The following is a 144,179-nucleotide window of genomic DNA, read 5'->3' on the forward strand; positions in this document are numbered from 1 at the left end:
TTCTAGGCTACAACAGGTTTCCCGATCAGTGACCTATGCCTCTGCCTTGTTGTGTTGTTTTATGAATGAGCTCCTGCGACGGCCGCGCATTAGCCACACATTTCCTGCTTCCTCAACTTGTTTGTGTGACACATGGTGTGACTCACAGGAGCAAATGGGGAATGGTTGCTGCAATAAGCAGATTTACGTTGCTCCTGTTACGTCCCTAAATTCAAACAATTTTGTTGACACAAACCAAGAAGCGCATTCCCCCCGTGAGGACTCTTTTGTAAATATGCTGATTGACTTTGTACAAAGTCATATGTTCACATGTTATTGTTAATGTTTTTTTTAATCATATGTTTTCAACATAGACTGAAGTTTTTGCAAACAGAAAAGCAGACACCACAACAGTGATTACCCTGCTCCTCAGAGACATTGTCTGCCTGTTTGGGATCCCACGCTGCATTAACAGCGACGACGGCACCCATTTCAACTCCTCTATCACACAAGAACTCTGCAAGGAACTGTGTTCTTCTGTCTAAGCTCTGCACTAACAGGTGATCGCAGCCCAGACGCCTCCCACTGACGGGGACTGTCACAACCTCCAGCCTGGTGATTTCAACCCTGAAGCAGTTCAAGCGAAGGAACGCTCTCCAGCCCAGGTGGACCGGTCCATCTCAAATACTGCTGACCAACAACACTGTCATGAAGTGTGTGACACCCCACATGGATCCACTCTTCACACCAGTGAAGATCAACAGCCCAGCAGGATGCCAACATGGACCAGTGAAGATCAACAGCCCAGCAGGAGAACAACCCGGAACGGTGCTGTTCTGACCAGATGCTGATGAACGACACCAACATAGCTGCTGCTTGTGACCGGATTATCACTTCTGTGGCTCCTTTGCAGTACCAGTATTAAGCAATGGGGACAGAAAGTTGCTTTGGAAGATCCCCCTGTTAATACTGAAACCACGGAGCCACCAAAAAAAAGAAGCATATTAGCAACATCTCGTCCCTGCTTGAATGCTCCATCCTTCAACAGAGACGGGAAACTGGACCCGATACATTTCTCACACATGACCAAATTATTTCTACAAACACTTATATCAACCTGCCTAGAATGATAGCTGACAAAAGCTCGAATTCTAACCATAACGGTTACACATGTGGATTCATCCCACGTAATACCGATGAACTCTTCCCACTGATGACTCTGCCCATTTCCGAATGTGACACGTGCCATATACTTCACCGGAATACACACATCTCACACCCATGAACTTTCTCCAGTTTTCACCTGAAATTAGAACTTTATCCTGCAAAATATCCATAAACAAGTGTCAGGCGTGCATGGATGCCCCTGCTACCATCCCTCTTAGTGTAGTTCCAGGACCAATAGAATTGTGTATTAAAGGCAACCGGAAGTGGACATGACATGAATTTCAAATTGTCACTTCGTGCTTTCCTCCATGACCAACAAGGACTTTAATAATTTGGACTTCAACCTCGTCTACGCCTCCTGCCTACAGCTTTAGACAATCTTTTTAGCATCTCAGGGTGACACTTGTGCAGTGATTTGTGTTGAATGTTGTACTTATGTGACAGATTATCATTGCACGCATTCAACACAATACTGATGAGGTGCACACCAGCGATATTAGTAGCCCTTTTGAATGGTTGGAAACACTCATTGGTCGTTGGGGTACAAATATAGTTCAATATGTTTTTGTTGGTTTAATCTGTTTTATACTTTTTGTTATTTTTTCTTGTATCAGAGCAATGTGTAAAATTATTACAGCTAAGGTGGCTACTAAAATGATGATTCAATGAACTACTCACGACGTACCTAAATAATTATTTCATGATGTTTTCGACAAATTGTGTAGAATTGATGTATTGTAATTTTCTTACTTCACTTGATTACATTTTCTTGTGTATTTAGTGTTGTCCTATAGGACAAAATGGGGAATTGTAGAAGAAAATGTGTTACCTTACAATTCTTATTTGGTTTTGGTATAATGTTCCTTTCTCTCTAAACATCAAATGTCCTGCTGAGCTGTTTCTATTGAATTTAACCCTTGCAGTCTTGATGAAAAGACTCTTTGATCTTTCCTCTTCCTGAACTGTCGCCGTAATATTTGTCTTTCTTACATTGATCAAGGCCCGATGAGTGACCCCTGTAGTGACATCGTCTAGCTCTCCTGAGAACGGTCACACCTTGTAGATATCAACAGATGTCTCTTCCTCTGCAGAGAGACATGTGTTGATTCAATGCAAATCCACTCATGACACCTTCCCTTTTGTTCTCTCGACTGTTCTGTATAAATCCAACTCGGCCAGGCCATTCGACAGACTGGATCTTCATAGATACACTGTGAATTTCTTTTCTCCACTGTCAGTGATTAAACCTCATTTGAACCAGCCACTGAATTGGAGTTTTCTTCCACAATGGTCTTAAGTGGTAGAATAGGGTGGTGGATGGTTTTAGCTGGTTCAATAGGCTGGTTGATGGTTTTAGCTGGTCTAAGTGGTTTTAGCTGGTTGATGGTTTTAGATGGTCTTAGCTGGTTCAACAGGCTATTATAGATGGTCTTAGCTGGTTGATGGTGTAGAAGCTGGTTCAATAGGCTGGTTGATGGTTTTAGACGGTTTTCAATGTACACTTATGAGCAGGAAATAAATTATGTGTGCATGGTTGGGGGTGGGGGATGAGAGTCAGTAGAGAGGGGGGTTGTCTGTGAATAGCTGGACATGTATGTTTTGTATTGTCTAATATTATTTTAGAACTCTATTTTTTTAATCTATAAGCACCAAGAGGACTGCCATCCAATTTCGTTGTATTCTGTGCAATGACAATAAACTATTCTTATCTTATCTTATCTAAGTGTGTTGTGTTAATTGAAACGTGCAATGTGACATTGCTGCTGTAGCAAGTGGTCAGATAGGGCATGGTGAAATTATTTTAGCACTATAGGATATGGTGTTATGGGATAAGTTTTGTTTTTACCGAAAGTAAACCTCTCGTCCCGCAACTTGGCCTCGCGCTGTATTCCTCCGTTCGCAGATCAGCTGTTGCCCAGTTACGCTAATGCGTAGGGATACGAGGGTTCTGCAGTTGAGAAAATGTAGTGCCAAAAGAAAGCTGGTCTGACGGCGATGTAAAGTGGTGTGAATTTTACCTATACAATGTACACTGGAGCTGACGTAAACATTTTTAGGTGAGCCTTGTTTTAGGTGGTTAATTTGGCTTTTTCTCTGGACCCTGTTCACTGCAGTACAAAGCTGAGTGTCTGGGCTGGAGCGGCTCTCTACTTCTCCAAACTCTGTGCTGATTGGTGATAATGGCAGGGAACAGATCGACTATAGATATGTACTTTATGTAACCCACATGATTACTGAACCAATTTATGTGATTTGAATGTACTATCTTAGCCTGTGCTCAGTGTCATGACTGAACGTGACCTCACTCTGAGCTGAGGTGATCTCAGTCTGTGCCAAGCGCCATCTAACTCTGAGCCGAGCTAATGACCACAGCACCTGCACGTAAACGAGCTGACGAACTGGGGTATATAACATGATAAAGACCACGTAAATTAATGATTAATCCTCGGGTAGTATCTTTATAAATCTTCTGTTTAATAAGGGAAATCGCCTGAGTGTGCCTGAGAGAGAGAGGAGACGGTTTCACCGTGTTAAGCCTCTATGAAAACTCCGGTAAGAACCATGCTACATCCAAAGGGGCTAGGCCTTGAGGTTAGCTGTTGATACTAGCATGATGTGAGAAAATTATTTTCATTGAAGTATGTTCATAAAACCAGTCGGAGTCCCCAATATGTTTCCTAGTGTATTAAACCCACCGTGGTATCCGCAGTATCATTGTGAACTTGGAAAAGTAACTGAAAAAAGATCGCTAGCTGAACTAGCGCGTAGCTAATGCTAATCGCGGCTAGCGCTGCTAAGCTAACTCAGGTATTACTTGTAATAGCCCTATTGTTATTGCAATGTTTTTTATTATTCTTTCACGGGTTCGGCCTGCCTTTTGGGGGCCTCAGCATTAAAAAAAACTAACCAAATTTGGAGAGTCTATGGGGCCTGGTGAAAAATTTGAGAATTTGGCGGTTTCGCATTCCGCCACGAAAAAGTTGCTCGCTAGCGCCACCTAGCGTGGAGATTCGCCAGCCCCGCCACACCGTAACTCCGATTGACGTGAAATTTTGCACACAAGTGTCCTCTACAAAAAATCCTCTTGGAGCACCAAAGTCCGCCTGGCAAAATTTCTTCTCCGATCTGCTCCAAAATATTCATGCTTGATAAAAGTCACGTCCTGAACACAACTGCACTGCAATTTTGACTCACAGTCAGAGCGCCACCTAATGCGACATGAAATGTGACTGATTTTATCCCCTTTTTCTGAGCAACAGACCCCCCTCTAGGTTGGGCGTACACGCACAAAATATTTTTTGCTAGATAGACCATGTGGAGATGTACAAAAAAGCTTCTTGGACCCACTGCCTAAAGTCAACATGAAGTGGGCAAACAAAATGTTTTTAGCCACGTGTGTAATTAACTCAAGCATCACTACAGAACACACAGGGGAACAGCAACCACTAGGGGGAGTCAGAGATCTATCAGTGAGACATAGAGAAGCTGTGAATCTGACATGCAGTTCCAGTCTGCTTTACACCAGATCAACACACATGAAACTTTTAATTCCTTTTTTTTAATTCCTCTCATTTCAGCCTGTAGAGAGGACACAGGGGATGGAGAAGAGATGGCAAACTTCACATGCACCTCACACAGCTGTCAGTTGAACCTTCGCCATAAGCATCAAAACTATTATAACTCCAGTGTTTCTTCTCTGATCTGCTCCAAACTTTACATACTTGATTAGAGTTCCTTCCTGAACACATCTGCACTGTTATATTGACTCACAGTCAGAGCGCCACCTACTGGCGACAGGAAATGTCATTGATTTTCTGACTTTTTCCAAGTAACAGCCACACCTGGTTATTTTTTGACTAATTCCTCTCATTTCAGCCTGCAAGGAGGACACAGGGGTAGGAGGAGAACATGTGTGAGCTCTGTTACTGAAATGTAGTTTCACTTGTGACCGCAGGCACTCCACGACTGCACGTGACAGATACATGGCTTTGAATGTCAATCACTTGTGTCTAAACTTGCACCACGAGGAAGCGGCCGCAGCACAGGTAGGCGACTGCGACACTGCGGTGTGACCGCAGGCACTCCACGACAGCACGTGAGAGATGGATGGCTTTGAATGTCAATCGCTTGTGTCTCAACCTGCGCCACAAGAGGTGGCCGCAGCACAGGTAGCGTCCACGACACTGCCCTGTGAGTGCAGGCACTCCACGACCGCATATGAGCAAGGGCCTGTCACGATACTGCTTGCAGTTTAGATTCATGTTGGTTAAAAATAATAATTTTATACTGTTAATTTACGGTTAAAAAAAGTTAAAAATACATATAACCTATGGTTAAAGATATGTAGGTGATGTGATAGGTAATTCCATCCATCCATCCGTTTTCTACCGCTTATCCTGTATTTAGGGTCACGGGGGGCTGGAGCCGATCCCAGCTGTCATTGGGCGAAGGCAGGGTACACCCTGGACAGGTCGCCAGTCTATCACAGGGCTAACATGTAGAGACAGACAACCATTCACACTCACATTCACACCTACGGGCAATTTAGAGTCACCAAATAACGGAGAACCCAGAGAGAACCCACGCTTACACGGGGAGAACATGCAAACTCCACACAGAAGGAACTCGGGGCCAACCTGGGAATCGAACCCAGGACCCTCTCGCTGTGAGGCGAGAGTGCTACCCACTACACCACCGTGCAGCCCGTGATAGGTAATTGTTATGGTAAAATACTTGGTATGGTAAAAAATGTACTTGTACTGACTCATTTACAATGCTTTGAATGCTGTATATCCTGCATCTGGGTATAGATATGGAAGATATAGAGTGAAATACAGTGAAAAGTGGAAGTAAAAAGATATCATGATTTGATATCATTGTGAACGCGCAGAGCGGACACAAACGGAGGCGTGTTGTAGCCCCAGACAGTGCACAGCTGCAGCCCAAACACACCTCCTCCCCTGCGCACCAGCCAGGTAACACATAAATTAATCGAGTCAAGTGTGTTGTTTGCCGCGGAAGTGCCACGAATAGCCGCAGAGCCCGCTTCCTTTCGGCGCCCTTGTTAACCGATAGTGTAGTTCACACCAGACGCGAAATGCCGCAATCCTACGCAGCCGTCCCGCGCCGTGAAGCGATCGTTTTGGCGTCTGCTCTATTTTTTTGCTCTAGTGATCGCGTCAATTCTGGCAGGAAGTCACAGAAAGAAACACGAGACAATCCAGTCAATTTTACAAATAAAAGCAGTGTGACCCGGCGTAACGCGCCTCAGTTGCCAAGCTTTAACAAAATCAATAATAGATATGATGTGATGATGACCACCGGTAGAGTTTGTCATTGTTATCCTACAGCATGTGAATCTATCAGTATACATACTTAAGATGAATATTAAGTAGGCTATTGTGTAGGTTTACATTAGGCTACATAATTAACAATTGCAGTAATTTATTTGCTAAATGACAAACAGGCAATTCCCAATTGCCTGCAGAAAAAGTAGCCCTGTGCCTTGTTGAAATATAACCAAACAGTCTTATTCATATTGTTGGTCTCTTTTTATTTACCAATTGCAGCATAATGCCTAGAAAGGAGAGGATAAGAAGGGAAAAAGAAAGGGAGCTACAGCAGGCAGCCCAGGGGAGCAGCTCTCTGGGAAATAAAACAATAGTGATTGACTGATCAGTGCTATAGTGTGAAACTATACCAGTTCAAAGGTCAAGTAATTTTATTAAGATATTGACAGAAATAAATATGCAATTACATTCAACATGTGCCTGTAATGTTTATTTATTTTTTAATTCTCACACTGCTATAATAAGGCAGCCGTCAGTTCTACATGCCGTGTAAAGTGCCCTTATTTTTCACTGAGCACCTGCCCCCCAAAATGTCTGTGCACACCACTGGTCTAAATGAATGGGAGACTGGATGGGAGGCTGATGAGGATAATGAGAGCCAGGTGTGGAAGTGGGTGGGGAATCACAGGTGAAGGGAATGAGGTGATTGCAGGGCAGACGAGGGTGGCAGGATCTGCAATGACAGGAGAGTTAGTGATGAGCAGATGAACACAGGTAAAAAAAAAAACACTAAAAAAGTCCCTTAGCAGGTTGCCCCATGACACAGGAACCGAACCTCTTTCCCAGGAGAATACAACCTTCCATAACTCTACTGATTACATGTCTGCTATGAGCACAATAATCATAAGAGAAAAACTATCTCACACCTCTACGTGTATGTAATGCTATATGTGAGTATGTGGTAACTAGCAAAATCTGTATATCTACGGCGGTTCAGGGGTACAACAAACAGCAGTCTTCATCAGCATATTTGTAAGCTTCAGTCTCATCCTCTCCAGGCTCAGAGAGGGAGATCATTGGGACAGTTTCACCTGCATGCTGTGATAATTGATAAGGACGTGGTGTGGGGAATTTGAGGTAAGTTTATTTCTGGATAACCCCTTGAGATGAGCAGTCATTTCGTTTTTTGAGGGGGTCCAACAGAACATACAATACAAGACGAAGACATTACAGTTGCAACAACAGACACAACATACATAGAGGCTCTCATCAACACATCTATCCACACACCAATCCCAAGAATCCCTCCATCCCCACCTGTTGCAGTTCATAACAATTGACAATTGACTTGACATATCCAACAATAACAATAGCCATGTGCTACAGCATAATGTTGATGCGCAATGCAACATGGTACAGTACAACAAAATAGTATAGATAGAGAACCATACCAACATGCAATACCCTTTACTCATAGGGTATTGCTGAGGTAAACGAGCAATGAACTGTTTGAATGAACTATGAAAGTCGTGGCATACAACTCGCGTGGCCTGCGTCTTGGACAAGGGGCTGGGGATAAGGCGCGACGTGTTGTTATTGACACACTCTTTGAGAGGTTTGATATTTTATGTATACAAGAGACTATGCTACCCAAACAAGAGCTGGACAAACTTAACTCTGTGCACAATGACTTCTATGGGGTTGGGGAGTCAACAACGGATTTAAGTATGGGCATATTGCGTGGCAGAATACCGGGGGGTGTGGCCATTCTGTGGCATAAGAAATATGACCCACTGATCTCTGTGATTCGGCTTGAGGTTGATTGGGCAATTGCAGTTAAAGTTGCACATGAGAGAAACACCTTTATTATTCTAAATGTTTATACTCCCTATGAATCTTACCAGAATGAAAATGAATATCTTAACAGACTAGCTTTCATTAGCTCTTTTATTAAAGACAGTGAATGTACATGTGTTTTTGTCATGGGTGATATGAATGCCGATGTGTCTGATGATAAGTCCCTTTTCGGGCAGCATTTGACTGAGTTTTGTCATGATTGTAAATTAATGCTTTCTAGTAAAATCTTGCTACCAACAGACAGCTATACATATATTAGTGAAGCCTGGCATACAACATCTTGGCTCGATCACTGTATATGCACAGCTGACACGCACAACTGCTTAGTGGAAGCTGAGATTTTGTACAAGCTAACTGTAGCAGACCATATCCCAGTCTCCATAACACTAGATCTGGAGAGTTTACCAGAGCTGACCAGCTCTGATAAGCAGGACTGTGGAAAAATAGACTGGGCAAAGCTCTCAGAATATGATCTTTGGAAATACAACTGTCAAACTGACATAAGTCTCAGTAATATTGATGTTCCTTGTGAAGCCATAATATGCAAAGATATAAAATGTAAGAATGTGGAGCATCACAGTAATATTCTTAAAATGTATGAGAGTATGGTGACCAGCCTAATTAATGTCAGTAAATTATTTGCTCAAGAGAAAAGAAAGCATAAAACCATGCCAGGATGGAGTGATCATGTGTCTGAGTTATATGCAGAGGCTAAAGAAGCTTTCCATAGTTGGGTACTAGCTGGAAAAGTCAGACATGGGCCTGAGTTTGAACACAGGAAAAAAACTAATGCTAAATTTAAATATGCCATACGTTATATTAAAAAGAATGAACAGATGATGAGAGCTAATTCCATGGCAAGGAAACTCCAACATAATGATGTCAATGCTTTCTGGAAGGAGGTTAAAGTCATAAACAACAGTAAAATACCCCTATCTTCCAATATTGATGGTGTGTCTGGTGATGAAAATATTGCTGAGTTATGGGGAAAACATTATAGTATGCTTTTTAATTGTGTTGAGAGCGCTGAGTTTAATGTTGGTAATGTTGTTGACAGTCATGGTATGGGGATTAAACCAGATGAAGTGTACACAGCTATTGAGAAACTGTCAGTAAACAAATCATGTGGTCCTGATTTGATAACAACTGAACACCTTAGGTATGCGAGCTACAGACTATGCATCCTACTTGCTATTTGTTTCTCTGGACTGTTGGCACATGGCATATTGCCTGATACAATGTTATCTGTACTATTAGTGCCAGTCATTAAAGATAAAACATGTAAAGCATCAAGTCTAGATAATTATAGACCTATTGCTCTGGCAAGTACCCTTTCTAAAGTACTAGAGCGGATTCTATTAAGCAGACTCCAAGAATATGTAACAACGACTGAAAATCAATTTGGTTTCAAAAGTGAGCATGGCACAGATCTGTGTGTGTATGCACTAAAAGAAGTAGTGTCTAAATACAAGAGGCACAATACAACAGTGTTTATATGTTTTCTAGATGCAACTAAAGCTTTTGACCGTATCAACCACGGCAAGTTATTCACTGTGTTACAAGAGCGAGGGGTCCCCCCCTATTTGATACGTATTTTGTACTATTGGTACACTAAACAAACCATGAAGGTCAGATGGGGCAAGGCGGTGTCACCCAGCTTTCCTGTCACCAATGGAGTTAGACAGGGGGGGATATTGTCACCGGTCCTTTTTAATTTGTATATGGATGGTCTGTCACAGAGACTACAAAAATGCAAGACTGGATGTATGGTGGGGAATCGGCTCATCAATCATTTGATGTATGCGGACGACTTAGTCGTTCTGTCACCCTATAGTGCTGGTTTACAGAAACTATTGAGAGAGTGTACTGAATATGGTGTGCAATACGATATCAAATTTAATCCCAAAAAGAGTGTGGTTATGATAGCTAGAACTAAGGAGGACCAAAAGCGAAAGTTTCCCTCTTTTTGTCTGTCTGAGCAGTCACTCAATGTTGTCACCAAGATTAAATACCTGGGACATATTATTCGAGATGATCTCTGTGATGATGATGATGTGCAACGGCAATGCTGTAAACTGTATGCGCAAGCAAACACGATCGCTCATAAATTTCACATGTGCTCAAAGGATGTTAAAATTTCTCTCTTTAGAGCCTATTGTACACCATTATATACAGCACACCTCTGGTGCAATTATAGTAAAGGTAAGATGAACAAGATCAAGGTTGCGTATAATGACGCCCTTCGTATCTTGCTAAAGTATCCACGGTGGGAAAGTGCCAGCCATTTGTTTGTGTCCAGTAATGTCCCCACATTCAATGCTTTGTTAAGAAATTTTATTTATAAATTTATCTGCAGACTGTATCGATCAAAAAATGGAATTATAATGTCTATGACTGACCCAACTCAGAGTGACACGAAATACAATTCCATGTTTTGGAAATACTGGTCTAAACAACTGTACTGTTTTTAGTTTGTGTGTGGACAGAATGTGTGCTGTCTATATTGTTTGTCTATGTTTTCTTGTTTGTGTCAATTGTTGGACTTGGAGTCTGTGAAATAAAGTTATATATATCCAAACAGCATACACCAGACACCTCATGCATTATATTCCTGACATGGTCTGCCATCCTTTTTATTTGTGTTTTATCTGTTAACTTTGGTCCTAAGAACCAATAATTGGAGGGTCTGCTCTGCCGGAAATATTGTGAAAAAATTTTGGCCATTTTAGTGTATGCACCCTATTTTTTTTAACAGATTTTTTTTTAAATTATTGTAAAAAATCCAGATACACAGAACACATGTGCTGACAACATCAACCGAAAAAATAACTCCTAAAACTTAAAAAATTTGACATGATTTTGCATCAATTAAAATATTATTATTATTATTATTATTATTATTATTATTATTATTATTATTATTATTATTTTTCAAATATTTTCATATTTACTTCATTGGGAATCAATTATTCCAAGTTATGACAACAGTCAATATGCCATTCTTTTCACCAAACAGTATGCTATTCCACAGTTAAAAAAAATCAAAATCCAACCAAAATCAATGGATCTGTGATGACTTCACTACTAGTTGGCGATCAACAGGCTAAGGCAAGGCTACTATCAAATTTCCGAAAGACATACTGGATATTAAGCATCATGGCACTCTTACGTCACACTGGACTCCACACTACCAGACTTTCACCAGTTTGTAAGCTGCCCCACCAGGAAGAACAGGACGTTAGACCTCCTGTATGCCAACGTGAAGGAAGCTTATACTGCCACTCCTCTGCCACCACTGGGAAAGTCTGACCATAACCTGGTCCTGCTCACACCACACTACAAGCCAAAGATCCAGAGACAGTCCACAACCACATGCTCCTTCAGGAAATGGTCTCCTGAGGCAGTGGAGGCCCTGAGGGACTGCTTTGAATCTACTGACTGGAACGTCCTGCAGGACGCACATGGTGAGGACATCGAGGGGGTTACCCACTGCACTACTGACTACCTGAACTTCTGTATGGATGTTGTGCTTCCCATTAGGACTGTACGCTGCTTCCCTAACAACAAGCCCTGGATCACCAGTGATGTCAAGGACATTCTTAACAGGAAGAAGAGGGCATTTAAGGATGGTGACAGAGACGAGCTGAAGCGCGTACAGGGGGAACTCAAGGTCCAGCTGAGAGAGGCAAAGGAGGAGTACAGAAGGAAGGTGGAACAGAAGCTGCAGCAGAACAACATGAGGGAGGTCTGGGATGGCATGAAAACCATCACAGGCTGCAAGAAGAAGGGCAGCAGCACAGAAGAGGGGGATACTGGGAGAGCAAACCATGCTAAACCTGTTTTTTAACAGGTTTGATACTCCAGCTCCCACAGCCAGTGACTGCCCACTTCACACCCTACACACCCCCATCACGTCCATCATCACCTCGGACTGCAGAACCCCCCCACCCGCCACACCCATGGACAGTTCAACCCTCCTCCCCCTCCCCCCATCTCCAACCTGTGTCCATCGAGGGGGTCGATGTGGAGGTGGTCAGGACATACAAATATCTGGGGGGAATCCACAGGAAAGGACAGAGCCGTCTGTACTTCCTGAGAAGGCTGGGGTCCTTCAACATCTGTAAAAAACTGCTGCGGATGTTCTACCAGTCTGTGGTGGCCAGCGTCCTCTTCTACGCTGTGGTTTGCTGGGGAGGAAGCAGCAAGAAGAGGGACGCTGCCCGACTGGACAGACTGGTGAGGAGAGCTGGCTCTGTGGTGGGCACTGAGCTGGACGAGAGTCTGGTGACAGTGGCAGAGAGAAGGACCCTGGACAAACTGCTGTCCATACTGGACAACACCCACCACCCTCTGCACAACACCTTCATCAGGCAGAGAACTGTGTTCAGTGGTAGACTGCTGTCCCAATCCTGCTCCACCAACAGACTTAAGAACTCTTTCGTCGCCCTGGCCATCAGACTATACAACAGCTCTCAGTGATGGCAGGAGGAGGCACAATAGACAATGGACACTTGGTCACTTTATAGTTGTAATATAGTTCATAGTTGTATAAAATAAAACATGGCAGGAGGAGGCACAATAGACAATGGACACTTGGTTACTTTATAGTTGTAATATAGTTTATAGTTGTATAAAATAAAACATTTTATTTCTAGTCACTTTCTATTTTATATAGCTTTTGTATAGCTTTTGTATAGATTGAAGATTTTATATAGCTTTTGTATAGATTCTAATGTATGTTTAATGTATGTTCAATGTATGTTATTGCTACTGGATGCTTGAATTTCCTTTGGGATCAATAAAGTATCTATCTATCTATCTATCTATCTATCTATCTATCTATCTATCTATCTATCTATCTATCTATCTATCTATCTATCTATCTATCTATCTATCTATCTATCTATCTTACAAACACACTTACACACACACACACACTCTGAGGTAATTGACAGTGACTTTAGCGAATACCAGTTGGTCTGCCCCAGCATTTTGGTAAAAGAACGGTAATATGGATATTGTAATGGTAATTAAAGTGCCGCACACCTCTGCCGTTGTATACAAACACATGCACTCAACTCACAACAAAACTCAATATACTCTTATTTGGCAGCTATATATACCACCTACCACACAACACACACCAATACAGACGATCAACACCACTACATGACATAATTTCATATCACCTGAAAACTCACCTTTTTAGACAGGTCCACGCCCTTTAATTTATCTGCTCTTAGTATTTTTACTTCAATGCTTTTATGACCGCTTGTTGATGGACTCAGTTTTTCTATTATTGTATTTATTGTTGTTGATTTTGTATGTAGTTTTATTTCCCTGCTTTTATGACCGCTTGTTGATGGACTGAGTGCTTTATTGTTGTTTTATTTGTAACGTGAACTTGAGTGTCTAGAAAGGTGCCCATAAATAAAATGAATTATTATTATTTACAATATAATACCAGACCCTGTTGCACTATGCAACACAATAACACATACGTATGAGAGGATGTTTAGGAAATAATTCATATTTGCTCTCACATGTTACATCATACTGTCTTACAAACACTACTATAGTCACGCACATATACTATCATACTCTCTCACAAACACTACTATAGTCACACACACTTACTATCATACTCTCTCACAAACAATGTTATAGTCACACACACATACTATCATACTCTCTCACAAACAATGTTATAGTCACACACTTACTACTATAGTTACACACACTTACTATCATACTCTCTCACAAACACTATTATACTCAAAATTACTAAAACAGGAAATAGTATAAAGCCTCATTCCTTGATTGGTGCAAAGCTCTGGGAGCTTACTGCTAGCTAAATGGAAGCTGTGTGGGAGAACTGAAATCAAGAAGGCAACTTTATAAGTACAACTTTATCATTTTGTAAGTAGCTGCAGTTGCAAATATGATTTTTCTTCTCAAAGCAACTTTTTGTTGTCAGTAAATGGTAATGAGGAGAGTATTAGGATTTTTTTCACTAATGCAATGAGGTGCCTTCAGCACATTGCAAGGGAAACTGACAGAGGTGGATATGACAGCATGATTTTGGATCGGTTATTCTTTGAGCTTAATGGATATGCACGGACAATTTTTTTTCTTTAGCCAGCAATTTGAAGGAGGTGTCGATCAAGAGAGCTTTGTAACACTGGAGGCCCTACATTTATGTTTTTGTTCCATCATAAATTCATTCAAAACTCAAGATCACTGCAAATGAGCCAAAGGGAAATGTTGACTTCAAGAGGCCCACCAAAAATAATAACTGGTCGTCCTGGTCGCCCACAATACAATATTCTACCTGAACAAATTACCTACTGTTTATCCCTGGGAATGAGCTGGCAAAGAATAGCTTTATGTTTTGGTATCAGTAGGAGGACACTGTACAGACACAGACAAAATCTTCAAATTGGATCACTGGCCTACACAACAATGTCTGCTGACGTCTTGGGTCATATAGTCCGTGACATTCTTCAAACAACCCCAAATGCTGGAGAAAGATATATACATGGAAGCCTTAGATCACGGAACATCCGTATACAGCGGTGGCGTCTAAGACATTGCCTGCAAGAACTTGATCCTATAGGACGGGCCCTTCGTCGTCGCCTTGCAATTCGACGAAGAATATATAATGTTCAAACTCCCTATCAATTGTGGTATTTTGGTTGTTACTCAAAACATTTTATTTATTACTCAGTACTTGTTACTAATTTCTAACTAAGTATTATTAGCCAGTTTACTCATGAGAAAAGTAATTGTAACACAGCTCATTATATTAGTTTCCCATTACTCCTTAAACTCTCGTAAATACCCAATCCTTACTGTTTGTCCAGGAAATGAACCATTAGAGGATATAAATAAACTTTGTCACATTTGAAAAGTGTGTCATTCTTTCAAGCTTGCTTACTGCAGGTCAACATGCATACAAAAACTAGTAGCCTAATGTAGGTAGGCCTAATTGCAAAAAAAGATGTTTTATGGAAGAGTTACTGTAAGTAATTAGTTGTATTATGGGGAAAAGTAATATTATTACAGTATTAGTAGCAGTAATGGTGGTACTCAAAGTTAAGCCTACTGATGCTACTTTAGTCTTAAAAAATTAGTTGAACAAAGGCATATGGTAGGTGGAAATGTCAATGTACCTCATATTTCCCGAGTTTTTCATGTTGTAAAGTGTACTTATTATGTGCTTATGTTGCTGAGGTGTTTTTTTAATGTTCCCACACTGTACTTCCCACAGGTGCATAGTGTGGGGGTTGCTTTTTCTCCTCCCCTCTCCTCATGTTACTCTTCTTCTGTAATTTCCCAGCCTGTCTGTCTGTCTGTCTGTCTGTCTGTCTGTGGAATGTAGTTCATTACATCCTACCAGTTTCACACATCTAATTTTATGCTTTTTTACTTAGCCTACAGTGCGTTGTCTTAGTTAATTTAAGTGGCTTATTATACATGACCAGTCTCTATCTCAGGGCTACACTTTATACACAATTATTTGCTATTTTTCTCCCCACAGGCACATAGATGGAAACCATAAACTGGTAAGGTGGCGAATGGTGTTCCATGGATGTGTGGATCATATACTTACAGTGTCTCAACAACAAAAGGTGTCCTCAAGTGTCCTGGGACTGTTCTGTACTGGAGTACAGACCTTTGGTCTCCCTCTAAGGGTACGCTCTGACCATGGCATGGAGAACACAGGGGTTGCCAGATATATGTTGGAGAGACGAGGGCTGAACAGAGGCAGTGTCATTACTGGTCGCAGTGTCCATAATCAGAGAATTGAACGTTTATGGGCTGAGCTTAACAGAGTTGTATCATTCCACTTCAGCAACCTCTTCACTTTCATGGAAAATGAAGGCATATTGGATTCAACAGATGAACAACATCTTTTTTGTCTCCATTACATCTGCTTGCCAAGAGTTCAAAGGGCAGCTGCAGAGTTCTGAAATCAGTGAAACAACCATGGATTGTCTACAGAGGGAGGACAGACACCTCTACAACTGTGGCACAGAGGTGTTCTCCAGTCTGCTGGAGCTGGTGCTACTCAGGACATTTTTGATAGACATGATGCCTTTGGAATTAATGAAGACAACCCTCCTGAGTTAGAGAGAACAATGTCGTTGTTCCGGAAAATGACTTCACTGTGAATGCAGCAGTTATGGACAGGATTCAACATAGAATAGATCCATTGAGTGATGATGTAATCATGGTATCAGTTTATTTTTAGGCCTGCTACATTTTCTTAGTCAACATTAACAAGGCCACACAACACTTGCCTAAGCTATGATGTAACTGTCAAGTAACAAGTAATAACAGTAAACAGTACATAACTGTAATAAAATAAAACACCTCAAAATCACATCAATCAGCCTGAAAAATAAATGGTCTCAAAACAAATATTTCAACTGACCATCTAAGGCAAAACAGGGTTCCTAAATTCAGTAATATTACTCTCTATACCAAAACCCTGAGTATTTTCTAAAGTCCACAATGTCTTTGAAATCAGTGTAAATTGTCATGATGTCATCATGGCAGCCCTCCTCTTCCCTCTTGTGTCGTTGGGTGCAGTCGAATAGTCAAAAAATAAGGTCCTAACTCCTATTCCTTGACCTCTGGGGAAAACGTCACAGGGTTAAGGAAAGGCGATAGGAGAACTCAAAAGGATTTAGGAATAGTCGACCGCGGTGCTCAGAGAATCCGACCGGACTTTCACTAAGATACATCATTATAACGCGGCCGCTGATGATTGACAGCTGATGATCGACACCGGCGATTGACGTGCGTCTGCACTGGAGAAACTACAATAATGGACTACAAAAAGCGCGTCGTCCACTTCTCCACATGTTGGTTTTATCAACAGCTGGTTCACTGACCGGCTTCAGGTCCAGCAGCTCCTCCTTTCTGTTTGACCGTTGTTTTATTTACTTTTCATTTGTGGTTTTAGTTTCGTTTTTGTCAAACATTTGTAACATGATTGAAATAAAATTTAAAAAAACATTCAATTATTATCACTGTCCACACACATTTATTATCACTATTCCAATTACTATATGTCTGCATGAAAGTCATTGTTAAATATGTAAATGCACATATCGTTTGTTTTCATTAACGGCCAAGGTGTGTGGCACTTTAAATGTTGCTCTCGCAAAGAATTGTGGGTCGGCGTAATGTCCTTTCCTATCGCATAGGGAGGTCCGTTGCATCCTATGCTAAAGAAGCTCTGAAAGGAAGCATTGGAGCTCCTTTCCTATGCATTTAGAGAATTCGAACAGCTCTTATCATGGCGGCCACTTGTTTACTTCCGGGTCACTTCTTCAGTTAGGAACCTTCCTAAGCAAAAAAGACTATTCGACTGCACCCATTGTTTTGTTTCCCCATGTTTGTCATCTTGATTGTTTTTCCCCCTCTGTGTGTGTGTGTGTGAGCCGGTGGGCGTGGCGTTCTGCGGCTGCAGCTCCAGGTGGGATTCATCAGCCACTAATCACCTCCCAGCAGTATAAGAAGCCTGGTCTGATTGTCAACACTTGCCTAAGCTATGATGTAACTGTCAAGTAACAAGTAATAACAGTAAACAGTACATAACTGTAATAAAATAAAACACCTCAAAATCACATCAATCAGCCTCAAAACAAATATTTCAACTAACTACTATAAGAAGCCTGGTCTGATTGTCACTCATCGGCAGATCGTTTCGTCAGCATGAGCGGTAGTTCATTGTGTCCTCAGGCCACCTCTAGTCACCTGTTATTCTCTGTGTTTTTCGACCGTGCTTTGTTTGACCAAACCTGTGCTTTTTGTCGCTGCAGTTCTTGCTCCCTGTTTCGCCTGCCTGCCAGTTTGCCGTTCAGTCTGCCTGCCTGCCTGCTCCTTCGTCTACCAGCTTTCCCTGTGCCGCTGTACCTCGCTCTGGGAAATTGTTTGTTCAGCACACGGACGCCATTACCACGTGGAGGGGCGCCTCACCTGGCTTTTGGTCTTCACTGGGCACGCTCTGGAGAGCTCACCACTCTCACCACTCGCACCATTGATGTCACCAGCCTTGTCCCCTTTATTTCCCCCCATGCACATTGCACTAGTTGTTATTCTGTCACACATTAAATCACGTTTAATTGACTTTCGTTGTTGTGTCTTGCATTTGGGTCCAGTCCTCCTGTGTTCGTTCATAACAGAACGATCTGGCCAAACATGGACCCAGCAGACACTGAGGCGAGACAACAAGATTCTCCCATCCGTCACGCCGTTTCCACCCAGGGAGTCCTGCTCGAACAGCATTCACAGATATTACAGGGGATCATAGAGAATCTAAACCTACTATCTGCCAGTGTTTCCCGCATGGAGGAGCTCCAGCTCCACCTTCCTCGTGTCCCTCCTGCTTCTAATTCTCCACCCTCGGTACCCGTGAGTAACCCTCTACCCCGTGAACCATTTGTACCTGCGCCTGAACGTTATGATGGTAAACTGGGAGAGTGTAAAACATTCCTTTTCCAATGTTCCCTGGTGTTTGGGCAGCAGCCACTCACATATGCCAGTGACACCACTAAGATTGCCTATGTTCTAGGGTTACTCACCGGCAGAGCCAGGAGTTGGGGAGCAGCGTTTTGGAACAGTCCTCAAACCCAGTATGCTACCTACCAGCAGTTCACCGCGGAGATCATCTCGGTGTTCGATCACCCTGTATCCAACAGCGACACCAGTAACCAGCTCCTTAGCCTTCGTCAGGGCTCCACCAGTGCCGCCGACTACTCCGTCGAGTTCCCTACCCTTGCGGCGGAATTAGGGTGGGATGACAGGGCGCTACAAAGCATCTTCTTTAAGGGGTTGAACGAGGGGGTTAAAGACAGCCTAGTGGGAAGATCAGAGACCAGCAACCTGCAGGAGCTAATCGGATTAGCGATCAAGATCGACAACCGCCTCAGAGAGAGACGCAGGGAATGGGGGTCTGGTTCTCTAGCTAGACCCGGCCTGCCTTCATTCACCCATGACCCAGCTCACAAGTTGTCTAACCATTCAGTTGCCTCCAGTGTCCTTTAGCTCTTATCTCTTCAGAAACTGTACCCATATCCCTGTCATTAGCTGGCAACCATAATGAGCTAATTAGTTTCCATGTCATGCCTTCAGCCAACGCCCCTGTTTTCCTCGGCCTTCCCTGGCTCCTCTGCCACAACCCGGTCATCGACTGGCCTGCAGGTAGAGTCAGTAGTTGGAGTGGTCACTGTCTTTCCTCGTGCCTCAGATCTGCTCATCCAAAGTTTTCCAGTGTCCCCAGCCCTCTCTCTCCTGAAACCCCTGATTTGTCCTCTGTGCCTCCTACCTATCGTCCCGGCAGTAAGAACATTAAACCCGATGCCCTCTCCAGACATTTTGGACCTGTGGAGGAGGAGACGACCGCTCCTGATCCCATCATACCCGCTACTTGTGTGGTAGCGTCTCTAACCTGGGCGATCGAAGCAACTGTTAGACAGGCTCTAAGTACCAACCCACAATCAGGGACAAACCAGCGCCTGTTTGTCCCTGATTGTGGTCGTTCCCAGGTTCTCCAGTGGGGTCACTCCTCCCGATTCGCATGTCATGTGGGGGTCTCCAGAACGGTGTCTCTCATCCGCCGACACTTCTGGTGGCCTACTATGTTGGGAGATACCCGGGAATTCGTCCAGGCCTGCAACATCTGCGCCAGAGGCAAGGCGTCTCATCGCCCTCCTGCCGGTCTCCTCCGTCCCCTCCCTGTGCCCGGTCAACCTTGTTCCCACATCGCCCTGGATTTTGTTACCGGCCTCCCTCTCTCGGAAGGTAACGACACTATTCTGACTGTTGTCGACCGGTTCTCTAAGATGGTCCATTTCATTCCCCTCTCCAAGCTCCCCTCGGCTTCCGAAACAGCCACTCTCATGGTGAATCACGTCTTCTGGATCCACGGGATCCCATTGGACATTGTTTCGGACCGGGGTCCCCAGTTCACGTCCCAAGTCTGGAGAACTTTTTGTCGGGCGCTGGGGGCTACTGTGAGTTTGTCCTCTGGCTACCACCCGCAGTCTAACGGGCAGACTGAAAGAGCCAACCAAGACTTGGAGACGGCCCTTCGTTGTGTTTGTGCGCAGAACCCTTCTTCGTGGTATTCGCAACTTACCTGGGTGGAATACGCACACAACTCCCTTACCTGCTCGGCTACAGGTATGTCGCCAGTCGAGGCCTCACTCGGTTACTTACCTCCTCTCTTCCCTGCCCAGGAGTCTGAGATTGCTGTTCCATCCGTCCAACACCATCTGCGGCGGATGCGACGAATCTGGAGGGAGACCCGCAGGGCGCTGCTCCGCACCCAGGAGCAGAATCGGAGGATGGCGGATCGCTGTCGCACACCGGCACCCGACTACAGGCCGGGGCAAAGGGTTTGGTTAAACTCTAGGGACATTCCGCTCAGTGTTTCCTCTAAGAAACTTACCCCTCGCTTCATTGGCCCGTATGAAGTCGAGGCGGTCATTAATCCCTGTGCTGTCCGTCTCAAGCTTCCTCCTGCCCTCAGGATCCACCCCACGTTCCACGTCTCTCAGTTGAAGCCTGTGACCACCAGCACGTTGTGCCCTCCTACCGTCACCCCACCATCCCCCCAATGTGTGGATGGCCACCCGGCCTTCACGGTCCGGAAAATCCTTGACGTGCGACGCAGGGGCCGGGGGTTCCAATACTTGGTGGACTGGGAGGGTTATGGTCCTGAGGAGCGTGGTTGGATTTTCCGGGCCCTGATCCTCGACCCCGTCCCTCTTGAGACTTTTACCGGGATCATCCCGAGAAGGCCGGTAGAGTGCCTGGAGGCGCTCGTTGAGGGGGGGGGTACTGTCATGATGTCATCATGGCAGCCCTCCTCTTCCCTCTTGTGTCATTGTTTTGTTTCCCCATGTTTGTCATCCTGATTGTTTCTCTCTCTCTCTCTCTCTCTCTCTCTCTCTCTCTCTGTCTGTCTCTCTGTCTGTCTCTCTGTCTGTCTGTCTGTCTGTGTGTGTGTGTGTGTGTGTGTGTGTGTGTGTGTGTGTGTCAGCTCCAGGTGGGATTCATCAGCCACTAATCACCTCCCAGCAGTATAAGAAGCCTGGTCTGATTGTCACTCATCGGCAGATCGTTTCGTCAGCATGAGCGGTAGTTCATTGTGTCCTCAGGCCACCTCTAGTCACCTGTTATTCTCTGTGTTTCTTGCTCCCTGTTTCGCCTGCCTGCCAGTTTGCCGTAGTGATGGGCAAAGGGAAGCTTCGAAACAGTTTGAAGCGATGTTTCAGTATGTGTTGAAGCCATCCATCCATCCATCCATTTTCCTCCGCTTATCCGGGACCGGGTCGCGGGGGCAGCTGCCTGAGCAGGGACGCCCAGACTTCCCTCTCCCCAGACACTTCCCCCAGCTCCTCCGGGAGGACCCCAAGGCGTTCCCAGGCCAGCCGGGTGACATAGTCACTCCAGCGTGTCCTGGGTCTTCCTCGGGGTCTCCTCCCGGTGGGGCATGCCTGGAACACCTCCCGAGGGAGGCGTCCAGGGGCATCCGATGCAGATGCCCGAGCCACCTCAACTGGCTCCTCTCGATGTGGAGGAGCAGCGGCTCTACTCCGAGCTCCCCCCGTGTGACGGAGCTCCTCACCCTCTCTCTAAGGGAGCGCCCCGCCACCCTGCGGAGGAAGCTCATTTCGGCCGCTTGTATCCGGGATCTTATTCTTTCGGTCATGACCCAAAGTTCATGACCATAGGTGAGGGTAGGAACGTAGATTGACCGGTAAACCGAGAGCTTCGCCTTTCGGCTCAGCTCTCTCTTTACCACGACGGACCGATACAGCGACCACATTACTGCAGCCGCTGCACCGATCCGCCTGTCAATCTCACGCTCCATCCTTCCCTCACTCGTGAACAAGACCCCAAGATACTTAAACTACTCCACTTGAGGCAGGAACTCCCCCCCGACCTGGAGGGAGCAAGCCACCTTTTTCCGGTCGAGAACCATGGCCTCAGATTTGGAGAAGCCTGTGTTGAATTTGTGTTGAAGCCTTAAAACGAATATGAAACCTGACTCTACAGTGGCATCTCGTGGCCACTTCTGTGAACTACATGCCAAAGAAAACTCCAGTCTTAGGTTTCCTTAATTTAAGTAGAATACAGGTTGAATTAAAGAAACATTATTAAAAATAAATAAATGACACATTGTTATATGAATACAATAATCAAAGATTTTTATTCAAAAATAATATTTGTTCAGCTCTTTTTGAGCTGAGTCTGTTTCTTTTTTTTTGGATAACACTTCCCCTGCTTTTGAAAAACTCCTTTCACAGGGTACACTTGTTGCAGGGACACTTAAAAATGTCTTAGTCAGTTGGTACAAATTAAGGAAGACAGCACGTCGCTCTTGCCAGTATTTCAAAGGATCTGCCCGTCTTGGAATAGCCGTTTCGAAACATAGAGGCGTTCCTTCAATCACTGAACTACAGTCGCGTGACATGCGCGTTTCAGAACCGCTTTTCGGCACATCGTTTCGAAACGTTTCGATCAGGGACTTCAGAGAAGCGCCGACACGCCCGTTTCGGAAGTCACATCACTAGTTTGCCGTTCAGTCTGCCTGCCTGCCTGCCTGCTCCTTCGTCTACCAGCTTTCCCTGTGCCGCTGTACCTCGCTCTGGGAAATTGTTTGTTCAGCACACAGATGCCATTACCACGTGGAGGGACGCCTCACCTGGCTTTTGGTCTTCACTGGGCACGCTCTGGAGAGCTCACCACTCACACCATTGATGTCACCAGCCCTGTCCCCTTTATTTCCCCCCGTGCACATTGCACTAGTTGTTGTTCTGTCACACATTAAATCACGTTTAATTGACTTTCGTTGTTGTGTCTTGCATTTGGGTCCAGTCCTCCAGTGTTCGTTCATAACATAAATATGTAAAAAAGTGGCAGTTTCAGACAGTGTATTATGTGTTGGCCATAGGTAACACTAAACTATGATGTAACTGTGAGGTAGCAAGTAACGTTAAGTGGTACACAACTGTACACAACAGTATTAAAAACTTGACTAACATTTATCACTATTCTTCTTTATATTCTAAAAGCATATAAAAACAGTTAATCAAATCATATACTCAAAGTCATATCAATCAGCCCCAAAAAGAAATGGGCTCAGCAAATTTTCAACCAACCATACAGGGTTCCTAAATTCAGCATTATTACTCTACACTGTAAAAAGAAAATCCAAATTATACGGTATATGACTCTAATTTTTTACAGTAGTTTTTCTGTTCTTTGAAAATAGTGTACAAAACTGCCTCCCGTCCCTGGAATTCATCTCGTTTGCCATCCTGTCAGTCCGTACTGAACTTGGCAAGAAGGCGTTCTCTTATGCTGCACCTGCAACCTGGAAAATGCTCCAGCAGAGGCTGAAGCTGTCCAGCTTTATTCCTTTAGGGGAATTCAAATTGCTGGTAGGAAAGCTGATGAGACAATCTGTGCACATGTACTTAACCAGTCCTATTCTTCTTTGTACTTTGCACTATACTACTTTAATGTTTGTATTCCGTGTTGTGTCTCCTGTATGTTCAGTTGTCTGTAACTTTGTGTTTTGCTGCTGCCTACCTGGAACAGGTCTCTCTTGTAAATGAGACCCTGGGTCTCAATGAGATTTTACCTGTATAAATAAAGGTTAATAAAAAAAAATAAAAAAAAAATATTTATTATACAATATTTTTCCGTTTTCTTAAATTAAATACAAATGATTGTAAAATGACAGTAATTCTCTATAATTAAATATGTAACTTGTAATAAAAAGGTGTTGGGGACCTAACCGTTAGGACTACACAATGCGGCCTACAAAGCCTACACATGGACAAAGGGACAAAGGGGATTAAAAACTACACCGCCATTTTAGTTTCACATCTCACCCAGGTGAGAAATGTGACGTCAGGCACCCCAGGGGGTCCCCGGCAGCAGCCGTGAGCTTTATAAACCGAAGCCGCCTGGAGAACGCTCTCTTACTCTTACTCTTACTCTGGCGTCTCTTCCTACAACCGGCGCAACACCACATTGCAACGGGAGGCGACCCCTCCTGCAGCGCACCGCTGCAACAAGAGGAACCAAGCCGGTTCCTGCCTTCCAGCTACCAGACGCTGTCTGAAGTAAGCTGACTAAATCGCCAAGCCGCGATTATATCGCCGCTCGTGGAAGGAGGAAGCACCAACTGTTTTCTTTATTTGAGTTTGATCAACGAGAGGAAACCCGCTCCGCTCTCGTCTGGACGAAGCCGACTCATCACGTCCCCCGCTGACGCCGGGGCCCACGAACTACCGCCGCGTTACGGAACGCCGTCATCGCCAGGACGGACTCGCAGCTTACGCAACGACACCAGTAAGAGGCTATCAGTCTGGGCAGAGACATAAGTGATAGTGTAGGATATGCTTGTAATTCTTGTTAACTTGTTTTAAGTTCTGATCGCGGACCGCCGAGTCCGTTTGTTCATGTGCTGCTGTATTTGAATGCTGATCGTGAGCGCCGCTGGGTTGATTTCTGTAACAGTGTTTTCGACTAACCTCCGCCATATTCGCGAGCTCAGAAAGCCTCTACTATCAGTTAAAAGACCGGCCAGTTCATTCACGCGCGCCCGTGTGATAGCGGCACGCCTTCTGAGCCTCAGAATATCGCTCGCGCATTCTCTCTCTCTTTGTTTGTGTCCCGCTAACCAACACACACACACCGCACACACGTGTCCTCCACCAGCTGTTCCCGCCGGACGCTAAGGACATAGCTCCACCTCTCGCTCTCTCTCTCTCTCTCGCTACCCCATCGGACGTCAGTGGCTCCGCCCCCGAACGCTGTGAGGAATAGCTCCATCTGGTGGCCGCACATAGCCATCTCTCCCTCTCGCTCTCTCTCTCTCGACACACACGCACACACACACGCACGCACGCACGCACACACACACACTCCACGTGTGTCTCTCCTTCTGTTTAGCTTAGTTTTGTGTGTTAGGTAATAAGGCTTTGTTAATTGCAGTGTTATTGATTGTGATCATTATTACTGATTTTAATAAATCTTATTATATTATAACTAGCGGTCTCTTGTGCTTGTTGTGTATATGCCACTGGATAACAGCAGGTTGTGAGGGCTAGTGCTTGAATTTCACGCCTTCTTAATTGTTAGATTGTTTTGTGCTTCCATGCCAATGATCACGATGATTGGCATGTGAGTATAAAACCTTTATTTTGAGACTGAATACAGTTTTAGGTTATCTTTTCCCTGATCCCAGGGTGGTGCCCCGTTTATTCATGATTATATCATGATAATATATTAAATATAATTATTAATATCGATAATCATATTGACATTAATAATTAGCTGTTGATAACCAAATCTGCCCCTGCTACAACCCCAACAAAGGTTTATGTCCATAAAAACAATCTTAACACTTTTCTCTGTAACTTTACAGTAAATCTTATTATTTTCACATTTGCATGTAATTATACATTCAACCTGCAATTAAATATGTAGCTTGTTATATGAAGGTTTATTTCCATACTAACAATCTAATGTTTTTCTCTGTAATTTTAAGGTAAATCTTATTAGTTTCATATTTATATGTACTTTTACATTCAAACTCTGTAATTAAATATGTAGCTCATTATATTAAGATTTATGTCCATACTAACGTTTTTCTCTGTAAGGTTAAGGTAAATCTTATTAGTTCACTAGTACTATGTGGTATGTATAAAAGTACTTGTATAGACTTTGGATTAGACTAGATAGTATTAGACTAGTGAGTACTTTAATATTCAAACTGTAAATCTGAATATAATGGCAATGATTCTAACAAAAATACGTACAGGTCAGGCTGTCTGTGCAGACAGGTATGGCTCGTCTTTCAGTGGCTGAAGGCAGCGTAATGTGTGGGGAGGTCAAAAACAGGTCAATGACACTTTCACGTGCAATCGGAAAACTTGTTGATGGGTAAAGTTGAATTCGGATGATGCTTAAATAACAATTATTATCGCAAAATAAAAGAATATGAGTGGATTAGCATTTATACATTCCAATTAAAATAATATCTATCTATGTTACATTAAACTGGAATAGGCCTTTATCTGCTGTTCAGCAAGTAATGCAAGTACCAGTAAAAATATTGATGCTTTTGATATTTTGCTTAAATCAAGTGAAGTCAACTCATCTTTGTTTATATAGTGCTTTACACATAATGCAGTAGATCATGTGTGACAGAGAGAGAGAGAGAGAGAGAGAGAGAGAGAGAGAGAGAGATGCTTTAAATATATACCCGCCTACAAATAAAAATAAATAAACATTTATTTTCTTTATCATCTTTTCCTGATAAAGAAAAATATACCACGCTGATACAATTGCTATTGGCTGTCTTGCCATATTGCTTTGAATATGATTGGTTGATGTGGCTGTCATCACGAAAACTGGCCAATGACAACTGTGCGCGCCTTCTTTTTGAAAATACGTCAGTTTGAATGGGTACGCGCTGGCAATCGTGCACTAGTGGACTACCTGACCACTAACGTATTACCTGGAGTATTACCTGGATTATTTTACATCTGCTTGCCATGTTTTCATTTGGAGCAAATCTGAGTTGTGGGATTTCAACAGAGAACAAAAAAGTGGAGTATGGACACAGTTGAAGGGTCAGGCGGATCTGTTTGGTCAGCTATTACTTGGACTTCATTTTATAACTGTTCTGCTGTATCAGGTAAGAATACATTTCCCTTCCCTTTGTAAAATCATAACCTAACGCAGTGTTTGTGTCCATTCCCTTAATTTACAGTGATGGTCTTGTCAAACTGTTAGCTAACCGTTAACTAACGTTATCGTATAGTTGTAGGTGATTAACGTTATTTTAGCACATTTAGGTCATTTCGGTCAGCACCGAAATGTGTTTCTGAAAACATTTTATGCGAGAAATAAGCTATGCAGTTGCTGAATCTGTCTTTATTTTAGATCGACAACGGTCAGTTTAAAAGATTTTCGACAGCTTGCGGGAGGCGGCGCCCCGTCTCTCAAAACTCGCCGCGACGCGAAGCCATTGCACGGCAAACAAACAAAATAGTGTAGTGCTGTGTCCATTTATTCAAGTCAAGCATTAATTCAAGAACAGCAATAAGGTTTGTGGCATTCAGATAGCACCATACAGCTTCACTTCTACTTGAAACAGAAGCACTGATGTCAACCTGAACACTGAACTAAACATTCATACTGGGAGCGGTAGCTACAGCAGCTAGGGAGCTACCTCTCCTAGCCTGAATGTTTACTCCAGTGTTACTGTTGACTTCAGTGCTGACGTTTCCAGTAGAAGTGAATATCGCTGCTTCCTGCTCGCTCCCGTTCGCGTCGTCACTTCTTGTCCGCGTATTTTTCAGGAAAAAAATACGGATATCCATACCGAACACCACAGCTAACTGCGACCATGAACATCAAGTACTAACAGCGCCCCTCTCATGAGTATGACTCAATGGCCCGCCTCCCCAACCCTTGTAATTGGCCAGCACGTTTGTTTGTTGATTGGATTGGTTGAATTGTATCGACAAACCGAGATAGGAATAATAGAGAGTTGGCCACTCCGAGGTAAAAAACAAAACCCAAATAAAATAAACAGTTTCCAGCCCATGGCAGGCACGGCCATATCTATGGGCACGGCTGACTCTGTGGGCGGGCACGGCCCGCCAATGCCCACCCATGCCACTGGGACTGGCGTGATTTTATGAAGGAGAGCACCTGTCAATCATCCTCCTAGTGGCAGCCCACCAAGCGTGCAATACTGGCAAGCAGCAATAGCATAAAAAAAAAATTGACTCTGGATCAACTAATAATAATAAATAAAATCCTTTTTATAGTAAGGACTTTTCAGTGGATCTTACTTTATCCTTTTCCCCTTCCCCCTCCCCCAGGTGCACCAAAGATCCAGCTGATTGATTACTGGCAATTGGAGGAGGATTCTTCTTTATCTGCTCCATTGCACTGTCACCTCTGGTACAGATTAATTGACCTTTTGTGGTATGTTTTGATTTTATTTGATAATACACTGTACATTTAAGGTTAAATTAAGAGGGCTAAATAGGCTAAATTAAGAATGTAATGCATGTGCACAAATACTACAAATATTATTATAACTACAGTATACAGAGCCCCCAGGGACAGGAGAACATTGTGGAAAACAATATAAAACTGAATTGGAAAATACAAGCTAAAAAACAACTGACAACAACCCCCTCAGCCAAGCAGCTCTCCACCTGTTTCAAAAGTGAAACGCCATCACCTCGTCATGATAGTACAGCTAACAGACAACATGGAGAAATAGAATTTTTAGTTTTTCAATTCTTCCTGGGGTCTCTGAAGAACTGTTTGTGAATAATTGGTTGATATTGTAAATTTACAACTCAATACATTAAATAAAGGGGTTTTAGAATCAATATTGGTGTGTATTTTATTTATAATTAAGTTTTGCGACCTACTTTAATTGAAACAGTGAAAATCTTTAGATGTATCAATTTTGAATTTCCTAAGTATGTTTTGAGTTGAGGATATTTCACAATAATCTTTTACATGATATTTTCAGTCAGTACAGTAGTTAAAATATTCAATGTATTAAATCAAAACTGTAATATTACAGAAACTGAATCATTAAATATTTAGCATGTAACACACTTATTGAAGGTGTTTGATTGTAAAAATATAGGAAAAATATGTAGAATAGTGGTATTTTTATGCAGAACCATGCAGAATGAAAATGTTACTTAATCTGAATTAGATGTATTATTATAGATATTTTACTTTAATTTTAGGGGTTTTGTTTGGCAGCCGTAGCTGCCAGTCATTTGACTGTTTTTAAAGGTGTTTTTTAACTGTTATTAAAGGTGTTTGATTGTAGTAATTTAGGAAAAATCTGTGGAATAATGGTATTTTTCTACAGAACCTTTAGCACTGTCACTTTATTAAAGGTGTTTGATTGTGAAAAGATTAAGAAATATTTGTAGAATAACAGTATATTCTGCAGAACTTTTAGCATTTTCACTTTAGGGTCATTCCATGTGAAAACAGCCAAAATCGGGGTATCATGTACATGACACCTCTCAGATTTTGCTGAAAAGCGGTGAAAATATGCCTTATGTTACCAAACGAGGGAATCCGACGTTTCAGGTCAATATCTCAATCGGTTTGCCCGTGGCGTCCATTTGAATTTCAAGTGCCACACCCCTTTTTGACACATTGGAATTTCGCATTTCATTTGTTGGCATTTTTGGAGGCCCATAACTTCTGTTCTAATAGTGATAGAAGGCTGAAAATTGCTCTGTAAGTTCATTGTAATGTGTACTACACAATTCTAAGGCAGAATTAACATTCCTTACTGTTTGGGTGAGAGTAGGGTCACCAAAGTCCAATTTTATTTTGACGGACAAAATTATTTTTCACTTTTTGGGTGCTCCTAGCACCACGATGAATGATCACATTTATTCTAAACAGGATTATTTGTTATATTTGGGACCTTTGCTCTTGCCAAAATGAATTTGAAGGGTATGGTACCACTGGTGGGGGTTTTATGGGGGTCCAAAAACCCTCCCGGGCAGAGGTGACTCTTTTGGAACCCCATATTTGGACCCCCAAATGACCGCGTGGGCACTTGATGATCCTAATGGGATTTATACCAGACAAAGATACATATTTGTTCTTTTTAATGAAATAAAACCTTTGACTATGAAGCTCCTTAATATTAATTTTATTCGTCAAAATGCACCATTTTGGACTTTTTTTTCCAGAAGTCTGGAATGTAGATCAGGGAGAATTTAGTGATGATGAAGCATGAAAATAGTGGAAATAACTTATGCTCAGTGATGGCAAACAATTAAATATTTAGACTGCTGTCCATTCATTTCCTGAAAATCACAAATTAACCCCTTATCCCCGATGAAAGAGACCTGCCTGTGACAAGCGACTTGCAGCATGAGCAAGTCTGCAGGCCACTGATGCAAACCATATTCTGACACCAATGTAGATGTTTCAATGGGCAAAAGAAAACATTAAGAACATTACATTCTTCTTTGTTAGTGCAGAAAATATTAAAAAACATGAGGAAACGTACAAATTGTAGAGACGTTACGCCTCGGCCAAAACGATCAGTGGAACACGATCGCATCATTGCTTTATACCAATTTCCAAAGATAAGATACTGATGAAAAGAATATCACAGGATACAATATTCACAGATGTCGATGCAGGACAACAATCAGATTCAGAACACTTGGTCAGACAGAACTTTATAGAATTCACGTTAATGACTCTAATGACCACTTATTAATTAATTAACAATCAATCAATATCATTTAATAAATCAGTCTCATTTCCTTAGATCATAAGTTCTTGAAATAGGGATCTTTGTATTCTGCACAGAAGAAATATCCCCGGACAACGACTTTATGCTTTAGGGGAATTTATTGATTAACTAGGGATTAAACAAAAGTGAATAAAACGATAACAGATGTAATAAACAAAACACCAATACAATGCCAGAAATATAACTGGAAATGTGATTAACAGCTCATCTAGCAAGTTTGGCGATAAAGGCGAGTGTGTTCTTCCTAAGAATTTGGACTCCTTAGTAAGAGGAAAAGGTGAATAATGGGATAAATGACCTAACAGATATTAGATATTAACAGACGCTATACTTAGTTTCACCCTGCAACTCGGTCATTACTGTTGAATGCGGATTCGGTCTTACTTTGGGACGCTTCTTCTCGGCTTACTGAAACTCCAAGCGGTCGCTCTTCCGTCGGTGACGTAGACCCAAAGGGATCTTCCTTGCCGTGGCCCGAGGGAACCGTTAGCGCCGATCTGCGGTAGTTTCATAGCGGACGTCCGTCTTTGCCGTAATCTGTTTTAGTTAAACAGCTGTCTTCTCCTTGAGTTCGGCTTTGGGTGGCTTAGGTATAAGCGTTAGTCAATATGCCAAATCTTTGCGGCCGCCGGTTGAGTTAGCATTGATCAAAAAGGCTTGCGGAAAAAGAAAAGCTAAAAATGCAAAAATGAAGAATCTAACGTCGAACGAACTATTCTAATAAAAGGAGTACAAATTTGGAAAAGCTGATCCATGGAGTTGGCTGTGAGTGGAGGTGGTTGATGGCACAGCAAGGGTCTAAACCTCTCCGGGTACATCCTCATGGCGTCCAGGACACCAAGGGTTTTCAGTCCCTCTTTAAAAATCTGCAAAAATTCAGCAAAAATTTAAAAGATGACACAACAAAATAAATCCTTCAAACTACTAATTCCAAATGCCAGCAGAGGTTAAATGTGAGTTTCGGTCTCTGCAATGCACCCAGCACATTTCAAAGACTCATGGATTTAATTCTAGCAGATTTACAGTGGATAACATGCCTGGTGTATTTAGATGACATTATTGTGTTTGGGCGTACTTTCCAGGAACATCTGGCTCGTCTTGATGAGGTGCTTGTGAAGCTTCAGCAGGCCAATTTGAAAATTAAGCCTTCTAAATCTAATCTGTTCTCCACTCAGGTCCATTACTTGGGGCAGGTCATTTCTGTTTAGGGGGTGATGGCAGACCCAGCTGAGGTTGCTGCAGTAAGGGAGTGGCCTGTCCCAAGGAATCAGACTGAGGTCCAGAGCTTTGTAGGCTTAGCCTCCTACCACAGGCGTTTTGTGAAGGGCTTTGCAGATATTGCTCGTGTCAGGGTTTCGGGCTGGGAAGCAGGAGGTGAGGACCCAAATGCAGGTAAAAGGTTTTATTTAAATCATTAACTAACTACAAAACCAAAAACTAAGACAAAAACAAAGTATCAAACCAAAGAACCACGAGGGCAAAAACGACTATCAAAGTAACACTTACGAAACAGGAACCAAAACACGAAGGGACACGGGAGGCAGAAACAAATAAATCCAAGGACAAGACGTGGGGCAGCAGACAGGGAGTGACAGACAGCGACATCGACAAACGACAATGATCCAACAGAGGGGTATTCCATCAAACTCGCTAAGTGCAAAGCCGGGCTAATTTCGATAAGCCTCGCTACCTTTAGCGAGAGTTGCGTTCCATCAACGTGACTTGAGGGACTCTCCGCTAAGTAACCATGGGAATTTATCCGACCAAACTAGCCTGCTCCGGGGCAGGCTAAACATCAGGCTTACTTTAGCAGGGATTTCAGAGAAGTCCGTCTGTCGGAAACAACTGTACCAGCAGAAGGTTCCGCCAAGTCTAGTCCTCGTGATTTCATCACGTGAAAGACCAAAAGTTACATATATGAAGTACAAACTATATTTGCATCAAGTGTCTAAGAATACATGCTTGCAATTAAAAAATATGAATAAATCGTTTATTTCCTGAACACCGACTATCTAAATACATATCTATTTCTTGTGTTGCTAGTTTCCCAGTTGGGTGAGTGGTGGTGCACCTGCCCCCAGGTGCAGGCAGTCCGTGTTCACATCCCGGCCAGGACGTCTTACAAATAATTTTTTTTTGATTGCATAATTCTCTGTAGATCAGAGAATTAGACCAACATTTTACTTTAACTATGATAAATATGTCATACAATTTCCCCAGAGCCCATATAACTTGCAAAAACATGATAGATATAATAGCATGTTATAGATCCCAATGACAAAGGCATTGCTGCATGCAATTTTCAGCCACATAAATTCCTTTCAGGTGAGTTCATTAATAGGTTCATTGAATGTATTCATTAAATTGTTGCGATAAATGAGTTGGTCAATGTAGATGCATTTACTAGGCCTATCTAAAAAAAAAAAGAGAAAAAGAGAGAGAGAGAGAGAGTTCCGGCCAAAGAAAGAAAAAGAGACGACTATGGACGGGAATTGAACCGTGGGCGGCCGCATGTACAGTCGGCGCGTTACCTCTACACTATCCTCACATTAGAGAAAACGTAATTAGTGTTATATTAGAGCATGTTACTCTTAACGGTACTTCCGTATTTAATCGCTCGGCAATTCTTGCCCAAGCAGCCTCGCGATTTTTATTTATCACTACAGTATTCCCTTTATTGGTTATGATGGATTTGTACTCCTCATACAGTTCCATCAATCATTTTTGCTCTGGTCTATTCTGCCATTTTCTCGATGATTCGACATTCACGGTTCTGGGCTGGCTTCATATCCCGTGAACGGCGTAACACACGACAACGTTAGCCTGGCTTGAATAAGCCTCAACAAGGCGCTGCTGAAATGCGTTAATGGAACGGGTTTAGCCGCAAGTGGAAGTTGGCGTTAGTTCTAACCAGGCTTAACCAGGTAAGCGCCGCTTTAATTAGCGAGTTTGATGGAATACCCCTCATGAGACAGGGGAAACACACAGACTATATACACACAGGGAGGCAGGGAGCTGACGAGGGACAGGTGAAACACATCAGGGCAGGCATGGTAATCAACACGAGAGGGAGGGGGAGTCAAGACAGCGGAAACAACAAGGACCAGGAAGTACGAGACAGGGAATCACACCAAGAGCAAAATTACAAAATAAACCAGGGAATCAAAATCAAGAAAACACAGATCAAAACAAACACAGATCATGACAGCTCGGCCCTTACACCAGCTCACGGAAAAAGGGAAGCGTTTCCAGTGGACTGAAGATTGACATTGACTGCCATAGAGCTTGCTGCCTGTGGTAACGTTGACCCTGCTGTTTGCTGCAATACTGACTCGGCTACTTGCCGGTTCCTGCTCTCACCGTCCAGCGAAGCCGTTTCCCCGGGGACACAAGGACACAAGGTCAGACCCCTGGGGAGGGTCTCGCCGAGTAGGCGAGCTAAGTACACTTAATTAGTATTACATATGTCTATTGTATATTGTGTACGTTGTTTCACTGTGTAACATTTTAAATTATAGTGTGGGGTGGGAAGGTTGTTTGCGGGGAGTGGCGAGCCTATGGGCGAGGCATTTTATGGTTTCCTTCTCTAGTGTGTGTTAAATTGCAGTGTCTTATATTGAAGGGTGTATGCATGCCTTGAGGTATCGCGTTATGCTAAAGTTCAGCCTGTGTACAGTGCAGGCATGCAAACTGGTTAGGGGTGAAAAAGATGACAAGGTAACATGGACACACGGCATGCGCGGAAAAGTGCTTTATTATAATAGCATCCTTCACTCCTAAATCTCTCATCCTGAAATCAGAACATATAAGACGCATTAAGTTGCAAATTATACAAAATATAAATTATAAAATATACAGTATGTCCCATTTGCATTAAGCAGAGAACAGCTGTACAGCATAAAATATGAATTTACAGGTACAGTATCAATTCCATTCACTTTACTATTATGTGTTTGATATATATATATATAGATTATATATATAATCAAAAATCAAATCTTCAAAAGCATTAACTGTAGTGATCATAACTTTATTTACATTCAACTAAAGCAATTAGTCCCATGGTCCTTAACTTCGATTGATAGGGCATCATACTGGATAAACAGAAGTACACCTGTAGGCTGTCATTATGAACGGGGGTGTGTACGAACAGCACGGGATGGGGGTACTTTCAAATACGACCTGTAGCGGAGCTCTCCGGATTGATAAACTCTCGATGGGTAAACTGTCAAATGAAACGACCTCCGCAACAAGGCAAAACTGTTCCCTTTCCGCAATTATCGGAGAGTATAGAGGGGCCTTAAATAACTTGTTGTCAAAAATAACTGGCGACCATTCAGAACTTTACTAGCAAAGCCCTGAACATGACTTGTATGGAAGGCACTAGTTCACCACTCTACAGTTACCTCATTGCTCATGATTTATTTTTTTATTATTAACAAGCGCTTTACAAAGGGGCCTTAAATAACTCGTCACAAAGCCAACTGGCGACAATTCAGATCCCAACTGACGTTCGCTAACTTTACTAGCAAAGCCCTGTGTGAGAAGCTGAGATGGAGAGGGGTTCGCCCTCCTCATTGCTGATTGGTGATAATTGTGCTTCCGTCACACGTCACTAGGGTTGGGTACCGACACTCGGTACAAGTACGTACTCGGGGCGAAAATCAACGGTAGTAACCACCCCGAAATACAATGTGAATTTCGGTGCCTCATTTCGGTATTACCAAATATGCAGCTGCGTAATCGCGCCCTCTGGTGTTCGCAGTTAAAAAAGGCAGCGGCAGTGCACACACCACTGATACCCCTTTTCCACCAACGCGAACCTAGTTCAAGAGCCGGGCCGGTGCCGTGCTGGTTCGCAATTGGTTCAACTAGCGAACCGTTCGAGAACCTGTTTGCGTTTCCACCGGCTAGAGAGCCCAGAGAGCCCAGAGAGCCACGTCATTACGTCACTGTATACGTCTGAGGTTTCCCCGCAGCGCTAATTTCAAGCATAGCAGACATGTCTCTTCAGAAAAAGTGTTTATTTTGGTAAATAATACAATAACAATAAAATACACAAAACACTAAAATCACAAACATTTTTAAAGTGTAGAACAGTGTGTGATCAATAGATCAGAGTGTTTGATGTTTAGTCTGCAGGTTGGACCTCCGTTCAATATCGCCGATGTCCGACAGCTCTACAAACACAGAGAACAGCGGTTTAATCACAAACGTGTCCACGACGCTGTAAACACAGATGTTAAGTGACGTTGGTAGTTGGTAACGTTTAGTGAGCCAACGGCAGTCAGAAAGTGGCATGCTAACGTTGTTATTAGCAATATCACGCTAGCTGGCTAGCTAGCCGGTCAGCTTACATTACCCGAGGATGCAAAGCCACTAGTTGCTGCTGTTACGAACGTAATCACTAGCTTGGTAAACTAAACAGAAATGTGTCGTTGGTTAGCAACGAGGTTAAACATTTTAAAAGTGAAACTTACCGGGAACAGTAACGTTAGTAAAACTCCGTAGCGGCGTATTTTCCCCCGTTGCCTCGAGCGTTAACACCGCCCCCAGCCCCTAACGTAAGCCGGGCCCAGTTCCAGCCCAGCAAAGAGTTGGGGCCGATCGCGAACCAGTTTTTCTGGCCCAGAGCCGGCTCTTTGTCTGTGGAAACAGGAAGAGCTGGTTCGCGATTGGGCACCGGCTCCGAACCGGCCCTCAAAATGCCTCGGTGGAAAAGGGGTGAGAGGTCAGCTCAGGAATCAGGCCAGAGAGCCTAAGATGTCGAAACAAAAACGCTCTAAAGTGTGGCTATATTTTACCGTAACTTACGGAACATTTAAGTTAATATGTTGTTGTTGGTCAATTTGACCTAGGCCTTTGCCTCAGAAATAATGTGTTTTTTTGTTTTGTTTTATATTTGTATATGAAAGCTTTTAGATTAAAATATTGTTGGTCAATTTGTTCTTGACCTTTGCCTCAAAAATAAAAATAAAAAAAGGAATTTCATCATAAAAACTTGTTTTCTTTTCTTTTAAAGTACCGATTTAAATACCGTTTAGGAACCGGCACCGTTTTGAAAGTATCGATTTGGCACCGGTATCGAAATATACCCTTTCAATACCCAACCCTACACGTCACTCTTGTCAGTCATTTGTTGTCACGAGAAGAGAGTGGCGGTGATAGGTCTAGGTCATAGGACTAGAGTGTAGTTTTGAGCATAGACATCCTATAGACTACGGTTTTGAGGTTCACAGTTTCACTCGCTCGTTCACATGCTCATCCCCCCCCCCCCCCCCCCCCCCCAATTTTTTTTCTCCTCGGATCTACGCGATTCAGAAGAATGACCCATTTTGACGCCGAAAGGTGGCAAGTTTGCATGCCTGACAGTGGTTCCTCAGCTTGGCGCACTGGCGCGCGTGTTCCCAGGTGTGCCTTAAAGCTAGCGTGATTAGCCTGTGTGTCGTGGTTCTTTAGCATAGAGGGCTGTGTTCTCAAGTGTGCCTTAAAGCTAGTGTGACGGGCCTGTGTGTAGTGGTTCTTTAGCTTAGCGTATCGTGTCCCCAGGTGTGTTCTAAAGCTAGAGTGGTTATCCTGTGCATAGTGGTTCTTTAGCATAGCGTGCTGTGTCCCCAGGTGTGCCTTAATGCTAGTGTGGTTAACCTGTGTGTGGGTGGTTTCTTCAAATTGTGTGCTGTGACCAAGTAGCATGCCTTGAGTCCAACTTTAAGGAAGCCTGTGTGTTTCTTCATGGCCGCCATCCCTACCTGGTCATAGCTCCCCACTTGTTTTATGAACTCTTAATGTTAATAAAGATTGTCCCTTTTTGTACACTAGCTTCTCTGTGTGTTTGTTCAAGGGTTCTGACGTTTCTGGCATTTATTGCCAAAGGTAAAACCCACATTTATTACAATATAATACCTGACATCCTCTGGAATTTTGTTTTGGAATGCCTCTCGAATCTCTGCAATGACTGTCCTGTTGTCCCACATTTTCCTAATCTCAAAGGCGCTTAGAATTAAGCCATTCTCATGATGTTTTCTTTTTGTTTTGTGTTTACAAACTTCATCCCATGCAGAATGGGTAGCAGGATGACATCTTTGTTGGTACTGGGATGGTGCTGGGTGATAGGCCTGAAAGAAAAAAAATGAAGAGTGCACTGTAATTGCATGTTGTCAGTAAGCCAATGTTTTTGTTTTTTGTACATGTTAAGTTGTTGAATAATTTCATCTTAATATGGGTAAGCTTATGTTTCACTCTCAGATGATGGCCTGGAAGTGGAGCGATTCTAAAGCCTGGAATACAGTGTACGATTTTGTTAACGTTCCTGTTTAATGCCAACTCACACTGTACTAGTAAATCGGCCGTGATGTGAGGCACAAGCTCATAATTTCTGTGCTCACACTGTACGGTCCGATCCTCGGGTACGACCTGAGTGCTCACACTGGCATTAAACAGGAACGTTTGCAAAATCGTACACTGTACAATGGATTTTTAACAGGATAGGCAATGTGTCTCATAAATCCAAAAGGAATGAACTAACAATTTTTAAATTACACATTAATGCACATCGCATGGGATCCGAACCCTGAAACTTCACGAACATATTGAGCAATGAAATGAGCGCAGCTACAACCCTGTGGATAGCATAGCACACCGTATTTTTGCTCAGAGTTTCGGCATCACTAAATGCATGATAATATGTACCCGTGGCAAGTCTATGAGTGACACACAGACACACTGCGCAACACTAAGTGCACAGCTTCTTTGTGTAACATTACCAACATAAGGTCCAACAAGGACGATCAAATAGTGAATACCCTCTGATGAGAACCTGTATCTCTCATAAAGGAAGGCTAGGAAGCTGCGCTTAGCTTTAAGTAGCTGATCTAACACGAAAGTCTACGTCACTTAGCTCTAAGTCTTAGCTGAAAACCTCCTCCTGACCAGGGCCCTCATTTATAAAACTGTGCGTAGGATCCTTACTAAAAGTGTACATACGGCAAAAAGCCAAAGTTTGCGTGCGCCAAAAAAAAATCAGATTTATAAAACTGTGCGCACGCAAGCTGTACGCAATGTTTCCTTTATAAATCACAGGATCACCTACAAGTGTGCGTACCTGAGTCCCGCCCTGTACACGCCCACATTTTACTATGTTAATGAGCCGGTGTTGTGCCAGTGTAGGTATCCCCGACAGAAATTGTTTCCCCTGGCTGCGGGAGCTACTTCCTCTGTCTATTTTGAGGGGGGGGATACAAATTCTGGCAGACAGGTAAACGTCTGAAATAATCTGTTTCCCCCCCATAACTTTGTGTATAAAATAGGAAACTTGCTCATAATCCCAGAGGTTATAGAGTAGTATCTAAAGAACACACAAAATAAATAATTTGATGCTCTGTCGGGGATACCTACACTGGCACAACACCTGTTGTGCCAGTGTAGGTATCCCCGACAGAAATTGTTTCCCCTGGCTGCGGGAGCGCGCGTTCATTCAGGCGGAGCAACAGCGTTATGATTTTATTCTTTTGTACGTCGTAACGTCGTGCTAGTACTGAACGACAAAACGAAGGTAATCATTTCCTCATGTGATTTGACATATAACACGCTGTAATTCAAGTCCTGGTATGGAATTTGTCGAACTAAATATACGTCAATATCCAAAATCAAGACCACTGTGATTGTTTTCTGGCTTCAATTACGTCTATTTAAGCTACTTCACTCGAAATGTACTATAGTAGACAGATGAAGTCTGAGCATCAAATTATTTATTTTGTGTGTTCTTTAGATACTACTCTATAACCTCTGGGATTATGAGCAAGTTTCCTATTTTATACACAAAGTTATGGGGGGGGAAACAGATTATTTCAGACGTTTACCTGTCTGCCAGAATTTGTATCCCCCCCGCAAAATAGACAGAGGAAGTAGCTCCCGCAGCCAGGGGAAACAATTTCTGTCGGGGATACCTACACTGGCACAACACCGGTATGCATGCCTCAGAGTTTACGGGTACGCACACTTTCCCGTCAAGTTTGGTTTTTATAGATCACAACATTTGCGTGGAAAGTGGCGTACGCACGTTTCCAGCCCCGTTTTGTGCATACGCAAGCTTTATAAATGAGGGCCCAGGTTTGGTTGAAAGCATAAGTTACCATGGTGATACAGCGACGATAAAAGAGAGCAACTTTCGTGTCACAGCTGACCCAGGCTTTGAGCGAAACATACCTCGCTAACTCACTAATCGAGCTTCGTAGTACACCCCACCAGTAGGATCGGGTGTAATCATCACCACTCCACCGATTGATTTTTAACCACTTCCTTAAAAAATGCGCATGACCGGGAGGAGGTTTACCACAGCGGACCAGGCTTGCATAGTTGCCCTTGTGTTATAGGCTACTAGCTAAAAGTTTTAATGTGGCAGCAAAAACATTGCTGATCTGTGAAAGTAGACCTAGACGTCAGTTAAATCATCATCATCACACATCTTTGTTCAAATAATACAATACACATGGCCGAAAGGGAAAGCGGGAGAAGCCAAGGCTTATCTAGTCCCGCCCCCATTACCCACAGGATAAAATCTTCATCATAATATTCTTATCTTTTGCATTTTTCAGTTGACATAACATTTTCTTTTACTTGTGACATTTGACATAACATGTTACAGCAGTAGGTTAATTTGTTATGCTCCCATCCCTGCTGATTCGTGCCTCAGACCTTTATCAACTCTCATGCAATAATCTGTACCGGTCAACGGTTGAATTTACATACTTTTTCTTAAAGCCACTTAGTGTTGCTGATTTTTTGACTTCTTCTTCTAACACATTCCATTGTCTAACACCTATGACCGATAAGGAAAAGGATTTTAACGTAGTTTGTACCTTCCTTTGCCTGAAAATCATGTTCCCTCTAAGATTGTGTCTCTCTCTGTCTAGGAAAAGTATTTGCAGGTTCTGTTAGAAGCTTGGTACATCATTTGTACTGTGCGATAGTTTATTAAGTCATATAGTTTGAGTATTCTTGATTCGATAAGTAAGTGATTTGTGTGTGCCCTGTAGTTGGCATAGTGTAAGATTCTCAAGGCTCTTTTTTGGAGAATTAACAAGGGCTGTGTGGAGCCTTTATATGTGTGTCCCCACACCTCTGCACAGTATTGCAGGTGCGGAGAGACTAGTGCGCAGTATAACAGATGAAGTGCTTTTTGATTTCGAATTTTTTGTACTTTCCAAAGTATGGACACACTCCTGGCCAACTTCCTTTTTAATTGTGTTATGTGTGGCTTCCAACTTAACATGTCATCGATAATCACTCCCAGTACTTTATTCTCACGGACCCTCTCAATATTAACTCCGTTTACTTGAATGTTAGGACTGTTGTTGCAGCCTCTTTTCCCATATAGCATATATTTAGTTTTTCCAAGATTTAGTGATAATTTATTTATATTAAACCACACTTGAAGTTTAGCCATTTCCTGATTTACTGTTTCCACAAGTTGGTTCAAGTTACTCCCCGAACAGAAAATATTGGTATCATCCGCGAATAATATTAATTTCAGAGTATTTGACACTTTGCATATATCATTTATGTATAGTATAAACAGTTGTGTAGATAGCTCTTGACCCACTGCAGTGCTACACCTCTAATGCCATATCTCTCCAGTTTAGCTATTAAAATATCATGGTTAACGGTGTCAAATGCTTTTTTCAGGTCTATGAAAATTCCTATGGAATATTGTTAGCGTCGGTAATGATTTCCACAGACTCAGTTAAAGCTAGGGCAGTCGAATGGTTCCTTCTGAAGCCATATTGGCTGTCATATAACAATTCTTGTTTGTTGATGAAGTTGTCTAGCCTATTGTTGAATAGCTTCTCTAGGATTTTTGACAGTTGTGGCAGTATTAAGATTGGTCTGTAATTGGTAAACTCGTGTGTGTCACTATTCTTAAACAGTGGCACAACCTTGGCAACTTTCATTTTGGTGGGAAATGTCCCCGTTTCAAATGGCAGATTGAAAATGTATGTCAGGGGTGAAATGATTCCATCTAATACCTTCTTAATTAGCCTCATGTCCAGGTCGTCAACATCAGTAGAAGTTTTGGCTACGCATTTGTTGACCAGGTGTCTAATCTCTGTGTCCTTCACTGGTGTGAGAAACATTGAGCTGGGATTTCTGTCTCCATCCTTATCAAAGTGGTCCCAGTGTAGTGGGAGTGAGTCAGGAATGTCCTTGGCTAGCTCTGGCCCGATGTTTACAAAAAATGTATTGAATCTATTTGTTATGACCTCCGGGTTATCCTCCTGCATGTTGTTATACTTGAAGTAGGGAGGGTAGTTTGTTTTTTTACTTTTATTATTAGTCACGTTGTTTAGAATATCCCATAATGTTTTAGTATACTTCATGTTTTCTGCTAGTAAATTGCTGTAATATTCTTTCTTGCGTTCATTTAGGATGCTGTTTAACTTGTTTCTATACCGTTTGTATCTCACTTCTGACTGGGCCGTCCTTGATTTTATGAACTGTCTGTACAGAGTATTTTTTTTTCTGCAGGCGTTTATCAAAGTTTTTGTGAGCCATGATTTCTGCTCCTTATTCCGATTTGGGTGAGAGCAACACATATGTACATCGTGTTGCTCGATGTGTGGGCAAGACTGTTTTTAATGCCTGTCTAGCTAGAACCATTGACTTGCGCTAGCCATAGCACAAGCAAACTCGGCAACTAGAAGAACTGAATGAAATTTCTTGAAAACGTCTCCAGACGTCTCGAACACACCGGCTCACTTGGAAAATAGGTCTTATGTCCAAAATTCTGAACTATCCCTTTAATGTTATTAAGCAGTCCATAAGGCTCAATTAAAAATGACCTTACCTCCTCCTTGACCTGCTGGAAGCCCATCCGCCAAAGTACTGTTGTGTTTGAAATCGAGGTTGATTTGCTTGGTTGCCATTAGCTTGAAAGGATTCGCTCTGCCCTGATACACCTGATGCTCCAGGTCTGAAGACCCACCGCATTTCCTCATCGCCCGTGCTGTTGATTTCGGTTTGAAATTTCCGACATTGTGGTTATCACTTCGGAACGGGTTAAAATGTTATTTAAAAGTCCAATTGCCTGATTGACACGGTCCCGGTCGACCATTTTCACATGTTAACATCATAGACTGTATACATCCATGCAAATTGGTCATCTTAGAGGAGGCGGCACATTGTCCTTGAGATCCCGCTGGAGAGACACATCCGGTACCTACACCCGTGATGAGCCAATCAGAAACTGAAAATTAAAGTTCCATAATAGCGTGTAAGAGAGTATGATAGTATGTGTGTGTGACTATAGTAGTTTTTGTGAGAGAGTATGATAGTAAGTGTGTTTAACTATAGTAGTGTTTGTGAGAGAGTATGATAGTAAGTGTGTGTAACTATAGTAGTAAGTGTGTGTGACTATAGTAGTGTTTGTGAGAGAGTATGATAGTATGTGTGTGTGACTATAGTAGTGTTTGTGAGAGAGTATGATAGTAAGTGTGTGTAACTATAGTAGTAAGTGTGTGTGACTATAGCAGTGTTTGCGAGAGAGTATGATAGTAAGTGTGTGTAACTATAGTAGTCAGTGTGTGTGACTATAGTAGTGTTTGTAAGAGAGTATGATGTAACATGTGAGAGCAAATATTAATTATTTCCTAAACGGCCTCTCATACATAAGTGCAATATAGCCATGCATACACAATAGCCATGTCAAATAATCACACACAGAGCAAGATGATAAAGAAGCTCGAAGACTTTGACACTAGTAACAGGTACCTGGTTTTATAAGGAAGGGCAAAAGTGTATTTTTAAATAGACGAAAGGAGCTAATAGTTGTTATAGCCAGTCAGAAGGAGCTTTAAATTTAAATGCACGTCTCCCAATTTCGCTGTTGGTTCTTGGAATGAAAAAAAAGGGTTGCTGAATATGTCTTAGTGAGTGTGAGGGTGTATACAGATGACAGATTAAACAGGTCGCATAGTGGGTACATTGTCATGGTTCGGCCGTGACAGCCTGAGGGGTATTCCACCAAACTCGCTAATTAAAGCGGCGCTTACCTGGTTAAGCCTGGTTAGAACTAACGCCAACTTCCACTTGCGGCTAAACCCATTCCATTAACGCATTTCAGCCGCGCCTTGTTGAGGCTAATTCAAGCCAGGTTAACGTTGTCGTGTGTTACACACGTTCACGGGATATGAAGCCAGACCAGAATCGTGAATGTCGAATCATTGAGAAAATGGCAGAAAAGACCAGAGCAAAAATTATTGATGGAACTGTACGAGGAGTACAAACCCATCATAACCAATAAAGGGAATACTGTAGTGATAAATAAAAATCGCGAGGCTGCTTGGGCAAGAATTGCCGAGCGATTAAAAACGGAAGTACCGTTAAGAGTAACATGCTCTAATATAACACTGACAAAGAGTACTTGAACGTGAGGATAGCGTAGAGGTAATACGCTGGCTTTGCATGCAGATGGCCACGGTTCAACTCCCGTCTATGGAACTTTGTGAAACTTATTTCTTTGGCTGGAACTCTCTCTCTCTCTCTCTCTCTCTCTCTCTCTCTGTCTTTTTTTTAGATAGGCTCATTTATCTCAACAATTCAATGAACACATTCAATGAATCTATTAATTAACTCACCTGAAAGGAATTTATGCGGCTGGAAATTGCATGCAGCAATGCCTTTGTCATTGGGATCTATAACATGCTATTAATAATAACATCTTTATGCCTATCATGTTTTTGCAAGTTATATTTGGGTTCTCGGGAAATTGTATGACATATTTATAGGTAAGGTTTATAGTTAAAGTAAATGTTGGTCTAATTCTCTGATCTAAAGACAGGCAAAAAAAAAAAAAAAACACACACATGAAATGTCCTCGCCGGGATGTGAACCTGCGATGCCCACATTCGAGGGCAGGTGCATCACCACTCACCCAACTGGGGGCTTTAAAGGAGAAATCCGGTCATTTTTTACCCCATTTTCATTGTCCCCAGGGTCATCCCGACTTATTCGAAGCAAAAAACCCGACAAAAATTGACGTTGCCTAGCCCGAGATCTGTACCTGCCTGGCAGCCTTCCAGACTCGCTCCAATGCTAACCCATTGGGGCAATTTTTATCTGCTTTCCTGGGCCTCAGAAAACAATTCCAAGACCTATGCAACACAGGTTGGGTCTGTACGAGACACCACAGCGCTCGTTTAGCTCAAATAGTGTGGCAAATCGACATAAATATGTGTGTTTTTGCATGGAGTTACTCACCTCAAATCACCCTGTAGACCAGGGGTGCCCAACTCCGGTCCTGGAGAGCCCCTGTCCTGCATGTTTTAGGTTTCTCCCTGCTCTTACACACCTGATTCTAATGATGTGCTCGTTATCAAGCAACTGAAGCTTGTCACAGGTTTGAAAATCGTTCAAATCAGGTGTGTTAGAGCAGGGAGAAACCTAAAACATGCAGAACAGGGGCTCTCCAGGACCGGGGTTGGGCACCCCTGCTGTAGACATTAGCAGTAGATAGCCGAGTGCCTGTCGTCCCTCCCAGTCACCGCAGAAACAAAAACGTTTTCCTCGTAGTTTTGATTTTGTATCCATAAAGAAACGACCGAGCAGTGCAGTCGTTATGTCCGTAATAAATCCATGAAGCTGTTATGTCCATACGTATGACTGTGTTACAACATAGCAACGACTGCTTACAGCTAAACAGTAGCCGGGAGCCAAAAGTCTTGCGCAAGTTCCCGTCTCCCGACGTCCTCACTCTGGAGCTGTTTTCAAGCCAATACAGTGACAAACTTCTTTCCATCGAGCAATGCCGTCATGTCCATATGACAGTGTAACTAGCGCTAGCCTACATAGTAAGATTGCTTAGCCTTTGTGACAGATGCTACAGCGACAACAAATCGCGCGCAGTCTCAGTAGGCTAATTGTGTTGACAGCACGAGTGGGAGTCGCGTGTGCAGACTGCAGTCTCTCATCAACAGAGTGAGATCAAAGTGACCTTCGCGCGACTGTCCAAGATTTGTCACTGTACTGGCTTGAAAACAGCTCCAGAGTGAGGACGGCAGACAGGAACTTGCGCGAGACTTGCATTGTTTTGGCTCCCGGCTACTGTTTAGCTGTAAGCAGTCGTTGCTATGTTGTAACATAGTCATACATATGGACATAACAGCTTCATGGATTTATTACGGACATGACGACTGCACTGCTCGATCGTTTCTTTATGGATACAAAATCTACGAGGAAAACGTTTTCGTTTCTGCGGTGACTGGGATGGACGAGCGCCCGGCACCTTACTAGCTGAAGCTATCGTTGCTATGTTGTAACATAGTCATACATATGGACATAACAGCTTCATGGATTTATTACGGACATGATGACTGCACTGCTCGATCGTTTCTTTATGAATACAAAATCAAAACTACGAGGAAAACGTTTTCGTTTCTGCGGTGACTGGGATGGACGAGCGCCCGGCACGTTACTAGCTTTAAGCTATCGTTGCTATGTTGTAACATAGTCATACATATGGACATAACAGCTTCATGGATTTATTACGGACATAACGACTGCACAGCTCGGTCGTTTCTTTATAGATACAAAATCAAAACTACGTGGAAAACGTTTTCGTTTCTGAGGTGACTTGGAGGGACGACAGGCGCTCGGCTATCTACTGCTAATGTCTACGGGGTGATTTGAGGTTAGTAACTCCATGCAAAAACACATATATTTATGTCGTTTTGCCACACTATTTGAGCTAAACGAGCGCCGTGGTGTCTCGTACGGACCCAACCTGTGTTGCATAGGTCTTGGAATTGTTTTCTGAGGCCCAGGAAAGCAGATAAAAGTTGCCCCAATGGGTTAGCATTGGAGCGAGTCTGGAAGGCTGCCAGGCAGGTACAGATCTCGGGCTAGGCAACGTCAATTTTTGTCGGGTTTTTTGCTTCTAATAAGTCGGGATGACCCTGGGGACAACGGAAATGGGGTCAAAAATGACCAGATTTCTCCTTTAAATAATCATATGGCCAGTCTGTCTTAAACAAAATAAACGATTTATTCATATTTTTTTAATTGCAAGCATGTATTTTTAGACGCTTGATGAAAATATAGTCTGTTTGTACTTCATATATGTAATTTTGGTAATTTTTGGTCTTTCACGTGACGAAATCACGAGGACTAGGCTTGGCGGAACCTTCTGCTGGTACAATTGTTTCCGACAGACGGACTTCTCTGAAATCCCCGCTAAAGTAAGCCTGATGGTTAGCCTGCCCCGGAGCAGGCTAGTTTGGTCGGATAAATTCCCATGGTTACTTAGCGGAGAGTGCCTCAAGTCACGTTGATGGAACGAAACTCTTGCTAAAGGTAGCGAGGCTTATCGAAATTAGCCCGGCTTTGCGCTTAGCGAGTTTGATGGAATACCCCTCTGGTTGTTTTGTTGGGTGTTGTGTTTTCCCTGTCTGTTTTTCCCCCTCCTTCCTCTCCCTCACCGGCTCCTCCTCGGGGTGTGTCCAGTGGGCGTGTCAGCGGCTGCAGCAGCTCATCAACTCCAAGCCTTCATTAACCGGGTCTCTCCACCACTTGGGGGCCAGATTATTCCGTCCCTACGGTGATGTTATGCGCTCCGTATCGATTGCCTTCGCAAGAGTTAGACGTGCTTCTTGGTACCTTTTGTTTCTTCGCTAATGCCTGTCCTTTGGTTCACCCTCCAGGAAACCTCCAGCGCCCCTTCGCTCGGATTTTCGCCTGCCTGCCTGCTTGCTCGTCACCTTGCCTGCCTACTAGCCAACCTGCCCGTCTGGCCAGGTCACCCACACCAGCTCTCAGAATTATTACCTGTTAAAATAAACTCTTTTCCCTGCTGTCCAGTCTCTGGTCTCTAAGTCCGGGTCCACAACAAAACCTAACAGAATAATCTGGCCACATGGAGCAGGGGGTTTAGCTCAGGAGGTAGAGAGGGTTGGCTGGTAACCGCAAGATTGCCTGTTCGATCCCCGGCTTCTTCTAGCTGAGTGCCTGGTGTCCTGAGCAAGACACCTCACCCTAATTGCTCCTGACGAGCTGGCTGTCGGTACCTGTTGTGACCACTGGTGTGCTCTGCGCCTGTAACTAGGAAGTTCCCAAGTAAAGAAGCAATAGACTTGTACTCCGTCTCCGTGTGTCATTCTTGAAAACACTACAGTGGCGACGAGGAAACGAAGTGAATCCACATCCGTGATGCATATGGGAGATGTCGGATGAGTAAAGCTTCTCCTAAAAGTGAGTTTTCACCTGTTTTTTGGTTCGGAAGAAACCGAAAGTGCCGGCGGCTGAAACGGCCCTCAAGGCAAAGCAAGGCACTGGGTGCAGTCGAATAGCTTAGGAAGGTTCCTAACTGAAGAAGTGACCCGGAAGTAAACAAGTGGCCGCCATGATAAGAGCTGTTCGAATTCTCTAAATGCATAGGAAAGGAGCTCCAATGCTTCCTTTCAGAGCTCCTTTAGCATAGGATGCAACGGACCTTCCTATGCCATAGGAAAGGAGATTACGCCGACCCACAATTCTTTGCGAGAGCAACATTTAAAGTGCCGCACACCTCGGCCGTTCATGAAAACAAACGATATGTGCATTTACATATTTAACAATGACTTTCATGCAGACAGAGTAATTGGAATAGTGATGATAAATGTGTGGACAGTGATAATAATTTAATGTTTTTTTTTTATTTATTTCAATCATGTTACAAATGTTTGACAAAAACGAAACTAAAACCACAAATGAAAAGTAAATAAAACAACGGTCAAACAGAAAGGAGGAGCTGCTGGACCTGAAGCCGGTCAGTGAACCAGCTGTTTATAAAACCAACATGTGGAGAAATGGAAGATGCGCTTTTTGTAGTCCATTATTGTAGTTTATCCAGCGCAGACGCACGTCAATCGCCGGTGCCGATCATCAGCTGTCAATCATCAGCGGCCGCGATATAATGACGTAGCTTAGTGAAAGTCCGGTCGGATTCTCTGAACACCGCGGTCGACTTTTCCTAAGTCCTTTTGAGTTCTCCTATCGCCTTTCCTTGACCCCGTGACGTTTTCCCCAGAGGTCAAGGAATAGGAGATAGGAATAGGAGTTAGGACCTTATTTTTTGACTATTCGACTGCACCCACTGTGTTTTTGAAAGAGCAAGAGCGCCCTCCTGTGGTGAGTGACTGTAACGGCAGAACAAAATCGGTGCAGCCTGAAAAAAACAAAACAAAAACAAACAAAGGGAGATTAACTGGAAAAGGAAGTCAACAGAAGAAATGGTTAAAGGATGTGAAATTATAACTTCTAAAGGCAGTTATTAAGGAAACAACTGAAGGAAACAACTGTAAAAATGGTGTATATTGGAAAAGTTCCTGAATTTGACAGAACAAAAGAAGATTTTGAATCATATTTGGAGCGGTTTGAAAGATGGCTGGCAGCAAATTAAATTGATCAAGAGAAGACAGCTGATGTATTCATAAGTGTGCTGGGTCCAGCAGAGTATGGACTTCTGAAAAATCGGATTGAACTGCAAAAAGTGACGGATGTGGACTATGTCGACCTCACGAAAGCTCTGTCCTGAACTCTTTTCCCTGCCGTCCAGTCTCTGGTCTCTAAATCCGGGGCTACAACAAAACCTAACATACATTAGAATAATAGCTCCTAGCTTAATGAATTTAGTCCCAATACCAGCTGGTCCAGAGCCCAATCATCCTTAATAACATGTTGAAGGTCAACAGGTGTTATTTTTTGAAAAGAAAAAGAGCTTCTACATGTAGAGGTAGCTGGAAAGTCACATATAATAGATGGGTCAAATACAGTAGTGCTACATACAGTGGAAAAGTGCTGGTTGAATGCATTGGATATAACAGCAGGGTCCTGAATGATGTCATTGTTGACCCAAATCTGAGAGCTGATATTTTGATTTGATTTATTAAGAACATTATTTACTTTTTGGATTACATCTTCCGAAATATGTTTTTTAAAATAACTTGATTCAGCATTACGTGTTTTTGTCGTACATTGATTCCTTGGGGACCTATATTTTTCCCAATCAGCAGGGTCCTTTGTTTCCCTGGCAGTTTTCCAGACTTTATCCCGCTCATTGAAAAGGCTTATCAAATCAGCACTAGTCCATGGTAAATGTTTTCCCTTGACTTTTATTTCCCTCCAGGGGGCATGCTTATCAATAACCAGTACCGGTTCACCCAATACGCACACTATGCACGTTGCGTAGGACCCCGCAAACTAATAGAGGCCCCTAATAGAGGTGCCGTTTAGCATACCATGATGAAGCGGAGTTATCCCTCGGGGAATGATGAAAGGAGGAAGATACAGCATGACAGTGAACTGCGGGAACAGCAGTCAGGTAACTCTCCTCTCCGGGTGGGAGAGTGGGAGGGACTAGTCTGTGTTTGACCTACATTAACAGGGCGGTGAGCCCTGGGTGAACCCCGGTCTCCGTGTGTGTCTTGCTGGCTTGTATAATTTTAGTTGTAGTGGAGTTACAACTGCATTTATACAAAATGGAAAGTAATGGATAAATATTGACTAAGATTGAATTTTGTTTGCTTGGATATCCCACAGGCAAATATAGATACAGATATCTTAGTGAATAAATAAAACTTGTGAAATATTTTGACAATGGTGCTAAATAAATAATAATTATATAATAAATAATAATATAAATAATTACCTACATTTGAAGTATATGAAAGTAAAACAAGTGCAGCCAATTTCATGGAGCTGAATTAATAGTAGCCTTATCTATATTTTACAGGTGCTATGCTTAAGTTTCTCACCACAAGCAGCACAGACTCCAGCCAGTCAGCCAGTGGAGGGACAGGGCCAGCTTCATGTAGGACACGCACAGATGAGCCAGCTTCATCATCCAGTGTAGGAAAATTAGTTCAGTTATGAGGGCCCCATGGAGGTCTGAACCGGCTCTGTCAATAACTCTTTGACCTCAGTATACTGTATAAGTAATTCCAGGCATCCTCAACAGTTGGAATAATTTGAAACCTGTCCCAGTTAATTGAAATCAGGTCATTAATATAGTTATCAGAGTTAGATTTCGTATATTGTCTAACACAAATATGTTTAGGAGGGAGATGGGAAGGTTTAATCTTCCACACACAGAAAATAGCAGAATGGTCGCTAAAGCAATCTGACAAAACACCAGATGTTAAGATTCGGTCAGGATGGGTAACAAGAATCCAGTCTAATAGTGATGTAGAATTGCCATGAGCTCTATAGGTTCGTCGATTAACTGGGTCAGGTTTATACTTTTAAGCAAGTTTTGGTCGTTCGAAGAGGAACGATCGAGCCAGTTTTTATTGAAGTCACCAAGAAGCACTGATTCACATGGGTGTTCATTTCATTATGTAACCATGTTTCTGAAAATGTTATTATATCAGGTTTATTCTGTGCAATCCAGACTCTAAGTCTATCTTTGGAAGAAGACTCCTAATGTTCAGATGGATCATTTTTAGGCCTTGAGCTGGATCAATTGTGGATCAATTGGGTGTTGATAAGGTTGGGGGAGTGGGGCAGGGAAATGGCATGAGAAAAGGGACGAGAGAGCAACATACATAGATTGACACCATGGACATAGAAAACACAAACACACACATACAGAAGACAGGACAGAGAAGGCACACAAGATCAGGCTGCGCCATTGAGAGAGAGAGAGAGAGAGAGAGAGAGAGAGAGAGAAAAGGAAAAAAAAAACAAGCATACACAGCTCAGTCAGCATAGCTCATATTTATACAAATAGATCAAAGTATGGGGTCCTGAACCATTTATGTTTAAGTTAATGGGGCATTATGAGGCCCAAAATAACAACCCATATTATCGCATATGATTAGTAAAAATAAATATAAAAAAGAGAAAAAATCTAGATTAAACTTCATATGCCTTTTAATTGTCAGTTTGTCAAATCAAATAGTTGGCAATTAATTATAATCAATTGTTTATCGGGATCAACCCTTTACCATTCAAAAATATTGAACATTTCGCAAAAGAGAACTCAGCTCTTAGTGTTGCGACATTTTAAGACAATTGTGACGCGTTTTGTGGCGAACAGTAGTAAAGCAGCATCAGTCATAACAACTCTCATACCAGCTGCAACTTTTCAAATGTTTGGCTTGGATGCAGCTGATCGCCATGGAAACCAATTCCATGCAGCTCTCTGTTCTTGAGCTAATCTTATGGCCACATAAATGGCAAATGGCCTCATTTATAGCGCTTTTCTCCAAAGCTCTTTACAGGAATGACTGACATTCACCCATTCACTCACACATTCACACACTGACGGCGTAGTCAACCACACAGGGCCAGCTCGTCAGGAGCAAGTAGGGTGAGGTGTCTTGCTCAGGGACACCAGGCACTCAGCTAGGAGGAGCCGGCAATCTTGCGGTTGCCAGCCAAACGCTCTACCTCTAGAGCTAACCCCCCACATGAAGTTTGGAAGTCTGTAGCGGTTGACTTTGCAGAATGTTGGCGACCTCTGCACACTATGTTCAGAGGCAGGACATTTAGGAATTTACAGATTTTTGTTCGCACAAAACTGGTGTCACACCAACTTGTGTGAGCCCCCGGATTCTGTGAGCGGGAGGCTGCAGTTACACATGGTCCGCATGTATGCTATGAAGAAGAGTGTGCTTGATTTTATTATATCGTTTTCTCTTTCTGTGGAATATTTTTTGATTGGATACTCCTATGGATTATGATTGTGCTTTACATCAAAATTGTATTTAGCAATTGTATTTAAACAAGAGTTTGATTTGTGTCTGCTTGGAGAGACAAGTAAAGTCTTTGATTCTTCCAATTGTGGATTTGTGAGTATGATTCACCAAATCTGCATCAGCGCCTCCTGCCGTCACTGTTATAAGAATTTTGTATAACCTCATGTCTTAAAGTTTTCTTTGTTCAGGTTACAGTTTTATGTGTTGAACTGTTTATTACTTTAGTATCCCCATTGCTGATCTAAATGTTAGGCCTGGTAGTCATGATTTCTAGTTCTGCATGAAGATTAACTGTCAATGACGTATTATCTCCTGTGCCTTTAAAAGACTCAAGTCACAACAGTGATGGGAGCACTTCCTCTGTAGCATCCTCACACGTTGTTGCATTGTAAAGGGCTGATTATGCTTCCGCGTAGTGATAACGCAACGGCAACGCAACGGCCACGCAGTTGCTTGGAGACCGTGATGGTTCTGCGTTGGGTTTACGTGTCGAAATGCAATTCAATGCCACACCGGGAAAGGGCGCTATGTTTTTTGTAAAGACTGACCGACCGACCGAGACTCTTGATGTATATCGTCGTAGCCTCGTTATAGCGTATTTGTTTACTTTCCGGCTTTAAACGTCCACAATTTTTCAGGACTTGGTGTTTTATTTCTTTGTGCAAAAGCGAGAAGGTGCAAACAATAAAACGAGGTGAAAACAATAAAAGTAGCCTTTTAAAAGTTTAAATGGCGGTGTTTATGAGTGGAAACCGGATAGCGGTCTCCAGCGGATGTAGTTAGCGGACCAATCACAGCCAAAGCCGCTGCGTTGGTGTCGCGTTGGTGTTGCGTCGCCTCGACGCGCTTCTAGGATTTTTGGGAGGCACACGTCAGGCCCTTGCGTTGGACGTAAGGGGGTCCGCAAGGACGTAAGGGGTCCGCAAGCCCCCTTGCGTTGTGTCGACGCTGAAGCATAACTCAGCCTTAACTGCTCCTCTTGTACAAGATTAAAGTCAGACGTCGACTTTACTTATGTCTCCGATCTCCTCCTTGGGTGAATTTATTCGATTACGGACAAGTTCTTTTAACATTTTGGCGCCCATTGTGGGGCCCAATATCTGTTTCTCTTCTCAAACTACCGGACCTGAACACCTTGCAAGGCTGGCCCGGCTGGAGAGGAGAGCAGTGACGGGGTCCGAACGAAGGAGGAATCTGAGGCATCAAAATCAAATCGGGCTAACATAAAAATTCCTGAGTGAGGGTTGTTTTCACCATTTGGTAAAACTACCGAGATCTAGGATTTCGAAGAATGCGTTTGGAACCAGTAATAGAATAGCCAGGTTTAAAGTCCGGGGGGCTTAGGTCCGAAAAGCGTTGAGGGGGTGGGAGACCCGAAAAGCGCCACGAAGCTGTCTAGGATTGCTCGGTTTAAAGTCCGGGGGCTACGGCCCGAGAAGCAACGAAGCTATCCAGGATTCTCAACTTGCCGAGAAAGGGTTTTACCAAATCGGATGAAAAGGTTTTCTACTCATTTAGCAAGACACAGAGACCGGTTACAAAAAAAGGAGAGGAGGGATTCTCCTATCGGGTAGTTTTGATTAGGAGGGAGTCTTGCTAAGTCAGTAAAAGATCCGAGGTCAAACAAGCACCTCGGAGTACTGGGTCTGAGAACAGTATAAGGTACGTCTTTGGAACGACGAGACCTACTTTGATCCCTACCTCAAAGTACTGGGTCTTGAGGCCAGTAAAACGTCTTTGGAACGACGTAAACTACTTTGATCCACCAGGATCTGAGTTAACAAAAAAAGGAAAAGCACTATCACTCAGGTAAGACAAACATTAGTTGTTTTTTTTCTGTGTATTTTTTTTTTATTATATTTGTTTGTGAGTATATATACAACCTATATAGAATCAAATAGAATAGAGTGATATTAACTAGATATAAATAAAATAAGATCGGTTACAGCCATTCATGTTGCGGCCGGAACATTGAAGGTGAGTATAGAGGAGATGTAAAGTATATGCAGGAAAAAAGATAAAGACAACGTCAAATATCTTAAGCTGTGGAAAACCAAATATGGGTTTCGGGGAAGACTAAATGTGAAAGAAACTAACAGATTGGGAGCAGGAAGATAAGGAAATTAGACTAGAGCAGGAGAGAAAAGAAAAAGAAGCACACACACAGAAACAAGGGAAAGGAGAAGATAAGTGACTACTTTGTTTTGATGATGATGATGATGATTGGAGGAGTGATTGCAATGTGTTTTACCGAGAGGGTGCACCGAGAAAGCGGGGTGGATGGCGGAGAGGAGGAGGAGGAGAAGGGAGAGGAGGGGGCGCGGAGGGGAGCAGGTCGAGAGACAGGAACGATGTTTGCTAAAACTGGACATTGGGTGAGAGGCTGCAGGTCCGGAGGAGGACGAGGAGGAGGGGCAAGAGGCAGAGGACTCAGACGGCATCGAGACTCATCTCCCCGGAATCGAGAATCATCACCTGCGTGACTATCTCAACGGACAGGTCATGCTGAGACACACACACACACACATACACGGCACACAGGCAATGTCATCAAATTTAGCTAAATTTAACCCACCAAAATTCTATTGTATGTTGATGATATTCTGATAGCTTCAAAAACTCAAGCTGACTGTAAAACAGACACTCTGGCGCTGCTGAAGTTTTTGGCTGAACAAGGTCACAGAGCAAGTAGAAACAAACTCCAGCCGGAGATAATATTATTTGGACACAAGAGGCAGAACAATCCTTCAAACAACTAAAACAGGTTTTAGTGAGCACATCAGTATTAGCACTCCCAGACTACAAAAAACCTTTCATCCAAACATGTGACGCGAGACGAGGATTCATGACCAGCGTTCTAACAGCCTTTTGGACAAAAACTACGACCGATAGCTTACTACTCTTCTAAACTTGATCCCATAGCAAGAGCTATGCCTCCATGCTTGCAGGCAGTGCAGGCAGCAGCTATTGCTGTACAAAGTTCAGCTTCACTCGTGTTGTTTCATCCATTGACATTGAAGGTTTCACATGCGGTCTCTGTACTTCTGTTGCAAAACAAAGTAGCTTTCATGTCACCAGCACGGCATCTCAATTGTATGACAATGCTAATGGCGCAGCCACATTTGACGATCAAACGTTGCAATACATTGAATCCATCCACAGTTTTGCCACACGAACAGGACGGTGATAAACATGACTGCTTAGCTAAAACTGAGGAGATTGTTTTACCAAGAGCAGACCTGACTGATACACCACTCACACATCCAGACATAACAATGTTTGTTGACGGTTCCTGCAGGAAAAATCCAGATGGCACGAAGGCCAGTAGTGTGCGGTGGTGACACAGGGGAGGGTGCTGAAATCCTCACCTTTGCCATCACATTTCTCAGCACAGGCAGCAGAGATAGTAGCTTTGACGGAGGCATGTAGATTGGGGGAAGGGAAAGCTATCACAGTCTATACACAGATAGCCAGTATGCGTTCTCCACACTGCATGTTTTCACACAACACTGGAAAAACAGAGGCATGGTAACATCTACAGGCAAATGTATTCAACACAAAGATTTGATACTAACTTTATTGGATGCTATTCTCCTACCAAAAGCAGTTGCAGTCTGTAAACGCGCAGCGACAGAGGGACACGGTTGAGATTACATTTTTGTAGCTGATACTGACACAGAACACATTGACCATGATATCTTGAAGGACATGCAGGCCACAACACCAGACACTGACATCTGGAGATGACCTGAGGGTAAGCCCATCCTTCCTAAAAACCCTATTTTGAAACATGGAATTACCCATGTCTCAACAGGAGGGATGGTGGCAATGATAGGTAAATGTTTTACAACATATGGATTCCAAAATTACTCTAAAAATGTTTGTGCATCCTGTTTGATTTGCTCCAAGCACAACTCACAAGGAAGAATGAGACCTAAAAGAGGAGCGTTCCCGAAAGCTAAATATCCATTCCAAACAATATGCATGGACTTCATCGAACTAAACAAATCAGAGGGGAAGAAATCAGGCTAGTAATAGTAGATATGTTTTCAAAATGGGTAGACATCACACCAACAGCAACAAACGATGCTATAGTGGTAGCAAAAATCCTTGCTACTATTATTGCACTAAGATTCGGATTCCCAGAAACAATTTATTGCGATAACGGTCCACATTTCAGAAACCAAGTCATGGCTAAATTATCAGAAATGTTTAACATCCAACTAAAGTTTCATTGCAGTTATCATTGGTATCACTGGTCATCTCCTCGCTGGGAAGGTCCATATCAGGTTCTGCTATCTACACCGACAGCAGTCCGCATCGCTGAGAGAGGAACGTGGGTTCATCTGACACACTGTTAGAGAGCATACAGCACTCCGGAGGGGACAGATAAGTAAAAACACCACACCATGCCCGACAGACTGTGGAATCCATATCGAAGGACGGGATGCGGTATGAGAGGAACGCTATGTCTAATAGGTGTGATAGCAGTGATAGTGGTAATTCCGATACTCTGGGTACACGAACGTCAGTCTCGACAATCGAATGGCAACAACAATCGCACCGCAGCTAAATCAGTGATTGTAAATTCGACACTAGCGAATACAACGCTAGCTTATTCAACACCAGCAAGAGCTGCATCACAGCATGTGATGTGTGGCAGTTTTTCTTTCTTTTTCTTCTTCTTTTTTTTACCAAAGCCAACATTACAATCCAACAAAAGTCTGATCAAAGAGATCGATATAAGAAGCGATTTAAGTTCCCAGGAGATGCAGGATCAGGTGAAAGGAGATCAAGCAGCGTGCTGAAGTCGAAAATAACTCCTGTCCTTGAATGCAGCATGACGTACCAGCTCAGAAAGGCGGTGAGGGAGGACGTGCGCTTGGCCATGCGGACTGAAACCCGCCCCTTTACAACAACCCCCAACCTACAAAACGGCGACAGGTCGGCCCGATCTAGCACTGCAGGAACGTCTGAGTCCGGGTCCAGGAGCCATACCGCTTCTACAACCAGCAGAAGTCCACGTCGGTGTTCATTGTATCCGCTGCGGGGTCCGGGTTCTGGGTTCTGGGTCGCTCTCGTCTTAAGTTGCTACGAGGAGACAGACGTGACATTTACGTTGATTCATCCACAACAACAATGGCAGCTCCGGATTTTAATTTCTTACTTGCGACGGATTCTTACAAGGTAAGTGGACCCGGTCTGGTTTGTTTGTTTACTGGTTTCTCCCGACGGCGTTTCGTGAATCCACCTTACTTGGGGACACCGTTGTTCTCTTAAGTATTCAGGGTCCGACTGCCAGCAAGATCGTGAGCCGGTTCACGGTGTGTGACGGTGCTGAGAGGTCGTAGTGACGCGCGTGGACTCGGGAATCACCGTGTTAGTTGTGGACCGTTCAAACCAATAACACCTGAGTCCGAGACACCCGAGCAGCATTCCGTGGCCCATGAACGCTTCGTGGACCCGAGGCTTGTGTAATGCCTTAGTTTCGTTATAACGAAACGTATCGTCACATTCTACAGAACCGAATTGGCTCTCAACACATTTTCATAATGTCTAGTGTATTTAACTACACGTCCAAAGCTTCATCTCGCCGTGAAATATACACATTCGTTTCAGTTGAGTTTGGACGATGAGATAATCCGGACGCAGAAGAAGCCTTTGGTGCCATAGGAGTCGTTACAGGGCACGTGGAACAGCAGGGCCCTGAATGGATCATGGTGCAGCCTTTCACGAAGCTTTCACTTTCACTTCTGTCACTTCGCAGCTGGGACGTCTCTCATGTATGACGTCACCTTAGACCACCAGAAATGTATATTGAGAGCACAACAAGAATAATTCCGCAACTGTGCCATTGCATAGTTTTGCCAGCAGTGTGCACTGCCATTTACGGCCCCTGTCACCATAGCAACAGCTGCAGCTGAAGTCAAGAAATGTAACCGCCACCTCACTAATGGTCAAACCTGTAAACCCGCACAACAGCTGATCATTACCAACATACACCAGTGACACATTACATGTTACAGCAGACATAAAAGTCTCCAATATGAGTTCTGTATCTGTGAGGAAGTCAAACGGACTCAGCTGTGAAAACGATGTGTTCATGTCCTTTATGTAAACAGCCCACTAACTATGTCTCCTAAGGGCCTTTACACTTCAGCACCAGGTCCCATTCAACAGGCTGGGGCTTATAGAAGTCTTGATCCAAGTGTGGCTGTGAACATAGGATTCAGTAGGTGCACAAAATACATGCTTGAGACCTGGCTCTGAATTACAGTCTATCCTCTGTGTGGGAGGTTAGGTATGGGAAAATATAAGATTTAATCATGAATTAAGTGACAAGTGAAAATGAATGTAATGTATTTATTTATCCAGGGAGACCTTGTGATTTATGATCATCTTATAGAAGATTATTTAAATAAGATGAAGATTATTTCACTGAAAAGGATGTTAAGTTAACAAAAGAACGATGTCTTATCTGTGACGCAATAAAAAGTATTTGTTTCTTTACAAAATGTAAGGTGATACCAGGGTGTTGTAGTGCCGTTTTAAGACTTGTAAGTGTATTTAGTTTTCATATCATCCCATGTCTGAGGTTGGAGTGAATGGAAGCATTGTAAGGCAAGGCCACTAATCATTGCAGTGTAGTTTCGTTTATCAAACTTTCATGGGCTTTTTAGCTTTCGGTTTCATTTCAGCCAATAGCTGTGCTGTGAGTCCAGTCCCTGCTGGGTTAGACAGGCTGTGTTGGCATGTACTGGAACTTGTGCTCAGGTCATTTGAGTTAAATGTCAAAAGTCACCGTTGTATGTCATTTAAAGTGTTGTACCACAGCCAAATGGCAAAGGTCTGCATGATGACAAGCCAGTCTTTTTATTATCACCAATGACGAATCCCGAGCTGCAGTGAGCTTATCTGACAGTTTACAGCACTTTACATTATATCTTAAAGACGTAATCACTTTCTTTTAATTGGAAAGCGATGATTAGTGTTTGACATCTGGCTCCCTTTAGTTTGCCTCCCACATAATTTTTTTCCAGTTCCAGATTACATTGGAGTCACAGAAGTTATGTCAACTTTGTGTCTGAAATCACTCACTACTCTTATAAAGTGAGATCTCCATGTTTTAGTTGTGTGAATGTTTATTGAGAATTATTACACCCTATATAGTCGACTCAAAGTATCCCACAATGGACCCTTCGCTAAGTCCCACCCGCCTTGGTTACCCGCATCCATCCAAGAAGTCAAAAGAAAATGATAAAATAATCTTATGATTAATTATTTATTTATTGTGTATTAAAGGCATCTGCATATTATGAACATACCAGCACAGAACACATTCATGTCATGCAATATTTATTTATTCCTTATTAACGCAAACAGGAGGAGATTCTGTTCGTAACTACGAAAAGTTTGGAACAGCCGCCAGGATGAGGCAGACATTCAGTGAATGCCTCCTGAAGCTGTTTCTTCCTTTGACAGACTGGTTGTTAGTGGTGATTATTCAATTAGACTTGATTTCTTCCCATGTTTATCCAGGAAACAGGTTTACTGTCCACTAGTGGTCAACCAATTAATGGCATTTTGAGATGACCAGCATCGGCCAATGCTTGCGCTCACGAGGCTGATAAACAAAAAATGTCTGCACATCTGTAGGCAGCCTTGCAGAGCCTGCGAGTTACTGGCGCCAGCAACTCGCGCAGCGGATGGCTCGCGAGCATTGATCTGTAATAGGTCTGTAGCATTAGTGGGTCCCTCCCCCTATAGACATGATATTGGCATTATAGATCGGCCATCGCCCTCCCTGCTCTCTAAATATCGGCATCGGCCATTGAAAAACCCATATTGGTCGACCACTAGTGTCCACACAAGCGTCACATTGTGCAGCTTTTCAGCTTGTCAGTGTGCTTGCCAGGGTTTTATTTTATACTATTTCATGATAAAAGGTGATTATTAGAATAACATTGTAAAATGGTTAAGTCAGAATGGGTTAGCCTAATCTGTTTTGGGACTTCTGCTTGTGTCTTGTCTTTCAGATCACACACTACAAACAGTATCCTCCAAATGTCAACAAAATCTACTCCTATTTTGAATGCAGACGCAAGAAAAGCTCCCAGTTCACTGAAGTGGTGTTCTTCGGTCTGCAGTACCTGCTGAAGAAATATCTCACAGGTACATGCACATCCGCTGCTCTGACCAAAGGAAGGAACTGACAGAACCATTTAAAAAAACATGAACAAACGATAATGAATAATGTTATTTAAAAACGATTTTAAAACAGCAACATTGTGTGTCCTTTCTCAAAATTCACTGAGGCCTATTTTTAAAATCGGGCTCTATATCCACAAGCCTGCTACACAGCGTTTTCAGTTTTGCTCATGTGACGATATTCATTCGAGTATCCTGATCAGGGGTAGACAATAAGGGAAATTTGCCACTGGCCCTCTGGGCCTTCAAATTTGCCAGTGACATTTGGAGGATACTGCCAGTGGTAAATTTGAAGGTCACTGGCCCCACCATTGTAACCACTGGCCCAGGAATCGATCCTCATAATAACAAAAAAGTACAATTTGATTTAACAACATTTACTTTAATACTGCAGTACTGAGGTCAAAACATGCCAATAGATAAATCAAAAGTTCAAACAGTACTGCATTACTCAAGCACAATCAGTTCTTCCTCCATCTCCTCAGTTGGTTGATTTTTGATGCCCAGGCAGTATATCCTGGGCGTCTGCTTCTGGTCCCTGACTACCACCAGCTCAAAACAGACTTCTCCTCTGCATTGACTCACATCTCCTGCCTATATTCATCATAAATATAAAACACTAGCTACTATAATTTCTATAAAGCAAGTGTTTATCATTAGATAAACAATAATAATAAATAATTGTATCATAATAATTCCAAGTTATTAATAATAATATCATAATAATAATTCAAACGCCGATCTACAGTGTGTCACAATTGGGACACACATGCTTGTAGATCTGCGTTTTCAAGTCTCCGTAGTTACACAGCATGCGTTATCATACACTTCTGTTCATAAACTTCAACTTTTCTCTAACTTACTTGTCTGCAAAGGTGGGCATTGCCCTGCATAGTTCGCAATACACCTCATTCTTTTCCTCGTCGTATCCCAGCCAGTTCCAGCGGTCTCACCACTGAGGCTGGAACTTTCTTGCCCTTTTCTTTTCATAATTCCTGTCACTCTCTTTCAACTCCTCTGGTGCCTTTCTTTTCTTTTTGTTTTTTGCCCGCCATTTGGCTGGGTACTGGGGGCTTTAGAAACATTACTGATGTCAGGAACAGAAACTCTGTGTCAACAGTCGGCAGCAGCGTGCGAGCGGCCGCTGCCCCCCTGCGCAGACCGGACGTGTATTTCTCCGCGACGGTCGACAAGCTTGTGCTCAGCTGTTGTTGATTCAGAGCTATCTTTTTCATTTTGTTTGTTTGTTTGTTTTCATCTCTCTACTCTGTTTAGATACACAAATATGATTGCATTTGTCAATCATGGTATTTTATTTAGAAAATTGCTTTTATTTTGAAAATTGACCGGATTGTCTCGTGTTTCTTTGTGTAACTTAGACCAGACGCCGAAACGATCGCTGCACGGCGCGAGACGGCCTCTTGGATCGCGGTGCTTCGCGTCTGGTCTGAACTACACCATCGGTTAACAAGGGCGCCGAAAAGAAGCGGGCTCCGTTGAAGAAAATGTTTCACCGGCCCCACCAGACCAGTGCTTCGAGCGTTGTGGTGGCCTGGACGGCTCCTAAAAGTACGTCCGGGCCACCGGGCCATTTATATTGTCGACCCCTGCTGATAATGGAAATTCACCGCAATCAACTTATTCAGTGTTTCTATCTTGATCCGCTACAAAATCCTAAATAGTCCCATGGCTGTCTCTGTTGGTGTCCTGGTAAGTTCGACAAGTGGAAACAAAGCAGTTGGCCTATAAGGTGACTGCTTATAGAGGGTGTAATGGTAGTGCAGGTGAGACTGAGCCTGAGGTTGTATTGACGTGTCTGTTCTCCTGCAGGCCCAGTGGTCACAGAGGAGAAGATTCAGGAAGCTAAACTCTTCTACCAGATGCACTTCAAACGGGCTGTGTTTGACGAGGAAAGCTGGAGGAAAGTCCTCGAGGTATACAAAGACATTTTCAACCATCAGTCTGTCCAAACAGAGCCATCATCATATAATTTGACCTGAAGTCAATGTGCCTGTTACTACGTCAGAAACACGATGGCCGTCTTCCTATCCGGATCAAAGCTGTCCCAGAGGGCAGAATTATACCAAGAGGCAACGTGCTCTTCACTGTGGAAAACACGGATCCCGACTTCTATTGGCTCACCAACTACATCGAGGTAAAAACCCAGATGGGTTTTTATTGTCATGTCATGTTCACACTAAACCCATGTTTGACCGCGGGATCATTTGTGTTTATTCACACCACTCGTATTAGAAATGCCAGAGAGGAGACGGGGCTTCCATTTCATGAAGACACTAACAGTGGGTGCAGTTGAATAGTCAAAAAATAAGGTCCTAACTCCTATTCCTAACTCCTATTCCTTGACCTCTGGGGAAAACGTCACGGGATTAAGGAAAGGCGATAGGAGAACTCAAAAGGATTTAGGAAAAGACGGCCGCGGTGCTCAGAGAATCCGACCGTACTTTCACTAAGCTACGTCATTATAATGCGGCCGCTGATGATTGACAGCTGATGATCGGCACCGGCGATTGACATGCGTCTGCGCTGTAGAAACTACAATAATGGACTACAAAAAACGCGTCGTCCACTTCTCCACATGTTGGTTTTATAAACAGCTGGTTCACTGACCGGCTTCAGGTCCAGCAGCTCCTCCTTCCTGTTTGACCGTTTGCTGTATTTACGTTTCATTTGTGGTTTTAGTTTCGTTTTTGTCAAGTTTGTAACATGATTGAAATAAATAAAAATACCATTCAATTATTATCACTGTCCACACACATTTATCATCACAATTCCAATTACTATATGTCTGCATGAAAGTCATTGTTAAATATGCAAATGCACATATCGTTTGTTTTCATGAACGGCCGAGGTGTGCAGCACTTTAAATGTTGCTCTCGCAAAGAATTGTGGGTCGGCGTAATCTCCTTTCCTTTCGCATAGGAAGGCCCGTTACAACCTATGCTAAAGGAGCTCTGAAAGGAAGCATTGGAGCTCCTTTCCTTTGCATTTAGAGAATTCGAACAGCTCTTATCATGGCGGCCACTTGTTTACTTCCGGGTCACTTCTTCAGTTAGGAACCTTCCTAAGCAAAATAGACTATTCGACTGCACCCAGTGTTTCCTCCATCACGGCTGAAATCACCACTATTGCTTCTTTGTACATGTTGAAGTCCCAGATCCACCAGGAAACCAGACACCGTCCTGTCTGAGTTCATGACATCATCCAGATTTCACTAAGCTGGATTTACTGGATCTAGCAAGACCCACGTGGGCTGGTTCATCACAGCTGGAGGAACCAGAATAAACTATTTATCTGTGATTTAATAGCAATAACCAGATGAAAAGGTGCTCCACTGTATATTATATACAGCTCCATTGCTCCGCTTTAAGTGACGGCTCCACAGTCTACTTGTAACAAAGTTTGATTTTATTGGGGAATTCAGCCAGCCGTCTTCTCTGCTGGGAAAACGATCCTTCCTGTGCATGAACACTGAGGGCCCTAGTTTCGTGGCGCAGCGCAGGGTGGCGGAGCCGGCGTAATGCAAGTTTCGACCCACGCAGCCTTGCGCAAGGTCAGTTTGGCAGTTTGGTGGATCGCCTGCGCCAAGATGGGTGTGGTGGCGCAGCAGGGGGAGGCGTCACAGATTCAGCTTGGCGTAGCGGAAATTTCGTGGCAAAAAGCCTCGCCGAGACTGCGCTGAAAGCCCGCCAGCTCCAACCTTGTCTACTCTCGGTGCAAGGCGCAAATAAAGTCCATTCATTCAAGGCGAATCACAGCTGGCGGAGTGGAAGTTTGGCACACGTCACCGAGACCTCACAGGCAGGTTTCCACAGTTCCAGGCACATTTAAATGCAATAAATAATCACAACAAACACTATGAATTTGCAACACGTGAATTTATATCTATATAGATTGTCCCTCAGATCAAAGGCGGATGGCACGCGTAACGGAAACTCAGCCTCTCGGACCAAAACATCTCCCTCTCTCTCTCCTGTTTTTTATAATATCGGCATTGTTATTATTATGATACGCACGCACAGCGCGTGATGCGCGTGGTGGGAGAGGCGGCGCTGCTTCTGTCATCGGGTTGTCAAGTGACGGAACTTGCACTGAACCTCCCCTAATGCATTAAAGGAGAGGAGAGGAGCTCATTTGATTGGTGAAGATCTGAATCGGCTGTATTAATCCCAGTCCACGCCTCGTCTCCTCCTCGTCTCCCACTCACGCGTTCTCCTCCCTCTTTCCCACTTGCGCGGGTGGGCGAGACGGGAGGTTTGCCTGCGCTAGCCTGCGCGGTGCATGAAACTTGCAAAGTCCAGGCGGACACACGCCAGGCGTGGCGCAGGTGCGCTGCGCGCTGACTACGCCTAGTCTACGAAACTAGGGCCCTGAGTGTGCACGGAGAGGAGGGGCTGTTCACAGAGAGGAGGGGCTGTTCACAGACAGTCCGAGAGAGAGGCAGAGCGAAAGTGGGGGGAGGAGTTTATGCACTGCACGCAGCTCTACAATTAAATCAGATTTTACCCATTATAAATAGTTAGAAAAAATAAAATCAATATGTGGAGCTCAATGTTGATATTCTGGCGGGCCGCCACAAATAAATCTATGTATGGGTCACAAAAGTACTTGCCAATTAAAATATACAGTGGAGCACCTTATATACAGTTCATTTATTTATTTATTTAATAATTTATTTAAGAAAGCATGTGTGGGGACCACAGTCTCTGGTGTCTCCACATAGTCTAGTCTAGGCTCCCTGTTAATGGGCCTACTCACACCCAAACTCTGTGTACTTGCAGTATTCATAGTTTAGTGTTTGGTGCTATAAAAGACGAGACATTTGAAAATTATTCCAACTTCATGTATAATAAAATATAGATACTTGCCATGGAAAATATCACAATACTAGGTGATATTGCGTTTTTCCTCCACCCTTATTTTCTTATAGGTATCCAGCGAAAGTCACCACAATGACAACAAATACTTTTCAACAAGTTTTCAACTTGAGACATTCAGGGCACTCTAGAGCTGTCAATTTAGCTCTATAATACTGTTTGATTTTCATTCCATATGTGTAATGCTCAAATTCAGCCTATTATTAAGAATATTAAAATGTACTCCTATAAAAATGTGAAATGCATAGAAGGAAAAGAGCATTGTCCACAATAACACAACAGTAGCACACAAACAGCTTCAGTAAGCCACCTGAGGCTGCTAAGACACCTTCAGGGCCTGAGGAAGACGGTGGGACATTTCCTGATGTTTACTTAAATATTTACTTTGGATTACAGGTGTGTACATTACGGCTCTAACCTCCAGTCAAAAGTGCATTTATTCTTTCCAGTGGCAGTTGCTACCCCCCACTTCTTTTAAAACCTCATGATAAGGATTTAGACTGTTAGTCAGGTGAGAGAAACTCTGACCTGAAAGATCAATATTGCACAACTATATTTTCATCTGATCACTCACTGTCTGTTCTTGTTTCTCCCCACCCCCATCTGCCTACTGTAGACCATGCTGGTCCAGATGTGGTATCCCATCACAGTAGCCACCATATCCAGAGAGTTTAAGAAGATCCTGGCCAAGCACCTGAAGGCCACTTCCGGGAGCCTGGAAGGTCTGGACCTGAAACTGCATGACTTCGGCTACAGAGGAGTCTCCTCGCAGGAGGTCAGCAAAACTTTGTGTCCTTGTTTTTCGTCAGTGAGAAAGCAGCATTGAGGTTGAGAAGATACTGTCTGTTGCACCTTGCTTCTACTGATGTTTGCACTTCATAGTGACTGTCACAATGGCCATAGTAAGGATAAGAGAACCTCCTGAATTCCTTAAAGGTGCTGTACATGACATTCGGAGCATATCTATGGCCTCTACACAGCTCTCAACAAACAGTTCTTAGCTCTCAGCTAACAGTAGCCCCTTTTACACCGACGATTCCGCCGTGATGGGGGAAAGGCGAGTCAAAATATGCCACGAACCGGAGCGTTTAGATAGAACTTTGTCACAACGGTGTCTGCGTTTGGATAGCACCCCTTCGCTTTGCAGAACGAGTGCCGCAACGAACCCTAACCCACAACTACCGCCGTTTTATCTCCTTCAGATCTACGATTTGAGCTTAGTAAATCTGCCGGCGGCCTGTCGCCCTGGTAACCTCGGGTGCTTGGAGTGTTCAGATCTACTTGTCTCACCTCTGATGCGGCTCTGTGACGACCTCCGTTTAGACCGACGGCGGCGGATTACTCCTGCAACGAAAAGGCCGTCTAAAAGGGGCTAGTGACCTGAGGGGGAACCTCTACTTCCTGTCCAGAGAGAGAGAGAGAGAGAGAGAGAGAGAGAGAGAGAGAGAGAGAGAGAGAGAGAGAGAGAGAGAGAGAGAGAGAGAGAGAGAGAGAGAGAGAGAGAGAGAGAGAGAGAGAGAGAAAAAACACTTTATTGTCTGCCCCAAAAATGGTGGCAGAAATTCCTCTTTGACAGGGCTCAACAGGCACATGCATTTCACATAAGTTAAACATATAGTTGAACACATAAATAAATAAATACAAAGACATACATTCAAAGGACAGCAACAGGCCACAGTTCCTATTTCATACTGTTCAGAGCTGTTATGGCGGAGGGAACAAATTATTTCTTATAAATGTTCTTGCGGGCCAGCAGTACTCTATAGCGCCGACCTGATGGCAGTAAGATGAAGGAGGGGTGGAGTGGATGTGAGGGGTCCTCAGTGATCAGGGTGGCTTTCCTCATCACTGAGTGGCTGCACAGTTCAGATAGGGGGGTTTGGGGTGAACCAGTTATTTTGCCGGCTTGAATGCGGGAGAGTTTTGTTTTATGTTTTGTGGTGAGGAAATTGTACCAGGAGGAAATATTGAAGGTGAGAATTGATTCAATGATTGACCTGTACACCAGTGTTAAAATATTGCTGCTGACTTCAAAAGCCCTGAGTTTCCTCAGCAGGTGGAGGCGCTGTTGTGCCTTTTTGTACACAGTCAGTGTGCTGTGTGAAGGACATAGCTGTGTCCACTTCTGTCCCCAGATATTTAAAGGCTTCAACCTGCTCCACCAGCTGACCCTGGACACTAAGGGGCTGGAACAGGGCTGATGGGGTTTTCCCTCTGGCCCCGCACAGCTCCTTGGTTTTGGAGATATTCAGCTCCGGACAGTTTTCTGTGAACATCTGGACCAGGTTGGTGACTGTCTGCTGGTATCAGGACAGAGCATGGGTGTCGGTCAGGTGGGCCACCAAGGCCATGTCGTCTGCGTATTTCAGCAGTGTCATTCCTTCTCCACTACAAGAGATGTTATTCGTATAGATAGAGAAGAGAATGGGAGACAGAACGCAGCCCTGGGGGAGCCCTGTGTTTAAAATCACTGTACTGGATTTAAAACCATTAAAAAGGACCTGTAGTGGTCTGTTTTGTAAAAAGTTCCTAATCCATAAAATCAGTGTGTAGTTAGGGGTGTAACGGTACATGTATTTGTATTGAACCGTTTCGGTACGGGGTGCTCGGTTCGGAACGGAGGCGTACCGAACGAGTTTCCATACGGACATATTAAGTAGAGGACCGCATTTGTGGAGCGTGCTGCAGCCGCACATGCGCAGTTGCGCACACCGCGACACAATAAACAGCAGTAGTAGCGGACGTCATGGCTAATGCCGCTAGCGTTGGCAACAAGCCAGAGTTGGAGGACCCTCCCGCGACATTGTTCATGTGAGGTCGGGTATGTTTCTGGCAACACGTCAAACCTGTTGACGCATTTGAAACGGCACCACCCCCACGTGAACATCGCTACAACGAGGAGAAAGACGAGCGTAGCGATTACACATTTGAATCGGCTGAAATGAACGCCGACGTGGGCCGATTCGAGCGACCACACCAAGTAGACTCATGTCACGGACGCCGACTCTCTCAAAGACGCCGATTTTCGGTCCGGTGTGGACCCGCCTTTAGTGCAAACACAGCTCCCCACCGCATTTAAACAGCCTCTCCCTGCCCTGTTCAATTTTGCACATCAGATGGAGAAAAGATTTGTTTTTAAAAAAACAGTCTGAGCCTTATTCATGTTATTTAATCTGAGCAACAACTTGAAACTGTTTAGTGTTGCAACTGTTCAATTTTGCACATCAGATGGAGATTTTTTTTTAAAGAAACAGTCTGTTATTTTTATTTATTTTTATTTTTTAAATAAATATTTTAAATACTTGTATTTATATTTTTGAGCAGCATTCTAGCTCCAGTGCATGTTCCTACTGTTAAAAGCACAAAAGTAATAAACAACTAGCACATTTATATTTTGCATTTTGTTTTCTTACTGTACCGAAAATGAACCGAACCGTGACCTCAAAACCGAGGTACGTACCGAACCGAGATTTTTGTGTACCGTTACACCCCTATGTGTAGTGGACCTGAAGGTCAGAGAGGTGGTGTAACAGGGTGCCAGTACAGTATTAAAAGCAGAAGAAGAATCCATGAATAAAATCCAGGTGTGTGGTTGTACAGAGTCCAGATGTTTAGTTACAGTATCTAAAAATGTGAGACTTGCATCCTCAACACCCCGTTTTGCCTTGTAAGCAAACTGGAGTGGATCCAGTTTGTCTGACACCATGTTCCGCAACAGGCCACTCACCACTCTCTCCATACATTTGCACAGGACAGATGTTAGGGCCACAGGCCTGTAGTCCTGCAGATTCCGAGCGTGTGCCTTTTTGGGGATGGGAATTATGGTTGATTCCTTTCACTGATTGGGGGTACAGCCAGAGTCCAGAAGGAGCTGAGTGTGGCACTCTTTGAGTACCCTGCCTCGGGGCCAGCAGCCTTGTTTGGGTTGACTCAGGATGCGCAGGATGGAAGTCACAAGCTGCTCATCAACAGTGAGTGCTGGGAGTGGAGGGCTGGGGGTTGTAGAGATCCAGGTGTTTGGTGTGCTGGTACTGTTGAACCGGGTGAAGAAGCTGTTTTAACTGCTCTGCGAAGGAGGCGGCATCTGAACAGTCCACCACTGCAGATTTGGGGGCTCTGCCCATCATGATGTTCAGGCCCTGCCATGCCTCCTTTGCATTCCCAGATGGGTCATTCCGTGTCATTTCATCAAATTTTTGAAAATCTTCCCACCTGACCATCTCAGAATGTCCTGAAACAATTAAAGTACAAAGACACACTTATTAATAGGACAAATCCAAAATATTAGGTCTCTACTGTCAATAGTTTTCTCATGAAACATCATTGAATGAAGGGTAGTTTAGACGGTTTTTGGCATCATGCTCTGAAAAGCCATTTTTAAACAGCAATATCTGGGAAACTATCTCACCTGTGGCCTTCAAAATTTTTACAGAGTATATCTGTTACGAATAGCCTCCAGACATTTAATATCAGGGGTGTAGCTCAATGATAACCTAGTATGGTAGGTACTTAAAATTAGGCTTTTTGAAATAAAGTAGTACATTTGAAGAGTGGCTGAGCTCCCATTTTTGCAGATAAAAAACTTCTATCACTTCTGCCTCTATCTCTGGTGTTAGCTTAAACATTCTACTAAATATGGTTTCTCTCAGATGATTAGTTTCACAGATATTAAGGCTCAAAAATGGAAGTTAACACATCTTTGCCCAACTTCAGAGTCATATTCCAAAAAACTGACAACACGTATCAGGTCCAAACTTACTTTTTTTGAAAGATCATATTCTTGTTAAAATCATATTTAAAAATTGGGAGGGTGTTTTGCCTCAATTTGTCACAGTGATTTTTTAAAATCCTGATATGTCTTTTTGGATGAGATGGATGCCCTCCTGAGCTGCTCCCCTGATGATGACACACCGCTCGTCGTCCTCGGTGACTTCAACATCCACTCGGGAAAGCTGCACTCATCTGAATTCATCGACTTCTTTCCGCATTTGACCTTACGCTCTCCCCCTCTCCACCAACTCACCGGGCCGGGAACCAACTTGACCTTGTCTTCACAAGATCCTGTGGCATCTCGGCAATCTCTGTTACCCCGCTCACCGTGTCCGACCACCACTTTGTGACTTTCTCCCTCCCCATGAAGCCCACCACATCCCTCCCCTCTACGCCTCGAATGGTCACCAGCCGCCGCAACCTGAAATCCCTCACTCCCTCCGCTCTCTCCTCAACTGTTATCTCCTCGCTCCCATCCTCGGAACAGTTCTCCTTAATGCCTACTGAGGAAGCCTCCTCTATCCTGATGTCCTCACTCGCCTCTTCTTTGGACACTCTCTGTCCCCCAATCGCACGACCGGCGCGATCATCCCCCCCCCCTCCCTGGCTGTCTGAACCTCTGCGAACCAACAGATCATTGTTGCGAGCGTCAGAGAGAAAATGGAAGAAATCGGGACAGCACGAGGACCTTGCTCACTACCACCTCCTCCTCTCTGACTTCACCTCAACTGTTTCGGCAGCTAAATCTGCCTTCTACCTGGCAAAGATCAACTCTTCTGCCTCCAACCCCAGGAAACTCTTCTCCATGTTCTCTTCCCTCCTCACCCCTCCTACCCCTCCGCCCCCTTCCTTCCTTACTGCCGATGACTTTGCTACTTACTTTACCAAGAAAGTAAATGACATCAGCTCCTCATTCACGCCTATTCCCTCCCAGAAGACATCTCCCCCAACTCTCAACTCGGATGGTCTTACCAGCTTTAGCCCCCTCACCTCTGAAGACGTTCACGCACTTGTTACATCTAACCATGCCACCACCTGCTCCCTTGACCCGATTCCCTCCTCTCTTCTCCAGGACATCTCACACGACATCTTGCCATTCCTCACCACCCTGATCAACTCCTCCCTCACCTCAGGTGTCATTCCAGCGGATTTTAAGACCGCTATCGTGAAGCCTCTCCTGAAAAAACCCACCCTTGACGCTACTGACATCCAAAGCTACAGACCTGTATCTCTTCTTTCATTCCTCTCTAAAACCTTGGAACGTGCTGCCTACAACCAACTGTCATCCTATCTCTTGCGGAAGAACCTCCTAGACCCTAACCAATCAGGATTCAGGACTGCCCACTCCACTGAGACGGCCCTCCTCACTGTGACCGAGTCCCTGCGAGACGCCAAAACATCATCCAACTCCTCCGTTCTCATTCTCCTTGACCTATCTGCTGCATTCGACACAGTCAACCACCAAATTCTCCTCTCCACTCTGGCTGAACTTGGCATAACCGACTCTGCTCTCACCTGGTTTACATCATACCTGACAAACCGCACCTTTCAGGTCACATGGAATGGCTCTATGTCCTGCTCTCTGGACACGGGTGTCCCTCAAGGCTCAGTATTAGGACCGCTTCTGTTCTCACTATACACCAGATCACTAGGTTCTGTTATCACATCGCATGGATTCTCCTACCATTGCTACGCTGATGACACCCAGCTGTTCCTCTCTTTTCCCCCGTCCTCTGACGCTCACATTGCAACTCGCATCTCGGACTGTCTGGCTGACATCTCTGTCTGGACAACTGCGCATCACCTCAAGCTTAACCTGAATAAAACCGAACTCCTCTTCATCCCAGGGAAAGACTGCCCTCGCATGGACCTGTCGGTCACTGTTGAGGGCATCACAGTATTTCCTTCCTCAACTGCGAGGAACCTGGGTGTAATCCTCGATGACCAACTATCCTGCACCCCCAACATCACTGCTGTGGCCCGATCCTGCAGATTTGCCCTCTACAATATCCGCAGGATTCGGACCTTCCTCACAAAGGATGCAACGCAGCTCTTGGTCCAAGCACTGGTCATCTCCCGCCTTGACTACTGCAACTCTCTCCTGGCCGGACTCCCGGCCTATGCGATTAAACCATTGCAGCGTATCCAGAACGCTGCAGCACGCCTTATCTTCAATCTACCCAAATTCTCCCACGTGACCCCCCTCCTCCGTGACCTCCACTGGCTCCCTGTTGCAGCACGCATCCAATTCAAGACGATGACACTGGCCTTCAGGGCCATCAATGGAACGGCACCTGCCTACCTTCAAACACTGGTCAAACCTCATGCCCCGAAGCGAGCACTCCGCTCCTCTACTTCAGCTGGCCGGCTGGTACCACCATCGCTGAAATCAAACAAATGTCGCTCAGCAAAGTCCAGACTCTTCTCTGTTCTGGCGCCTCAGTGGTGGAACGAACTCCCGACCAATGTCAGGACAGCAGAGTCATTTGCTCTCACCTGTTCAGACTTCACCTCGACTCTACATAGCATGACCCACTAACACCCTCCCTCGACCCCCCCGCCCCCCCCCCCCCGCAAAAAAAAAAAAAAAAAAAAAAAAAACTCGGATCGTAGCACTGTTACCCTTGAAGTACTACTTTACTCAGATGAGGACCTAACACTTGTTCTATTTTTAGCTCTTACTGCATCGGCAATGATACGTCGTGGTTTCTTTGTTTCCTTCTTTTGACAAATGTACTTATTGTAAGTCGCTTTGGACAAAAGCGTCTGCTAAATGACCTAAATGTAAATGTAAATGATATTGGTGGGGTTTTGTGGCCGTTTTTGGTACTGCATGTCTTATTATCCTACAAGTAAACATCACAGCAGGGCAATTCAATTGTGTTTTTTACCATTTACCAAAGACTTACATGTGACTAAATGCTACTGATAAATTTAGCCTCACGAAAACATTAAAATGTAGCACAGTTGTAGTTACAGAGGCAATAAGTCCTTGAATGTGAGTTGAACATGCTGAAAGCAGCTTTTAATGTCTTATGAACAAACATAGCATAATATTGAAGACTGTACATTTTGTCATACTTTAAGTATATAAATTACACAACTAAATCAAATAATAATCTTAATTTGAACATAAAGATTTTACATTACAGTAGAAAAGTCTCCAAAGTTTGATATTGAATAACAGTTTGTCTCTATGCTCACTATGAGACAATATGTGAGTTATGATCAGAAATGGTGGATAGGAAGTATCAGAGATGTTTCAGATCAAGATGAAGATGTACTGGTTCAGTTCATGCACCCACATGGCCCTGCCAAGAGTTTCTACTGGCCAAGAAGAGAAGATGTGCAATGTCCCACTGCAGCATAGAATTGCAAGATTTGACGTTCCCTCTACAGAAACTGGGCACATGTATGCCATCAAAAAAGATGAGCAGAACAGAGCAGAGATGTACATTAGACAATTACTAAACTGACTGCCAAATTAATGAATGTGACGAAGGAATTGGATCTAAAAGATGAAAAATATGTCCCTCACAGTGAGCATAGAGACAAACTGTTATTCAATATCAAACTTTGAAGACTTTTGTACTGTAATGTAAAATCTTATGCTCAAATTAAGATTATTATTTGATTTGGTTGTGGTATTTATATACTTAAAGTATGACAAAATGTACAGTCTTCAATATTATGCTATTTTTGTTCATGGTTTAAGACATTAAAAGCTGCTTTCACCATGTTTAACTCACATTCAAGGACTTATTGCCTCTGTAACTACAACTGTGCTACATTTTAATGTTTTCATAAGGCTAAATTTATCAGTAGCATTTAGGCACATGTAAGTCTTTGGTAAATGGTAAAAAACACATTTGAATTGCCCTCCTGTGATGTTTACTGGTAGGCTGTTAGGACATGCAGTACCAAAACCAGCCACAAAAACCCCACCAATATCAGGATTTTAAAAAAATCACTGCGACAAAATGAGGCAAAACACCCTCCTGATTTTTTAATATGATTTTAACAAGAATATGATCTTTCAAAAAAAGTAAGTTTGGACCTGATACGTGTTGTCAGTTTTTTGGAATATGACTCTGAAGTTGGGCAAAGATGTGTTAACTTCCATTTTTGAGCCTTAATATCTGTGAAACTAATAATCCAAGAGAGACCATATTTTGTAGAATGTTTAAGCTAACACCAGAGATAGAGGCAGAAGTGATAGAAGTCTTTTATCTGCAAAAATGGGAGCTCAGCCACTCTTCAAATGTACTACTTTATTTCAAAAAGCCTAATTTTAAGTACCTACCATACTAGGTTATCATTGAGCTACACCCCTGATATTAAATGTCTGGAGGCTATTAGTAACAAATATACACTGTAGAAAATTTGAAGGCCACAGGTGAGATAGTTTTCCAGATATTGCTGTTTAAAAATGGCTTTTCAGAGTATGATGCCAAAAACCGTCTAAACTACCCTTCATTCAATGACGTTTCATGAGAAAACTGTTGACAGTAGAGACCTAATATTTTGGATTTGTCCTATTAACAAGTGTGTCTTTGTACTCAAATTTTTTCAGGACATTCTAAGATGGTCAGGTGGGAGGCATTTGATGAAATGACACGGAATGACCCAGATGTCAATTTCTGCTCCACCCTGTTCTTAAAGTTGATCTTAGCCAGCTTGGCTTTCCTCCTAAACTCCTTCTCCAGTTCCCTCACTCTGAGCCTGTCACGCTGCTGAAAAGCTTTCCTCTTCTGGACCAGGCAGATTTTCATGTCCTTGGTGATCCACCTTTTATGGTTTGGGTGAATAGTTATTGTTTTGTAGGGAGTGACAGAGTCCTCACAAAATAAAATATATGACGTCAGTACCTCTGTTAGTCTGTTAAAATCACCAGTCATTGAAAAATAAATCCCAGTCTGTCAGCTCAAAACAGCCCCTTAGTGTTTCAGCTGTGTCTTTAGTCCAGACCCTGATGCATCTTGTGATGGGTTCTCCTGTTTTCAGTTGTGACCTGTATCTTGGCAGTAGAAGGATGACATTGTGGTCAGAGTGGCCGAGGGGTGGGCAGGATTTTGATATACATGCATTGGGAATGTTGCCATAGCACAAGTCCAGTGTGTTCTGTAATCTAGTGGGAGTTGTGACATATTGCTCAAGGTTGGGCAGGTGTGTTGTGATGTTACACCTGTTAAAGTCCCCCAATAAAAACACTGGCTGCTCTCCAGACTGATTGACAGCTCTGTTATAGCTGTCAGCAATGTGCTCAGCAGCTAGGTTAAAATCAGGCCCCGGTACATATACTAAAATCACTGTGATCTGAGAGAATTCTCTGGGAAGATAATGTGGTCTAAAGGACACAGTCATTAATTCGTAGTGTTTGCAGCTCTCCATCTCTCTAACTGTGACGTTTGTTGCCCACTTACTGTTGACAGCCATGCAGAGCCCGCCCCCAATCGACTTCCATGTTTTCGCTGCGTCCCTGTCAAAGCTAATGATGTTAAATCCGTCCAGCTGAAAGTCTGCATCCTCAGAGAGCCACGTCTCTGTGAAACAGAAGAGACTGGATCTGACAAGTACGTGTGCAGTTCATGGATCTTGTTTCGTAGCGATCGCACGTTCGACAGTGATATTGCAGGTAAAGGTAGCCGGCTACCTCTCCTCCTCAGCCTGTTCCGTATTCCTCCTCTGGAGCCTTGTTTCCTTTGTATCAGCTTTCGCTTGTGTCCCCGAAGTAGCTCCGGAGGTATGTTCTCAGCGAAAATCGATTCCTCCGCTGGCTGCGGCAGAAGGCGGCTCAGCTCCAACAGGTAGTCCCGTGAGTAGGCGAGCCTACCTGGCGTGGAGGTGAATGGCTGTGCTGGTTGTGAAAATAGTCCGTTTGCGTGCCATAAACCAGCGATCGTGAGCCATAAACAGGCCAGATAAAGCACTGTTGCATCAACATTCTGATAAGACAACACAAGTTTGCAAAAGCACTCTGAAAACATACCAAAAACACACACACACAAAAAAATCACAAAAACATCACTCAAACAGGAGCCGTGTCAGGAGTCGCTCTCTGTGCCGAACAGCGCCCCCCTTGTGGATTCTGGTGGGCCATGTATTGAGGTGGGCCATGTATTGAGGGGCGTTCCAAAAACATTACCAATTAATATGTTGAGTTCCCAACAGGTGGTAGCTTTCTTGCTAAGTAATAATTAATCTTAGGCACGAAATGAATGACCTCAAACTGTCAAGTTTTTTATTTTTATTTTTTTTTTTTAAGATTTTTTGTGGCATAGATGCCTTTTATTAGCAGTTAGCAGTTAACAGATAGGAAATACAGGAGAGAGAGGGGGGTGTGACATGCAGCAAAGGACCGCCGGCTGGGATTCAAACCGGGGTCGGCTGCGTATGTGCGTATGTTTGTACATGGCATGCACTCTAACCACTCGGCCAACTGCACGCCAAACTGTCAAGTTTAACAGAAAGTAAAACGACCCAATTGCCGTTCTCCTGCGGACGCTGTGTCCCGTTGCCTTGGCTGCGCCGCCTTGTCTCGTCAGCTCTACTTGCGAATCGATTATTTTCTGAGTATGAATTTTTTTGGCAGCCCTATTTTTGGGTAATAAAGTCTTGTGGTGACTTGACCCAGAGACATAACAGACTACACCTCGGTCCCCGACCTATCATGCCTAGAGATGGGAGAAGATTCACTCACCCACTCGACTCATCCCAATCAGTTAAAGCAGTGTTTCCCCCACGTTCACACAGCAGCGGCGCGCCGCCGCTGCAGAATTTTCTCCGCCGCTGCAATAAAAATCCTTAAAAAAAAAAAAAAAAAAAATGTTTTTACGTAGCTCCTTTTAGAAAATGTACAGCGCGTAACGTCAATTGCGCAGCACGCGGCACATCGTCACATAACCAACATCAAAGAAGAAAAATACACAGCGAGTGTGGCAGTTGTTGGCAGTAGGCTACCCTACACGGTTGCAAAGTTACATTGATTCTAGCAGTAGTGAGTGAAGCGGAAGATCGAAGAAAGAAGGAAAGAGTGAGACAGACAGACAGAGAGAGAGAGACAGACAGAGAGAGAGAGAGAGAAAGTAAGTTGCTAAAATGTGTCGCTACATGACCACCAGTGTTAAAAACCCTCTGAGCCCAATCATTTTATTATAAACCGCAACCTCCGTGCCGTTTTTCCTCTAGTATTGTGTGTGTGTGTAGGCCTATGTGTGCGTGTGCGTGTTGTCGCGTGTATTTTCGGGAACTTTGAAAAATGAATCCATACTGTTAGATCCGATGTTGTTCTTTATTGCCATATAAAATCGCGTATTTTAGTTAGGGATTTATGCTAATCGCTAATGTGGTCATTAGCATAAATGCAGGGAAAAAACCTAAGGACTTCTTAAAAGATCATGAATAGTTTCTATTATGTATAACTTATATTTATTTTATAATTTTCAATCACTTTTTGACTCCCAAGACTAAGAAGAAGTGTTTTAAGCAATAACAAGCTTAATCAATTTGCCTTCTTTGTGTCATATCAATAAATAATTGTGAGATATTATTTGCTTTTTTTTTTTTTTACTGTCTAATTGATAATTTCCTACATTCAAACGACATCACTGCAGCACACATATTCTGATAGTCCAGGTTGTGACCCAAATAAATGATAGCTTGACAGCTATGCATTATAAGGGTGATGAATGCAATCTTAATAAGAGAATAAATCCAGGCGAACCAAAACATCTAAAAAATGGCTTAGGTCTCAGAGGTTAAAAGGCTGGTACAAGCTCTTAAGGGATGCACTGTGCACAATGTATATATGTAACATAGTTAATATTTTTTAACTATGCATTTTTTGTTAAATATTACTATACAAAAATATAAAAATCTGTAAATGAAGACACAAAAGGCAAAGTTACAACACCAATAATCCCATCTACAGTAATACACAGGACTGTTTGAATAGGATTTAAGTGCATATTCTCCTCTCAAAGTGCACCAGATTCATGCATTCCAATGTAAAGGGTACAAAAAAATTCCGGCCGGGGGGGCATGCCCCCGGACCCCCCTAGAGGGTTCGGGGACCACACCACCGCTGCTGAAAAAAATCCTGCGGGAAACACTGGAAAGGGTGAGTCGAGTCTGCCGTCGCCAGTCCAAATATATTAATTCAAACAATTGATGTGTTGCCACTCACACTGCTTCTTATTATTTGTGATCCCGCTGCTGTGGCAACTAAATAAAATAATTTTCTGGGCCTCCACCTCCCCAACAAGTGTCTCTTTCTCCGTTTCTGAAAATTTACGTTTCTTTGCTTATTTTTGACCTGTTGCCGTGATTCACCGCACGAAAACAATTGCATGCCAGCTCATTAATATCGTAGAAAGTGGGGGGTTGGGGTTCTCTCCGGGTTCTCCGGCTTCCTCCCACAGTCCAAAGACATGCAGGATGGGGATAGGTTAATTGATGACTCTAAATTGCCCGTAGGTGTGAATGTGAGCGTGAATGGTTGTCTGTCTCTATATGTCAGCCCTGTGATAGACTGGCGACCTGTCCAGGGTGTACCCTGCCTTTGCCCAATGACAGCTGTGATCGGCTCCAGCCCCCCCCCCGCGACCCTGAATACAGGATAAGCAGTAGACAATGGATGGATTGAATGGATAATAAGAGATAGAAGCATCAAATTTGGTACTTAAGCTCAAAGACACAAAGGAAAAACAATACAGATATGGACCCATCATACATTTTAAATATGGCGACCATTTTACAAAATGGCTGCCAGTGACAACTCTTTTTAGATCAGTTTTCATAATAATGATGGACATAAATGATATATGTTGGATTTATCTACTAAGCATAGCACTTGGGAACTTTCATTTGAATTACTCCTTTTTCAATATGGTGGCAAAGATGGCAGCCAACTACCAAAAATGCCCGGTCACCTAGGAAAACAGTGCTTTCAATACAATTGCATTTATCTTATTTGGATATCAGTTAGGGTTAGAGATAGGTTTAGAGTTAGGGTAGTCTGTGTAGATGTGTACATTCAAATTTCCACAAAATAAAATGTGTGCTGGAAGACAAACAGCTTGTTGTCACAAATGATGTAGATGTCCTCAGTAAGCCACCACTTTATGATCTGTCTTCAATTGCTCCATGTACACATGAGAAAGCTGATAGTAGAATGTTATCACATGTGGCCCATGCAGCAAGAAATGGCCATCAGAAAATCATGATACAAACTGTTGATACTGATGTTGTTGTTGCCCCAAAGCGAGCACTTCGCTCCTCTACTTCAGCTGGCCGGCTGGTATCACCATCGCTGAAATCAAACAAATGTCGCTCAGCAAAGTCCAGACTCTTCTCTGTTCTGGCGCCTCAGTGGTGGAACGAACTCCCGACTAATGTCAGGACAGCTGAGTCATTTGCCATTTTCCGAAAAAGGCTCAAGACTCACCTGTTCAGAGTTCACCTCGACTAGCATGACCCACTAACACCCCCCCCCAAAAAAACAACCTTTACCTATAGCACTCTGATCGTAGCACTGTTGCTCTTGAAGTACTAGTTTACTCAGATGAGGACCTAACACGTTCTATTTTTAGCTCTTACTTTATCAGCAATGATACGTTGTGGTTTCCTTGTTTCCTTCTTTTGACAAATGTACTTATTGTAAGTCGCTTTGGACAAAAGCGTCTGCTAAATGACCTAAATGTAAATGTAATGTTGTGGTACTGGCTGTGGCAGTTGTTCAGGGTCTTCAGCCAAAAGATGAGCTATGGTTGGCATTTGGAACTGGAAAGGGTTTTCGATACCTTGCAGCCCATGAAATTGCAGCAGGACTGGGGCATGAGAGTGTCGCAGCCGGTCAGTGCATGGAACACTGGAAGTGCTTGTGACTTGTCTCCAGCTTTGCTGGCCATGGAAAGAAGACTGCATGGGCTGTATGGACTGTCTTTCCAGAACTTACAAATGCCCTGTTAAAAGTATCTTCTGCCTTAGATAACAAACCGCAAGATGTTATAGCTACAATTGATAGGTTTGTTATACTGCTGAAGGAACTGTAGGGTGATGGGGTTCGGGAGACTGAGTGTGTGGTGAGCAAGCAGAGTCTCGGTCAGAAGACGTCAATAGTAAGGAGTGGGTTTTGGAAGTAGGCAAGGAGAAGGCAAGGTTTGATGCAACACCAGCAGCTTTATTTGTCTTTGCTTTTCCTTTGAGGTCTTTGTCTGTGGTTCTTTATTTCCACTGTTCATTTGCATTTATGTATGTGCTGCATCAAAAGGAGATAAAGAAAAGAACAATACAATTACAATTCAACGGAGCGGCCAATCAAATAATGCACAACAAACATGTATGACTATACAACCCATGACTAAACAGTCAAACAACAAACAATCCTCTCACATGGCTCTTGGCACATGTCTGGGAACAAAGGAATTAGGGCAGCAGAGCACATGTCAGCAAAGCTCCCACAAAAGGCATACAAATTTAAACAATAAAAATGAATGAGTTGACCACTCACGTTAACATGAAGACGCACACATAAGATGCGTGGATGCACAGGACTGTTGGCACGGAGTGCAAAAAGGGCGAACTGAGGGGTGAACAAACAATTTATAGCCTCCGCCCCCTTACCCAGCAGGTAAGGTAGGCGTGGTCAGGTGGCAGGTATTCTTTGGGTTCACTTTAGCAGATTCACCATATTTAGTGGGAAAGAGAATTAACTGAGAATGAGAATGATGGACCAGGGAGTCTTTTCAACTGCTATATGACCGAACCAGCCAATGCACAGAAATAGACACTGCAATGAGGAAGTTATCCCACCGATGAAGGCTGCCCTAGAAGAACATGTCAAGAGAGCACTTACCAAGGAGGACATGTGTGGGGTCAGATGCTGGGACCTACACCAGAACTACCTTCACCATGTAAATGGGGCTGGTCAAAGACATCTGAGGGTTATTATGCACCCTTCTGGACATGCCTGCGGGATGCAAGCCAGTCCAGCTATGAACTTGTCTCCTGTCAATGTAGGAAGGGTTGTGTTAGGCAGTGCAGGTGCAAAAAAGCTGCCTTAGAATGCACAGCTCTTTGTTACTGTGAAGGGGAGTGCTAAATAGACTTTCCAGCGCTGGACCTACTTAGACTCTCACATATTTTGAGTCTTTAATTGCAGCTTCTGAGCAATTCTGATGTCCATTCACTTTACTTCAGATCCAGAAAAATATAATGACACAAAGATCATCCAAATCAGAGAAATCTATGCAACTTTATTGCAACTACCATTCTTTGCTCGATGGCTGCCATCTTGGTCAACATCTTGAAATCAACATCACATTATATCCATCATTAATATGAAAATTGATCTTAAAGCAGTTGTCACTGGCAGCCAATTTGGAAAATGACTGCCATATTGATCATTTATGAGGGTCCATATGTATATTTTTGTTTATTTAGCCATAACGGTATCAAATTTGATGTTGTATTAAATATTATCCATTGTTAATGTGAAATCTATTATATATTATCTATCTATAAACAGTTGTCACTGGTGGCCATCTTGAAAAATGGTTGCCATATTCAAAATGGCTGCCATATTCAAAATGCGTCCTGCCTCCACATCTAATTTTTGTCATATTGAAAAGTCTTGATCCCTCCACATTTTCCCCATATCTTTGGCTATAACTGTACCAAAATGTATGTTTCTATCACCAATTATCCATTGTTAATGTGAAATTTAATCTAAAAACAGTCGTCACTAGTGGCCATCTCTAAAAATGGTCACCATATTGAAAATTTGTTGTGCCTCCACATCTAATTTTGTTCTTTATGCCTTTGGCTACAAGCATACCAAATTTCATGCTTTTATGCATGATCATTTTTATTCCTCTTTAGTCAACTTTAGCATGGGGTGCCTAAGCTTTTGCATAGCACTGAATATATATATATATATATATATATATATATTCAGTGCTATGTCCAACTTCAGAGCTTCAGAGCCATATTCCAAAAAACTTACAACAAGTATCAGGTTCAAACTTACTTTTTTTGAAAGATCATATTCTTGTTAAAATCATATTAAAAAATCGGGAGGGTGTTTTGCCTCAATTTGTCGCAGTGATTTTTTAAAATCCTGATTTTGGTGGGGGTTTTGTGGCCGTTTTTGGTACTGCATGTTCTAACAGCCTACTAGTAAACATCACAGCAGGGCAATTCAACTGTGTTTTTTACCATTTACCAAAGATTTACATGTGATTAAATGCTACTGATAAATTTAGCCTCACGAAAACATTCAAATGTAGCACAGTTTTTGTGAAAGAGGCAATAAGTCCTTGAATGTGAGTTGAACATGTTGAAAGCAGCTTTTAATGTCTTAAACCATGAACAAACATGATAGCATAATATTGAAGACTGCAGATTTTGTCATACTTTAAGTATATACATTACACAACCAAATCAAATAATAATCTTAATTTGAGCATAAAGATTTAACATTACAGTAGAAAAGTCTCCAAAGTTTGATATTGAATAACAGTTTGTCTCTATGCTCACTATGCAACTGCATTCCTGGATTCCAGAAGAGCAAAAAGGCGAATTTGCCCTTCGGGGAGACACCAGAGACGGGCTGGATAGGCAAATCCACGGTATTTGTTATGGCGAGCCAGCGATTTCCCCACGGTGTCAAACTCTCGCCGCCTTAGAACTGTAGCTGGGAGCCAACATGGTGGATGTCGCGTTTCTTCATCGCTGCTCTGAGCACAGACTCTCTTTGTGAATATTGTAGAAACCGGACCAAGACGCTTCTCGGGGGCTTGTCCAGGGCCACAGCGGGAGCCCAGGCTCGGTGGCCGTGTTCCATCTCCAACAAGGGATAATCAGCAGGCAGGCCGACTAAAGTCGGTAATGTTGTCTGAAGAAAGTCCGCAAGGGGGATGTTGCCTGGAGGTTGACAATCTTCAGATTTTTACGTCGGCCGCGGTTTTCTAAGTCGTCAATTTTCAGTTGCAGCTGCTTCACTGTTATTTCCATGGCGACTATGCAGGTGTCGTGGGCACCGTGGCTGTCCTCTGTGGCGGAGACCCTTTCCTCGACCGCTTCCATGCGCTTTTACAGGTCCGTCACTCGGTTAGAGAGAGTCAATAAAGAGCTCTCCACTGAGGCGACGGATACTTTTATTTCGCTCAGTGCACCAGGCGAGCGCCGACTGATTCATCCATGTGGTTCGCCCGGGAGGCCACAGACTTTATTTCAGCTAAGATCTGCTCCATAGTTGCTTGGTTAGTTAGCGTTAGCTCTGAAGTGTCAGCATCACCTTGGTTAGCCTCGCTTGCCCATTAATATTGTTTTTGGCAATGATGTCCGAGAAGAAGGATTGTCTTGCATTTCTCAGTTCCAGGTTGTCGATTCTAAGTATCATAAAGAACGTGGAGATTTGTTTTACACCACCTACGTTCAGCTTTCCGACACTCTTTTTTCTGTTATTACCAACGTGGCATTTCTCCATAGAGACCTTTTTTTTTTGCCCGGGGCCAATTTCAGCTTAGTGGGCGCAATGGCATCAATAATATTTGTGATTTTCACATTGAAATTGTCAACAAGCTCATTTACTGAGACCCAAGGGAGGGAGGGTGTGGAGGAGAACACCTGAGTAAATGTTTCACAGATGTTTTCTGTGATATACCGTTTTTTGATTACTTTTCTTTGAACATTTGTCTGCACAGAGATAGCACTCTCAAAGAAAACACAGGAATGATCAGAAAGAGCAACGTCAGTCACAACAACCTTTGGACATGATCAAGTCCAGGGTGTGACCTTTGTTTTGAGTGGGCTCTGTCTAGGGTTGCAAAGGGGCGGAAAATTCTGGAAAGTTTCCGGTAAATTTCCACGGGAACTTAAGCTTGGGAATTTTTTTTTTTTTTATAACTTTCTTTATTGGAAGCAATTCCACAGGTAGCAACACATCAGTACAGCGTGACATAGAGGACTTCCATTCCAACATTTTCCCCCATTTTTTTTACCCCTCCCACAATCCCGACCCACTCAAAGGTGAACAGTTCTATGAGTCCAATAACATGTAAACAGTACAGAGTACATACAACAAATACATGAATAAGGAAAATGATAAGGTAGGCAAGTAAATGAAATTAAAATGTTAAAAACAAGAAGAAAAAAAAAAAAAAACCAACAATAATTCAATAAAATAAATGAAATTAAAATAAATAAATAGGGGGGGGGCTCAGTCGTCACAATCAGGCAGAGAAGTCAAAGATTCAATATGATTTAAGAGAGGTTTCCAAGTCTTTTCAAAATGACCTAAGGAAGCATTGAGGGAAAATCTAAGCTTTTCAAGTTTAATGGACAGTAGCACTTCTTTCACCCACCTACTATGAGATGGAGGTTGAGGGTGTTTCCAATTAAGAAGTATGAGTCGCCTAGCCAACAGGGTGGCAAAGGGAAGAACAGTACGGAAAACTTGAGAGGCAAGAGGCTGCAGGGGGGAACCAAATAGGCCCAAGAGAGGATCAGGAGATATAGTAGTGTTATATGCTGTGCTAAGAGTATTAAAGATTTCAGACCAAAAAATGGTAAGCTTGGGACAGAACCAAAACATATGGGAATGGTCAGCTGGAGATTGTTTGCACCTATTACATGAATCAGTTACATTGGGATAAATCCGAGATAGCCTCAAATTGGTGTAATGAGCTTTGTGCACAACTTTACACTGTAGGAGGCCGTGTCTTGCACAGATTGAAGAGGAGTGAACCAACCGTAAAACTTGTTGCCAATAATCATCGGGCAAAGTGGTCCCAAGCTCTTGCTCCCATGACTCTTTGGGACCGGGGTGTCAATAGCAGAATTAATGAGACCGTAAATATTAGAAATTAGCCGCTTTTGTTTAGGATCAAGAGCCAGTAATGAGTCAACCAAAGTTTCAGGGGGGCGACTAGGAAATTTGGGGTTCTGGTTCTGAATAAAATGCCTTGCCTGGAAAAAACGAAAAAGGTGGGATTTAGGCAGGTCAAATTTTGTTGAGAGCTCAGAAAAGGACATAAAGGTCCCTTGGTTGTAAAGGTCCCTGAATTTAGTTATCCCTTTGTCAAACCAAGTCCTAAAAGCCAAGTCGGTGCAGGAGGGCAGAAATAGGTGATTGTTTACAATGGGGGAGAGGTCTGAGGCTCTATGGAGGCCTAGGCTTTTCCTAAATTGAATCCAGATTCTTAAGGAGTTACTTACTACTGGGTTTAAGGTAAAATTGGAGGCAGTCAAGGGGAGTTGGGAGCAAGCCAGGGAATGAAGGGAAAGTTTAGAGGATGCTAGTTCCATATCTACCCAAGCAGGGCGCTCTTCATCTGCTGTGTTGTTAATCCAGTATAAAAGTTTATTAACATTACAGGACCAGTAATAGTGTAAGAAATTGGGCAACGCTAAGCCACCTAGAGCCTTTGGGAGCTGCAGGACTGATCTTCTAATGCGTGGGTTTTTTTTGCCCCAGAGGAAGGAGCTTATTAATTGATCAAGCGATCTAAAAAAGGACTTTTTAATAAGGACAGGGATATGTGAAAATAGATATAAAAATTTGGGTAAAACAACCATTTTAACTAAACTAGCACGACCTACTAAGGATAGAGGGAGACCAGACCATCTGTCAAAGTCTTGTTTACACCTCTCAAGGAGAGGAGCAAAATTTTTGGAGAAAAGTTGATTGATTGAATTAGTAACCTGCACCCCCAAGTATTTAAATCCATCAGTAGCATATTTGAAAGGGAAAAAATCGGGGGGTATATTTCTGGCCAGATGATTGATGGGGAGAAGTTCACTCTTGTGGAGGTTAAGCTTATAACCTGAATACAACCCAAATCTGTCTAAGATATTTAGAACCACAGGGAGAGAGGCAGCTGGATTAGACATGTACAAAAGGAGGTCATCGGCATACAAAGATAATTTATGGACTGTACCAGCTCTGGTGATGCCCTCAAACCCACCCTCCTGACGTAGCCAGATGGCTAGAGGCTCAATAGCTATGGCAAATAGGAGGGGGGAAAGAGGGCAGCCCTGTCTGGTTCCACGATAGAGTGGAAATGGGGCGGACTGGAGTCCATTTGTGTGGACGGAGGCGACTGGGTTGGCATAAAGCAATTTGATCCAAGATATAAATTCTGGGGGGAAGCCAAATTTCTGCAAAAAAAAAAAAAGGAAGCTCCACTCCACCCTGTCGAAGGCCTTTTCTGCATCTAGTGAGATAATCACTTCCGGGATATTCGAGCTGGGAGCACTAATGATATTTAAGAGCCTCCTTGTGTTATGAAATGAGTGCCTTCCAAGCATGAAACCTGTTTGGTCAGTAGATATTATATTTGATAGGACTTGTTGTAGGCGTTGGGCTAGGATGACAGGATCTTTAGGTCAACATTTAAGAGCGAAATGGGCCTGTAACTACCGCACAAAAGAGGATCTTTATCACACTTAAGCAACAGAGAAATAGAGGCCTCCGACAGGGTGGAAGGTAGGCGACCCCCAGCAAAGGATTCATTATACATTCTCTGGAGGGCTGGAGCAATGGTAGCAGAAAATAGTTTAAAAAACTCAACCGTGAACCCGTCAGGGCCTGGGGTTTTACCATTCTGGAGTGACATAATCGCCTCCTGTACTTCCCTGGCCGAAATTGGATTTCCCAACTCCCTACACAAATCCTCATTTATTTTAGGAAAAACAATCCTATCCAGAGGGTTGTCTCCATCCCAAACATCTGAAGGGCATTGTGAAGAGTAAAGGTTAGAATAGAAAGAACAAAATATCTTATTAATCTTGATAGGATCTGAGGTAACTTCACCTGACGTGGGTTTGATCTTGGGGATCAGTCTGGACAGTACGGCTGCACGTGCCTGATGCGCTAATAATCTTCCTGCTTTGTCTCCAGTCTCAAAGAAACGTTGTTTAGCGAGGAATAACTGCTTCTGTGTTTTGCTGGTGGACAATAAATCAAATTTAGACTGAAGCTGAAGGCGTTCTTTATAAAGAGCAGGGGTTGGAGTTGTAGCATACAAATTGTCAATTTTAAATATCTCTTTGGTGAGTGTCTCTAACTCCACCCTTTCTGCCTTCTTTAGGGATGAAACATATGAAATAATTTGCCCACGCATAAACACCTTAAAGGTTTCCCACAAAGTACATCTAGAGATCTCTGGAGAATCATTAGTATCAAAGAACAAGGAGATCTGCGTATGAAGGAAGTCTTTTAAAGGAAGCTTGAGCTAGCAAAGAAGAGTTAAGTCTCCACTGTCTGGAGGGGGGGACCCGACTAGGAAAGTTAATATCCACAGATACAGGGGCGTGGTCCGAGATAACAATGCTATGGTACTCACATGGGTGGACCTCTGGTAAAAAATAATTATCCAGGAGAAAAAAATCTATCCGCGAATATGAATGATGGACATGTGGGAAAAAAAGGAAAAAGCTTTGTCTGAATGGGATTTAGCTCTCCACGGGTCAAATAAACCTAAACTGGTCCTATATGTGTCAAGGACTTTAGCTGACTTGGACAACACCTGAGGATTAGAGGAGGATCTGTCTAGGGAGGGGTTTTGAATCAAATTGAAGTCGCCACCAATTATTAAGTAATGGTCATCAATTTTAGGAAGGGAGGAAAAAAAGCTTGTAATAAATTTATCATCATCCCATGTAGGTGCATAAACACAGGCCATTACCACAGGGATTCCACATAGACTACCAGAAATAATTACAAATCGACCATTAGGGTCTTCAATGGAGTTTGACAACTCAAACGGAACGTTTTTATGTATGAGGATTGCTGCGCCCCTCGCCCTTACTGGGAATTTAGAATGAAATAGATGCCCTATCCAAGGTCGCTTAATACGGTTAACCTCTGAGGAGCAGAGGTGAGTTTCCTGTAAAAAGAAAATGTCACCCCTGAGTTGCTTTAAATGCGTCATTACCTTGTTACGTTTAATGAGCTGGTTGGCGCCCTTCAGGTTCCAAGAGATAAAGCGAAGATTCTTATCCAGAGTTATCATATCATAAAGAAACAAGGAGCTCTCCACGGGCCGATGCAACTCCTGAGCCAAAGAAAAAGGGGGGAAAACAAAACAAAAACACAGGCCAAAAACACATATACAAGAATACCTCCCTCCCACCTCCCTCCCCCCACCCTTTCCCGTATACAAACCAAACTCATCCACATCTTCGATCCCAACAGGATAACACCTTCTGCTTCCATAACCTTCGCTCATTCAAGAGGTCATCCAAATGAACAATATATAAAACATACACCACGTTTTAAAGAACGACTTGAGATTATAGAAAGTCAACATTAGTCATGACATTTAGCCTACCAAAGGTGAACAGGCTAGGGCTGCTCGATTATGGCAAAAATCATAATCACGATTATTTTGATTGATATTGTAATCACGATTATTAAAGACGATTATTCATTGCTTTGAGAACAAGCATTTATTGAACTTTGAACTCTGGTATTTCTTTTAACACGATAAGTTTGAACTGAAAAACAAGAAAAATGCAAATAAATAAGAGAAAAATATATTATATAAAATGGAAAGGAAAGGAATGGTCCTTTCCACTCCCTGCCCTAAATATGTGTGTATATAGTGTACTTCTTCTGTGCCATTTATGTATTTAACTTTCTCTATCACTTCAATAACTCTTTGACCGTCATTTGCTCTGCTCTGAACTCCTCTGTGTCTCCCGTTTGGGCAAACAACGACTCATGGCCAAACGTAAATCAGGCTTTCCGATTGGCTGTAAAAGCCGCTATGGGAGCCAATACGAGCGTCCGATGCATAAACGTGACTCTATACGTCACGAGCAAGATGGCGGATGAAAATACTGATCGATATACATAACAAAACGGAGAAATGCGCCTCGGAGACGAGGAGACATCTAGTCACATCTTTACGCATTTGTTTTGTCAGAAACAAATCGCTCACATGGACAAGCAGGGTTCCGTTGTTTAGGCCCGTTTCTCTAGTTTAAGAGGAAAAAAACGCATTTTTTTTTAATGTCCGTAGAACACACCATAAACATTTTAGTCCCGTCCCGTCTCGTTTACGAAAACGAAGCAGACATCTCGTCATAGTTTTTATCATCAAGGATCTATTTTTAGCTCGTCATCGTCTCGTCTTAGTCATAGAAAAATGCTTTTGACGAACATATTTCGTCATAGTTTTTGTTAACGAAATTAACACTGGTGTGTGGACTTCAAATGATTAAATAAATTGGTCGTGTTCCCTTGAGGGGCAGACACGGTCGCGTGACATATCTTGCACAATATCTTTGTTTGTTCCGGGTCAGACGCCTCGAAACCGAAGTGTTTCCACACCACAGAAGTTGCTTTCCCTCTCTTCGCGACCAAAGGCTGCCTTTCTGCCATTTTCTACCGTCTTCTTCCCAAATACCTACTGGCAATACGCACCGGCATGGCTGAAAGCGAAACTTTTTAGGCAGGGGCGGGGCGGAGCGGAGTGCACAGGTGGGGATGGAAGGGTTCGCTACATTTACCATACAAGACACGGCGTGCGGCAGAATGATCGTTTTTTTACGATTATCTTGTTTTCATGATCGAGGGAAGCCAAAATCGTAATCGTAATCGAAATTCAATTAATCGCCCAGCCCTAGAACAGGCCATTAGTGAGATTTCTCAATATCTTCCTCAATAAAAAAAAAAGAAAAAACACACAAAAAAAACAAAAAACATCCTACTTAAGTTCTGCCACAAAACAGAAAAAGAAACAGAAAGGGGTAGAGAGGATAGAGGAAAATATATAAATAATAAAATAAAGTGTCTAATAAAGCAATGTTTCACATATGGTAAACACGAGTGTATCTGAGGCATATCAGTCAAACAAAGGACTCACTGAGATTAACTTAAAATGTTTACCATCAAAATTAGGACAAAAAAAGATAGTGATGCCACCACATGATAGTGTTTCCCACACTACGCAGTCGGGGGGGAAAAAAAAAAAAAAAAGGAAAAAGAGTCCCCAACGTAATGGTGCAAAGTGCAAGTCTATGCACAAGGCTCCTGGAGCACGATCAAAGTAAACAGTTCACGTGTCTACCCGTTTCCATGGTTACCATGTCTCTCATTGAAGATGTCCGCAAAACAGTCAGTCTACAGGGCAGCAAACAGTGGCAGGAGTAGACAGCCTCATTTAAACAAGCGGGGGGGGGGGGGGAAACCCCAAGTGTGCGCGACAGCGGGGAACACTTACTGCGTCTCACTCTTTATCCATCACTCGCTCGTTGTAGAATGCGTGTGCGTCCTCCGGAGTTTCAAAAGTGAACGTTTCATCCTCGTATGAAACTTGCAGACGAGCAGGGAAGAGAAGTCTGAACTTAACTCCTTTCTTGTAGAGAGCTTGCTTGATTTTGTTGAAAGCGGCTCGTTTCTTTGCAGTAATGGCGCTGACGTCTGGGTACACCCGGAGCGTTGTTTCACGGTGCTTAAGCTCATGTTGCCTGGCCCAACGAAGCACTTTCTCCCTCTCCTGAAAACGATGAAAGCATATCACAAAAGGCCTGGGTCTGCCTCCCGGTCCAGGTTTAGGGGCAAGGGAGCGATGTGCTCCCTCGAGCTCCGGGGGTCTGGTGAAGATGCCGGGGCCGAGGTTTTCCATCAGCAGATCAGATATGAACTCGGTCGGGTCCCGTCCCTTTTCACTGCCCTCAGGGATGTTAATTATCCGGAGGTTGACTCTACGGGACCTGTTTTCCAGATCGTCGAGGCGGTCTTGAAGAGACTTGTTTTGGGCTTCCAGTATCTTCACTGTTTTTTCCGTGCTTGTTATGCGCTCGAAGTTGTCCCCGGCCAGGGTCTCTGCAGCAACGAGGCGGCCATTAAAGTGATTCACCGTCTCACGAAGTGCGTCCACCGAGGACTGTAATGGTTTAACAGACTCCTGGATTAAGGTTGACATGTCCTTCAGTAGCGAGGCTCGTTGTTTCTCCAGTTCAGAAACCAGCTGGTCCGTTGATAAAATGTCCGGCGAGGCTTTGACGAGACCAGGTGTGTCGCTGGTATCCAGGCTTGCGGCCGCCATTTTAGCAAGTTTGCTAGCTACAGTAGCCGCCGCGGAGACGCCACGGGTGACTGGACAGTTAGAAGTACTCACTTTAGTTTTAGTCATTTCACGACTGGGTTTAAGTTTAAACTGCAATTCGCAACTTCCCCGACTAAATTGTGGTGTTTACAGGGATATACTAACAGTTCAATCGGGAGACCTCTTTCGAGCGGCTTTCTCCTACATCGTCACCCAGGGAAGTCTCGCTTGGGAATTTTGGAAATATTCCATATTTGGAAACTTTCCATGGGAATTAATGGAAATTTAGGGGAACTAACTGGGAATATATTATATCCAAGCATAAATATGAACAGAAGTCTTAAGAAAACATCCATACAAAATGTTTTCAACAGATATTTCAACAGATTTATTTGAAAGTAGAACAGAACATGTTTTAATTAGTTGTTTCATGGGTGAAGTAAAAAAAAAAGGAATGTTAGGTTCAATACTCCCAACTCCACTCATTCAAAAATGGAATGGAATGTTCATGCAATGCCGTGTGTGTGTGTGTGTGTGTGTGTGTGTGTGTGTGTGTGTGTGTGTGTGTGTGTGTGTGTGTGTGTGTGTGTGTGTGTGTGTGTGTGTGTGTGTGTGTGTGTGTGTGTGTGTGTGTGTGTGTGTGGTGCTTTTTTTTTTTTTTCAAACTTTTAAAATCGTAGACTAGAGCTGTAATAAATATATTTCCCTATAATAGTATCAAAACTTACTTCACTTTGTTTAGTCCAGAAGCTCAAATGTGTGCCTACAATAGTCTTTGTGCTTCAGGCTCAAAAGTGGAAAGTTTCCATTTTGCAACCCTAGCTCTGTCACATGCTGAACAGTCCATAGTTATCAATGACACAACACAGTTTTTTAGTCCCCCTGTCATGGAGTTTGTCAACATGAATGTTAAAATCACCAACAACAACCACACAGTCAAAGTCAATACAGATTATAAACAGTAGTTAAAAAAAAATCATCAAAAAAGGTTGCACAGTATTTAGGTGGCCTGTAGACATTTAGGAACATAACTCGGGAAGAAGAATTCAGCTGAAGAGCCATGTATTCAAAGGATGCAAAGTTTCCATAAGATATCTGCTTGCATTGGAGAGAATCATTAAACAAAACAGCCACTCCCCCTCCTTTCTTATGCACTCTAGCTTCACTCATAAAACTGAAGTTGGGAGGAGCTGATTCAATAAGAACAGCAGCACTGTTATTTTTATCTAACCAGGTTTCAGTTAAGAACAAACAATCAAGATTGTGCTTTGTAATAAAATCATTGATTAAAAATGTTTTTCCTGCCAGAGACCTGACATTTAATAAAGCTAGCTTTAGTGTGTTAAAACCATTAACTTCCCAATGTTTTGGGACTGGCTGTGGTTGATGAGGAATGGATGCTAGATTTGATAAATTTGCAGAATAGGTTGGGTGCTTCTTGCTAAGCCTTTTTAGATTTCTTATCAAGACCGGAACTGAGGAAGCTACCAGCGTATAGGGCCCTGACTTATCCTGGAAAAAGTCATGTGTGATCCGTCCTGTAGCCTGAGCCCAGCACATATCAGTTAGAGCTTGCTGTATTTTGCAAACAAGTAAATTAAGTCACTGGAGACAGAAGATAATTCTGCTGTCCTTGGTAGAGGTGGGGGTGGTGCAGGTCGTGCCTTTTGTGATTTTGCCAGAACTGGATGAGGACTTAGCACCAGTGGTGGAAGAGGAGGTGGGGGAGGATGCAGTGGGCAATTTGAGAGACAGAACCTGGGAGTAGGACGGGGTGTGAATCTGGTCCCAGCAGTGACCAGCTCTTTCATTTGGTCAGTGAACTCCATGAGAGGGGAGGAGGGGGAAAGGGTGGCTGTAGAGAAAGGTGACCTGGATAGGGTTTGGGGAGGGGAGGAAGGTGGATTTGTTGGTGAGGTGGGAGGTGGGGACACTTCTTCTTGGCACTGATGACTGACATGGTCAAAGCTCTCTTCAGGTGAGGGCTGAACAGGCTCTCTTTCAGGGCTTTTGCCATGTTTTGTTTTGACTTCTTCCTGTCTTGTGTCCTTGGCAGAGGGAACAGGTGGGTTACGCATGTGATAAAATAGGTTGGAGATGAAAAGTTTTATTCCCAGCCTATTTAGGCACAGTCCATTTGCTTTAAAAAGATGTCGGCGATCCCAGAAAAAGTTGAAATTGTCCATAAAATGAACTGAACGGACGGCACATGCAGTTGAAAGCCATGTGTTCAGACTCGAAAGTCTCAAGCATTTCTCGACTCCTTTTCCGACTGGTGGCAGGGGCCCACTGATGGACACCTCCATATTCAGACAGCTGACTGTGTTTAGCAGATCAGTAAAGTCTTGCTTCAGTACTTCAGACTGCTGTTTCACAATATCATTTGACCCATGTGCAACATGATGTTTTTCAGCGTTGGGTGCTCAGTCACGATATCCATGATTTTTTCTCTCATGTCAGACACCATGTCCTTGGGGAAGCATAACACTTTGGTGTTTTTACTGCAGAAGTGTCTCACATCTTTGACAGCAGAGTCACCCACAATCAGAGTCTCAGGCCCAGTCGTTAGCTTTCCCTGTAGCCTTTTACTCTCTGAGTGTCTTTCAGCTTGTTCGGCTCTTACCCCGTCTTGAGTCGCTGAAAAAGTATCCAGGTTGCTGGACGAGGATCCTGGATCCTGCAGCAGGGGAGAAAATCTGTTCTCCAGTTGCACAGTTAGGAAGTTTGTTGTTATTTCTCCCTTTAGCAGCTGTCCAGGGCCCTGTCCTGCTAGGAGCAGGGGTTGAAGAGGTGCTATGCCTGGATGGTAAAGCAGGCCAGCCGGTCGCATCACAAATCTCACTGCGCTGGGCTCTGCTTTTTAATGGCCCTTGCATTTCTCTGGGAGGATATTTACTTTTAGGCTTGGCACCAAGAGAGTTCCAGCGATAACATGTAGATTTATTCCCTTGCACACAACCCTCCTGTTCCTCTGTAGTGCTAACTAGCAGTGTGTTAGCATTATCTTGTCCACTGTTTTGAATCCAAGGTAAAGTGGTGTCGTTCCCACAATGTCCATTTACTTCCACATTCACTTCTAACCTGTGCATTTTAGTTTCCAGTACTGCAATCTTCTGTAGAAATTTGTGGTAGTCGTCTGCAGAGAAGGGAGGCATCTTGCTACTAATTAGCTTTAGCTCCGTGTAGTGTTGTCACGATACCAACATTTTACCAACATGTATTTCGGTACTTTTCGACTTTTTCAAATAAAAAGAGAATGCAAAAAATGTCATTACTGACTTTATTTTAATAGAAAATCGTAGAACAATAACATATTAATCAGTAGCCTAAATAAAATAAAAAGACAAGCTTTTCTAATGCACACAATTTTAAAAATGTGAAAATATAAATACAATAATATAAAATATAATAATATAAATAAACCAGGTTTATTTTTTTTTCTTCCAGAGCTAATTTTTGTTAAGACTGAAGGGGGGTGGCGCTTGCTTTTAGCACTGAATGTGGCTTTTTTTCCTGAGTAAATGACCTGTCTTTCCCTGAGCTCAGTGTGCAGGTCTGGGTGATTGTCCTTTAAGTGTTTGGCTAGTCGGAGGTGTTTCCGCCGTTAGCCATGCATGCTTTTAAACACCGTTTACACAGTGGTGCATCGACGTTAACTGCCTCGCCTTGCACATTTGTTTTTAAGCTAAAGTACTGCCATATCGCCCCTAGTTTGTCCACAAGTTGCGGGGTGGTGATGGTTGCAGCAGCCATTCTCCTCTCCGTGCACCCCCCCCCCCCCCCTCCCCTCTCTCTCTCTCTCTCTTTCAGTCTCTCTCTCTCCAAGCTTTCCTCCTGCTCCGTTTGTTGCTCCAGTCCACGCTGCTCGCTCACTTGCTAGCTGTTTCCTCCGGCTTGCTTGCTTTTTCTTTTTATCTCCCCAAGCTCCAGCTCACTCCTCGTCCTCTCAGCTGTAGTTACAACGCGGTGACGTCACGTGGCGAGTTCGCCGCGCTGTTGCGGGCGCTTCCGCCGGCGCTGCTAGTACCGGTCCCGTCCAAATGCAATATAGTACCGTTTTAAATGCCTCAGTACCCCAGTACCAAATTAGTACCGGTATACCGTGCAACCCTAGCTCCGTGTCACGTCTCAGGCTTGTGCTATCAGTAGGTCAGGCTTGCGCAATACTAAGAAGGTCATAAAAATGTTAATTGTGGCTACGAAAAAAGTATAGTTCCAGTGATGTATAGGTGTCCAGGAGCCGCTGCTCGTAATTTATCACAAAAGAAAAGCAAAAATATCAGCAGAAAATCACAAGCAGAGGTGAGAGCAAAAGCGTCTGCACTGTAAGAAAGCCAGAAGAAACTAGGAAGCGTAGAGAGGCGACCCTCTCGTCCACCGGGGTAAACTCCAACACAGCGGCACTCAGCTGGGGATTTGTGAGTATCCCCACACCTTGGTCAACTCCAGCGAAGAATAAAGTCCAACCCCTATCCAGGAGAACGGTTCCAGAGCCGAGGCTGTGCGTAGAGGTAAGCCCCACCAGATCTAACTGGTAGCGCTCCACTTCCTGCATAAGCTCCGCCTCCTTCCCCCACAGAGAGGTGACGTTCCACGTCCCCAGAGGTAGCGTGGCTGTGGCTGAGGACTGGGCTGGTAGCTTGGCTGTGGCTGAGGCCTGGGCTGGTGGCATGGCTGTAGAGGATGGCCGGGGTTCAGGGGTTGAGAGAAAGCCCTTCACCCAGGCAGGCAACGAGCCCCTGAGCCACGGGCTGGTAGATACTAGCTCCCTGGCCCTCGCCAGGGCTGTCTGCCTCTCCTCCTCTCTGTTAGCATGCCTGTGCTCAGCCTGGAGACACTGAAGCCGGTAAGTCACCTCCCGGAGTTCATATGTAGAGCCACATAAAAAAAAAACTGCTGAGTCCATAGCGGCTGCTGCTCTGCCTCTGCTGGGTCCTTTCTGGCCAGTTCGTTCTGTCAGGACGAGGAGGGATGACCCAGACGCAGGACAAGGCAGTTTTAAAAGGCTTTATTCAAAAAACTCAACAGGTGGCAAAAGTACAAAACAAAAGACCGAGGAGGAAAAGACTAACTCTAAAAAATAAACTAACACTACAAACAAAAAATCACTCCACAGGGAGGAAAACAAGACTTCAAACATAAACTGCCGTAAAAACAACTTAACTTAGATTCTGAGATGGCTTGGAACATGACGTGACGAGAAACGTAGGATGAACTGGCACAAGACAAGGGGAGACGCAGACTTAAATACACAGAGGGATAATGGGCAACAGGTGACAACAATCAGGGATCAGGGATGACATCAGACCAGGGAACACATGAGGAAGGGCAAGTGACCTGAAACGAGAGGGGAGTTATTTTCAAAATAAAACAGGAAATGACAAGACAAAAACCCAAGACGAGACATTACCTCACCGGCGTGACATTTTTCCTTGATTTTTCATGGGGTCTTTTGAACCATTCTTAGTCTGGCCCCTCACCTGAGACACAGCCCTCAGGGTCATAGGGACACACAAACCTCTCCACCACGGTAAGGTGATGGTTCCCGGAGAGTATATATATATCTATATATATAGATATATATATATATTGTATATATATATTCAAATAAACCATCATCTTCTTAGCCAAGGTGCAGTTGAAAGAGATGCGGTGGATATATTGTCCCATCCCTCATCTACTGAAACAATCAGGATGTAATTACCCTTTTATTGACCTTTTTAAAGGGTGTGTATATGTGTTTGAACTGAACTCAAAGAAACAATTTCAACAGCAAAGTGATTCATCATTTCCACCTTTACTTTCCAGTCTGCTGCATTAGGTGGAGCAGCTCATCTGGTTAATTTCTGCAGTACAGACACAGTAGCTGGGCTGCTGATGGCTCAGAGATACTACAGCTGCCCGATGGCTGGCTTCTCCATTCCAGCAGCAGAGCACAGGTATTACACACACACACAAACACACACACTCACACAAACACACACACACACAGGTGTACATTTTGGCCTTTAATATAGATGTTGAGTTGTCAATGAACTGTGAGACCCCATCAGCGGTTGTGTCTTCAAATCGTAAAAGCAATATTAATATCTCTAGCACCACAAGAGAGAGTTAATGACTTCCTTCCTGTCATCCAGTACTATCATCTCCTGGGGGAGGAGCAAGGAAAAGGAGGCGTTTGAGCGAGTCCTAGACCAGTTCTCCTCAGGGCCAGTGTCGGTGGTCAGCGACAGCTACGACATTTTTAACGCCTGTAAGCACATCTGGGGGGACAAGCTGAAGGAGCGAGTCAGGGAGCGCAGCCAGGACTCGTGTCTGGTAATCCGACCGGACTCTGGAGACCCTGCAGAGACTCTTATTGAGGTAAGTGACAGGGCTGGATTCAGCGTTGGGCATCAACAAAACCAACTGCTTAAATGTTTTGAGTCTTTGCATATTAGTGGGATTTCTGCCTTGAATGTTGAAAGTTTTTTTTCATACAAATTTTTATTGAAATCGAAATTGTAGTACATTGCACAGCACAACATACACTCACCAGCCAATTTATTAGGTACACCTGTCCAACTGCTCGTTAACGCAAATTTCTAATCAGTGATTTAAGTGACTTTGAACGTGGCATGGTTGTGGGTGCCAGACTGGCTGGTCTGAGTATTTCAGAAACTGCTGATCTACTGGGATTTTCACGCACAACCATCTCTAGGGTTTACAGAGACTGGTCCGAAAAAGAGAAAATATCCAGTGAGCGGCAGTTCTGTGGGCGCAAATGCCTTGTTGATGCCAGAGGTCAGAGGAGAATGGCCAGACTGGTTCGAGCTGATAGAAAGGCAACAGTAACTCAAATAACCACTCGTTACAACCGAGGTATGCAGAAGAGCATCTCCAAACGCACAACACGTCGAACCTTGAGGCGGATGGGCTAGAGCAGCAGAAGACCACACCGGGTGCCACTCCTGTCAGCTAAGAACAGGAAACTGAGGCTACAATTTGCACAGGCTCACCAAAATTGGACAATAGAAGATTGGAAAAACGTTGCCTGGTGTGAGGAGTCTCGATTTCGGCTGCGACATTCGGATGGTAGGGTCAGAATTTGGCGTCAACAACATGAAAGCATGGAGCCATCCTGCCTTGTATCAACGGTTCAGGCTGGTGGTGGTGGTGTAATGGTGTGGGGGATATTTTCTTGGCACACTTTGGGCCCATTAGTACCAATTGAGCATCGTGTTAACGCCACAGCCTACCTGAGTATTGTTGCTGATGTAGAAGAAATTGTGTTACCTTACAATTCTTATTTGTATCTCATACTAATATTCCTTTCTCTCGGAACATCAAATGTCCTGCTGAGCTGTTTTTATTGTGTTTAATCCTTGCCGTCTTGATGAAAAGACTCTTTGATCTTTCCCTCTTCCTGAACTGTCTCCTTAACTGTTGTCTCACATACATTGATCAAGGCCCGAAGGGTGACCCCTGTAGTGACGTTGTCTAGCTGTCCCGAGAACAGTCACACCTTGTAGACATCCACTGATGTCTCTTCCTCTGCAAAGAGACATGTGTTGATTCAATGCAAATCCACTCATGACGCCTTCCCTTTTGTTCTCCCGAATGATCTGTATAAATCCACCTCGGCCAGGCCATTCGGGAGACTGGATCTTCATGGATACACTATGAATCTCTTTTCTCCACTGTCAGTGATTAAACCTCATTTGAACCAGCCACAGAATTGGACCTGAAGAGTTTTTCTTCCACACTGACCATGTCCATCCCTTTATGACCACAGCGTACCCATCTTCTGATGGCTACTTCCAGCAGGATAACGCGCCATGTCATAAAGCGCGAATCATCTCAGACTGGTTTCTTGAACATGACAATGAGTTCACTGTACTCAAATGGCCTCCACAGTCACCAGATCTCAATCCAATAGAGCACCTTTGGGATGTGGTGGAACAGGAGATTCGCATCATGGATGTGCAGCCGACAAATCTGCAGCAACTGTGTGATGCTATCATGTCAATATGGACCAAACTCTCTGAGGAATGTTTCCAGTACCTTGTTGAATCTATGCCACGAAGGATTAAGGCAGTTCTGAAGGCAAAAGGGGGTCCAACCCAGTACTAGCAAGGTGTACCTAATAAAGTGGCCAGTGAGTGTAGATACATCCTTTTTTTCCTTTTTTAAATAAAAAAAAAATATATATATATAATAATCATATAAACTGCTCAAAAGGGAACACCTGAACACCACATGCTAGTTCTCAATGAATAACATATTCCAGTTGGAAATCTTTATTCATTACAAAGTGCAATGCATTTACAACAAAACAACATAAGGATAAGGAAGGACATAAGGTCTCGATTCAGAATCATACCAAAAATCTAAGTGGTAAATCAGATCGCAGGCTGATCCAACTTTTGTGGAGATTTTTCAAGACACGTCAAAATAATCCTCAGTCGTGCATGTGGCCTCCACGTACCTGTATGCACTCCCTACAACACCTGGGCATGCTCCTGATGAGACGATGGATGGCCTCATGAGGGATCTCCTCCCAGACCTGGACCAGAGCAGCAGTCAACTCCTGGACAGTCAGACAGTGGTGGGACATGGCGTTGGTGGATGGAACGAGACATGATGTCCCAGATGTGCTCAATAGGATTCAGGTCTGGGGAACGGGCAGGCCAGTCCATAACGTCAATGCCTTCATCATGCAGGAACTGCTGACAGACTCCAGCCACGAGGCCTAGCATTGTCATGCATTAGAAGGAACCTAGGGCCCACTGCACCAGCATACGGTCTCACAATGGGTCTGAGGATCTCACCCCGGTACCTAATGGCAGTCAGGGTACCTCCGGCAAGTACATGGAGGGCTGTGCGACCTTCCAAAGAAATGCCTCCCCAGACCATCACTGACCCACCGCCAAACTGGTCATGCTGGAGGATGTTGCAGGCAGCAGAATGTTCCCCGCCGCGTTGCCAGACCCTGTCACATCAGACACATGTGCTCAGGGTAAGAAGAGTACAGGGTGCCAATGGCGAATCTGCCAATCTCTGTGATCTCTAGCAAATGCCAATCACATTGAACAGTGTTGGGTTGTAAGCACAGGCCCTATTTGTGGACGTCGGGCCCTCAAACCACCCTCATGGAGTCGATTTCGGACCGTTGAGTTGAAACGTGAACATCAGTGGCCTGCTGGAGGTCATTTTGTAGGGCTCTGGCAGTGCTCCTTCTGTTCCTCCGTGCACAAAGGAGCAGTTATCGGTCCTGCTGTTGGGTTGTTGTCCTTCTTCGGCCCCCTCCACAGCTCCTGGTGTACTGGCCTGTCTCCTGGAATCTCCTCCATGCTCTTGAAACTGTACTGGGTGACACAGCAAACCTTCTTGCCACAGTGTGCATTGATGTGCCATCCTGGATAAGTTCCACTAACTGGGCAACTTCTGTGGGTTGGAAAAACAGCCTAATGCTACCTCTAGTGGTGCAAACACTGCCAGAATTAAAAAAAGAAAAAAATCTGCCAGAAAGGCCGAAAACCGAGAAATGGTCTGTGGTCACCACCTGCAGAACCATTCCTTTATAGGGATGTCTTGCTAATTGCCACTCGTTTTCACCTGTGGGCTGTCGCATTTGCACAAAAGCAGGCGAAATTGATTCCCAATCAGTGCTGCTTCCTAATTGGACAGGCTGATATCTCAGAAATATGGTTGACTTGCAGTGACATTATGTTGTTTTAGTGTTTCCTTTATTTTTTTGAGCAGTATTTGTTCAGTAAAACAAGGTTAAGTACTGTTAGGACTAGGGTTGGGCGGTATGAGCAAAATCTTATATCACGGTATGAATAATTTCATATCACGGTAACGGTATATATCACGGTATGGTTTTCCCCCCTGTAAATTCAATTAATGGCTTAAAAATAACCATACTGTCGCATTTGATCATTTTCCTCCTTTTATTTTAATTTTCTCACAGCAGCATAACATTATTTTAAAGAAAGTATAATAATATAATAAATGATAAGCCACAAAGAATGTGGTAAACATTTGAACTCCAGCTTTAACTTAAGCTATAGTGTGTGTGCAAATGTAAACACAGAGCTCCATCTTAATAAGAAATAAAAATAACGAATGAGAAAAAGTATGCGTCGTGATGGCCTCCGTTATCTCCCTCCATCGATGTGATTTATTGTCATACGGGGTGCCTTTGGCGAAAGACTCAAAATACTGCTTCGCATGTTTTAACTTTAAGTGGTGGATGAGGTTACAGGTGTTTCCACCTGCAGCAGCAACAGTTGCGCGACACTCTTTGCAGAGTATCGCTTTTTGTTCGTTGTCGGATTTTCTAAATCCGAAAAAGTTCTACACAACAGACGTAGCGCCCTTTTTCGGAACGAGTTCCTCCTCTTCCTCGTGGGTGGGTCGCGCTGCCTCCGTTTCTTCGTGACGTTCACTTTCCGCCTCCGCCATGATTGTTCTTACTCAGGTAAAGCTGTTTCGTCTTCGTCGTGCTCATGCAACCACGCAAGCAGTATGCGGCAATGCCTGCAGTGCCCCGTGTGTCAAGGCGGTGTGAACCAGGCGTAATCGGTCCACCTGAAACTCATCCAGTGAGAACTGTTCCGCGGTGCAAAAATAAGTGCGATTAAAATGCGTCAATTTTTTTAACGCGTTAAGTCCCTGCCCTAGTTGTAACCAAATACATGGTGAACATGTGGAGGGATCAAGACTTTTCAATATGACAAAAATTAGATGTGGAGGCACGACGCATTTTCAATATGGCAGCCATTTTTCAAGATGGCCACCAGTGACAACTGTTTATAGATAGATAATATATAATAGATTTCACATTAACAATGGATAATATTTAATATCAGCATCAAATTTGATACTGTTATGGCCAAATAAACAAAAATATACAGATATGGACCCTCGTAAATGATCAATATGGCAGTCATTTTCCAAATTGGCTGCCAGTGACAACTGCTTTTAGATCAATTTTCATATTAATGATGGATATAATGTGATGTTGATTATATATCAAGTATATATGTTGGATTTATCTCCATTGCACTTGGGAACTATCATTTAGATCACACTTTTTTTCAAGATGTTGACCAAGATGGCAGCCATTGAGCAAAGAATGGTATTTGCAATAAAGTTGCATAGATTTCTCTGATTTTTATTATCTTTGTGTGATTATATTTTTCTGGATCTGAAGTAAAGTAAATGGACATCAGAATTGCTCCGAAGCTGCAATTCAAGACTCAAAATATGTGATAGTCTAAGTAGGTCCAGCGCTGGAAAGTCTATTTAGCACTCCCCTTCACAGTAACAAAGAGCTGTGCATTCTAAGGCAGCTTTTTTGCACCTGCACTGCCTAACACAACCCTTCTTACATTGACAGGAGACAAGTTCATAGCTGGACTGGCTTGCATCCCGCAGGCATGTCTAGAAGGGTGCATAATAACCCTCAGATGTCTTTGACCAGCCCCATTTACATGGTGAAGGTAGTTCTGGTGTAGGTCCCAGCATCTGACCCCACACATGTCCTCCTTGGTAAGTGCTCTCTTGACAGCCTTTGTCAGTGGGATAACTTCCTCCTTGCAGTGTCTATTTCTGTGCATTGGCTGGTTCGGTCATATAGCAGTATAACAAACCTATCAATTGTAGCTATAACATCTTGCGGTTTGTTATCTGGGGCAGAAGATACTTTTAACAGGGCATTTGTAAGTTCTGGAAAGACAGTCCATACAGCCCATGCAGTCTTCTTCCCATGGCCAGCCAAGCTGGATACAGTGTCACAGCCGGTCAGTGCATGGAACACTGGAAGTGCTTGTGACTTCTCAGGTCCCAGTCCTGCTGCAATTTCATGGGCTGCAAGGTATCGAAAACCCTTTCCAGTTCCAAGTGCCAACCATAGCTCATCTTTTGGCTGGAGACCCTGAGCAACCGCCACAGCCAGTACCACAACATCAGTATCAACAGTTTGTATCATGATTTTCTGATGGCCATTTCTTGCTGCATGGGCCACATGTGATAACATTCTACTATCAGCTTTCTCATGTGTACATGGAGCAATTGAAGACAGATCATAAAGTGGTGGCTTACTGAGGACATCTACATCATTTGTGACAACAAGCTGTTTGTCTTCCAGCACAAATTTTATTTTGTGGAAATTTGAATGTACACATCTACACAGACTACCCTAACTCTAAACCTATCTCTAACCCTAACTGATATCCAAATAAGATTAATGCAATTGTATTGAAAGCACTGTTTTCCTAGGCGACCAGGCATCCCCGCCATCTTGAAAATTTTTGGTAGTTGGCTGCCATCTTTGCCACCATATTGAAAAAGGAGTAATTCAAATGAAAGTTCCCAAGTGCTATGCTTAGTAGATACATCCAACATATATCCTCACATCATTTATGTCCATCATTATTATGAAAATGTATCTAAAAAGAGTTGTCACTGGCAGCCATTTTGCAAAATGGTCACCATATTAAAAGTGTATGATGGGTCCATATCTGTATTGTTTTTCCTTTGTGTCTTTGAGCTTAAGTACCAAATTTGATGCTTCTATGTCTTTATTGTTAATATGAAATTTTATCTAAAAACAGTTGTCACTGAGGCCATTTTGAAAAATGGCCACCATATTGAAAAGTCTTGATCCCTCTACATGTTCCCCGTTTCTCTGTCTATAATTGTACCAAATTTCATGTTTCTTTTACCTATTACCCATTGTTAATGTGAAATTTAATCTCAAGCAGGCGGTCACTGGTGGCCATCTTGAAAATGGTCGCCATATTGAAAACTCGTCACGCCTCCACATCTAATTTTGTTCGATATGTCTTTGGCTACAAGTGTACCAAATTTGACACCTTTATCATGAAATGCACAATTCTAATATAATTTCTAGCTAAGCTGCCCCACTAAAATAATGTCAATGAATTTAGTTTTTTAACTTTTATAATTATTAATAAAAATAATATTAGATTTTATTTATGGCCACCTTACATATATATACACTTAAAATAATAAAATATTTTTCAGCTAATCAACTAAATCTTGACTGTTCAAGTCTGAGAAAGGTCATCATTATACTTGGAGCTACAAACTTCTACCGTTACTAAAATGGGCCACCACGCTATATTTCACTTTTTCAGACTTTTTCACGCTTAGGGTAACTTGGGTATTTTTATACCCTATTTTCTCATGTTTTTATGTCTAGTTGACTAATGGTAACAATTTAAAAACTGGTCCAGTATTAAGGGAGACGCTGTAATTGTGAGGGTGACTGTGCAGCGCCACTGAAAGTACTCGTTTTTGCCACTGACGGGCTGAGATTGTTGCTCATATAAGTGCCCGACAACATGGAAACAATGAGAAGTAAAACGTTTATCTTACTTTTCGCTTTCTCTGGTCTATCTGTTATCATGTCCAAGTCTCCCTCAAAGAGAAGAAGACTTGTGAAATATGAACATGGGGCAGCAACACGTCCCTCTCTTTCTGTTCTACCTCGGACTTCCTCTTAACCTAGCCGATGCTCTTTTCTGCTTGTTGGTTGTCACTCACTGTAGGTCATCTATTGTTAATCCAATCTATTTGAGACTATCAGTCCTGGAAACCCCCAGTTCTTATAAAATAATGGGCATTTCAATTTTGGAGCACTTGCTTCTTTTTGCCCTTCGTTCCTCATATTTGATCCAGTATAGATGAACTGAGGTTGTAAGATGATCAGAACACTCCAACTTTAACTTAACCATTGCAAATACTACGACCAACACCAAATCCGGATGGAACCCAGATCCTGGTCTGCTCCAGATTTTTGCTTAAAGTCTGTTAAGACGATGTTCTCTCTCCACTCTGTGGCGCTGTAACTCTTGCTGCTGGTGATGTTGGGACTCTGAAGATTCATTGACTGTGAAAATCATGATCATGTTCTAGTCCTGTGTGTAAAGTGTCCTGAGATTACTCCTGTTGTGATATGACACTATAAATACATTTTAGCATGTATGACTTGGACTGCACCCCGCGACCCTGAATACAGGATAAGCGGTAGAAAATGGATGGATGGATGGACTTGGACTGCATAATCCAGTCATTAAAATACTTCTTGTAGGTGATCAAGATTTTGGAGGAGTGTTTTGGCTGTTCTCTGAACTCCATGGGATTCAAGGTTCTGCCTTCCTACCTGCGAATCATTCAAGGAGACGGCATCGACCTCCGCTCAGTGGAAGAGGTGAGAACAAGTTTGACCAAAGTGAACTGAGAGTGTGTAAGAGTCCCAGCAGTAATATCAAATGTACGGCGTTGCAGACGGCACACACGGCAACACATAGATTTCACAAAAACATTTAACATTCTTCACACAAGGGCTTTATGTGTTTGCAGCCTGGGGCCTTTTTTCTAGCTGTCCTATTGGTTATGATGACGTTTTACTCACGTTTCATTGCCACAACACTGGTAGCCACAGCTTAACAGTAGTTTACAAATTGGTCAGCTCACTTAATGTGAAATATTGGCAGTAAACTGTAACTGTAACTTCATATAATGGCACAAACTATGAGAAAAGGTTTGATGCTTTATAGGGGTCCAAGTTTGGGTCTTTTGTGCCCTGTTAAAAGCCACCATCAGAGTCCCCCGTAGTCATGAAGTTCCAAATGTTTTGGAAAGGTTTAACCAAATTCAGTCTGTTGTCCCATTATTGCTAGATGGTACCAATGATGTCCTGGGCCACCAACATCCTCTGACACTTTGTCATGTTACTATCAGGATGCTTTCTGTTGGGTCTCTATAAAAGTTAACAACAAATTGAATAAAAATATTGATAAAAATAATAATAAATAAATATATATGTTCCCCATATTACTGATTTAATATCGGATGCTGCACTGCATGGGGCTTGGACTAGATGTAGACACATTCCATACATTCCATATTCCATGCTATATCCTTGCAGCAAACCTGTTTTAGGGCAGGGCAGACTGGAGTCTTTATTGCGCCCTATGATTATAACCTATTTGAAACTACCCTACTTGCATAGTCATGGGAATGGGGTAAAATAATATGGGAACGTTTTGAAAATGTATTTGTAAAAATAAATGAGAACCCTGCACTATATAGAGATATAAGCTAGTGTGTCAGAAAACAGATTTGGTAGTCTCTTAATGCTTTGCATCTACATGTTCATAAGTTGAATAAAAAAGGTAATTAATTTAAAGCTTTTCTGTAGATTCTTATGAAGCTGAGTGATGAAGGCTGGAGCGCTGAGAACGTCTTCTTCGGCTGCGGCAGCTCTTTGCTTCAGAAACTCAACAGAGACACACTCAGCTGTGCCTTCAAGTGCAGCTATGTGGAGACTAACGGCAAGGGGGTGAGAGTGTGTGTGTGTGTGTGGAGGGGGGGGGGGGGTGTTTACAGCAAGCAAAACCTGTTTCAGTCTCTCATACTAACGTATAGCACCTTTCATAGAACACAAGTCACAAAGAAGAATGCAGATATGAATAAAACTGGAAGTATGTGATTATTGTTGACAAAGACACTTTTACAGACTAGTAGACTTAGCAAAGCTACACCCTGGTTAACTCTACTCTGTGTACTGTTATAAACAGTCCAATCACACCTATATCCTATATTAGAAGCTGATAGGAATGATGCCAAAACTCCAAAAGACCTCAAAAAATCCCAAATCCTTCCTTTATGACAAACAGCTTTAAAGTTACGGTGCACTGTAGCTAGGCTAAAAGACACAGCATGAAAAGCACCTTTTCGCTGTACTAATGTTACATCTGTACAAGACATGGGGATTAAAAGTGAATTATGAAGATTAATAAAACGAGATGATTCCTTGTAAGGCACAGGTACAGTAATCCTCACACAGACTGCTGTCCAATGTGCTCACTTTCATGATGATGACTGATAATGATTTCAAGTTTTCTTTGAACTACTTTTGCTTTCACTTGTTCTTCCAGATGGACGTGTGCAAGCAGCCTGTGACAGACCCATCTAAGGGGTCTAAGAGGGGTCGCTTATCACTGAGGAGAAACTCTGATGGTTTCATAGAGACGATAGAAAAAGGAGCAGGCAAGCCCGAGGAGGTTAGTCCAAGCATCTCATTTTGATATCGCTCAAGTAGTTTGCACGTTGTGGTGACAGAAAAACAGCAGATCCAAGTTGAAACGAATAATAAGTTGTTGATATGCAAAAAGATGATCTTCATTTTTATAGAATACTGTCGTCAAACATGCCCTTAAAGCAAAAATGTAGACGTTTCATGATTAAAGGCATTAAGCAGGCTGACTAAACTCATGACATCATCCTCAAATCTCATTGCTGCAGCTCATTTCATATCAGTTTTCCCCTGTTTATCACACACAATGATAAATTGATGATGGAGATAATAACCATAAATGAGTGACATTCTCTGTAGAATATTTAATGATGGTAAACACCACTGATCAACCTTAGCAACATTAGCATGTTTGCAGAAGTAGCATGTTTAAAGTTTAGCTTGCTAACTTTCTAACAGCATTCATACGGTAATATTCCATCTTTCCACTATGACTGAACACAAACTCAACTCAGCTTTGGGACTCTATTTTATGAGTCCAGCTTTTTTCTGGACATGAACGGAAACTACAACACTTTGTCTGCCTTGATACTGGGTTGTTATTTAGTAGAGAGTCTGTGTTGTTCTTTTAGGGGAGATACTGGGTTGTTCTTTAGTGGAGATACTGGGTTGTTTTTTAGTTGAGATACTGGGTCGTTCTTATGTGGAGATACTGTGTTGTTCTTTAGGGGAGATACTGGGCTGTTCTTTAGTAGAGATACTGTGTTGTTCTTTAGTGGAGATACTGGGTTGTTCTTTAGTAGAGATACTGTGTTCTTCTTTAGTGGAGATACTGGGTTGTTCTTTAGTGGAGATACTGGGTTGTTCTTATGTGGAGATACTGTGTTGTTCTTTAGTGGAGATACTGAAAGCAATACTTCAGAAGAAATAATTCCCAAAAAAGGAGCTACTTCAAAACCCTCTGAGACCCATTGTAGTGTATACGCTATAAACAACAAGGCAGCATCATGGAGAGGAGGAAGCGATCGAAAGTCTGGCTACATTTCTCCAAACGCGATGAAAGTGCTGCCGTGTGTAATCAGTGGAGGCATAAACCCATTGTAGCGTATACGCAACAAAAGACCATGTTGTTGTTAGAGCGTCATAACTTCTTAATGGTTTGCGCTAAAAACACGTGTTTTTTCCCACTTAAACAAGAGATACAGGGCTAAACAATGGTACCCTGTTTGTCCATGTGAGCCATTTATTTCCGACAACAAAACAAATGCGTAAAGTTGTTAAAGATCTGACTAGATGTCTCCTCGTCTCCGTGGCGCATTTCTCCTGTATATGTATATCGATCAGTTCTCATCCGCCATCTTGGTAGTAACTTATATAGAGTTACGTTTATGCATCGGACACTTGTATTGGCTCCCGTAGCAGCTTTTTCAGCCAATCGGAAAGCCTAATTTACGCTTGGCCGTGAGTTGTGTTTGCCCAAACAGGAGACATGGAAGAGTTTAAAGCAGAGAAAATGACGGTCAGAGTTATTGTAGTGAAAGAAAAAGTTAAAAACATGAATGGCACAGAAGAAGTACACTATATACTAGTGGTGTCAACAATAATCCATTTCGGCAATGCATCGCAATGCAGGGCATGCACGATTCAGCATCGATGCGATTTTTCAGGTTTGAAAATGCCATATCCAATGCCCTGTACCATTCAATTTTATTTTATTTAATGACATTTATGTCAAAGATACAGGAGAGTGATAATACACACATAGCAGCCAATAAAATATGTTGTTCAATATCTGACTGCTTGTATTGCCTCATGACTGATGAAAAATGTTCCTTGTTGTTGTACACACATATTTAGGGCAGGGAGAGGAAAGGACAATTCCTGGCAAAAAAAAAACACCCATGGACACTACCCTAAATTATTTCATAGACCGAAGGAGCTAGAAGCTTCAAATAACTTTAGCACAATCCAAACAAGTGTGTGCAACTTTCTACATAGAGCTTTTCTTTCGTTATAATGGTTTGCAGTGCTTTTTTTAATAAAATGTGTAAAAATTTAAGGAGGTCTGTTTTTTTTTTTTTCATTTTTAATTTATGGGCTAAGATCCCCTATTATAGTGTATAGAAGTAATTATTGATTGATACACACAGTTACCTGATGTTGTGCTGATTCTGGGGATGAGTATAACTTAATACTGTAAGACAATTTTATAGGGCAAAACACAAAAGTATGAAAAGACGGAAAGTTCTCTATGTGGGTCTCAGAGGGTTAAGGCTATTTACAAACTAGACTACTGACTAAACTGAAACTTAACTGAGCAATAAATATTTGTTTTAATACTTACTGAATATTTCAAGGCAAATTGTATGTTCTTGAAATGAATAACAAACTATTTTTCAGTATTTTGTCATATCGTCAGATATATTAGGGCCATATCGCCCACCTCTAGTTTTTTTTATATATATATATATATATATATATATATATATATATATATATATATATATATATATATTCATATATATATTCTTTCTTTTTTTTCAACTAACATTCCAGAACGTGAAGACATTAATTTGCCAGTATCAATGGGAAATGGAAATTCCTCACATCCCATTGCTCTAGTTTGTCATTTTCTTTGAATCTTGTGATTTGGAGCTTCATTCCCAGGCTAAAGCTGACAATTTCCCTCTATGATACTATTCAAGTTTCATTCCATTTGTTTTAATATTCTAATTATTTTCAAAATTTTAATGCTCAAATTCAACCTATTATTAATATTAACTATACTACACAGGCTTATACATTACCAATGCCATTATCGACAATGTGGTTGTTTTCCTTCCTGTCCACTAGAGGGCATTTCAAAAACATTACCAATAACGAGCAGTGATGCATGGGCCCTCGCACACACGCAACTCGGTTAGTGCTACGACGGCCTGCCAGTGTCGGGCCGCCTGGCCACTGCCACATCGCCGGTCGTCCCTTGCCTGAATTTTCATGTCGATTACCGCACCGACGTTTCAAGTCATTACGCTCGACTGGGGTGCAAAGTTCCACAGCACTGGGACTGTATAAAAGTGTAAAAACATGACATTCCATGTCGCCAATAGGTGGCACTCTGATTATGAGTCAGTTTGAACCAGATCGGACAATGGACACTGAAGTTATAACAGTTTACAGTATTGTGGCGAAGCATGAAATTTGTCTGCGTTCATGGCGCCATCCTGGCCACGCCCTTTGACTTATGTTAGACCTTTTGATGATTTTTCGTCGTTGAGGCTTCTAGAACAGGCTCACAAAGTTTGGCAGGAATCGGATCAACGCTGTAGGAGGAGTTCATTAAAATATATTGCATGAAAAAGGTGAAAAATTCGGTTACATTTGACATAAAATGCAAAATGGCTGACTTCCTGTACATTTTTCGGGCATGGGTCCTAGAGGCTTTTTTGTAGGCAAGGCAAGGCAACTTTATTTGTATAGCACATTTCATACACAAGGCAGACTCAAAGTGCTTCACATCATGACATGTCATACAACAAAGTGAAAAAAAAAAAAAAATAGAAGAATGAAAAGAAAATAAAGGCACAATTAAAATGCATTACAGAAAGACAAGGTGAATAAAAACATATTTGCAATAATTAAAAACAGTGCAGACATTAAAAGATTTAGCAGAAAGCTATGGTGAACATAAAAGTTTTCAGTCTAGTTTTAAAAGTGGTCAGAGTTGGGGCAAGTCTTACATCTTCAGGAAGTTTATTCCAGCTATTTGTTGCATAGTGACTAAATTATGCTCTCCCGTGATTGTTGTTTACTCTGGGAATCACTAACAGATTGGTCTCAGAAGATCTTAGTGGTCTAGAAGGCTTATGTAGTGGGAGCATATCAGTGATATACTTTGGCCCTAGACCATGTAGTGATTTTTATGTACATCTCTATATGTTCTATGTACCTACAAAGTTTCATGCAGGTACGTCAAAGCTAAAGGTGATCATTCTCTTCAGAGCAGCGGTAAAAGTGTAAAAACATGATATTTCCAAGTACCATCAGGTGGAGCTCTGATTGTGAGTCAATATTGCAGTGCACACATGTTCAGGGTGGGACTCTCATCAAACATGAGAAGTTTGAACCAGATTGGATGAGGGACAGTGAAGTTATAACAGTTTAGAGTGTTGTGGCAAAGCATGACATTCGTCCGTATTCATGGCGCAGCCCTGGCCACGCCCTTTGACTTATGTAAGACCTTTCGATGATTTTCGTTGAGGCCTGTAAAACAGTCTCAGCGAGTTTGGCAGGAATCAGATCAACGCTGTAGGAGGAGTTCATTAAAATACAAACCCCACTATTGAAAGTGGGAAAAAGGGCCTAAAATGGCTGATTAACTGTAGCGCCCCTGAATTGTAATAAAACCTTCAGCATATGTTCCAGGGACAAATGTCAACATATCCTGCAAGTTTCAAGAAGATTGGACATTGTATCTTGAAGTTACAACAACTTCCTGTACACTGGCAAAAACGCCATGCACTGGCCACACCCTTTTACTAATGCAAGAACTTTTTATTTCATCATTAAAGAATTGAGTACATGATGACTAAGTTTGAGGTGAATCTGATAAAGCTGCTAGGAAGAGTTCGCTGAAGTATAAAACGTTACACTTTCTATCGCCAGTAGGTGGCGCTCTGACTATGAGTCAATATTGCAGTGCAGACGTGTTCAGGGTTGGACTCTTCACAAACGTGAAGTTTTGATCATATCAGACAATGTACATTAAAGTTATAACAGTTTAGATTTTTGTGGCGAAGCATGAAATTTGTCCATGTTCAGGGCTTTGACTTATGTAAGACGATGATTTTACATCGTTAAGGCCTCTAGAACAGTCTCAGCGAGTTTGGCAGGAATTGGATCAATGGTGTAGGAGGAGTTTGTTAAAATACAAACCCTACAATTGGCTAAAATGGCCCAAAATGGCAGATTTACTGTAGCGCCCCTGAGTGGTTGATATTAATAAAACTTTCAGGATATGTTCCAGGGAGATATGTCAACATATCTTGCAAGTTTCATGATGATTGAGTTAAGTGTGTTGATTTCTAGAGCCCCGCCCCTCTGATGTTCATTGGCTAATAACGCGATGATATTTTACAAAGCCTTTAATAGCAATTGATCAGCTTGGTCTAATGATGATCCCCAGAATTGGTGAGAATCGGATCTACGGTTTAGGAGAAGAAAATTCAAAATGGCAGAACATTTCGGGAGGCAGACTTTGTTACTCCAAGAGGCTTTTTTGTAGAGCACATTTGCCTGCACATGTGTACCAAATTTTGTGTCAATCGGAGTTACAGTGTGAGGGGCCTGGCCTACAAGGCACTAGGTGGCGCTAGAGAGCAACTTTTTTGTGGCCAACTATGAAATCTCAATTTTTTTGCCTTCTTCTGAATATGATAAGGCCTCCAAAAAGGCAGCAGAAGTCGCGGAAGAAAAATAATCACTACAATTTCAATAGGGCTTCGCTGCCCGATGTTGTCGGCGCTCGGGCCCTAAATATGTTGAATTACCAACAAGTGACACCTTTCTTGCTAAGTAATGATTAAAGGTTGTATCAGCGATTCTGGGCCGAAACATAAATGATCACATTCATCTGTTTTTACCTCACGATCCACTAGCTGCCCACCCCACAAGCAGGCCGTCAAAAAAACGCGTCTCTCTAGGCAGCCTAGGCTCCGAGATCGCACACAAAAACAAATGGTACTACCAACACCTCAAAAGCAAAATAAAGGGTCTTCCAAACAATCACAGACAAGGGGTTGGGTGTTGTGGTGTTTCACGCTCGTGCACGCGAAGTGGTAGCTAAAGGAGGTCAGCTGACGGTGTTATAAGAAGCTAGAATGGCGGAATCCAATCCAATACCCAAGAAGAGAAAGAGTGAGAGAATACCAGCGTGTATTTTCCAAGACCAGAATAAGTACAGGGAAGGCCATGGAAAGATGGACGGAAATAAAACAACTAAAAGGATTTAAATCGGATGCCGAGGTCGCACTGTTTCTTCTGGACATGTGAGTAGCAGCCAACTGCTAGCACTGCGCGTCCATGATCATTTTCAAAACACGGGAGGGAGGGGCTAGCTGGCTCTGTTTGTTTTGGATCTCGCAACGGAAGTGAGGGCAACCAGAATTGCAACCTTTAAGCTTAGCCTCAAATTGTCAACTTTAATGGATAGAAAGTGAAACAGATATTGCCGTTCATCGGGGACGTTGTGTCCCAGTTGCTATGGCTACGCCCTCCTTGTCTCACCGTCAGCTCTACTTTCACTTTCTCACGTACATCTTGCTGTTGGTCTCGTTCCAAATGAATAAGCCGATGGAGATCAGGGTCGAGCTAGCTAGCGGTATTCAGAAACATGAATGCATCTTTGTTATGACTGCATCGCTTCTCGAGGTCAGTCGATATCTTTGTTGTCATTTCAACGAGTGCTGCCTGGTGGTTATCTCCATTTGTGTTATCTCCGTGTGTTATCTCCGTTTGTTATCTCCTCCGTGTTATCTCCCTGTGTTTTATCGCTGTATGTGTTATCTCCGTGTGTGTTATCTCCGTGTGTGTTATGTCCGTGTGTTATCTTGTGTGTTATCTCTGTCTCCGTATGTGTGCTGCTGTCGGCTATTTCTGATAGTGAGATTATGATTCAGAAAACTTTATTGTTTATCAGACTCCATGTGACAAAAGCTTTAGTTTATGTGGGTAGGCCAAGGCGAGGGGGGTGAGATTTGCCAACATTAGAAAAACATTTTTTGAATATTAATTTCAGCATTCCATTAGCATTGAATTTTTTTACTGTTAGAATGATATTAGATTCCTGAATTTCATTCCAATAGCCCTAGTCCCGGCTCACCTGCGATGTCCATCTCCAGACATAAGTGTGACATTGATAAGAGCAAGATGAGAGCATGTCCATCTGAAAACATGTTGGCTAACTGGAATATTATATTCTGATAGACTTGGTAGACAGCTGCATAGGAGAACATAGGGGATCTTTAGAGGGAGATATCAGATCACATCATCTCAAAGCTGCACCTGAAGGTTAATTTGAGATGTTGTTCTCTTCATAAATGATAATAATACATTTTATTTTTTGGGCACCTAAACTTTCAAGGACACCTTACAGTTAAAACAGGCAGATACAGTAAAAAACGGGCAAATTCAATTACATTTTATTAGATATAAATGGTAAATGGTCCTCATTTATATAGCGCTTTTATCCAAAGCGCTTTACAGTAATGACTGACATTCATGCACACATTCACGCACACATTCACAACCACGCAGGGCGACAGCCAGCTCATCAGGAGCAATTAGGGTGAGGTGTCTTGCTCATTAGATATGTGTCATTTCACAAGAAAAGTTATCTAAGGACACTTTACACATTGAGCAGGACTAGAACACACTCATTTGGTCCTTTTTAAAGGGGGTCAGAACTAGACTGGGATGGTATACTGATTTTAGTCCCTACTATGTGCTCGGCTCTTATTGATGTTGGATACTACGTTTACCATAATGCCACCAGAGGCTGTTATTCATTAGACCTTCACTCCCAGTTCTTAATTAAATCTGTCTGCTAAAAAATAGGGATCATCGAGACAACATAACAGCACATTAAAATGAAATGATGATGCAAACAGAAATGAAATATAAAAGTTAATTTCTACATGTGTGACTGTCTTGGGGGTGGGGGGTTCAGAGAACTACATCTGTTCTTTAGATACACATCCCTGTTGATGTAAGAGAGGGATGGCTGCAAAATGTTGCAAAGCTTCTTAGAAATGTTGCTTTTTGGGAAGTGATCAAGAAAGATCCTCCAGAGCCTCAGAGTACACATAAAACATGTTTTCAAGTGGACTAAACCTGGAGAGAATTATGAGCCACATTTTAATAATGCCAAATGCCCTTTTGAAATGAGATGTAGCCTGATTTACTGAATGATTCCTCCATGGGCTCTGTGCTCCTCAGGACCTGCTGGTGACGGTTTTTGAGAACGGCAGCCTGGTGCAGGACTACTCCCTGGAGGAGATCAGGAAAAATGCTCGGCTGAGGGAGGAGGAGGTCAACCCCAACCTGCACAACCACGACCAGGAGCTGCTACACAACCACATCATCAACGGGACTCATTAAATTCAACCGACAACGCAGAGTCCTTCCATTTTTAACAGGGTGCACTAAGTGAAGACTGCCGTGTTTTCAAAAGGCTCCCATCAAAGTTTAAGCTGTTTCTCACATGATGCCAACATTTACTCTAACAACATACTAATAGAGTATTATTGATTATACTAATCAGCAGGACTGGGCCAGTTTCATGGTTTGTGATGCCACACGCCATGAAACCTCAGTGTTCACTAATACAATATATAAAATCAACAAATACAGAATGGACAGTATATTCATATGAATAGATTGTGTAAAATATAGAAATGCACCAAGAATTTGTGAAATACCGTAAATCCTCAGATATAGGCCTGGGCTTTTATTTACTCAAGCACATCGCGGCCTAGGCCTTTATTGGAAGGAGGCTAGAATTAGAGACAGGCCCCTATTTCTATTTGAGCAAAACGGACTACCAGTAGAATGAATAAAAACGAGATTTTGTGTCTTTTCGAACCTATAAAATACTAGGTTAATTTATTGAAAAAGTCTCCTCTTTGGCTCCGCAGCTATTACGGTAAACAACGTTAACCGCTTGCCAGTATTGCACGCTTGGTGGGCTGCCACTAGGAGGATGATTGACAGGCGCTCTCCTTCATACAATCACACGCACACTTCATGGCTGCACCTGATTGGATGACCGCTTTCACTGGTGGCCTGTCTGCTCCCGGATTTCAAACCGACCAACATGGCGGCTCGTTTGAAAACTTTCTCTTATTTTACGACAATAGTTCACCGAAATGCGTTTCTGAAAACATTTTATGTGAGAAATAAGCTATGCTCTTTATTTTAGATCGACAACGGTCAGTTTAAAAGATTTTCGAGAGCTTGCGGGATGTGGCGGCGCACCCTCTCTCGACACTCGCCGTCAGGTGAATGCATTGCCAGGCTTCTTACATACCGTAAATCCTCTAATATAGCTTCAGCCAAAATCTCAGCGACGCAAAGGCATTGCACGACTGACAATGAATGGGAAGCGTGGAAATAACGCTGCCTGTGGACATTTGCCCCGGCCTCCATTAGAGACCGGCCGTTATTTACCTCCGCCGACAGCGAGACCGGCCAAGGTTAGAGACCGGCCGGTAATCGAATACAGGCCAGTATTAGAGGATTTACGGTAATTGAAGAAACTGTTTAAACTCAAGTCATTATTATGAAATGTTATTTCTTTATCAATCATACATACATTTTACGTGCGTTGATTTTTATTTCAATAGAGACTTTTTTTAGTTAAAACAAATTCAGATGTCAGCTTTTATTTCATATTCATATGAAAATGTTAGTGTTGTTACTATGCCATGGATATAGCTAATTCTGTTAGCAGTTGCTGAGGCAGGGGTTATGGTGACAACAATGCCCTTTCACCTTTCTCAAATTGGATGAATGCATAGGATCATAAGATTTGGAATATTTTACTGATTAAAATAAACATGGTTGACAAAGAAACAAAGCATTGATATTCATTTAAATTACACAAAGTTTATGTGATGATGATTGTGATTTTTACGTGGAAGTTTCAAACCAAAAAGAACCAAACAGTCACAGTTTTAACACATTTGTTGTATCCTTTGCATCCGTTGTATCCTTTGCATCCTTTGCATTACTTGTATTGTATCGTCTGGTTCAATATTGATTTTGACAAATGAAATATAGAAGACCGACTGGATGTAAAACCAACTAGGGGCCGTATTTATCAAGCGTTTTAGAGTGCCATTTTACTCTTAAGTCCTGAGAATTTGTGAAATTTAGTCCTACTCTGAAACTTAAGAATAAAAGCTATTTATCAACTTTCTTAAGTCTAAGAATCACTCCTAATCTTCCAGATATTTAAGAGACCTCCAGAGGTGTCCTAAGTGGTTAGGAGTTGCCAGCAGGGGATGGCACTGAGGCGAGAGAGACGTGCGCGAACGTTCCGGGAGCGGAAGGATGTCCTGGCTTTTTTTGATGACGAGCAGCTGATCAAACGGTATCGTTTAGACAGAGCGGGTATTATTTTTGTCACAGATTTAATAAGGGGCATCATCTCATCAGCAACATCACGCAGCAGAGCTTTCACGGCAGAACTAAAGGTCATCACAATGCTTAGATATCTCACCACTGGGAAAATGCAACAGTGTAACGCTGATGATTTGGGGCCATCACAACCATCAGTTAGCAGAATTATTATGGAAACAATAATGGCCCTTACTGCTCCTCACCTCGTCATGCGTTTCATTGACTTTCCAACTACACCCTGGATAATTCAGCAGAAGCAAACTGCATTCATGCAGGTAGCTGGCTTCCCTGGAGTGGTTGGTGCAATCGATGGTACACATGTAAGGATCATCGCTCCAACTGTGGATGAGAGTGTGTATGTTAACAGGAAGAGGTACCACAGTATCAACACGCAAGTAGTGTTCAATGCAGACTATAACATCTTGGATGTGGTACCCTAGTGGCCTGGGTCCACCCATGACGCACGGATACTAAATGAAAGTTGCCTGAAGCAGTTTTTTGAGAGGCACATTGTGCCAACTGGGTGTCACCTAATTGGGGATAAAGGATATCCTTTACACTGCTGGCTTCTTACCCATTTTCAGATGCCACAGACATACGCCCAAATGAACTATAATAGGTAAGCCCAACAAAATGCCTAATTGTTTTAAATTTTAAAAGATTAATATTATATATGGTTTAATAGGAGGGTTTATTCTTGTCATAGGGCGCACAAAAGCACAAGAAGTGTGGTGGAGAGAGGGATTGGCCAGTGGAAACGCAGATTTCATGTGCTGCATTCAGAAATATGGCACACTCCAGACAGAGTGTGCCGTATCATTATGGCATGTGCAATACTGCACAACATTTGTAAGGAGCGCAATGTCCCACACCAGCAGATGATGATGACGATGAGGGAGATGAGGGAGGAAATGGAGACGCGACCGTCCCTGGCAACATCCATCCATGTGATGGGGCAGCCTTCAGACAACACTTTGCCAACCTCCACTTTGGGTAAGAATAACAATAAATCATGGATACAGTGGCTTTTTATCAATTCGTTTTATTAGTCACTCTATATCTTTTCTTTTTTTAAAGCCAAGCTGTAGTACTGCTCTTGGAGCCACAACACTTTAATTTGCATTTTTTTGGGCCCTAGTTTCGTGGCACAGCGCAGGGTGGCGGAGCCGGCGTAATGCAAGTTTGGCAGTTTGGTGGATCGCCTGCGCCAAGATGGGTGTGGCGGCGCAGCAGGGGGAGGCGTCAACTTAAGTAGATTTTTTCTTTTTCTTTTTCACCCACCACTTGATTGATGCCCGTTGCCTCACACAAAGTGCTTGGGCCTGGCTGCACCGCGTCAAAAGCACAGGGAGAGTGAGCGTCGGAGATGCCCGGGAACACAGGAGACTCTAAAGCATTCTCAATCCAAACTGAAAAATAAAAAATATGGCTGAAATAAATTTGACAAATGTACTTATTGTAAGTCGCTTTGGACAAAAGCGTCTGCTAAATGACCTAAATGTAAATATCAGAAATGGTTCTATTGTTGTTATGACTTAAACAAACAAACTCACATTTTAGACATTTACTGAACAGTAGCCTGGCAAATATCCAACAACAATTACGCACGTATCTCTCATCAAAACGCACCTAGGCTGCAGCGCAATATCCCTATAGAGTTGTAACAGGAATAATTTGTAAACTCACCCTTTTGAAAGCAACTCAAGCTTCATCGCAGCTGGATCCTGGCCTCCCTCCAATTATCTTCTCCAAGTAAGCGCTGCACAACTTCTGCAACTGCGCTCAACTCTTTGCCAGGTGGTCCTCCACCTGCATAAGAATATAAAAATGAATTAGATATGAGCGAATAGGGTGGCATGCAAGCAAATGAAAAAGAAGCACTGCATACATGGAGCAGGCCTTGAAAGCTGCGATTTCAGTTCTGCTTTTCGAGAGAACGTTATACCACTTCTTCTCGCCAATTGGGTTTCCTTTTCGATTCCATGTTGATTTCTGCATGTGGCTGCAGTAGGCTAGTATCTATAGAGCCACCCACACCAGTTTCAAGTTAGTTGCCTAATTAGCCTCATGAATTGGAAAGATAAGGAAACATTTATTTTTGATTCATTGCCAATATGTTTTGTATTATTTTGTAGATTATTGTCAAAATATACACTCCCTTAAGTGCAGCTTTCAGCGAATAATTTTTTTACTCATAAGTCAACTCTTAGCAGGGTTCTTAGGAGTAATTCTAAGAAGCTTGATAAATACGGGCCCTGATCAGGAAAATATTGGATCTCAAATTCAAAAGGATTGCTATGACTGATGAGTTGAATCCATGTATATCAGCAGCCCTTTACTTTGATACTTCAGACATAATGCTTATGAGTTATCAGTAAAAGGAATAATCCAAACCATTTATAAACTCATACATTGTGGGATGTAAGTTTAACATTTCTCCCTCATACATGGCTGTAATAACAACCATGTGTCGTATAGAACGTTACGTTGCCATAACAACAGCGGTGTAACATGGGGATGAGGAAACATTTAGAAAATGTATTTCGAGTAACTACTTCAAACAAAAACAAGTGTTTATAATGTTAGTAAGTGATGCTTTACTTCACACTCTGCTCAGGTACACGTTACTGTACTCAGAACCTAGCAACACTGCGTCAGATCTGATTGTGTATCAGCAGTTAGTCAGGCTGGGTCTATAATGTGGAAGTCAAGTTTGATGATGGACACTAGACTGAGATTCTCCTCCACACAGTCGGCTCGGATCTTTCAACCAGTTATTTCATCAGGACGTTTGATTATTAATTCTCCAAGTACAAGCTCCATCTTCCCCCTTTCCATTGACTAATCGCTCATCTTCCACGCTAAATGACTTATTTGCAAGAAACGTACAAACTCATGTCTGGGGAACACAAGACGCTTTAGTGTGATTCTTTCTGGAGATTCTTTCCCTTTTACAGATCTGAAATCATCTAACTGATTCGTCAAAGAGGGCATATGTCCGCCAACTGAAAATGTCGACCCAGTACCATCCCTCAACCTGGCTTGTCTACTACTTTAATGAGATATATTTTATTTCCCACAATGCCTTTCAACATCCCTTTCACAAGAGGCATTATTGCTTCTGATAGTGTTGCAGACCTGTTTCAACTAGTGTGTCTATTGGTTATTGTCAAAGAGCCAATTCAATAGGCTTGTTCAGGATGGTCTTGGCTTGACTTGACTTGACTTATCACGCCGACGTGAGCTGCAGGTGTCTGAGGGGGCGGGCTCTAAAAGAGACGGCAGCCAAACGCCGTCAAGTCGGACAACAAAGTCAACGTGACTATGGTGCTCAAGCGATAGAACACAGCAGCAAACAAATAACATATCTCTTTGGTTTGCTGCTGTGTTCTATCGCTATATATATATATATATACACACACACACACACATACACACTGTTGGGGTTGTAGTAGGAGCAGATTTGGTTATCAACAGTTAATTATTAATGTCAATATGATTATCGATATTAATGATTATATTTAATATATTATCATGATATCATCACACCGTGCTCATGAAGATCCTCAGAGAGCAAACAATTGTAATTGAGAACAAACAATTACAAAATATTGGCTGAGCTCCAATAATATCAATATTTCGACGAGCATATAAAGCAGCATTAAATCTGAGGAATAAGGATGCCTAAGAAGCAAACAAACACATACAAAAACTGCCAAACGACCGACTCGGCGTCTGAGGAGGAAAACGTCAAATTCTGAGAGAAATCAGAGAGTTCCGCCACGAAACAACTCGCAATTTCGAAGTGGTGAAGAAGGACATAAGCGAGATAAAGAAAAAAATCAAAGAGCTGGATAGTAGGATGGAAGAAGCGGAGTCCAGGATTGCGGCGAAGGAGGACCAGGAAATCATGTTGTCGAAGGTACTGATTCATACTCTACGTGTTCAGAAAGATTTGATGGAAAGATGTGAAGATTCTGAGGGCCGATCGCGAAGAAAGAATCTGAGAATCTATGCAGTACCTGAAAAGTTAGAGGGTAGCGACATGATTGGGTTTGTGGAAAAAGTGTTTCACCACACGCTGAAAATTGAGGGGGAAATACTAGTGATGTCCAAATGAAGCTTCGTGAAGCATTTTCTTTATTTTCTGAGCCCACTAGATGGCGCTCTCTGTTCAACAAAGGGTTGAAAGCAATGGAAATATATCGGCCTTCAAACCTTTGTTGAACAGAGAGCGCCATCTATTGGGCTCAGAAAATAAAGAAAATGCTTCACGAAGCTTCATTTGGACATCACTAGGAAATACCCATTGAAAGAGCGCACCGCTCTGGACAGCTGATTCAGCGCAATATCAACAAACCCAGGTCCATTCTAGTGCGTTTTCAAAGCTACAATACGAGGCAGAGGGTGCTCAGTGCCGCCTGGGCAAAGAAAGAGATTAAACTGGAAGATAACACCCGCATCTACTTTGACGAAGATTTCACTAACAAAGTGTTCCAGGAGAGAGCAAAGTACAGGGATGTCAGAAAGCAACTGAAGGAGAGAGGGATAAAGGCGCGCGTGCTTTTTCCAGCAAGGCTGAAGATAACAGAGGCTGGAGGAAAAGTGAGAGTGTTTCGCGACCCCCGACACGCAGCAGAGGGGCTCCGCGACTATGGAGTTGCCATGGAGATGACGCCCAGAGAGCCCGACTTGGAGTCCATGCTGAAGGCTTCCGGGTGGGAGACTGCGCCCAGCAGGAGAGCAAACCCGGCAAAAGAAATGCTGTCTGGGGTAAAGACATTATTGGATGCTATCAAAAAGCATGAAGACGGCGACGAAGAAGAGGAGGAAGAGGATGAAGAGGAGGCGCGAGGGAAAACGAAGAGGAGTCGAAGAGGAGACACCAGAAAGTGACTTTATGAAAAAGGTATGGACTGATAGACAAAATAAAGACAAGGACAGTGGACTGGGGATTCCCTGTGTAAAAACAGTCACCATGAAATTTTGTTGTTTGTTGTTGTTTTTTTGCTGTATTCAGTTCCCTCGTCTTAAATGACAGAGTTCTTAGAGAATCGAACATTTACGGGATCTGACTGCAAAGTGTATGATTTTGAATATCAGGTAGACCCGGAGAGTCACGTGTTTAATAATATCATTGACACTTGTAAATATTATTCAGATGATGAGCTCAATGCTAAAATTGTAATGGACAATACATTTTCGTTAATTCATTTTAATTCAAGAAGCATGTATGCAAACTTTACTAAAATTAAAGAGTATCTGAATAAATTAAAAGGAAAATTTAAGGTGATTGCATTATCAGAGACATGGATAAAGAAAGAGAGAGGCACTGAGTTTCATCTTGATGGCTATGAGTTACACTACATAAATAGAGAAAATAAGATCGGAGGGGGAGTGGCTTTTTTTGTTGACAGAGACTTGAGGTGCAGAGTAATTCAAAATATGACAATTGTTAAAGAAAATCTAATGGAATGTATAACTGTGGAAATTGAGTTAGAAAAGAGCAGAAACATTGTGGTTACTTGTGTATACAGAACCCCAGGGTCAAATGTAGAAACGTTTGTAGATAGTCTAGAAGAGATAATAAGTAGAATGAATGAAAACAAGACATACATGATCTGTGGAGATGTGAACATTGATCTACTCTGTGCAGCAAAACATAAAGCAACATCAGATTTTTTGGACACTCTATTCAGTAGAGGTTTCCACCCCCTAATCACAAAGCCTAGTAGAATTACATCATCTAGTGCTACTCTGATTGACAATATATTTCTGAATGTCACGGAGAATAATATCACTTGTGGGTTAGTAATAAATGACATCAGCGATCATTTACCAGTATTTGTAATATATGATTGTCACATAAAGAGTAAGGTAAAGGAAAACTGTTATAGATATGCAAGGGTAAGATCAGAGGAAGCAATACTTAAGTTTAGAAATGATTTGTTAAATGAGGAATGGAATGAGGTTTAGGGCTGCACGGTGGTGTAGTGGGTAGCACTCTCGCCTCACAGCAAGAGGGTCCTGGGTTCGATTCCCGGGTCGGCCTGGGTTCCTTCTGTGTGGAGTTTGCATGTTCTCCCCGTGTTAGCGTGGGTTCTCTCCGGGTTCTCCGGCTTCCTCCCACAGTCCAAAGACATGCAGGATGGGGATAGGTTAATTGATGACTCTAAATTGCCCGTAGGTGTGAATGTGAGCGTGAATGGTTGTTTGTCTCTACATGTCGGCCCTGCGATAGACTGGCGTCCTGTCCAGGGTGAACCCTGCCTTCGCCCAATGATAGCTGGGATCGGCTCCAGCCCCCCCGTGACCCTAAAATACAGGATAAGCGGTAGAAAATGGATGGATGGATGGAATGAGGTTTATACAGAGGGAGTAAACGATGCATATGATTCTTTTTTTAAATGTTTCATAACACATTACGATAAACATTGTCCGATAATTCAACTTAAGCACAAAGGTAGTAACAACAAAAAACCTTGGATTACCAAGGGCTTACAAAATGCTTGTAAAAAGAAAAACACACTGTATAGAGACTTTATTAAATTTAGAACAAACAATGCTGAAAATAAGTATAAGAGGTATAAAAATAAGTTAACAACAATAATGAGGCAGGCCAAAAGGGAGTATTATAATAAAATACTAAAAGAAAATAAAGATAATTTGAAAGGAACATGGAGGATCCTGAATGAGGTAATGAGGAACAAAACAGCTCCAACAGCTATGCCAAATTATTTTATTAATGAGAATCGAGAAATTAAAGACATGAATCAAGTTGCCAATGAATTTAACTCTTTTTTTGTAAATATTGGGCCAAATTTAGCTAACACAATCTCAACACAAAATCAACAATTCGTGGGAAAAGAAAAAATGGGAAGCAAGGTGCTACAGTCAATGTACCTAGGTGGGGTGAGTGAGAATGAAATAATATCGATCATAACCAAAATAAAGAGTAAGACATCAACAGACAGTGATGGGATAGACATGTGTATAGTGAAAAAAACTATTGATTGTATAATTAAACTTTTAAGTTACATATTTAATCTTTCTTTAAGTACAGGTGTTTTTCCAGAGAGGATGAAAACGGCAAAGGTTATTCCTTTATTTAAGTCAGACGACAGACATGAATTTAATAACTATAGACCAGTGTCAATGCTCTCACAATTTTCAAAAGTGCTTGAAAAACTGTTTGTTCAGAAGTTAGACATATTTCTTGAAAAGAATCACTTGCTGAGTGAGAGTCAGTATGGGTTTCGAACCAACCGATCTACAGCAATGGCACTAATGAAAATAACGGAAGAAATAACAACGGCATTAGATAACAAAAAATATACAGTTGGGGTTTTTATTGATTTAAAAAAGGCGTTCGATACAATAAATCATGAAATTTTAATTTCTAAATTACATAATTGTGGTGTGAGAGGAATTGCCTTGGACTGGTTAAGTAGTTATTTACAAAATAGAAAACAATATGTTCAGCTAGGGGGTTACAAATCAGAATGTATGAGGACAGTATGTGGAGTCCCACAAGGATCCGTTTTGGGACCTAAACTTTTTATTTTATATATTAATGATATTTGTGATGTTTCAAAGATTCTACAGTTTGTTTTGTTTGCTGATGATACTAATTTTTTTTGTTCTGGGGATGATTTGGGTATTATTGCAGAAAACATTACTAATGAAATGGTTAAACTTAAGAGATGGTTTGATGAAAACAAGCTTTTGTTAAATTTGAAAAAAACTAAATTTATGGTTTTTACAAATCGAAAAAAGGATGAAATTGAACTTTCATTTGCAGGAGAGAGTGTTGAAAGAGTGTCTGTATTTAGGTTTTTGGGTGTTATCCTGGACGACAAGTTGTCATGGAAAAACCACATAGCATATGTAAAAGCCAAGGTGGCAAAGAGTATCTATATTTTGAATAAGGTTAAGTTTGTCTTGGACACTAACACACTAAGAATTCTGTATTGTACATTTATTTTGCCATATTTTAATTATTGTGTGGAGGTGTGGGGCAATACTTATGTAAGTAACATCACTCCTCTGATTCTGCTACAAAAAAGAGCAGTAAGAGTAATCCACATGGCAGGTAATAGAGATCCCTCAAATAGATTATTCATTTCTGCAGGTTTGTTGAAAATGGTTGATATAATAGAATTACAGACCCTAAAAATAATGTTTAAAGCAAAGAACAGATCATTACCAGAACAATTACAAAGCTTATTTAAACTGCAGGAAGGGGACAACAGACTGAAGCTTGACTTTAAATATACATTTGCAAGGTTGAGCTTAAAACAAATGTGTATTTCTGTTGCAGGTGTAAAAGTATGGCATTCATAAAGCAAGGAATTGAAAAGTTGTACAAGTATGTCTCAGTTTAAGAAAATGTTTAAAAAAGAAAAGATAAGTATTTACAAAAAAGAAGGAGAAAGAGAAAAAGAAGGGAAAAAAAGAAAAAGATAGATAGACGAGTGGTGTTTACCGTTATTTTGTTTGTTTGTTTGTTTGTTTGTTTGTTTGTTTTTGTCATTGCTATGTTTCATTATCTTTAATATTTTGAAACAGAGAATAATATTGGTGTTGAAGTAAGCCATTTAAATTTGTAACAACAGAGAGGGGCAGGTATTATAAGTTTTTTCTTCATCCTGCTCCTTTTCATTCATGGTGAAAATGTGTACACTATGTATATGTGCAACTATGTGAGAACCATGAATGAAATAAATCAAAATGAAATGAAATGAAATAAACAGGGCACCATCCTGGGATCAGGGAAAAGATAACCTAAAACTGTATCTCAATATAAAGGTTTTATACTCACATGCCAATCATCGTGATCATTGGCATAGAAGCATAAAAACAATCTAACAATTAAAAAGGGCGTGAAATTCGAGCACTAGCCTTCACAACCTGCTGTTATCCAGTGACATATACACAACAAGCACAAGAGACCACTAGTTATGATATAATAAGATTTATTAAAATCAGTAATAATGATCACAATCATAAGCCTTATTACCTAACTACCTAACACACAAAACTAAGCTAAACAGAAGGAGAGACACACGTAGAGTGTGTGTGTGTGTGTGTGTGTGTGTGTGTGTGTGTGTGCGTGTGCGTGCGTGTGTGTGCGTGTGTGTGTGTAGAGAGAGAGAGGGAGAGAGAGATATGGTCGGGCGCGACCACCAGATGGAGCTATTCCTCACAGCGTTCAGGGGCGGAGCCACTGACGTCAGACAGGATCGCGAGAGGGAGAGAGCGAGAGAGAGAGAGAGCGAGAGGTGGAGCTATGTCCTCAACGTCTGGAGCTAGAAACAGCTGGCGGAGGATATGTGTGTGCGGTGTGTGTGTGTGGGTTAGCGGGACACAAACAAAGAGAGAGAGAATGCGCAAGCGATATTCTGAGGCTCAGAAGGCGTGCCGCTATCACACGGGCGCGCGTGAATAAACTGGCGTTTATTCCGCGAGACCGGTCTTTTAACTGATAGTAGAGGCTTTCTGAGCTCGCGAATATGGCGGAGGTTAGTCGAAAACACTGTTACAGAAATCCACCCAGCGGCGTGGGTACACGATCAGCATTCGAATACAGCAGCACATGAACAAACGGACTCGGCGGTCCGCGATCAGAACTTAAAACACGTTAGCAAGAATTACAAGTATATCCTACACTATCACTTATGTCTCTGCCCAGACTGATAGCCTCTTACTGGTGTCGTTGCGTAAGCTGCGAGTCCGTCCTGGCGATGACGGCGTTCCGTAACGCGGCGGTAGTTCGTGGGCCCCGGCGTCAGCGGGGGACGTGATGAGTCAGCTTCGTCCAGACGAGAGCGGAGCGGGTTTCCTCTCGTTGATCAAACTCAAATAAAGAAAACAGTTGGTGTTTCCTCCTTCCACGAGCAGCAATATAATCGCGGCTTGGCGATTTAGTCAGCTTACTTCAGACCGCGTCTGGTAGCTGGAAGGCAGGAACCGGCTTGGTTCCTCTTGTTGCAGCGGTGCGCTGCAGGAGGGGTCGCCTCCCGTTACAACGTGGTGTTGCGTTGGTTGTAGGAAGAGACGCCAGAGTAAGAGTAAGAGAGCGTTCTCCAGGCGGCTTCGGTTTATAAAGCTCACGGCTGCTGCCGGAGACCCCCTGGGGTACCTGCAGTTGTCAGCCAATAGGGCACCAGTTGTGTGACGTTGCACTTTGCACCTGGGTGAGAAGTGAAACTAAAATGGCGGTGTAGTTTTTAATCCCCTTTGTCCCTTTGTTCTGACCGCATGTGTAGGCTTTTGTAGGCCGCATCGTGTAGTCCTTACGGTGAGGTCCCAACAACACACACACACACATACATACATACAGTATATACATAAATACATACATATACACACACACAAGGCAACATGTGGAAGGCCTTTTTTTTCAGTATATTTGTATTATCAGTCTATGTTTGTATTAACCAGACCTCACATATAATAGGCCGACTCACAGCACAATGCATAGAACTTTAAATCAAGCCATGAGTTCAAGCGACCAAAATAAAAAGGCAAATCATTACACCACAAGGTGGCCGCCGAGTGCGGACCTGAACACACATCATTGAACTTTTAACCAATAGAGAGCCATTCCGCGTAGGGGAGGTGTGGACAAGCCGGTTGCAGCCGCCGTAGACCGCGCTGCCAGGCGCTGCAAGAAGCGGCTCTTAAAAACTTGTTCCCACAATACATCACGTTAGGTAGCGTGCTGCAGGCGGCTACATCAAGTCAAATTCCCCTAATAACTTCCATTGGCTTTGATTTAACTTTTCTATCTGCAGTTCACCTTTAAGGCCACATGAGGGAGCGTGAATGTTGGTATTGCTCTGATAATTGCAGCTACTACTAATACTATATAGCTATTACTATTGACTCTAAGGATTGAATGAGTAATATGATGAGAGGAAATGATAAGAATGAGTCTTTTAACTCATTTATTCATTATTTCACATGTGTATATGTTTCAGTAACACATACATATCTCTACGTAAGTTGTAGTAAATGATCAGGAACACTCTTTTAACTTTTCTCTTCTCATGATTTATCGATCAGAAGGCCTCGTTGCTTTCAAAATAATGTTTTTTCTGGGGCCTACTTTTAAAAAAGTATTCATGTTGCAAATGTGTCATCTGATGTCCTGCTTTAAGCAACTTCCTGTACAATTTAACACGTAGGGTGCAGTCGAATAGTCTTTTTTGCTTAGGAAGGTTCCTAACTGAAGAAGTGACCCGGAAGTAAACAAGTGGCCGCCATGATAAGAGCTGTTCGAATTCTCTAAATGCATAGGAAAGGAGCTCCAATGCTTCCTTTCAGAGCTCCTTTAGGATAGGATGCAACGGACCTTCCTATGCGATAGGAAAGGAGATTACGCCGACCCACAATTCTTTGCGAGAGCAACATTTAAAGTGCCGCACACCTCGGCCGTTAATGAAAACAAAGGATATGTGCATTTACATATTTAACAATGACTTTCATGCAGACATATAGTAATTGGAATAGTGATGATAAATGTGTGGACAGTGATAATAATTGAATGTTTTTTTTTTATTTATTTCAATCATGTTACAAATGTTTGACAAAAACGAAACTAAAACCACAAATGAAAAGTAAATAAAACAACGGTCAAACAGAAAGGAGGAGCTGCTGGAACTGAAGCCGGTCAGTGAACCAGCTGTTGATAAAACCAACATGTGGAGAAGTGGACGATGCGCTTTTTGTAGTCCATTATTGTAGTTTCTCCAGTGCAGACGCACGTCAATCGCCGGTGCCGATCATCAGCTGTCAATCATCAGCGGCCAAGTCTCCAAAATTAGAACAGGGGCCAGAGCTTTCAGCCATCAAGCTCCTCTTCTGTGGAACCGTCTTCCGGTTCTGGTTCTGGAGGCAGACACTGTTCCCACATGTAGGCTTAAAACTGTTCTCTTTGACACCGCTTATAGTTAGGGCTGGCTCAGGTTTGCCCTGAACCAGCTCTTAGTTAAGCTGCTATAGGCCTAGACTGCTGGGGGATTTATTTATAGTGACACACTGAGCCTCTCTCTCTCTCTCTCTCTCTCCTTCCCTCTCTCGCTCTCTCTCTGTGTATGTTTCACCGGAGTCCCTGTGCTTTCTATTTGTACTATTGCTTCTGTTCAGAGGTGTAGCCATCATTTCAGAAGTGAGGGGGACAAATTGTTCAGAGGTCTATTGAGTGATTTATCATTCTCTCGCATTTAATTGCACCTCTCCTTAGTGGCTAAAGAACCACATAACCACAAACAGCACAGCACCAGGAGACCGAGTTTTTTAGAATTATATACTATCAAAATCTAAAATCTAAAGCTGCCAAACTCTGGTTGAGTTGACACAGAGGGCCCTAGTTTCGTACTACAGGCGCCGACGGGGTGTGTCCGCCTGGACTTTGCAAGTGTTGTGCGCAGGCACTCCTCCCGTCACTCCTCCCGTCACTCCTACCCCAGCAAGTGGGAAAGAGGGAGGAGAAGAAAGCGTGAGTGGGAGGCGAGGAGGAGAGAAGGCGTGGAGTGGGATTAACACAGCCGATTCAGATCTTCCCCAATCAAATGAGCTCCTCTCCTCACCTTTAATGCGCTGAGGCAAGGTGCAGTGCAAGTTTCGTCACTTGACAACCCAATGACAGAAGACAGCAGCAGCAGCGCCAGACGGCCAAACTTTTCCCAGGATGAAACTGATGTTTTGGTCCGAGAGGTCCAAGCTTGCAGTGTCCGAATATTTGGAACTGCGAGCAGACCTCCACGGGCTGATGATGCAAAAGCAGCCTGGGAGGAGGTAACAGCATTAATCAATGAACGTTGCCCTGGTACACTGAGAACCGTTGCCCAGTGTAAAAAACGGTTCAATGATGTCAGGGCCAAACAAAAGCTCTCGGATCACAGGAAACAAACCAGGGCAACCGGGGGCGGCCCCTCCACCAGCACTCAGCTAAGCTCAGCGGAGGACATTGCCTCCTCTACGCTATCAGTATTCAGCATTGAAGGCTTTGGTGGAATCGAGGCTGGAATTACAGGTAAGGCAAACATCTTTTTCTACAAAGAAAGACATTTAGTAACACGTTTAAACGCCGCACAAAAAAATGAGTCCTGTGCGCAATACCACTTGCAACGAGGACATCCGTGGCCTGGCCCTTGTTACTATGTTTGCTTGCAAAATCAACTTATCTTTCCCTCATTGAATTGTTGTAATTTTAGCATTTAAATGTGGATCGTGTTCACAAAATCAGAGATGTGAAAACGTTTGATAAACTTGATTCGGACAAACACAAGGATAACCAGCTTCAGTGAACAAAATACATCTACAAATTACTTCATTTAATTTATTAAAAAAATAAAAAAAAACGTTTAGAACGTAAAACTGAAGATCATCTTGTCAGCGCCACAGGCAACCACACCGCTGCAGCAGCAGCAGGAGGAGGCGGCTGCGGCAGAGGACGAGCCAGGGATAGCAGCTCACCCCCAGCCATGAGAAGATGGGCCCAATCCCGTGACCGGGTTCAAGAGAGGGACCGGCCGTTCCTGGACATTCAGGAGGGATGGTGGAGACTTTGGAGGCCCAGCTCCAAGAGGTTAATAGCCAGCTCCAGGGCCTGGAGGACCTGTAATGTCTCCCTCGTGAAATCAAAGTGGCATCCACGGCGTGTAGCTATGTTGTGTAAAACGCAACATGCCACGAAGAATGCACTGACACTCTGGGGGCTGTATGATAATGAACCCCCCGAACGGTCCAGACATCTGAAACGCATTTTGAGTTGTCCAAAATTCAATGACTGACCTAGCACTACTGAAAACACGTTTAAAATCACGTTGCCTTGTTGTAGGTGTAATGTATGGCGTTATCAACCACATTTTCAGTGGATAGCCGTCACCGAGCAGCCACCCATCCAGTGGGGGGTCCACCTGAAAGACTGTAGGGATGGCAGAATTCGCCAGGATGAATGAGTCATGAGCAGACCCAGGGAAGTTAGCATAAACATGTCAGGCAATTGGAGTCACAAATCACCTGGGCCCTCATTTATAAAGCTTGCGTACGCACAAAACGGGTCTGGAAACGTGCGTACGCCACTTTCCACGCAAATGTTGTGATCTATAAAAACCAAACTTGACGGGAAAGTGTGCGTACCCGTAAGCAAACTCTGAGGCATGCGTACCGGTACGCACATTCTGGAGACTGGAAGGGAATCAGCAGTAAACGTGAGAAGAACTATATATTTTTGATGACTCGCACACATTTAATTACACTCCATATCATACGTTAGATCTGCGTTATCATGAACTCCAGCAATGTTTTTGACGCTTTTAATGAGTGATAGTTTTTTTCATGTTAACACCTTCTTTTAAAATCTGACTTGTATCTTAAATCAAAATAATTTTGAAATATTGAATCAGCGCTGTCACCGCAGGAGGAGGAGACGGCCCAAATGCATGTAATGCAGTATACATAAATACCTTCCATTAGATCACTGCAGAACACAGCGGAAATAACTAAGTATTCTCCTTATTTATGTGCATATATCATCAACGCACATACTTACAGCCATTAAGCCATCGTATAATTGTTACACTTATCCTCGTTTTTAAACCACCAGAGCGCAGAGGAAATGCGCTATAATGAGTGCCACGCTCGTGCGCGCTCAGTCGTGGAGCGTGGAGAGCGCAACTTTACCAAACTTCAGGAGGCAGACTCTACCACTCGGCAAAGGTGGTAGAGTCCCCAGCATGATGAGCCACGGCCCCCTGCCCGACTGGAGGGGTATCAACAGGGCGCAAGAGTCCGTGAGGATGTTATGCGTTTGTAATATAAGGAAGACAACAATCAATGTTCATTGTAAACGTATTATTTTATTAATCACAGTGCGCGTTTGCCGTAGCTCATCTGCAACGTTGTTGATGGCGGTGATTGTGTCTCGCTGAAGTTGCAGGATGGCATCAGGGTGCACCCGACCGCTTGATGTGCCATGCGCCCAGGGTGCGCTGCTGCTTTGCGCCGGACCCGGACGCTGTGCCGAGGGCCCGTCACCCCCCTCACATCACCCTCCTCACGTCACCCTCCTCTACGCCACACGCTGCAGACTCTGGAAGGACAAAAACTATTTAACGTTTTGTTTTATATACAATAAAAGTTTAAAATCTGTTCACCCTTATCCCTCTGGTCTCAGTCGAATCTGTGTCTCCCTCCTTTTCGGACACAATCCCCGTCAAAGTCACATCAAAATCAAACTTCCTCAAATACTCTAGCAATACATTAAATCCATGTTAGGAGCGGAAAGATGTCATTTACCTTCAGATCACCGTCCGCTCCGTCCAGCTGACGCCGTTGACTGCAGCAGCAATGTGTTGTCACTCGCACTGCGTCTTTTTCTTCGTGATCCCGCTACTGTGGCCACTAAATTAAATTATTGTCCGTGCCTCCACCTCCCCAACAAGTGTCTCTTTCTCCGTTTCTGAAAAGTAAGGTTTCTTCGCTATTTTTCTGGCCTGTCGCCGTGATTCACCACACGGAAACGATTGCATGCCGGCTCATTAACATAGTAAAATTTGGGCGTGTACAGGGCGGGACTCAGGTACGCACACTTGTAGGTGATTTATAAAGGGAACATTGCGTACAGCTTGCGTGCGCACAGTTTTATAAATCAGATTTTTTTTTGGCGCACGCAAACTTTGGCTTTTTGGCGTACGTACACTTTTAGTTAGGATCCTACGCACAGTTTTATAAATGAGGGCCCTGGATATTAATGGAGTGTACTCCCTTTTGGTTCACATAAGTGATGGCTTGTGTATTTGGGGCGCGCAACTGCACATGTGTGCAGTCGATGGCTCCCAGTACACCAGGGAATCCACATTTCAACAAGAAACCTTGCTTCGTTTCCAGCTGGCTCTCAGGTGTTGATGGAAAAATTATGTGCTCGTTTGCATGTCGGACTAGACTGGAAAACACTGCATATATAGCCGAACTGATAGCTCTCTGAGTGATCCCCGCCACCGAGGCCACAGTGTGCTGGAAAGACCCGGTGGCGAAGAAGGTCAGAGCCGCTGTCACCTTTACAGCAACTGGGAGAGCGCAGGGGCCACCAGGGTGCGCATCGGAGGCCACGATGCGCGTCACCACGTGGACCACCTCAGGAGTTAGATGTAATTTGTTCCTGTTTAATGAAAAAGAGTACCAAATGACATAAGAATTGCATTGGACACGGCGGTATTCCAGTCATTATTTGTTTGTGTCACCTGCATTCCTGCTCTGTCATGCCCAAATAGGATGACCTTTGGCGGTACACCCTCTCTGCGTATCCCCTCCTCCTCCTCGCAATAATATACTCCATCTTTGTAGATCACATTAAGCAAGACAATTGTAACATTTGTTTGGATCATCACATGAAGCACGTTAATGCTGAAGACACTGCACATAACTCACAATTCATTGACAGCGTGTCACGCTCTTTCTTTCTTTCTCTCTCTCTCTCTGTTTCTTTTCTTTTTAATTTTTCTTTATACTCACTCTCTGATGTCTGTGGTTGGCTGAGAGAGATGTGAACTTGTTAGTTTGCATCACAGTTTCAGCTGTGTTAATTCAGTCAGGCTGAGTTTCCGTTACGTGTGCCATCCACCATTGATCTGACGTCAGATGTGACGGGACAATCTATATAGATATAAATTCACGTGTTGATTAAATTAGTTGCATTAAATAGTGTTTGTTGTGATTATTTATTGCATTTAAATGTGCCTGGAACTGTGGAAACCTGCCTGTGAGGTCTTCGTGACGTGTGAGCCAAACTGCCACTCCGCCAGCTGTAATTCGCCTTTTTGGCTCCCCCTGCTGCGCCGCCACACCCATCTCGGCGCAGGGGATCCACCAAACTGTCAAACTGACTGTGCGCAGGGCTGTGCTGGTCGAAATTTGCATTGCGCTGGTTCCGCCACCCTGTGCTGCGCCACAAAACTAGGGCCCAAATGACTCTCGAGCATCTACAGGGTAAGTACAAAACCAGACAAAACCACATTTTGTCATGAGAAAGGAAGGAAGCTGCTTTGTCTCTTGTTGGTAAGTTAGAAACTAATTGTAGATTTGGGTTTAGGCATTGTGTAAGTAAAGCTAGTTGTAACATTTAGTCTTGTGTTGATAGCTGGTTGTTTAAATTCTTGTGAAGCTGTCTATGCTAAGTGAGCAATCAGCTAGTTTCAGCCAGCTCAGCTGTAGTCAGTAGAGTTGATTGGAGGGAGGGGTCACAGTCAGAACTTGCGGTCACTACAGCGTCGGCTGCAGCGTCAGGACATCAGAACGAAGACAGCTGAACAAAGACAAAGGAGTCTATCTGTGGGAGTCTATCGAGGAAGCCAATTGAGGTAGGCATAACATCCCAACCCAGCCATGTGTCTTATCCCAGTCAGGACATCACACTGGAGAAGATTTTACCAGAGACCCTTCACTCGAGGCTGTAACCCATCCAATCTCTGCTACCCACCATTCTCCACCGGTAAGGAACTTTAAGTACTAGGGGGGCTGTGGAACTGCCAGTCTGCAGTCAAGAAGGCGGACACCATTTCAGCCTATGCCTCCCTGTAGACTCTTCACTTCCTGGCCCTCACGGAGACCTGGATCACCCCAGAAAACACTGCCACTCCAGCTGCCCTTTCAACTGCCTACTCGTTTTCACACTCCCCAAGACGAACAGGGCGAGGAGGAGGAACTGGGCTCCTCATCTCACCGAGATGGTCCTACTAGGTCCTTCCTCTGGACCACCTACCCCGATCTGCACTTGAATTCCACGCCGTCTCTGTCACCCTTCCTTTCAAGCTCAACATCATAGTGATCTATCGCCCACCCGGTCCTCTTGGTGACTTTTTAGATGAGATGGATGCCCTCCTGAGCTGCTCCCCTGATGATGGCACGCCACTCGTCGTCCTCGGTGACTTCAACATCCACCCGGGAAAGCTGCATTCATCTGAATTCATTGACTTCTTTTCCGCATTTGACCTTACACTCTCCCCCTCTCCACCAACTCACTGGGCCGGGAACCAACTTGAACTTGTCTTCACAAGATCCTGTGGCATCTCGGCACTCTCTGTTACCCCGCTCACCGTGTCCGACCACCACTTTGTGACTTTCTCCCTCCCCATGAAGCCCACCACATCCCTCCCCGCCCATCCCTCCTACGCCTTGAACGGTCACCAGCCGCCGCAACCTGAAATCCCTCACTCCCTCCGCTCTATCCTCAACTGTTATCTCCTCGCTACCATCCTCAGAACAGTTCTCCTTAATGCCTACTGAGGAAGCCTCCTCCATCCTGATGTCCTCACTCTCCTCTTCTTTGGACACTCTCTGTCCCCGAATCTCACGACCTGTGCGATCATCTCCCTCCCCTCCCTGGCTGTTTGAACCTCTGCGAACCAACAGATCATTGTTGCGAGCGTCAGAGAGAAAATGGAAGAAATCAGCACGAGGACCTTGCTCACTACCACAACCTCCTCTCTGACTTCACCTCAACTGTTTCGGCAGCTAAATCTGCCTTCTACCTGGCAAAGATCAACTCTTCTGCCTCCAACCCCAGGAAACTCTTCTCCATGTTCTCCTCCCTCCTCACCCCTCCTACCCCCCCCCCCCCCCCTTCCTCCCTTACTGCCGATGACTTTGCAACTTACTTTACGAAGAAAGTAAATTACATCAGCTCCTCATTCACGCCTATTCCCTCCCAGAAGACATCTCCCCCAACTCTCAACTCTGATGGTCTTACCAGCTTTAGCCCCCTCACCTCTGATGACGTTCACGCACTTGTTACATCTAACCATGCCACCACCTGCTCCGTTTAACCGATTCCCTCCCCTCTTCTCCAGGACATCTCACACGACATCTTGCCATTCCTCACCACCCTGATCAATTCCTCCCTCACCTCAGGTGTCATTCCAGCGGATTTTAAGACAGCTACCGTGAAGCCTCTCCTTAAAAAACCCACCCTAGACACTACTGACATCCAAAGCTACAGACCTGTATCTCTTCTTTCATTCCTCTCTAAAACCTTGGAACGTGCCACCTACAACCAACTGTCATCCTATCTCTCGCAGAACAACCTCCTAGACCCTAATCAATCAGGATTCAGGACTGCTCACTCCACTGAGACGGCCCTCCTCACAGTGACCGAGTTCCTGCAAGACGCCAGAGCCTCATCCCACTCCTCTGTTCTCATTCTCCTCGACCTATCTGCTGCATTCGACACAGTCAACCACCAAATCCTCCTCTCCACTCTGGCTGAACTTGGCATAACTGACTCTGCTCTCACCTGGTTTACATCATACCTGACAAATCGCACCTTTCAGGTCACATGGAATGGCTCTACGTTCAAACCCTGTTCTCTGGACACGGGTGTCCCTCAAGGCTCAGTATTAGGACCGTTTCTGTTCTCACTATACACCAGATCACTAGGTTCTGTTATCACATCGCATGGATTCTCCTACCATTGCTACGCAGATGACACCCAGCTGTTCCTCTCTTTTCCCCCAACCTCTGACACTCACATTGCAACTCGCATCTCGGACTGTCTGGCTGACATCTCTGTCTGGACAACTGCACATCACCTCAAGCTTAACCTGAATAAAACCGAACTCCTCTTCATCCCAGGGAAAGACTGCCCTCGCATGGACCTGTCGGTCACTGTCGAGGGCATCACAGTATTGCCGTCGTCAACTGCGAGGAACCTGGGTGTAATCCTCGATGACCAACTATCCTGCACCCCCAACATCACTGCTGTGGCCCGATCCTGCAGATTTGGCCTCTGCCTACAATATCCGCAGGATTCGGACCTTCCTCACAAAGGATGCAACGCAACTCCTGGTCCAAGCACTGGTCATCTCCCGCCTTGACTACTGCAACTCTCTCCTGGCCGGACTCCCGGCCTCTGCAATTAAACCATTGCAGCGTATCCAGAACGCTGCAGCACGCCTTATCTTCAATCTACCCAAATTCTCCCATGTGACCCCCCACCTCCGTGACCTCCACTGGCTCCCTGTTGCAGCACGCATCCAATTCAAGACGATGGCACTGGCCTTCAGGGCTATCAATGGAACGGCACCCATCTACCTTCAAACACTGGTCAAACCTCATACCCCGAAGCAAGCACTTCGCTCCTCTACTTCAGCTGGCCGGCTGGTACCACCATCGCTGAAATCAAACAAATGTCGCTCAGCAAAGTCTAGACTCTTCTCTGTTCTCTCTTCTCAATGTAAGGACAGCAGAGTCATTTGCCATCTTCCGAAAAAGGCTCAAGACTCACCTGTTCAGACCCCCCCCCCCCCCCCAAAAAAAACACCCTTACCTATAGTACTCTGATCATAGCACTGTTGCTCTTAAGGTACTACTTTACTCAGATGAGGACCTAACACTTGTTCTATTTTTAGCTCTTACTTTATCGGCAATGATACGTTGTGGTTTCTTTGTTTCCTTCTTTTGACAAATGTACTTATTGTAAGTCGCTTTTGACAAAAGCGTCTGCTAAATGACCTAAATGTAAATGTAAATATAAGTAGCCAGATAATTAAGTGTCAAATGACAACACTGAATACGAAAAGTTCTGTAAAACACCATTCCTGTTTCAAATTATCAGCACCAAAATTAAATGGAAGTGACAAGGCAACAGGGTAATAAGCCACATAATTTAATTTAATGGCAAGGAGTGACAAGTGAAAGTGACACAACAATAAACATATCGACATGAAGATGTAGCTATTTTACATTTTCTGTCATTAACTATGACAGCACAGATGTGCAAAATCAATCAAGACTAAGAAAAATGGTATGACCTATACCTGCTGCCATTGAAAACACAAATAATGCAGTAGTCAAACAATATCTCAAATAAATACATAATAAACAAAAAGTATCTTTGAAATTAAATATAAACTACATCTTTAATCATCCATGTCAGTATTTCCCTTTTGAACTAAGGGAATCAAAGGCAAAAGGCTCTCCTTATTTACTATATTACAAAGTCATATTTTCAGTTCTAGATTTATTTTAGACCCAAGCAGAAACTAATAAAATCAAAATAAAATAATGTTTATATTAAATAGAGGATCAAAGTTTCTTTGTTGATGATCCTCTACAGTTAAATAACTGTGATGTTAATTGTGTCGGGGCTAGACCTATATAAATGAAAAAAATAATGAAATATACATATCTATCTCTGATAGGCCCATATTTCTGAATCCTCTATCATGTAGGAATAAGGAAGCCTCTCGCAACATGTACATAGTAGTGGATACCGTAAATCTTTATAGGCCCGGGCCTTTATTTACTCAAGCACATCGTGGTCCAGGCCTTCATTGGAAGGAGGCCAGAATTAGAGACAGGCCTCTATTTCTATTTGAGCAAAACAGACTATGATATGGAAATTTTGTAACTCTTGATGAGAGATATCTGAACTAAAGACTTACACATGAGAAGGCTTAGTGTAAATGTGACCTGTGACCTGTGGCCATTTGTGTGTGTTTTGCAACCCATGTGTGTTTTGCGACATAGGTGTGGTTTATGACCCAGATGGGGTTTTCGACCCATGCAAGGTTTAGATAAACATCTGAGTTTACGACTTACATCCCTTTGAACTGAAAGTGAGAAGACACCCACAAAAGATGGATAAATACTAAGTTTCTCTCACAGCACGTTGAGTCTTCACTTTGTAACGGACCAGCATGTTGCTCTGTGAATTCTCCTCTTGATCAAGATTAAATCCCTGTTTGGACCTTGAGCTGGCTCCGATCTCCTTCCTCCAGTTCTAAATAATCGCAGAATTATTTTAACAGACTACCAGTAGAATGAATAAAAACGAGATTTTGTGTCTATTTGAACCTATAAAATACTAGGTTCATTTATTGAAAAAGTCTCCTCTTTGGCTCCGCAGCTGCCATATTACCGTAAACAATGTTTACCGCTTGCCAGTATTGCACGCTTGGCTGCCACTAGGAGGATGATTGACAGGTGCTCTCCTTCATACAATCACGCGCACACTTCATGGCTGCACCTGATTGGACGAACGCTTTCACTGGTGGCCTGTCTGCTCCCAGATTTCAAACTGACGAACATGGTGGCTCGTTTGGAAACTTTCTCTTATTTTCCGAAAATAGTTCACCGAAATGTGTTTCTGAAAACATTTTATGCGAGAAATAAGCTATGCAGTTCCTGAAGGAGAACGGACCCCTTGGTCGATCACGTGACAAGATGGCGCCGTCCATGGCCGTCGTAGCCTCTCTGTATGCTGTGGTCTGTCTGTTTTTTTCTGTTTAGTACCACCCTTGTGTCCTGCCTGCCTTCATACACAACAGAGGAACTACTGCACTTTAGGGGCTCAACCCCACCAGACTTATATCCCGACCTACTCACCCATTCCACGGACATTATGGATATTCTTGTAAGGGGTACAGCGTTCTTTGCCGGTGCTGTCAGGTGGATCAGAAGACAGCGGGGAAGGAGAGCTGGTTCTCTGGTTCGTCTGCGCTGGAGGGGAACGAGACCATCTCTTCCGGGAATATTCCTCGCAAACATGAACTCTATTTGCAACAAATAGTGCTTCTCTTCGTTCCGGGCGGACAGAGACTTTGCGGCAGTATACAAGTCGCGGTGGAGGACTATTGTTCTTTGTTATCGATCGCTGGAGTTCCGATGTAACAGTGATCAGCCGACACTGTTCTACTGAATTGGAATCCCTCTGCATCCTCTGTCATCCATTCTATTCCCCCCTTGAGTACAGCACATTCATTCTCGTGTGTGTTTACATTCCACCCTCTGCTGACATCACCGCAGCGGTAGACAGCTCCAGGAAGACAACAGGGACAAGCCCTGGTTCTCCCCTCAGCTTAAACGGCTGAGGAAGGAGAAGGAGGCGGTCAAGCTCCTGAAGTTTGCAGACGACATCACCCTGGTGGGCCTCATATCCAGGGGAGATGAATCTGCTTACAGGAGGGAGATTGAGCGGCTGCAGAGTTGGTGTAGCGGGTACAACCTCGAGCTTAATGCTCTGAAGACAGTGGAAATGGTGGTGGATTTCAGGAGGAACGCAGCTCCACCCTCTCCCATCATGCTGGGGGACACCCTAGTGACCACTGTGGAGTCCTGCCACTTCCTTGGGCTGACCATCTCCCCAGACCTCAAATGGGGCCTGAACACCATGGCCCTCATGAAAAAGTCCCACAAACGGCTGTTCGTTCTACGGCAGCTGAAAAAATTCAGGCTGCCCAGGTCAACACTAATCCGGTTCTATACTGCCATCATCGAATCCATCACCACACAATCAATAATCACATGGTTCCCTGCAGCAGCAGCCAAGGACAAGGCCAAGCTGCAGCGGGTGATCCGCTCGGCTGAGAGGGTGATTGGCACCTCCACAACACCAGGGCTGTGAGAAGGGCAAGGAAAAGCATGGCAGACCCCTTACATCCAGGTTTTGCCATGTTCCAAATGCTCCCTTCGGCTCCCGAGAACTGCTAAATCCCGGCATCGCCTGAGCTTTTTTCCCACGGCCACCAGGCTGCTCAACAATAGCCTAATACCCCACCCGGACTGAATGCACTGTTTGCACTTTTCTGGCACTACTACTATTATTATCATCATTATTATCATTATCATTATCAGTATTATTACTCATAGCACCTTTCAATCCCATTGCACTGTTGTCTTGTCATATCATGTCTTGTCTTAAATGTTTTGTCTGTCAACCACATCCATACATGACTGGCTGTAAAAAAAATCCAAAGTGTTTACACTATATGGCAATAGATTGAACCTTGAACCTTAAATCTGTCTTTATTTTAGATCGACAACAGTCAGAAAGATTTTCGAGAGCTTGCGGGAGGCGGTGCCCCATCTCTCGAAACTCGCCGCACGCAAAGGCATTGCACGGCTTCTTACATAGACAATGAATGGGAAGTGTGGAAATAACGCTGCCTGTGGACACGCACTCTCAGCCAAAATCTCACACTGAACTAAGTTAAAAACTTGAGAGCCCTGCCGTAGCCGTAGCTATGGCTTGGATTCGTCAGCAAACATTGCGCCCCTGTGGTACTTGCATGTTACTATCACAAGCATAATGTTGAGGCCTGCCCAGAAAAACGCTGGTTCTAATAATAGCCCCGGCCTCCATTAGTGACCGGCCTTTGTTTACCTCCGCCAACAGCGAGACTGGCCACTGTTTGAGACCCGGCCGGTAATAGAATACAGGTCAATATTAGAGGATTTACGGTAACTACTTTTCTGAAACTTAACAATTAACTCACTTATCAACTAGAAGATATACTCACTGTTAGAGTCTTAAAACAAGGATGAACAGCTGGTCTTCAGGCCAAAGTATTTATTTCACAAAACAGCATAATTAACTTCTCTCACTGAGCACCCAGCTGATATACTTTTTGTCCAGGGGGTTTCCACGCCCCTGGATCCTCCTTCTTTGGTTATGATCAAGTGGGCTTTTCCAAAAATGTCACACCTAGGCCCCTCCCTTCTTTGGGCCTTAGGTGACATCTGGCCACATTGTTATTCATTTATTTCATCAGTTTACAATCTACATTCAAACATTCCCCTGACAGTTCCAATACTCACAGAACGTATTTTTGAACTTAGCATGGACTGCAAGGTAGTGATGTCCAAATGAAGCTTCGTGAAGCATTTTCTTTATTTTCTGAGCCCAATAGATGGCGCTCTCTGTTCAACAAAGGTTTGAAGGCCGATATATTTCCATTGCTTTCAACCCTGAAGAAAATGCTTCACGAAGCTTCATTTGGACATCACTACTGCAAGGTGCATTCCATTTTCCATGAAAGCAATACTTTGTGTCCCCAGACATGGTGGTATCACATGTCAGTCATGGTCTAGTCAATACATCATATATGTAGCAGTACACTGATCTCACCTAAGTGAAGCACCCAAATGTGATTCTGCGCCTCTCATTAGCCGCAATGAATTTCTGAGCAATTTGTCTCCTATTTAGTTTGTCTAGTTTTTCTTTGTGGCTATGACACACAGAAACACTGTTGAGCCGAGACTGTGTCATTATACTTTGGAGCCAGGTTTTTAACCTCAGAAGACCACTGAAGCTTCTTTCAGCCTCAGTGGAGGAGGCAGGCACAGTAAGAAGCAACCCAAGGCAATTCAAATGGAGACAGGTTGAGTTTTTTTTTACACATTTCTGATGCTTTGTTGTAGAGACTTTGAAATTTCTCAGGTGTTCTTTTTTCAGTGACAGCAGCAAGCATACCATCAACTGTCTGTGTACGACTCTGAAGAGACTTATTGAGGTATTCCAATTCCTCTGTAACCTCCAAGGCAAGCAGAAGACCAAGAACTACATTGCCATTTTGCAATCTTTCAAGCAAGCCATTTGCCCTGTTGGCTGAATCTGACTTACCAGATGCCATTTCCTCTGAAGCAAGCAATACAGGCTGATACTGGTTCAGTAGTGAACGAATGGCACCTGTACGTACAGTCCACCTTGTGGGACACAAGAGCCTGATAGACTGGGCTGGCCCGCTCTCTGCTTTTGCAATATCCTGAAAAATGGACTTCATTTTCATTGACTGGCCAAAGAGAACTCCCAATTCATGAGCCCACTGCTAAGAGTCACAAACAACAGAAGAGGCTGTGTAGGCATGTGTGATTAGGTTCACACAATGGGCCCTGCAATGTTCATAAGGAGCCAGAGGTTAATGCTTCCTGATAATGGCCTGTGCTCCTGAATATATCCTTGCCATGTTTGCAGCAACATCATAGGCCTGCCCTCTCAACCCAGTGATTGACAAATTCAGATGGAGCAGTACATCCATAATAACCTTTGCAAGGTTTTCTCCTGTGGTCACAGACACTTCATACATGCCAGCAAATTCTTCATGAACTATCAGATCATGATCAACTTATCTCACACATACTGCCTCCTGCTCCTTTCCTGACACGCCTTGTGTTCCATCCATAACCACAGAAAACTGCAGTTGCGAAGTGACCTGATGTTATCTGCAATTTCACAAATTATTGAGTGGCTCAATAAATTAAGGATCTTGTTTTGAACTTGGGGACATAGTATAGTATAGTCAATTCGGGAACTCAACCATTTCCTTAGATCAGGGTCATCCTCAGATTTGTACTTCAATAGCTGTGCAAAATTTCCTTCACTGTCATCATGCCCTCTTAGAGCTAGACCATGCCTTGGCAAGAACTGCACAGCACAGACTATTTTTAACAGACAGGTTCGTGCATCCTCTTGCTGTGATGCCCGTACATTAGACAGTTGCACATCCACTAATCTAGTCTCATAGATTTGCGTTGTTACGGCTATTTTGTGACATTCTGTATATAAATAATCAAATACAGCTGACTACAGAAAACATTTGCCCCAACATTTATTTTTTCCTTTTTGGGCAGGATTTTGGGTGGGAAGAACCTTTCCTTTTCAACATGTTTGATGCAGATGATGCTTTGGATTAGAAGATTGGGGGGGAAAAACGTGTTGGTGCTGAGGATGTGGTGGCTGATTCAGAGGAGGTTGTAGCTGGTGCTGAGGTCAGGGAAGCTGGTGCAAAAAGATGTTGGCTGTGTAGTGAAGGGGAGGCTGTGGCAAATGGAGGACATCTGG

The 144,179-nt window shown here is 43.2% G+C and overlaps 1 protein-coding gene across 1 annotated transcript; it reads left to right on the forward strand.

Moving 5' to 3' along the window:
• Window positions 1-57,388: 57,388 nt before the first annotated feature.
• nampt2 (nicotinamide phosphoribosyltransferase 2) lies at window positions 57,389-116,100 on the forward strand. Its single transcript, XM_084025707.1, has 11 exons — window positions 57,389-57,578; window positions 60,428-60,563; window positions 62,430-62,533; window positions 62,626-62,754; window positions 66,111-66,269; window positions 97,132-97,262; window positions 97,461-97,686; window positions 105,428-105,547; window positions 106,541-106,681; window positions 107,280-107,405; window positions 115,373-116,100. Exons 1-11 carry the CDS (start codon window positions 57,531-57,533, stop codon window positions 115,532-115,534), a joined length of 1,482 nt encoding a protein of 493 aa, XP_083881833.1. The 5' UTR covers window positions 57,389-57,530; the 3' UTR covers window positions 115,535-116,100.
• Window positions 116,101-144,179: the final 28,079 nt, after the last annotated feature.

This window comes from Eutrigla gurnardus, assembly GCF_963514095.1.
Source record: "Eutrigla gurnardus genome assembly, chromosome: 2".
NCBI classification, from domain to species: Eukaryota; Metazoa; Chordata; class Actinopteri; order Perciformes; family Triglidae; genus Eutrigla; species Eutrigla gurnardus.

Coding starts and splice junctions, on each gene's coding strand:
- nampt2 (XM_084025707.1), top strand. CDS start 57,531: ATGGCAGCTCCGGATTTTAATTTCTTACTTGCGACGGATTCTTACAAG. Junction 66,270..97,131: donor GAGGAGTCTCCTCGCAGGAG/GTCAGCAAAACT, acceptor TTTACTTTCCAG/TCTGCTGCATTAGGTGGAGC. Junction 107,406..115,372: donor GAGCAGGCAAGCCCGAGGAG/GTTAGTCCAAGC, acceptor TGTGCTCCTCAG/GACCTGCTGGTGACGGTTTT.